This window comes from Sebastes fasciatus, chromosome 19 (genome assembly GCF_043250625.1).
Source record: "Sebastes fasciatus isolate fSebFas1 chromosome 19, fSebFas1.pri, whole genome shotgun sequence".
In the NCBI taxonomy this organism is placed as follows: Eukaryota; Metazoa; Chordata; class Actinopteri; order Perciformes; family Sebastidae; genus Sebastes; species Sebastes fasciatus.
In genome coordinates this window covers 3,203,563-3,345,645 of record NC_133813.1, presented here as the reverse complement: position 1 = coordinate 3,345,645, position 142,083 = coordinate 3,203,563, and the positions used below count along the sequence as shown (strand labels likewise).

At 37.8% G+C, this 142,083-nt stretch overlaps 11 protein-coding genes and 2 long non-coding RNA genes across 24 annotated transcripts in view; 8 read left to right on the top strand and 5 right to left on the bottom strand.

Annotated features, from left to right (window-relative positions):
* The window catches only part of ccdc62 (coiled-coil domain containing 62), an 8,161-nt gene extending 4,854 nt beyond the window's left edge, over window positions 1-3,307 (bottom strand). Inside the window, exons 1-5 of the mRNA XM_074618067.1 lie at window positions 2,731-3,307; window positions 2,591-2,631; window positions 1,816-1,959; window positions 765-957; window positions 328-494 (exon numbers count right to left, since the gene is read on the bottom strand). Coding sequence (XP_074474168.1) covers window positions 328-494; window positions 765-957; window positions 1,816-1,959; window positions 2,591-2,631; window positions 2,731-2,800 — 615 coding nt within the window. The 5' untranslated portion in view covers window positions 2,801-3,307. The remainder of the gene's footprint in view (window positions 1-327; window positions 495-764; window positions 958-1,815; window positions 1,960-2,590; window positions 2,632-2,730) is intronic.
* A 1,029-nt stretch (window positions 3,308-4,336) lies between these two features.
* denr (density-regulated protein) lies at window positions 4,337-11,260 on the top strand. 2 transcript variants are annotated; one of them, XM_074618079.1, is made up of 8 exons: window positions 4,337-4,521; window positions 6,556-6,671; window positions 7,399-7,418; window positions 7,577-7,661; window positions 7,963-8,043; window positions 9,132-9,248; window positions 9,338-9,477; window positions 10,942-11,260. In XM_074618079.1, exons 2-8 carry the CDS (start codon window positions 6,566-6,568, stop codon window positions 10,984-10,986), a joined length of 594 nt encoding a protein of 197 aa, XP_074474180.1. In that variant the 5' UTR covers window positions 4,337-4,521; window positions 6,556-6,565; the 3' UTR covers window positions 10,987-11,260. The 2 variants fall into 2 exon arrangements, with proteins under 2 accessions (XP_074474180.1, XP_074474179.1); XM_074618078.1 differs by having other exon boundaries at window positions 4,338-4,521; window positions 7,577-7,662; window positions 7,955-8,043.
* A 142-nt stretch (window positions 11,261-11,402) lies between these two features.
* Window positions 11,403-14,249, top strand: LOC141757539 (hydroxycarboxylic acid receptor 3-like). Its single transcript, XM_074618077.1, has one exon. It carries the CDS (start codon window positions 11,653-11,655, stop codon window positions 12,646-12,648), a length of 996 nt encoding a protein of 331 aa, XP_074474178.1. The 5' UTR covers window positions 11,403-11,652; the 3' UTR covers window positions 12,649-14,249.
* Window positions 14,250-14,461: 212 nt separating this feature from the next.
* clip1b (CAP-GLY domain containing linker protein 1b) lies at window positions 14,462-52,985 on the top strand. 5 transcript variants are annotated; one of them, XM_074618813.1, is made up of 23 exons: window positions 14,462-14,610; window positions 23,553-23,753; window positions 23,830-24,246; window positions 24,336-24,466; window positions 25,062-25,186; window positions 25,307-25,508; window positions 25,624-25,821; window positions 26,410-26,513; window positions 27,273-27,333; window positions 28,611-28,715; window positions 31,797-31,958; window positions 32,169-32,264; window positions 33,718-33,775; window positions 33,884-33,969; window positions 37,872-37,946; window positions 45,023-45,129; window positions 49,447-49,492; window positions 49,748-49,791; window positions 51,543-51,645; window positions 51,735-51,900; window positions 51,981-52,033; window positions 52,137-52,249; window positions 52,347-52,985. In XM_074618813.1, exons 2-23 carry the CDS (start codon window positions 23,642-23,644, stop codon window positions 52,579-52,581), a joined length of 2,799 nt encoding a protein of 932 aa, XP_074474914.1. In that variant the 5' UTR covers window positions 14,462-14,610; window positions 23,553-23,641; the 3' UTR covers window positions 52,582-52,985. The 5 variants fall into 5 exon arrangements, with proteins under 5 accessions (XP_074474914.1, XP_074474913.1, XP_074474917.1 ...); XM_074618812.1 differs by having other exon boundaries at window positions 52,107-52,249; window positions 52,347-52,718; XM_074618816.1 differs by lacking the exon at window positions 28,611-28,715.
* On the top strand, window positions 50,215-51,418 carry LOC141757895 (uncharacterized). Its single transcript, XR_012591773.1, has 3 exons — window positions 50,215-50,277; window positions 50,816-50,830; window positions 51,280-51,418. It is a non-coding gene; the product is annotated as an uncharacterized LOC141757895 (long non-coding RNA).
* Window positions 52,986-57,421: 4,436 nt separating the features above from the next.
* On the bottom strand, window positions 57,422-68,088 carry bcl7a (BAF chromatin remodeling complex subunit BCL7A). Of its 2 annotated transcripts, none has more exons than XM_074617358.1 (6): window positions 67,906-68,088; window positions 64,747-64,828; window positions 64,458-64,554; window positions 63,183-63,332; window positions 62,393-62,496; window positions 57,422-61,017 (listed from the first exon to the last, which is right to left on the bottom strand). In XM_074617358.1, exons 1-6 carry the CDS (start codon window positions 67,995-67,997, stop codon window positions 60,943-60,945), a joined length of 600 nt encoding a protein of 199 aa, XP_074473459.1. In that variant the 5' UTR covers window positions 67,998-68,088; the 3' UTR covers window positions 57,422-60,942. The 2 variants fall into 2 exon arrangements, with proteins under 2 accessions (XP_074473459.1, XP_074473460.1); XM_074617359.1 differs by lacking the exon at window positions 67,906-68,088 and adding an exon at window positions 67,271-67,408.
* A 7,265-nt stretch (window positions 68,089-75,353) lies between these two features.
* On the top strand, window positions 75,354-88,064 carry LOC141757519 (pancreatic secretory granule membrane major glycoprotein GP2-like). 2 transcript variants are annotated; one of them, XM_074618047.1, is made up of 19 exons: window positions 75,354-76,386; window positions 77,096-77,160; window positions 78,083-78,198; window positions 78,980-79,210; window positions 79,383-79,454; window positions 80,166-80,274; window positions 81,101-81,230; window positions 82,498-82,732; window positions 83,045-83,195; window positions 83,324-83,414; window positions 83,511-83,573; window positions 83,743-83,942; window positions 84,499-84,633; window positions 85,344-85,531; window positions 85,753-85,907; window positions 86,419-86,664; window positions 86,756-86,918; window positions 87,575-87,685; window positions 87,898-88,064. In XM_074618047.1, exons 2-18 carry the CDS (start codon window positions 77,127-77,129, stop codon window positions 87,653-87,655), a joined length of 2,400 nt encoding a protein of 799 aa, XP_074474148.1. In that variant the 5' UTR covers window positions 75,354-76,386; window positions 77,096-77,126; the 3' UTR covers window positions 87,656-87,685; window positions 87,898-88,064. The 2 variants fall into 2 exon arrangements, with proteins under 2 accessions (XP_074474148.1, XP_074474149.1); XM_074618048.1 differs by lacking the exons at window positions 82,498-82,732; window positions 83,045-83,195; window positions 83,324-83,414.
* A 1,870-nt stretch (window positions 88,065-89,934) lies between these two features.
* eif2b1 (eukaryotic translation initiation factor 2B, subunit 1 alpha) lies at window positions 89,935-98,832 on the top strand. Of its 2 annotated transcripts, XM_074617054.1 has the most exons (10): window positions 89,978-90,046; window positions 90,103-90,173; window positions 91,474-91,575; window positions 92,285-92,421; window positions 93,795-93,911; window positions 95,317-95,429; window positions 95,527-95,595; window positions 97,386-97,461; window positions 98,434-98,559; window positions 98,648-98,832. In XM_074617054.1, exons 2-10 carry the CDS (start codon window positions 90,161-90,163, stop codon window positions 98,801-98,803), a joined length of 909 nt encoding a protein of 302 aa, XP_074473155.1. In that variant the 5' UTR covers window positions 89,978-90,046; window positions 90,103-90,160; the 3' UTR covers window positions 98,804-98,832. The 2 variants fall into 2 exon arrangements, with proteins under 2 accessions (XP_074473154.1, XP_074473155.1); XM_074617053.1 differs by having other exon boundaries at window positions 89,935-90,173.
* On the bottom strand, window positions 98,599-105,841 carry ddx55 (DEAD (Asp-Glu-Ala-Asp) box polypeptide 55). Its single transcript, XM_074617052.1, has 14 exons — window positions 105,612-105,841; window positions 105,469-105,519; window positions 104,437-104,523; window positions 104,236-104,327; window positions 103,828-103,890; window positions 102,641-102,790; window positions 102,362-102,551; window positions 102,207-102,289; window positions 101,964-102,095; window positions 101,784-101,876; window positions 101,292-101,406; window positions 100,008-100,176; window positions 99,131-99,420; window positions 98,599-99,048 (listed from the first exon to the last, which is right to left on the bottom strand). The coding sequence occupies exons 1-14, from the start codon at window positions 105,726-105,728 to the stop codon at window positions 98,899-98,901; spliced, it is 1,782 nt and encodes a 593-aa protein (XP_074473153.1). The 5' UTR covers window positions 105,729-105,841; the 3' UTR covers window positions 98,599-98,898.
* Window positions 105,077-105,264, bottom strand: LOC141756957 (uncharacterized). Its single transcript, XR_012591555.1, has 2 exons — window positions 105,213-105,264; window positions 105,077-105,115 (listed from the first exon to the last, which is right to left on the bottom strand). It is a non-coding gene; the product is annotated as an uncharacterized LOC141756957 (long non-coding RNA).
* A 2,658-nt stretch (window positions 105,842-108,499) lies between the features above and the next one.
* Window positions 108,500-113,084, bottom strand: tmed2 (transmembrane p24 trafficking protein 2). The gene is made up of 4 exons (XM_074618023.1): window positions 112,718-113,084; window positions 110,726-110,918; window positions 110,089-110,196; window positions 108,500-109,996 (listed from the first exon to the last, which is right to left on the bottom strand). The coding sequence occupies exons 1-4, from the start codon at window positions 112,895-112,897 to the stop codon at window positions 109,872-109,874; spliced, it is 606 nt and encodes a 201-aa protein (XP_074474124.1). The 5' UTR covers window positions 112,898-113,084; the 3' UTR covers window positions 108,500-109,871.
* Window positions 113,085-115,600: 2,516 nt separating this feature from the next.
* On the top strand, window positions 115,601-134,046 carry ptpn11a (protein tyrosine phosphatase non-receptor type 11a). Of its 3 annotated transcripts, none has more exons than XM_074618811.1 (16): window positions 115,601-115,858; window positions 119,442-119,564; window positions 121,812-122,006; window positions 122,391-122,580; window positions 125,021-125,140; window positions 125,239-125,352; window positions 126,094-126,190; window positions 126,285-126,364; window positions 126,564-126,722; window positions 126,890-127,021; window positions 127,629-127,783; window positions 127,909-127,976; window positions 129,099-129,250; window positions 129,351-129,469; window positions 129,571-129,676; window positions 130,631-134,046. In XM_074618811.1, exons 1-15 carry the CDS (start codon window positions 115,845-115,847, stop codon window positions 129,638-129,640), a joined length of 1,788 nt encoding a protein of 595 aa, XP_074474912.1. In that variant the 5' UTR covers window positions 115,601-115,844; the 3' UTR covers window positions 129,641-129,676; window positions 130,631-134,046. The 3 variants fall into 3 exon arrangements, with proteins under 3 accessions (XP_074474912.1, XP_074474910.1, XP_074474911.1); XM_074618809.1 differs by having other exon boundaries at window positions 126,285-126,382; XM_074618810.1 differs by lacking the exon at window positions 129,571-129,676 and having other exon boundaries at window positions 126,285-126,382; window positions 130,631-131,333.
* A 1,839-nt stretch (window positions 134,047-135,885) lies between these two features.
* The window catches only part of rph3aa (rabphilin 3A homolog (mouse), a), a 43,132-nt gene continuing 36,934 nt past the window's right edge, over window positions 135,886-142,083 (top strand). Inside the window, exons 1-2 of one of the 2 annotated variants that reach the window (XM_074618043.1) lie at window positions 135,886-135,987; window positions 136,129-136,182. The gene's annotated coding sequence lies outside the window, so the exon portion shown is untranslated. The remainder of the gene's footprint in view (window positions 135,988-136,128; window positions 136,183-142,083) is intronic. The other variant, XM_074618041.1, reaches the window with a different exon arrangement.

Sequence of the window (142,083 nt, the reverse complement as noted above, 5' to 3'; positions counted from 1 at the left end):
CCAGAGTTGGGCTAAATTTTGGCGAGGAAAAACTGGCATGGCCATTTTCAAAGGGGTCCCTTGACCTCTGACCTCAAGATATGTAAAAATATTGGTTGAAAAAACAAGTATTGTGTGTCTGATATATTGGAAAAATATAGAATATCACCAGCCTTAACCTTTAACTATCACCAATAAAATAATCTGATAAATTTGATAAAGGTGAGTCTGGTTTATCAAAAGCACCAGCTCATCACACGGTGAACAGTCCTGGTGGTGCTATTCTTCTGCTTTATTTCCACAACGTGAGCAGATTTTTGTAAATATAAATGTGTATTCATATTTTACCTCAAAGTCTTGACATTTTTGGCTGACGTTGTGCTCTTTCTGTTCAAGCTCACAGAGCTGCTGATAGGCAACGCTGAGCTCCTTCTGGACCTCCAACTCCCTGGTTTCCACCACCCACACACGTTTAGTCAGGACTCTGATCACCTCGTTTCGCTTCTGCAGCTCATCTGCACGAACAACAACAAAAAAAAAACTGTCACAGACTGGAGCTCAAACATACAGGACTGGACGTATGTGCAGAGTTTGGTTTATTTTCATGTATGGGAAGGCAAATTTCCTAGGTAGAAGAAGAAGAAGAAGAAGAAGAACCAGCCCTGGATAAACATCTATTAATGCTTTATCATTCAGCATGATTTGCAGTTTTGATGCTAAAAGCTAGAGACAGTAAAAGAGGACTGCATCTGTATCAAATCAAATAAATATCTCTGTGTCCTCACCGTCCGAACGGGCACACCTCTGCTCCAAGGAGAGCACCCTCTGGCGGTCTTGTTCCCAGGCGTGAAGCTGCTTGTGATGGGAGGCAGCCATGGCGTTCAGCTCCCTGTCCCTGTCCTTCAGCTCAGCCATCAGCAGCTGCAGCTCCCTCCTCTGCCTCTGGATGGTGGAGCCACTCGGGTCATTCGCAGGAAACTTTTGAAAAGCACACAGAGAGACGGATAAAGCGAATGTCACCACAACACAGCCTATTTATAACATGCCCTAAAAGTAATTTATGAATGAACTGCTTTTTATTACAGCTGACTCCCAGGTGTCAGATATGGTGGAGGTTTGTGGAAACAATGCCCAAGCTAAATTATAAACAATGGACCTGGAGCTCCACGCAGAGTTGCAAAGTCTGCTTATTATCAGCGACTTTGGGCTTGTTTTCCTGAAAAGTTGTCCTTACAAATATTGGTAGTCGCAGGTTGCGTTTTTTTGGGCTTGTTTCTAAAGTGTAGATGTTTATTTGGGCTCCTGTCTCTCTCCTCTATACCTGTCTAATTTATCCTGTTGCAGCATCCGTACACAAAATTACAAGTTAAAAATGGATGTAAAAATGACATGAAACGTTCAACTTTGAGTTTATAACGAAAAATGTAAAGTTACAAGCTGAAAATGGATGCAAAAATGACATGAACCGTTCAGTTTCAAGTTTATAACGAGAAAAATGTAAAGTTACAAACAAAAAATGGTTGCAAAAATTACATGAAACGTTCAACTTTAAATTTATAACAAGAAAAATGTAAAGTTATAAGCTAAAATGGATGCAAAAATGCAATCTAATGCATGCAATCCAAAATAAATTCATATATATATATATATGAAGTGATCAAGTGGTCGCCTCTGTCTCATATTGTGGTAGGTAAGGTTGCTTGTTTTGGGCTTTTTGGGTCTTTTTTGGGGGGGGAAGGTGCTTCTTTTGGGCTTGTTTCTATAGACCTGGTTGATTGTTTCTCTTGTGAGATCTCGCAACACTGGCACCAATTCTGGGGCAATGTTTAATCTCACCTCTGTGTCCTGTGAGCTTGGGGGACAGAGGGTGTCTGCTGGGATGGGAGGTGTACTTTGGGCCCACTGTTTTGCCATGTTGTCCATCTTGAAGCTGCTTAGGACAGACGGTCGGCTATCATCCAGTGAAGCACCACCATTTCTCTGTATAAAGTGGCATATATCAGTCAATACCTGATATTTTCAGGTGGAATTTCATTCATTCATTCATTCATTTATTCTCACTGTGCAATATCATTTTCCACTTGTGCAATTTTGTTAATAGTCTGTTTATTGTCAATACTGTATATACTGCTTCTATTTTTATACTTCCTTCTATTTAAATGGTTCATATTTTGTTACACTTTGTTTAGATCTTTTTTTCTGTTAGCTGATGCTTCTTGTTTTTTGCACTTTATCCCCTTTGCTGCTGTACACTGCACATCTCCCCACTGCGGGACTAATAAAGGAATATCTGATCTTATCTTATCTTATGGATCCTAGATGCTAATGCAAAACATTCACTTGTACAATTAGCTTGAATATTTGTGTTTATGTTTTTGTTAACTCTTGCATGTTGACATCAGATGTAAAGTTAGAAATATGACATGCACTGAGTGCTTATTATCAGCTTTAATAGCTGTGTAATAAACGAATGGGTTTTTGAGTTCAGACAACAAGCTGTCACACAGGAGGAGGAAACACAGGCAGGGACTAATAAAGGAATATCTGATCTGATCTGATCTGATCCATGAATTGCATTTATAATTTGTATTTAACAGATAATGTCACAGACCTTTTTGACTGGAGTGCTGTGCCAGAGCTCAGCTGAAGTGTCTGGAAGTCAAAGTGGATGTTAGTGATAGTTAGAACATGTCAAACAACAGACTTTAATGTTGTTGTTGTTGTTGTTGGTAGAGACATGTGAATGTTTACCATGTGACCAGGCAGGAAACCAGGCTGAGGCTCTTCCAGATGAAGGTGAAAGTCTGTTCCCTTCATCCATCACATCATTAACAGCATCCCACTAAGCTTAAACCCATTTCCTCTGTGTTTCTCTCCAGCAGCTGTCTCAGTGTTGGCATCTTGTGAGCATCCTTTAGCATGCTAACTCAGCTAGCTTCAAAGGCTAATTTAAGTTATCTTAAAGCGGACTTACCGTCTCTAAACTTAACAAAACAGACTTAATAATGTGAGCACTTATCTACTTTAACAATTCGCTCAAAATCTCGTTTAAAATTCGTTTAATAATAATAAAAGTTTAGAGAAATGGCTAGCTAGCTAACGTTAGCTTCTTGGAGAACTTTTTTTGTGGGTCACGTCTAGAAGGTAACCAACGAGTTGTGGAAACTCTCGCGAGATGTGCAATGGTTGTTAGGCGTTGATTTCGAATAAGGGATAGGTCGTCGGGCAGCTAGTCTCGCGAGAGTTTTTCGCAATTTACGGGTTACCTTCTAGACACGCACACTACAACTTGCAGTCTTCTCCTACAACTTCTGCCTCAAAACTTGCTGGACTTTTACTCAAAGGCCCCGCCTAGTGGCGGATATGGAGGACAAAACCTGCCAAAATAATTAATAAAGAAAAAAAGAAAAAGAAAGAAAAAAAAGAAATAAAGAAAAAGAAAAATTACTTAAGTGCAACAGGAATAATGGAGAGAATTTAATCATTATTATTATTATTATTTTATTTTATTTTAGTTATTATTATTATTTGTATTTTTATTATTATTATTATTATTATAAATAATAATAATAATAATAATATTAATAATAATAATTTATATATTTTTAATCTATTTTATTTTTATTTTATTTTATTATTATTATTTTTTTATTATTATTTTACTTTATTTTATTTTATTTTTATTTATTTTATTTTAATTTAATTTTAATTTAATTTTTTTTATTTTTTTATTTCCTGCCAATCTAGTGCTCCACACTTCAGTCCAGTAGGTGGCGGTAATGCACCAATAAGCTGGATGCCAACCGCCGTTAAACACCGAAGAAGAAGAAGAAGAAGAAGAAGAAGAAGAAGAAGAAGAAGAAGAAGAAGAAGAAAATTACTTAAGTGCAACAGTAATAATGGAGAGAATTGAAATATTATTATTATTATTATTATTATTTTAGTTATTATAATTATTATTATTAATAATATATAATAATATTTTTTAATTTTATTTTTAATTTTTAATTTTGTTTTCTGCCAATCTGCTGCTCCACACTCCAGTAGGTGGCGGTAATGCACCAATAAGCTGGTTTGCTAACCGCCAATAAACACCAAAGAAGAAGAAAAGAAAAAATTACTTAAGGGCAACAGGAATAATGGAGAGAATTTAATTATTAGTATTGTTATTATTATTATTTTATTTTAGTTATTATTATCTAGTTATTATTATTTTTTGAAAATGTTTTATTTCATTTCATTTCATTTCATTTATTTTTTGTTTTTTTATTTTATTTTATTTTATTAAGAAGTAGTGCGCTGTTCGTCCTCCGGCCTCCAGGTGTCGCTGCTCCACGTCATCACCGCTTCATCATCCTCCACTCCTCCAACAACCCCAGAACAAGAAGCAGCGCTACAAGGCGTGCTGCTCAAAGTGCTCAACAACTAAACCTTTAACCTTTATATCCAGTAAGAATGATCTTCTAATAGTCAAACCAACGTTATCAATAATGCGAGCGGATTCACCGACCAGACAACAACATTAAGAGTATATTTCACCAGGTACGCAAACTCTAACATCTTCTTCTGGGCTTTTTTCAGGTTTATTTCAAGCTAAGCTAATGCTAAGCTAACATGCTAAGCTAACATGCTAATGCTAAGCTAATGCTAAGCTGAGGTGTCAACGGCTAAACCTGATGAATGAAACCTCTAACTCAATTAAGGGACATTATTTAACATCTTTTACAGTTTGTCTGCATTGTGATAGTGATATTTAAATCCGTTATATTATATTATAACAAGTATTCTGTGTTTTAATAAAAACAGCCGCATGTGTCAGCAAGCTAAAGCTAGCCTGTGTTATTCTGCTGATGCTATCAAAGCTAAGCTATTTATTGCTGCTGCTGCTGTTGTGCGTTAAATTAGACTCTCCACTCCACTGTGGGAGCAAACTGTGATCTATTTCAGTGCACACTAGTCTGTGTCATGCTGTTAGCTTCATGGAGCTAACTTATCTGTGTTGGCATGATGAGGCTAGCATGATGAAACATTGGCAGGAGCCTTGTTCATTCAGTCATGCACACAGAGGAGAGTCTGATCATGACACATCTGAAGATAAGGAGGCTTAAATGTGGAGTGGACACTTCTATTATTTACAGATGGGTGACAAATTAAAGGAAAAAACAACATTAAGTGTCTTAGTATGGAGTCAGTCTTTGCAGAGTCTGTGTAACTGTATTGAAGGGCCATTCATCCATAAGATAATTCCTTATTTATATGTTTATTTATTTATCTGTGTTGTCAGGCTAGCATGATGAAACATTGGCAGGAGCTTTGTTCAGTCATGCCCACAGTGGAGCCCGATAATGACATCTGAATATAAGGAGGTCTAAATGTGGAGTGGAAACCTTTTTTTCCCTGAGGTTATATTTCTATTATCTACAGATGGCTGCCAAATTAAAGGAAAAAACAATATTAAGTGTCTCAGTATGGAGTTTCAAGTTTATTTGTCATATGCATTTAAAATGACAGTGTACAGTTAAATGCAATGAAATGCATTTTATCCTGGCTCTCTCTCTCAGCCCTTAAAATCTATAAATAGTACAGTTGATAAATACTGCAATAAATAAGACAATAGTCAGTCAGTCTTTGCAAAGTCTGTGGAACTCTATTGAAGGGCCATTCATCCACAAGATAATTCCTTATTTATGTTTATTTAATCAGTTAACCTCTTAAGCCCTTTAGGGTGCTGGAAGGTGTGGTTCTCCTAAACAGACATACCCAAAATAAATCAAGAATAGCTGCACAACTACCAGGTCTATATGCATGATCTTGGTCTCTATGGATAGGTAAGACCTCAGATAATCCATCCCCAGTGTGAGTAACATTGTGACTGTTACTATGCCTGAGTAAATTGTGATGAACCAAAGGAAAAATGTACATTTTTATCCTCGCCTTTTTATCTTCACCTAAAATGTTTTCTAGATTAAATAACACAAAGCACATAGATTCTACAAAGGTTTTAAGAGTGTAGGACCAGACGGACTCTCCATTTGGCCACTTGGATACCCAAAGTGTGCCAAATTGGTTTTCTACCTCTTGAAAGGGAATCTGGCTCTAAAATTCTACTGATATCCACTACAGGAGGCTATGTGCACACAGTGGAGCCTTTAGCCATGACATTTACCCTGTGCATCATCACAATCTACCATTGTGCACAGTATAAACATAACAATGTAAATAAGATAACAAAAAATAATCTAAAGTCAAGACTAAATCATTTGGTTTTATTGCGGTGGTGGTGGAGAGCATTGTTTTACATAAAATCTTCATGGTTGTTAAACTCGGTTGAGATATGGTGACTGTAAAGGCCGTAGCATTTTATTCACATTATTTTCATACTTGTCAAACCATCCAGTGAGCCTCGGTGCACATCGGAAGCATCTGCAGCTGTCAATATGTCAATTGGTCTCCCATTACATTCATGAAGTGAAACCTGCAGCCTCTCTTCTATTCAGGTTTTTCCTTTAATGTCTCCCCCGTCTGTATATGTACTCTGTGTATTTACATTTTGTCCATTTGTGTCTTTTTATCCAGATAATTTGTGATGGCTACTACTGAGATGGAATCTGGTCCTTTGGAGAGCAAACCAGAAATTCGTCACATAGTTGGCTCTGACTCCAATTATCCACTGAAAGTACTTTACTGTGGAGGTACAGTATATAACTACTCAGTCTGACATCCTGACTATAGGGAATGGGAATGTGACATCACAGACAGCAAGCTGAAACGATTAATCGATTCGTCGATCAGTAGACTATTTTGATAATTGATTAATCATTTTCAGACATTTTTCAAGCAGAAATAGTGAAAAAATTCAAATATTCTCTGTTTCCAGCCTCTCAAATGAGAGGATTTCCTGCTTTTCTTTGTCATATATCATTGTAAACTAAATATCTTTGGGGTATTTGGACTTTTGTTCGAACAAAACAAGACATTTGAAGACATCACGTTCGGCTCTGTGAAGTTGTGAAGGCCGTTTTTTTTTTTACAAATCTTTGACCTTTCATATATCGCCATATTAATTGATAATGAAAATGATTGACAGTTGCAGCTCTATCCTATATTATATTTCTATTTTGTTCCAGACAACACTAAGTATCATTACTTAATCACATTATATATTATTCTGGTGTACGTCGTTTACATAGTAGACTTGCTGACTCGCTGCTATTAACCGTCACTTTACCTCGTAACTCTGTATTTAATTTCTCTTGTATAGTTTCTATTTTTACTTTTTATTCTAGTTGTGTATACCTGTTATAATTTGTTTTACTTCTCTATTCATCTGTACTTATTTCGGATCAATAAAGGGTTATCTTATATTATCTTGTTTGTGCCTTTTCAAAATGTGACGGTGTGATTTTTGTTTCTTTGCAGTGTGCTCTCTGCCTACAGAGGTAAGTTTAATTATCAAACAAAAAGAACATTTCTGTTGTCTGACCCAGTTCACTGAAGCACTCACTCATATATACCGTTTGAGATATCAGAATCAGCTTTATTGGCCACTTATGTGAACAACAAAGGTATAACTGAATCTCTACTGTTGTGTCTGCAGTACTGTGAGTACATGCCTGAGCCGGCCAAATGTAGGCAATGGCTTGAGAAGAACTTTCCAGATGTGTTTGCCAGGATGACTGTAGGTGAGTAACATCTCAGATTTCAGAAAAATATATTTTTCTTCAATTTTACCAACGTCTGCATGCTGCTGTATGTGTACTGTTCAGTCTTTTGAATTCACTATAATGTATCCAGAGTGAGAAATGACTTCACGGTGAGATCAAATCCTTTCAGGTCTAAAGGTCTGTAGTGATGTCAGACTGGTCAGCAGCTAGGCTAGCCTGTAACTAAAAAGAGATGGCAGTGATCCAAAAGATAAGAAGCTTTGTTGCCAGATAGGTTTTAATATTTTCCTCTTGTCTTTCTGAACTACTGGCCCGGCAGGGAACGCACCCAATCAGGACCTCGGCTCCGGAGAAGCTCCTGCTGGAGGCGAGGAGGAGGAGAAGAAGAAACAGAAGAGAGGTATGTTGTCAAATGTTAATCCAGAATCAACTTTATTAGGCTTATTATAGGATATTATGGTGTTAGTTATACGTTGAAATGTTATTTACTGGTGTTAAAGCAGAATAGTTTCCATTCGTAACTTGCCTTGTTTAAGTTGTAATCCCTAAAATATCACTCCCGGTAGATTTGGTGACATCTGTATTCAACATTGCCTGGGATTTTCTTGTGCATGTGAAGGCAATTTGAATATTATAGTGTCCAAAACAGGGTTCGATTTAATGAACTTTACTGCTGTCTGTATTTGAAGATGGAGTTGTTTTGGTTAATTGTGTTGGTGAAACTCCTTTTCTAGTTGTTGTGTGATTATTAGGGCTGTCTGTCAATCGATTAATCACATGATTGTTCATAGCTAATCGCAATTAATTGCACATTTTTATCTGTTCAAAATGTACCTTAAAGGGAGATTTTGTCAATTAATTAATACTTCAATATGTTTGCTTTATGCAAATGTATGTACTGTATATATTTATCAGAAATCAATTAACAACACAAAACAATGACAAATCATAACATGTCAAACTGCAGCCCAGCAGGCAACAACAGCTGTCAGTGTGTCAGTGTGCTGACTTGACTATGACTTGCCCCAAACTGCATGTGATTATCATAAAGTGGGCATGTCTGTAAAGGGGAGACTCGTGGGTACCCATAGAACCCATTTACATTCACTGATCTGGAGGTCAGAGGTCAAGGGACCCCTTTGAAAATGGACATGACAGTTTTTCCTCGCCAAAATGTAGTGTAACTTAGGAGCTCCTTTTACTTTTTTTTACGCTTTAACAACAAGCTAGTATGACGTGGTTGGTACCAATGGATTCTTTAGGTTTTTCTAGTTTTATATGATGACCAGTATCTTCACTCTAGCTTTAAAACTGAGCCCGCTGAGCCCTCTGAAAGATTGATTGTGTGAATGCGTTAAAGAAATTAGTAGCGTTAAAATGAATTTGTGTTGACAGCCCTAAAGATTATAGTAACATCACAAGTGTTTAGCGGATTAACGCTTTGAAGTTTGATAGACTTAAAGCTGTTTTTTTGTTGTTTTATTTAAGGTGGAAGAGGCCAGATCAAACAGAAAAAGAAGACGGTTCCTCAGAAAGTCACGATAGCAAAAATCCCAAGAGCCAAGAAAAAATATGTCACAAGGGTGTGTGGCCTGGCAACATTTGGTAAGAGTTATTTATTATTTTCAACATTGCTCAGTTCTCTTTCTCTTAATGCTTTATTCTTAACATGACTTCTGTTTTGACTCTTGCAGACATTGAACTTAAAGAGGCTCAGCGATTCTTTGCCCAGAAATTCTCTTGTGGTGCCTCCGTTACAGCAGAGGATGAAATAATCATTCAGGGAGATTTTACAGATGACATCATCGACGTCATTCAAGAGAAGTGGCCTGAGGTGAGCTGTTTGTACATTAATGTGTGTGTCTTTAGCGATTTCTCTTTTATTCGTTTATGTACTCGTTTCTCTTTTGCCCTCAACTTCAGGCAAAGCTGGCTTTGAATTAGTCATTTTTGCACTGAGTTTGAACCACTCTGCATCTACGCAGGGATGTTAAAATATGTAAGATAGTTGGCAGGAGGAGAGGAGGCTTTTTGACTGGAGAAGAAAGTGTCTTAAATCTGTCTTTAGAAAAAGAGGATCTCAGGACAGTTGAAAGTGAGAAGGCTTGTTAAAAATATCCTTCAGCTGTCCACTGAAAGAAGTTGAGTGAGATAAATACGGGTAGAGCATCAATATATTGTCTGTCTAAATGACGTTGTATTTTATGACAGCTAAATCAGTTTGCAGCTCGAATATAGAGGAGGAGTCCTTAACTTATAAGAGACCCAAACAATAGTTGAATAACAAGTCTGGACTTTAATGTCAACAAATTCCACGAAAAGACAGAAAAACCATCAGACTGTCTGTGGCTCTCAGCCCACAAGCCCATTGGTTCCTACTGGAGACGTAAATCTTTAAAAATGGATCACAAATATAAAGTTTGATTTTTAAAAGTGTTTCAGTAATTTGCTAAAACTGCTGCTCACTGTACTTTTTATCAAACTTTGCTCAAACTGGAGGAAATAGTGACTTTGTTGGGGACTACTTTCAGTGGTGAATTAATCCACATTTGGTGTATTTGGTAGAGGTACAACGATTAATCGGTTTAAGTATTTTTTTAAAGAAAGAAATTGTCTGATTGCAGCTTCTTAAATGTGAATATTTTCTGGTTTCTTTACTCCTCTATGACAGTAAACTGAATATCTTTGAGTTGTGGACAAAACAAGTCATTTGAGGACGTCATCTCGGGCTTTAGGAAGCACTGATCCACATTTTATAGACCAAACAACTAATCGATTAATCAAGAAAATAATCTACAGATTAATCGACAATGAAAATAATCGTTAGTTGCAGCCTTAGTGAGTGGGATTGAGTCAAAATAAACTACAACGGTGAGGCTCATTGATGTGTTTTTAATAGTTTTTGGACACCAATGGAGCTCTTTGGCACAGAGGAAGAAGAGATATCAGGCTTTGGATACCTAGTAGATACAGTCATTGTTGGTTTTGGTCTTTTTTGTGGGATTTATAGGCCTTTTCCACTGCAGCCATTGCAACATGTCATTGCAGAGTAAACACAGGTGTAATTAATAACATTCATTATGGTCCTGTTCCATTCAGGTGGTCCAGGGCTCTGGTATTGTACACGCTGGCTTTAATGGCTGTGATGCACTAAATAGATCAACTACACCTGTGTTTTTCCTTGCTATGACATGTCAAAATAACTTCTTTGAAAAATGCCCATTGACGATTGAAAAATATAGAATATCACCAGATTTATTGTGAAAAAAATGTCCCTCTCTGTGTCTCTGTGTTGCAGGTGGATGATGAAAGCATCGATGATCTGGGTGAAGTGAAGAAGTGAAGACCAAATATGCACTTTTACTGAAATGGATGTGACCTGTAACAACAACAACCTGGCCAAATGTACACATTAAGTCATTTTATACCTATTTTATTTACTGTTCATAAAAAGCTGTGGACTTGGCCACTCACTTGGCATTTTTTATTTTATTTTTTAGTTATTAATAGCTGCTTTCTCTCGTTTGCCAAAGGTGTGGTATGACGTGAATCCCTCCCAAATGTTCTTCACTCAAGCAAAACTGTAGGCTAATAAATTTCAGTCTCCTTCGCCTGTACGCTCTTTTCTTTTCTTAAACGTGTCTATTTTTCAGAAAACATTAAAAAGCATTGTAAGGATGAAGTCACCTGCTTTATCGGAGTCACTTAAATGGCCGCAGGTTACTTGTTTTTCAGGCATCCCACTCCGTCCCCCATGAGCCTCTTCTGCATAATAGTTTTATAATGAAGCCACATTTCCCCAGACGGAGAACATTTACAGTTGTTTCCACGCTCCTCTGGGGTCAGCACCACTTCCCCAAAGATACCGCTCGGATGTTTGCTCCACTCGTAAATTTGCATGTTTGTCTGAGAGTCGTTTGCATGAAGCGCAAACATGAAGTCACCTGGTGCGGCAATATCTGTGTTGACTCTGTGAAGAGCAGCAGGTCGCCGTTGTGCTTCACTGAAGATGAATCTCACTCCGTCAGCCGAGTGCTGCGCCTTCGACTCTCCCACCCTGGACCAGTTTTTGCCTCCGATACTGATCTTGGAGTTCATGTTCGGACTGATGGGGAACTTTGTCGCCCTGTGGATGTTCATCTTTCACATGGACACATGGAAGCCCAACTCCGTGTACCTGACTCACCTGGCCGTCGCCGACTCCATCGTGCTGTTCTGCCTCCCGTTCAGGGCCGACTACTACAGGCGTGGAAAGAACTGGCTGTATGGCGACGCCATGTGTCGCATCCTGCTCTTTCTGCTGGCAGCCAACCGCGCTGCGGGCATCTTCTTCCTCACGGCCGTGGCTGTCGACCGCTACTTCAAGATCGTCCACCCGATGAACCGGATCAACCGGATGGGTCTGGGCTACGCTCTCTGGGTCTCCCTCGGCCTCTGGGGTCTGATTTTTCTCGCCACCGGTTATCTTCTTGCCAATGAGCACTTCTTCTACAACAGCAACCGCACGCAGTGTGAGAGTTTCAACATCTGCATGGGCTTCAGTCCCCTCTCCACCTGGCACAACACTTTCTACGTCACCCAGTTTTTCCTGCCGTCCGCCATCGTCGCTTTCTGCACCGTCAGAATTACGTGGCAGCTGAGAGTCAGGACTATGGACAAGCAGGGGAAAATCAAACGGGCCGTTCAGTTCGTCCTGGCTGTGGCTTTGATTTTTATCATCTGCTTCTTTCCCAGCACTATATCACGCATAGCCGTCTGGATCCTCAAGGCATGGTACGATGAATGCAAATACTTCCAAGAGGCCAACCTGGCGTTCTACACGTCGGTGTGTTTCACCTACTTCAACAGCGTCCTCAACCCCGTCGTGTATTATTTCTCGAGCCCTTCCTTCAGCGGCGCCTTCAACAAGCTCCTGAATAAACTGCTGAGAAGGAACGACGACGACAAAAATCAGACGGATTCAACTGAGAACGACATTTCCACCATTGAGGATAGACAGATTTAAAGCCAGGTGCTGTTGCAGCGATATGTTAAAAGACTAGATTATATCAATAATAAAATGTAGAAAAGAGGTTTTGCCATCTAAAATAATAATTAGCAGCTTATTGCTGTGTATATGTATAACAAAAGTGAGTGTTTAGAGTAATTATGAGCCGTTAACTATGGGGAAAAAAAGTCTTCAGTTGCAACGTGACCTAATCAAATATCACTGCAAATGCTTCTAAAAGCAACTATCTATCAAATATATGATGTAATGTGTGTATAGCCGCTTTTTCTTGTTAAAGTAGTTCAAGTAATGCTTTCAATTGTTAATCACATCCACTGTGAACAGCAAACACAGATTTTCTTCCACCCATTAAAACAATATTCACAGCATAAATCAGTTGAACAGCCCGAGGGGAAGTGACTTCAGTGTTGTCGTTAAACTGTCAATTAACACACAAACGATACCGGAGTCCATGAGTGAAGCGATCATGCAGGTAATTCCAACAAATAATGTAAAAGCAGTGCATTTGTTTTCAGTTTTCTGTCTTTTTTTGTGCATATATGTTCTCACATTTCAGTCTTTGTATCCTGTCACATCTTGTTTTCAATAAATAAAATAAACATTAGAATAACCAACATAAATCACATGTTACTGTTTGTGCCATTTTTGAAAAATATTTTTTAATTATTGAACACACATAGAACATACAAGATCTCGCAGTGAATACATACGTATAGTAATATATAAATGCTATAAAATAAGAATAAAAGAGGAGCATGTCAAAATAAGGGGCATAGTGATGAAAAAAATTATAAGCCAAAAGAGGGTTACTATTTCTCCACTTGCTACAATGGATATAATTACCCATTTGAATTAAATTGTAAAAATATGAAAAATGTGATAATATTTATTTATATATAAATAAATGTTATCAGCTATGTATGTATATATATATATGTAAATATATATGTATGTATATGTATATATATATTTATATTTATATTTATATACCTCCTGTAAGTCATAATGAGAAACTTTCTCAAAATAATGACATAATATCTCGAAATAAGGACTAAATATCTAAAAGATAATGACTTAATATCTCATAATAAGGACATATCTCAAAATAATGGCTTACTTATTTTGAAATAATGAATTAATATCTCATGACTTAGTATCTCGAAATAATGACTTAATATTTCAAAAATAATGACAAGGTATCCTAAAATAATGAGAAACTTTTTGAAAATAATGACTTAATATTACAAAATAATGACTTAATATAACAAAATAATGACTTAGTGTCTCAAAAGAATGAGAAGTCATTATTTTGCAATTCTAAGTACTTATTTTGTGATATAAATTCATTATTTCAGATTTTATATATAGCACTTTTAAAGATCTGATTGCTTTTATACTGCTTTACTCTGTTAATATCCTGTCATCCACTTTTTATTGTGCTGCACCATCGCACTTTGTTCACTGTGTTATGATCTATGTTTGTGACTGTTTTTGTATGTCTGTGTTTGCATCTTGGTCTGTGAGCAACGATGTTTCGTTTTAACCGTGTACTTTGTATGTGGGAAAAATTACAATAAAGTTGAACTTGTAACTTGTAACTTGTTATTTTGAGAAAGTTTGTCATTATAATAACTTAAAGGATATTTTTTCATTCATCACAAGGTTAAGTATTCATTTACATTTTTTATTTAATTTTTTTCCTTTATTGGCACAAATGGGCTTCCATAAAAAATAGCCAATTTGTACTGTGCCATTTGGTGTCTCTGATCTCCGAGCTAACGGTTTGGTCCGTGAAGGCAGCATTGGTTCCCAGGATGACGTCATGGGGCTGGGCTGTTAGAGAAGAATAAGAGCTGGAGAACAACATCATGAAACATCATGTAACTAACTAACGGTTTAAAGATCCTCTCATCCACCAGACATCCTCTACTGAGACTCTATTCACCTGCAGAGAACAAGGTAACTCCTCACACACAGATCTGCTGTTATTCAGCTCTAGCATCGCCTCTGTGGGCGTTTAGTGTTCCTGTTGGAATGCTAACTGAAGCTAGCCAGCTAGCTTCAGTTAGCATTCCAACAGAGACCAAAACCTGTAAACATTACACACTAAAATAAAGATATAAAGGAGGAAGATTAAACTCTGTGAGCTAGTTTCTCAAAGTAATGACTCAGTATCTTGAAATAGTGACATTATATCTCAAAATAATGAGACATTCTGTCCAAATAATGACTTAGTTTCTTGAAATAATGACATCATATCTCAAAGTAATAAGAAACTTTGTCAGAATAATGACTTAATGTCTCAAAATAATGACTTAATGTCTCAAAATAATGACATAGTATCTTGAAATAGTGACATAAAATAAAAAAAAGACTTAATATCTCAGAATAATGACTTAGTATGTTGAAATAGTGACATCATATCTCAAAATAATGAGAAACTTTGTCAGAATAATGACTTAGTATCTCAAAATAATGACTTAATATCTCAGAATAATGACTTAGAATCTAAAAAGAATGACTTAATATCTTGAAATAGTGACATCATATCTCAAAGTAAAGAGGAACTGTCAGAATAATGACTTATTATCTCATAGTAATGACCTAGTATCTCAAAATAATGACTTGGTTTCTCTTAATAATGACTTAATATCTCAAAATAATGACTTATTATTTTGAAATAGTGACATAATATCTCAAAATAATGAGAAACTTTGTCAGAATAATGACTTAGTAACTCAAAATAATGACTTAATGTCTCAAAATAATGACATAGTATCTTGAAATAGTGACATAAAATAAAAAAAAGACTTAATATCTCAGAATAATGACTTAGTATGTTGAAATAGTGACATCATATCTCAAAATAATGAGAAACTTTGTCAGAATAATGACTTAGTATCTCAAAATAATGACTTAATATCTCAGAATAATGACTTAGAATCTAAAAAGAATGACTTAATATCTTGAAATAGTGACATCATATCTCAAAGTAAAGAGGAACTGTCAGAATAATGACTTATTATCTCATAATAATGACCTAGTATCTCAAAATAATGACTTAGTTTCTCTTAATAATGACTTAATATCTCAAAATAATGACTTATTATTTTGAAATAGTGACATAATATCTCAAAATAATGAGAAACTTTGTCAGAATAATGACTTAGTAACTCAAAATAATGACTTAGTATCTAAAAATAATGACTTAGTAGATCAGAATAATGACTTAGTATCTCAAAATAATGACTTATTATCTTGAAATAGTGACATCATATCTCAAAATAATGAGAAACTTTGTCAGAATAATGACTTGGTAACTAAAAATAATGACTTAGTATCTCAGAATAATGACTTAGTATCTTGAAATAGTGACATCATATGCGATAATATTATAGGATGTTTAGAAAAAGTGTTCACACCTAAAGTTAACTGAGAAAAGTAGAATGAGCCTCAAACACAACACGGGTCAGCCTCATCATCTGCTGTAATAATGATATAATATGTATATTTAATGGTTCATATATATGTGATAAGATAAAGATAAAGAGACAGAGATGCTCCCAGGTGACAGGATCTGACAGCTCTAGGTGTGCTGGTTGTTTTGGTCTGGCAGCAGCGGGTTGGGCGGAGGAGGAGCAGCGTTGAGGTGATGTTACAGGAGACATGGCTTCTCATGTTACCTGCTCCTCATTTACATCATGGGATCAGCCTGAAACACACGCTTTTACTTTGCAGTGAGACAAATTAAATTAATCAAAAACGTTTTTATTGGATGGTTATCCAATGGTTATCTCAAAACATATGAGAACCTTTGTCAAAATAATGATTTAGTATCTCAAAATAATGACTTAGTATCTTGAAATAGTGACATCATATCTCAAAATAATGACATACTTTATCAAAATAATGACTTAGTAACTAAAAACAATGACTTAGTATCTAAAAATAATGACTTTATATCTCAAAATAATGAGATATCTCAAAGTAATGAAAATTTGTCAAAAATAATGACTTAGTATCTCATAATAATGACTTAGTTTCTCAAAATAATGACTTAGTATCTCATAATAATGACTTAGTTTCTCAAAATAATGACTTAGTATCTCATAATAATGACTTAGTTTCTCAAAATAATGACTTAGTATCTTGAAATAGTGACATCATATCTCAAAATAATGACATACTTTGTCAGAATAATGACATATCTCATAATAATGATTTAATTTCTTGAAATAATGACTTAGTATCTCAAAATAATGACTTAATATCTCAAAATAATGACTAAGTATCTCATTATAATGACTTAATTTCTCGAAATAATGAGAAACTTTGTCAAAATAATTACTTATCTCGAAACACTGACTTAGTTTTTCAAAATAATGAGTTAATATTTCAAAATGATGACATAGGAGACTTTCCTCAACATATAAAGGAGCACTTCATCCTTCTGTTTATCACATGGCAATGATGCATGGTTTCAACTGGACAGGATGTGGATGACAAATTATCAGATAAGATATTATAAACTTGACTCTCCCCGAGGGTAAATAGTGCTGCAGTCAGCTGTACAGACAGTACAGTAGTACATCAAAAACAGAAAAAATAGATATGCAAAAATATTGCACATGCCCTGAGAGATAAAAGATATAAATACATGCGGCATCATAAATTCAGGAGTGAATCATAAACCTGTAACACATAAAACTAAGTTCAACAGTGCATCCTTCCTATGAACTACAAAAGCAAGGATTAACCTTGTTGAGTAGTGTTGTCGACCTTGGGAGGAGAGAAAGCTTGAAGAGGTTATTTTTACATTTAATGAAGGCAGTAGTTTCTATACAGAATACAGCGTTTGTAATCTGTAAAGTAACTAAAGCTGTCAGACAAATGTAGTGGAGTAAAACGTACAATATAAGTCTCTGAGATGTAGTGGAGTAGAAGTATAAAGTAGCATAAGATGGAAATACTTGGAATTTGAATTCCTGTTTAATTTAAGTTTTGACCAATTTGTGGCTTCATTAAAAAGGTTCACACTTGAATTGTAATTCATGTTAATTTTGAAGATTTTTTTACCAAGTTGCTGGTGTATGATTAATTATTTTAATAATGAATAATAATAATTAAAAAAAATAAAATTAAAAATATACATATTTGTTTATTTATTTTTAATTTTATATATATATATATATATATATTTATATATTTATTTATTATCAATTATATATATACATACATACATACATACATATATATATATATTATTTTATTTTATATATATATATATGTATTTATTTGTTAGGAAATTATTATATTATCATTATATTATATTTTATTTATTATTATATATATTTAAATTATTATAAATTATTTTAACTTATATTGCAATTGTGATATGATTTGCGATATTAGAGGGAATGATCCTTTTTGCTTTATTATTCTCATTTGCATTGAAAAACATATGAAAATAATTAGGGTGTGATTTTTGTGGGGATCTGTACCAAACAAAGATGTTTTCTTAAGTCAGTAGAATATGATGTGTGGGCCGGCACGTTCCTGCAGCACCACAATATTTAATTTTAAATGGTATTTTGACACAATTTTCACCTTTGAGAAACACTGTGATTTCCTGGCAGTAGGCCATATTGTGATTTGGATAAAATTTTGATTAGTTGTGCAGACAGGAGCTGGAAATGTCATTTGTCCGTCCTCAATTTGTATAACCTGAATCAGTTATATTTCCCTTTTATTGATGATTTAATTTCCTACAGAAATAACATATTTTTTTTGTGACATACAAATCAATAAAGGAGATATGTCATTTCCAGAGTTGCAAATTATGGATAAATGGATTAAAACTTTTTTTTTTATCAAGCAGCAGACCCATTTTTAAAAAAAACAGGTTTTTGTAAATATTTCCAGGTATTTATTTTTCATAAAAACAGATGGGTTAGCCCTGTGACTCAAATGTAGAGGCACAAACTGGAGCTGTATTGTTCCTCTGTTAGTGATAATTTGGTTAAACACAAATTGATTTAGGAACATGTACAACCACAGGAAACAGGACAGGTAAATAAACCACAAACCAAAGGAGACACAATTTACATGCAGCTTCCCCTCTGTTGGTAATGATTCAAGTACGCCTTTTCAAAGAGTACCTGTGGTAATGTAGGAGTGTAAACAAAGTTTACTACGACTGCATGTCATTTAGGAATGAAGACTAATAGTAACAATAATAATAAACTTTATTTGTATAGCACCTTTCATACAGGGAAATGCAGCGCAAAGTGCTGAACAATAAAGACATTACATGCACTGAGTGCTTCACATGAAAATGAACATAAAACCGTATAAAAACATTAAGATGGAAAATAAAACCAGAAAAAACACACATTATAAAAGATAAAATAAGTGACCCAAACAATCCGCTAAACAGCAAACTGTGGGTTCCTCACTCTACAACTACTACTACTACTATTACTACTACTAACTACTACTAACTACTACTAACTATTACTACTAGTACTACTAACTACTACTACTACTACTACTACTACTACTACTACTACTAACTACTAACTACTACTACTAACTACTAACTACTACTACTACTACTACTAACTATTACTACTAGTACTACTAACTACTACTACTAACTACTACTACTACTACTAACTACTAACTACTACTACTACTAACTACTACTACTACTAACTACTACGACGACTACTACTAACTACTACTAACTACTACTACTAACAACTACTAACTACTAACTACTACTACTACTACTACTAACTACTAACTACTACTACTAACTACTAACTACTACTACTAACTACTACTAACTACTACTAACTACTACTACTACTACTACTACTAACTACTACGACGACTACTACTAACTACTACTAACTACTAACTACTACTATTAACTACTACTAACTACTAACTACTACTAACTACTAACTACTACTAACTACTAACTACTACTACTAACTACTTCTAACTACTACTACTACTACTACTAACTACTACTACTACTAACTACTACTACTAACTACTTATAACTACTACTACTACTACTAACTACTACTAACTACTTCTAACTACTACTAACTACTAACTACTACTAACTACTTCTAACTACTACTAACTACTACTACTACTACTACTACCTGTCTGCTGCAGGCTAGAGGCTCCAGGCTACGTTAGCAGCTATTTGCACAACTGAGCTGTCGGTGGTCGAGTTGCATTGTGGGTAATGTAGGCGCCAGGGTTTGATGAGGAATAAAAAATAAAATATGTCTGGTTGTGCTGCATCAATTTGATTGTTTTTTACTGTTGGATGCTAAATCGGTGGAGTCAAAAATACGATATTTGCCTCTGACATGTAAGTAGCATCGAATAGAAATACATAACTCAAGTAAAGTACCTCAAACATGTACTTAAGTACAGTATTTGAGTAAATGTACTTAGTTTTACTCCACCGCTGAACTAGTTTTTGTTCTGTTTTATCAAGCAAAGTCAGGAGCTGTAAACGGCATTTGTCCGTGCTCTATTTGTATAACGTGAACCAACATTTTCATGTCAGTTATACAGTTATATTTCCCTTTTATTGATGATTTCTTCATACAAAACATTACATTTTCTTGTGACATACAAAACAATAAAGGCGATATGACATTTCCGGAGTTGCATATTATGGATAAATGGATTAAAACATTTCTTTTTATAAAGCAGTGGACCCAATTTAAAAAAAAAAAATCTAAATATTTCCAGGTATTTATTTTCCATAAAAACAGATGTGTTAGCTCTGTGCCTTGAATGTAGAGGCACAAGCTGGAGCTGTATTGTTCCTCTGTCAGTGATAATTTGGTTAAACACAAATTGATTTAGGAACATGTACAAACACAGGAAACAGGAGAGGTAAATAAACCACAAACCAACGGAGACACAATTTACATGCAGCTTCCCCCAGTTGGCTATGATTCAGGTACGCATTTTCAAAGAGTACTTGTGATACTGTAGGTGTGTAAACAAAGTTTACTATGCTGTTTCTGAAAGGAAAGAAAAAAGTTTTATAGAGCTTTTTGTGGTTTGAGGCACGTCATTTGGGAATGAAGACTCATATGAACAATAATAATAAAATGCAGCTCAAAGTGCTTAACAATAAAGACATGAGTGCTTCACATGAAAATGAACATAAAACCATATTAAAAACATTAAGATGGAAAATAAAACCAGAAAAAAACACACATTAATGACTTAGTCCGTTCCTGGGAACATCTTTGCGAGTTTGCTTTTTGAGAAGTGGAGTCTGTGAATTATCTTAAATTGTAATAATCCATGTCTTACTCAGATAGATGTTGAATGGATCCATTCAGTTGCAAACCGCCAAACTTTATCTGAAATATCAGCTCCTAAGTCTTTACCCCCTTGTTCCCTGAGACGGTTCAGTGAAGGCGATGCCACCCTTTGAAGTTCACTGTACAATCTAGACATCAGACCACATTCAAGAGGATCCAAATCTAAAAATTCCTCAATCCAAACATCTATCGGGCGAGATGACAAGACTATGCACTTGCAAATACCTGAAAAACTGAGGTTTAGGTATGTCTTATTCTCTAACAATGTGCTCAAAAGACATAAAGTTATTATTTTGGAAAAGATCCCTTATACGCCGTAGCCCCTTCCTGAACCTGCTGCATCAATTTCATCATTTTTTAAAACCGTTCTTGGATGCTAAATCGGTAGCAGTACTCTTTAAGTGTAGAGCGTGATATGTTGAAACGCAGCCTTTACTGTGTGAAACATAACATCCCTCTTGACCTGGTTGCACTCAGAGTGAATCATCAGCTTTATGAGTAAAATGGCGGCGTGGTCAGGCTGCTGCCCGACACCTACACGCAGGACAAGACCTGCGGAGAGAGAGAGAGGTTTTACTTTAGTGTCTGGGCTGGAAAATCAGCAGCACTTTATTTGATAAGTGCCATAAATGCAAAAGGCATTTGTCTTTATGGCATTTAGAGTAGAGACGTTACAGAGTGAAACCGTACACATGACACAAGGTCAGCTGGGCATCACATTTATTACATGGGTGATAATAAATAGCTTGGTAATAAACAGCAGGAGGTGTCTAGAGAGTGTCATTTATATAGCAGGGGTTGGGTGGAGCACAGAGCTTAGAAAAAGTATTCCCTTCCCTTTTACTGAATCAAAGTAGATTTTTATCAGTCGACAGAAAAATAATCTATTTTGATAATTCATCACACATCTTTTTATGTATTTTTTTTCAAGCAAAATTGCCTTAAATTATAAGGCAATTATAATCACATATATATATATCACATGGTACAATAAACATAGTAAGATAAAAGAAAAAACAAGAACTATAAAAGTCAAGAATCTAAAATAGAAATTTTTACAATTAAAAAAAACGTGCAGCTATTTTTCACTATTTTCTGACATTTTATGGCCAAAAAATGAATTAGGTAATTAATTAATCAGAAAAAATAACCAGCAGGTTAATTGATAATGAAAATAATCTATTTTGATAATTGATTATACATCCTTTTATATATATATTTTAATATAAATTATAAGGCAATTATAATCACATACAAGATTTTGGTACAATAAACATAGTAAGATAAAAGATAAAACAAGTATTATAAAAGTCAAGAATCTAAAATACACATTTTTACAATTAAAAAAGTCTATAGGTTTCTTTTAGCAATTGCTATTTTTCACTATTTTCTGACATTTTATGGTCCAAACAATTAATTAGGTAATTAAATAATCAGAAAAATAACCAGCAGGTTAATTGATAATGAAAATAATCAATTTTATTAATTTATTATACAATTTTTAATTACATTTTTTTCAAGCAAAAGTGCCTTAAATTCACTGGTTTTAGGTTTTCACATACAAGGAATTTGCCTTGGTATTTTGGTACAATACACATAGTAAGAAAAAAGAAAAAAACAAGCACTATAAAAGTCAAGAATCAAAAATATGAAATAGAATTTTTTACAATTTAAAAAAATAAATATATATATATATATATATACATATATATATATATAGAGAGAGAGAGAGAGATTTTGCTATTTTTCACTATTTTCTGATATTTTATGGTCCAAACAATTAATTAGGTAATTAATAAATCAGAAAATAACCAGCAGGTTAATTGATAATGAAAAAAAATCCATTTTATTAATAGATTATACATTTTTTAATGTATTCTTTTTTTTCAAGCAGAAGTGCCTTAAATTCACTGATAACTGGTTTATTGCCGAGTAGGTTTTCTCATACAAGGAATTTGCCTTTATATTCAGGTACATGAAGTACAACAAACATAGTAAGAGAAAAGAAAAAACAAGCATTATAAAAGTCAAGAATCAAAAATATAAAACTGAATATTTTACAATTAAAAAAATATATAGATTTTTTTTTAAATATATGTTTTTAAAATGATCTAATTTTTTTCTCTTTTCTGACATTTTATGGTTCAAACAGTAAATTAATTAATCAGGAAAATAACCAGTAGGTTAATCAATAATGAAAATAATCGTCAGTTGCTGCCCTGATGAAGATCAACTTGCAGACACTCTCACGTTCAGAGTCGGCTACTAGACAGCGACCTTTCTAATGTTTTTTATTTATTTAAGTTTCTACTTAAAACTTCATTACCAAGCCTGAATAAGGTATATATGATAAATAAATAAAGCTGAGTAAATATCGACTTTAATGATGTTCAAGTCTCTGCAAGTGGTCAGCAGCAATACATGACTTATAGTTAACAGAATAAAACATGTTTTTAGCAGCTCATATTACTGTTATTTGTGTACTATTCCACCAAATTGTTGATGTTTTGTATTTTGGATCTTGTTTTCCAGTTCCTTCCCATCACATTGGGACTTTATATGGGGTGGTGGGGAAGGCCTAGTCCCCCACCTTGATCAGGTCCCCGCCAAACCGGGCAGCCATGGACAAACAAGGAGCCATGAGTACGCCAGGCAAGGTCAGCGGGCTCAAACCCCCCAGCAAAATAGTCCGTCCATCTGGGGTGCCATCATCAAAGACGTCTCCATCCTCTGGTAAGAGTCATTAACTACATATATAAATATATATTGGAGGAAGTATTAAGTTAATAAAGCTTAATTGTGATCGCAGGTGCTCCGAAGCCAGTCCCTCCAGAGAAGTCCCCCGGCAGCGTGACCTCCCCGACCCAGGATGGAAGCGCGGACTTCCAGGTCGGAGAGAAGGTCTGGGTCAACGGCAACAAGCCCGGCTTCGTGCAGTTCATCGGGGGCACGCAGTTTGCTCCCGGGCAGTGGGCGGGGATTGTGCTGGATGAGCCCATCGGGAAGAACGACGGGTCGGTGGCGGGGGTCCGGTACTTCCAGTGTGAGGATGGGAAGGGGATTTTCACGAGGCCTTCAAAGCTGTCCAAGACTGCACTGCCTGAGAAGGAGGCCAACGGGGGGCAGACCAGTCCAGCACCAGCAGCAGCACCAGCAGCAGCACCAGCAGCAGCACCAGCAGCCTCTGCAACAAGCGAGCCTGCACCTGCTGGAACTCCCACACCTGGTAACATGATGCAGCTCATTTCTCAGTGAAAACATGGATACCTTCTGTGTGTTATTCAGTGAAGGAAAGACGTTTTTCTTTGTTCTTAGCTCAAGGCACCGGCATAAGGACAAGCGCTGCACTCAACCGAATGCTCACATCCAGCGAGTCGGTGTCTAACGTCTCCGACACCGAATCCATGAAGAAGAGGAGGGAGCTGAGGCTGGCAGACCGTGTGCTGGTAAGAAACAAGTTCACACTACTTTCAAAGTCGCTGTACTGTTCACACAACACAACGTGCTGTCTTCGGGAGTCTTTAAGTCGTCGTGGTCTTTCATGGCGACAGGAGGTCACACACTATAAGATCTTTCACCAGGATGAATTCCCGATGAGGTCTCCAAACCCCATTTTTTTTTCACGAAAACACACGTGAGAAGTAGTGTTGGGCGGTATACCGGTTTCATCGCTGTGTCACGTTCGGCTACGACGTGGATTTTGCAACACCGTCATTACCGTGATAAACACACACACACACAAGGGAGATACAACACCCGATAAACTACGTCACACCCACACAGGATGTCTACGGTTACGTACAGGCTACCGCCGTTCGTCGCAGAGCCCTTTTACTTTTCATTTCAGTGCCCATGTTAACAGGTTAGAGCAATGCGGCTGCAGCTGCATGTACACATGTGTAGCATCCACACTGTCAGCCGTCAACAGAACGTTTCCATCGTCTATTTTGGCTGAGAACTGCGCGGTCCTTTACTTGCAAATAGAGAAATCCAGAGCACAGTAAATCAAAGTTATTTAGATTATTTTTGTTTTGTGTGCAGGTCGGTGGTAACAAGGCAGGAGTAGTGCGGTTTCTGGGAGAGACAGACTTTGCCAAGGGGGAGTGGTGTGGAGTGGAACTAGATGAACCGCTTGGCAAGAATGATGGAGCCGTAGCAGGGACCAGGTAACAAAGGACACATGTGTAATATCTGTTTTAACACAATCATACAGTAACCTGTGAAGAAAATGTTCCTAAAGCAGCTGTCAGTGCTGAGGGTTCAGTTGGTGCCTGTTTTCTTCTCAGATACTTCCAGTGCATGCCCAGGTACGGCCTGTTTGCTCCGGCCCACAAGGTGACGCGTATCGGCTTCCCGTGCACAACGCCGACAAAGGCGAAGAGCTCACGGAGGAAGTCCACCCTCAAGAGGAGCCCAAGTGCTTCCTCCATCAGCTCGCTCAGCTCCGCCACCTCCTCCATCAGCGGCAAACCCAGCCGAGCAGGACTGGTGAGACTATCCAACGCTACGGGGTCATACAACACATCCCCAAAACCTTACTGAGAGTCAAAGCTGAAGTGAAGATTTGGATTTTCTATCAAACATGAGTTTTAAATCTTTCCAGCTGACGGAGACATCTGCTCGGTACGCTCGTAAGATCTCCGGCACCACGGCGCTGCAGGAGGCTCTGAAGGAGAAGCAGCAGCACATCGAACAGCTGCTAATGGAGCGAGACCTGGAGAGAGGCGAGGTGGCGAAGGCTGTGAGCCATGCAGGAGAGGTGCAGCAGGAGATGGTTCTGCTGAGGAAAGGACGGGATCAGGTCAGATATGTGAACACAGAACACGGGCAAATGATAATATAAGGGCTGTCAAAGTTAACACGGATAGTAACGCGTTAAAGCAAATTCATTTTAACGCCACTAATTTCTTTAACGCATTAATGCAACTTGCGATTTTTAGGCTGTAGTGGGGTCATTTATAGCTAGAGTGAAGATACTGGTATCATGTGAAACTAGGAAACCTAATGAATCCATTAATACCAACCATGTCATACTAGCTTGTCATGAAGGAGGTTAAATAACGCTCCAAACTTACGCTAAATTTTGGCGAGGAAAAACTGCCATAGCCATTTTCAAAGGGGTCCCTTGACCTCTGACCTCCAGATCAGTGAATGTAAATGGGTTCTATGGGTACCCATGAGTCTCCCCTTTACAGACATGCCCACTTTATGATCATCACATGCAGTTTGGGGCAAGTCATAGTCAAGTCAGCACACTGACACACTGACAGCTGTTGTTCTCTGGTCTAAATGTCTGTGATTGGAGCTTAATGTGCAGTCATTGCCACCTAATTTTTGGTGTGCGTTCACCAAGTCAACTCGAAGAGTTCTTCATTCTGTGTGTTTATAGTACTCAGTGGAGATGGAGGCAAAGTTGGATCAGCTGCGTTCGCTGGTGGAGGCGGCAGATCGAGACAAAGTGGAGCTGCTCAACCAGCTGGAGGAGGAGAAGAGGTGAGTCCAAGGCTATAGCCACATTAATACGTTTATGCCGATCGTCCACACGACTCCAGCCTCTACAACAACGACGTTTGAAAACACTGCTGACCCCGTTTTAGTTTTAAAACTCCGGGTTTGCGTTTTAGTCTGGACGGACCGAAACGAAGACCTTTTAAACATGATGACGCAGACCCCAACGGTCACTTCTTGATTGGGTTTTACCAGTCACAACGTGTCCTTCCCTGAGTCGTCATGCCCCCTATAACATGAATCTTTTCCGAAAGAAAACAAACAACATCTGTTGTGTTTTGTGCCGCGTTGAACGCCTCATTCTCGTGTGTTACTTTCAGTAACAGCTCCACCTCGTCGTCGGTCCAAGTAAAGCAATTTCTGGTCTTACTTTTCGCCATTGCTGTCTTCTTCCTTCGTAGTATTTTCTGCAACTGAACAACCAACCGCGCTGTTTCTTGTTGATGACATGACTGTTCGTGTGATACGCCTTCTCAGGCGTGGTAGTGTGGACGGAGATTAATTCTGAAACGGCCCTAAAACGCTCGTCTGGACGGACATCGTTTTCGTTTTGAAACGCCGTTTTGAAATGAAAGGTATTAGTGTGGATGTAGTCTGACTCTACCTGTAGCCTGCACATGATTCTGCTTACGGACGCCATTAAAGTCAGGGCGGTGGACAACAGGTCTGACATTGTTTTTCTGTATCACTGACTGTCTAATATGTACATTTTGAGGACATTTTGTGATTGTCCCCGTTTGACAGAAAAGTGGAAGATCTGCAGTTCAGTGTGGAAGAGGCCTGCATCACCAGAGGAGACCTGGAGGTAACGTTTGCTTATATAATCTGGTTCTCAATTAAACATATTCTCTCACTCACTCCGGCTATAAAGCTCCCTCTCGTCAGGCTGAATTCATTTATGAAATTCACGTGTGAATTATTGACAAACTAGATGGATAGTTGAATAACTTATTTTACATTAAGGGATAGTTCAGGTGTTTATAAGTGGGGTTGTATGAGGTACTTCTCCATAGTCAGTGTATTACCTACAGTAGATGGAGTTTGGAGAAACCAAAGTACCAGTACCAGCACGGGAGCAATAGACACCTAAAGAAATCAGTTTAAGTGTACGCTATATTTATATTTTCACAGCTTTACCTCGCCATCAGACAGCCCTTTCTGACGGGGAACTGAAGCCGTTATCTACGCTCTCTTCAAAGCCACCAGACTCCTTTTACAAAAACAGTAATTTTACCTCTCAGAACACTGGAGTTCCTGGTCTACCGCTGAATCGATCGGTTAGTTTGTTTGTGTTAGCGGGAAAAAAAGTGTCTGATACAGCCCAAAATTTACCCAGAAAATGTATCCCGTGCTGGTACACTGAGAAACACCCAAACTATCCCTTTAAGCCCTCCTGTTAACGAGCGTTCTAATGAACACCTGAGCTCTTTTGTTTTTACTTGCTCTGTTCATATTTTGTTTAGTGACTTTAAAGTGCTACTCTGCCGCTTTGCATTTTCATCTAAAAAGTTAAGAACTGATGATTCAATCAATCATTCTGTCTCAGGTTTTTTCCTTTTTCCTGCACTCTTTGAATCATTCATCTGCTTTCTTGTTCAGATTCTTCCTGCTCCTTTCATTTATTCATTCATGCTTAATTCACTCACCCCTCTTCCTCTCAGATTCTTCCACTTACACGACCATCCTCTCGTCACATGCCTGTTCTTGAAAGCTGTTTTTTGTCTTGCCTCGCCTTCAGTCTTCTTACATGCTTCCATCTTCCTCTTCTTGTCTGCATCTTCTTCACTCTTCAGAGGAAATTAGTGCCTGAATTAGTCTCCTTCAAAGTACTGGAATACAAGCAAACAAGTGTTAAAGAGAAGATGGATAGTCAGAATGAGATGATTGAGATCATTAACTCCTGATATTCCCTCAGAGCAGAATAACAATCTTTTCCTTTGTTCACAAATGCTGGAGACCGTCAGAGCTTTCTTACTTACTGGCCCTTCTCTTTAATCTTCTGTTTCGTGGCACACAAAGCTGGCATGTCAGTGTTGCATTGGTGTTTGTTCTCCTTCTCTTCCTGCTCTCTCTTACTAACAGACGCAGACCAGACTGGAGCATGCCCACATAAAGGAGCTTGAGCAGAGCCTGCTCTTTGAAAAGACCAAAGCTGAAAAACTCCAGAGGGATTTAGAGGACACTAGGGTAATGCTGGATGTCCCAGTCCCACAGCAGGACTGAGTGATGTGCTTTTTCAACCCCCAGTGGGTTTAATAACGATGACACAGCATATATTGAGGGAACCACTGCGTGCAAACATTATGCAAATTGTCAGATTTATCACAGGTTGTCCACGATTAGCCCGTATATGGGGACATTAACATCTCATCGGCCTTGAGCTTTTCTAATATCCAGGTCTATCTCTCTGAAAATGATGCATGTGTGCATGCATTGTTTTTAAAAGATAGTCTGGAAATGCCTGTGCTTTTGACGATGCCGGCCATCATTTTTCTTCTGCAGCAAATCCCATGAAAAGACCAAAAACCAACAATGTGTTAGTCTGTCTTTTTAATACTTTTCCTGTCTGCCAAACACTAAAGACGTAAAACTTTAAAAAACAGCTCACAAATATATGGTTTCAGGTTTAAAAAAATCTCCTAAAACAGCTGCTCACTTTAGTTTTTAATTAAACAAACAGGAGGAAATAGTGCATTTTGATGGGGACTATTTTCAGCGGCAGATTAATCCACATGTGGTGCTCCAGTGAGTATTAGTGACAGCGGGACGGTGTATGAGGGATTGAGTCTAAATAAACTACAGTGTGTATGTTCATGAATCATGGTGATGAAGGATGAATGTCACCCACGGCAACAGTGTGAGCCACACGCTGATTTAGCATCTGTTCACCAAACTCCATGAGCAAATCTTGCATTTTAAAGCTGGTATGCTCGCCAGAAAAGTAGCGTTCATGGAAGAACATAAACTTAAATGTTACTGCATATAATACAATCTTCTCACTAATTCGGGATAGAAATTATCCTCAGTGACGCTGTATTTTTATTAAAGATCGTCCCTCTTTCGTGGTCAGTGCGGGAGTAACGAGGCTACTAATTATGACTCTGCATTGATTACAGGTAATTTACATTATTGTCAACAAATCATGGCTCATTTATGTGTTTTTAATGGAACTTAAAAGAAGTGGATTTTGTCATCGTGATGTCCCCCATCGGTTTGTGGGCCGTCGTCATCTGGATTTTTTTTAGAAGTGACATGAGGAAGTGGAACTAAGTACAACTGAACGCTGAATAAGACATTTTTAGTCAACCAAAAAGGTTATAATTAACTTAGATGAAGTGAAAACACACTGTGAAAGGGTTAAAGTTGTAAGATGAAAACACGTACAACTCCTAGACTGAACAACGCCGTGGTAGCGACCTGTCAATCACAAGGTAGCCCCGCCCTAAAGCATCCCCTGCTTTATGGTCTATCTGACTCTAAATGGGACCATCATGTACTAAATGAACATCATGCTGTATTGAAGAAGACTTGAAACTAGCAATTGAGACCATAAACTCATGTTTACAATGTTTACTGAGGTAATAAATCAAGAGAGAAGTCGGCTCATTTTCTCATAGACTTCTATACAATCAGACTTCTTTTTGCAACCAGAGGAGTCGCCCCCTGCTGGCTGTTAGAGAGAATGCAGGTTTAAGACACTTCAGCATTGGCTTCACTTCTCAGAACCGGAAGTTGTTGCCTGTATGGCACAGAGGAAGAAGAAGATATATCAGGCTTTGATACGCAGATAATACATTCATTGTTGGTTTTGGTCTTTTCATGGGACTTATTGACAATAAGAAAAATGTAGAACACTGCTTCCTTTATCCTTTAACCAGAAGCTTTGACTCGTCTTTCTCCTGGAATAAGACGATGAATCCCGACTTGCACCAGATTCTCTGTCGGTGGTTGAAACATTGTTCTGGTCCTCCTGTGGAGAGGATTCTCTTGAGGGAGTTTTATTTTAGCCTGTTTAGATATTAGAAGGACGATATGAGGTTTACAGGCTCAGGGTTTTTCTTGCGTGTGTTTCAGATCCAAAAAAACAATTAGTAATGTTCAGGTTTCTGTCCAGATGCAGTGTTGTCCTTTAGTTTGTTTTTTATTTTATTATACTGAAATGTTCAGGAGTCATACTTAAATAGCTTTATTCTAATATAGAGTAAAAATGTTGTTTTTATTGTTTTTACTTTTTTTTGTGATCACATTTTATTGGTTTTAAAAATATGCTTTGGAATTTATTAACAAAAACGAAAGAAAAATTTACTACAACAACCTAAAACATAAGAAATAAAATAATATGTACATATAATAGCAGATAGTAACTTTATTTTGAAAAACAAAGGAGAAATAAAATTAATAATAATAATAATAATAATAATAATAATAATGATGATAATAATAAACAGAAAAAAAACCATTTAAATTATAAAATTAAATTAAAATCAATTTTTAAATTTTAAATAAACAAATAAAATAATAATAACAATAATAATAACATAGAAAAATAAATTACAATTATAAAATCGAAATCATAATAAATTAAATTTGAAATAAATAAAAATAATAATAATAATTTTTCACTTTTCCATTTTTTTTATCATGCTTTTTATTATTGTGACAACAACAACCTAATCCATAAACAAATAAAATAATATGCACATTTAATAATCTCTCTAGTTTTCAATCACAGTTGAATTCATGGCTGAAACAAAAAACAATCATGTGACCATTAACCAAAAATGTCCTTAACATTAAGATGCAATGTTTTTAAATGGAAAGTGCTTCTAGTTTAGTCAATGACTGTCCATTGTCCCTGTTAAATAAACAAATATATATATAGAATAAAATAGAAAATAAAAATTAATTAATTATTAAATTGATGAAAAAATAATAAAAGTAAAATTAATTTAAATAGAACAGTTTAATAATAGAAATAAAAAACTAATAATAATAATTTTCTTTTCACTTTTCTGATATTTTATAGACATAAATTATCAATCTAAAATTAAGTAAAAAATTGAATAATCATTGATTTCCACAGTGAATCAAATTGCATCACTGTGGCTGAAAACTTTAGTTATTTTGATAGAGTTGAATCTCAGATATAATCCGGTTAAAACTCATATTTAGGTCACACTACACAACCCAGGTCTACTGTTTCCACTACTACTCCTCTGTTTCCTCTTCTGTGCCTTCATGTCTCCTTGTCTACGTTCCCTGCTGAAGGTGGCCACGGTGTCTGAGCGCTCCAGGATCATGGAGCTGGAGAGGGAGGTGGCCGACCTCCAGCTCCGGCTCCGGGCGTCCCAGCAGAAGGAGGACGCTGCGTCTCTGTCCCAGCAACAGATCAGCAGCCTCAAGGCCCAGGCACAGTCTCAGGAGAAAAAGGTACATGATAAACTCCGCTTGTAAAATGTATTATTCATCATTATCGTATAACTTATGGCAGGATGTAAAGCTTTGTGTCATTTCTATTTACAACCTTTTAGCCCATAATGTAAATAGGCACATGTTCCTTTTTTCCGTGTGGTTTGTGATGCATAATTTATGGCTCTACTCAGATGTACATGTATGTTCTATACCGTGTGTCCCCGGCAGATCAGCGAGCTGAGTGTCGACATGGAGAGCAAACAGAAAGAGCTTCAGTCTGTGCAGCAAGATAAGAGCACGCTGGAACAGCAGCTAACCAGCCTGGTAAGAAAGGAGGAAGCTCAGTACTTAGTAAATCACAAATAAACAGAGAAGAGAGATACTGTGATGATGTAGACAGTGAATCTCTGGCTGCAACTATCTGTTAAAGTGATGGATTTGTTTTTTTTATACATACGTCTCTGTTATTTAGACGTGCACCTCGATACGTAAATGTGATGGCAGTTTTACACGTCGGTCTCAGTGCACAAGTCACTTTTTATGGTGGACGGAACCTGCCAAAATAAATTAATAAATAAATTACTCCATAAATAAATAAATAAATATGTCATTAAATGTTGCAAAAAATAATATTAAAAAATAAATGTAGCCATTAATTAATTGTTAAAATGTGACATAAATTGATATTTCTGTTATAATAAGCTTTTTTTTAAATTTATTTGTCTTCGTATTAATGCCCTTATTTATTTATTCTTCTGTTTAATTTTTTTAATAATTTATTTATGTATGTAAAGCTAGATTGCATATAGGCGATCTATGCACCCTGACCCCATGATGACACACGTTGAGTGAAATCCCCTTCATTTGCATAATGATGCAGAAATGCATAAAGAAATGTATAAGGAAATAAATAAGTTTTGGGAAAATAATAATGGGTGAAATGCAAAAGGAAAAATGTGCATAAATAAATAAATACATAAATAAATACATACATTTAAAAATAAATAAAAAATAAGTGCAAAAATAAATAAATAAATGCAAAAATAAATGAATAAATAAAATTAAAATCAAAATACATTTGAAAAATAATAAAAATAAATACAAAAATAATTCTATAATAATAAATAAATCATCATGACAGTCAAAAGAAAGGCTAAATGTCATCCTCACCAGTTGATGATTCTTCTAGAAGACATGGATCCATGTAAAAAATATGGACATAACCATACAATGATATAATATAGTAAATGTTCTTTATGAAGTGAAGTGTCGAGTCAGTTACTCCTCACATTTGAGAAGCTGGAACTAGTGGATTTGTTTGGCTTTTTTGTCTTAAAAATGGTTTAACTCATTAATGCATTATCAAAATAGTTAGTTAATGTTCTGTTGATCAACAAATCAATTAATCCACAAGTTCTTTAATAATAATTATTTAATAATAATAATAATAAATTAAACTTATATAGCGCTTTTAAAGATCTCAAAGACGCTTCAAGAGTCACAGAAATGTTATAATGCCTGAAAAATGGCTTTCCGTAATGGAGTGTACGTCTGCGAGGGTCCAATCTGTGACTGTAGTTTTGCCTCATTTGTTTTATTTTATCCTCGGTGAGGTGTTTTGCTCGTGGGCATCGTGAACGTGGCCTCATTAAGAGAGAGGCATTTCATCCACAAACCCTCGCATGTTTCCTGGGCCCGGTCATTATTAGCTCAAGGTACAAGAATGTTACTATGTGAGTGATTAGCTCGGAGTCACGCCGATGTTTCTCCATTTCAGAGACAAAAACTGGAGACAGCTGAGGAGGAGAGCAGGAAGACAGCGAAGACAATGCAAGGTAAACACTCATCAGATGGGTCTCAACTGATTTCTATGCTCGTTAGAAAGTGTTGTTTTCTGTGTGAAGATGATCGTTAGAGTTGATGTTGTTGTGTTTTTCTGCCAGAACTGGAGCAGAGTGTGGAGCAGTCGAAGAAAGACGTTAAAACCCTGAAAGAGGAGAGTCAGTGCAGAGAGAAACAGCTGACACAGGTAGGTCAAAGATAATCATTTACTCAAGTGCGTGCAAATTTGAAGTACTCAGGGTTGGTACTTTAAAAATGTAGTCCGATACAATTACTAATTACCTGTTAAAAAACGTAATAAGAAACCTAATCCAAGTATCACAATATAAAAGTAATGTTTTCTGTTACTTTTGGATTACCTCCATACCAAATAAAATAGTGTTAACGTTCAACAACTTTGTCCCCGCTGTGGAACTAATAAAGGATTATCTTATCTCATCTTAACATGATTCAAATTGAAATGTGTTTCTGTTTATCACTATGAAACAGGTCGGAAATATTTAGGTTGAAAAGGTATAGTATAGAAGTTGTTCTAATGACATTCAAATGGTAGTAAGCATTATGCTTAATTCGTGTTACGATTATGAGGGGGTCCTTGGAAAAGTTTGTCCCCTTCGGTACCGAAGAAAACGAGTACCGTCACATTTTTTTAATTTTGGTTCTCGTGACATCCCTAATTCTAAGCTAACGAAAACACAACAATTCTTATTTTCAGGTGATTATACTCTAAAGAAAACATAGTTATTAATATTATATTCCATTTCAGCCAATAGATCCCCCTAAATGTTACACACGGTTCCTTTAAGCTAAATGAACTCTTTAAAAAGCCTCCTGGATCAGCTGGAAAATGTATCGTCACAAAGCTGAAAACAGGCTGACTCTAAGAGTGTGTTCCAATCCACGTACTTCCAGAAGTACACTTCAGTGTAGTGCACTTTGGGCACTCTGTACTCACTTGAGTAGTGCGTAAATTTCAGCGGGGTAGGGTCGTCTCAAATCGAATACTCTGCGGCGCACTGACCGGAAATGACGATCGCAACATTTGACCGCGGCTCGCTACCCGCCAAAATATCTTCTGAAAAAAATGAAAGCAGAGTGGAAATTACGTTTCCAACGTCGTCGCCTACGCCTAACATGTGTCCTCCTGTTGGCTGAAAATGCACCGGTATGTTTACGTATTGTTTTATTCTGTTATCTTCGTATGTTTGAATAGTGGTCGTGGTCGTGGTCGTGGTCGTGGTCGTGGCTCCGCCCCTTCCGCTACGTAGCCAAGATGGCGACACTTGAGTGTGGAAAGTGTCCAGCGTTCCACACTCAACGATCTGACCGTTTTGAGTACAACATCCGGGTACTTTGAGTGCACTGCATTTTTCCGTACTTCCCAGTGTGAATGCACTTATGCACTCAAAGTAGTAAGTGTAAGTACAGAAGTACGCGGATTGGAATACACTGTACGAGATACGTGGTTCTCACAGGACAGGGACGCTCTAAACGTGATGATCTTATAGACCTTGATGCGTTGCTGTAGATTAAACCAGCCAACAGGATATAACAGGACTTAAAATGAAACATTAATGCAGCAGTAATATTAATCCAGAAACATCAGATATAATAGAAAATACTGACTGGGACACAAAACAATCAGTGTTACGTTACATCTTGTAACCAGCCTCCTTGTTGTTGTTGTTGTTGTTGTTGTGGTGCACACAAAGGAGCCTGAATGTCTCTGAGTAAATTCTCGGCTCGTCTGACTGCAGCGAACAGTCGGGTAACGATGAATCAGAGTGTTGGCATTTGCTGATTCTCACCAAGATAGCTCAGTCTGCTTCTGGCTGTCCACACATTTCAACACATTATTTGTGGTTGTGCTGAAAATGTCACAAAGTTTTTAGGGACTTTGAAGTAGCTGTTCTTTAAATAATCCTTCCTTAAAGTAATCCTCCAGCGTGCTTTCATTCAGACTTAGTGAAGCTGACGATGGCCACAGGCACATTCTCTTTTTTATGTTGTTAAAACATTACTAACACACACATGCACACATTACTCTCATTCCCATTTGGGTTTGATAAGTCTTCTTTTTTTAGTCAAGCTTTACAGTTTTGTGTCAGCTGCAGTTGCTGGTCATCATGATGCGTTCAAATACTCAAACACATGAGACGGCGGTGTGTTAAAACTACTAAATCTACTGCTTTAATATTTCTAAAAAGACCTCAGTAGAAATATAATTTTTCCAGTTATAAGAGAGTGTTATGTTCTCTTTCCCTAAAGTCAGAGCTTTCTGCTCTCGCTTCACGGGACTCGTCACAAATGGATGTGAAAGTGAAGCAGCTGAACGAGCTGGAGGCCGACTCGATAGACTCAGTAAAGAGCTGTCTCTCTTTTTTTAATGACCTCCGATCTCTCCGCTCTATTTATGGCACGCTGTGTTTTAACTGCTAATGTCCTAATGTCTTGAGCCTCAACTTGAGAGTGATTTTGATGTTTTACATTGTTAGATTCTCAATTAAACTATCTGATTTTAAGCTTTTCTAATTGATATTTTTAAATGAATAATGGATCTAATGACTCTGTGTAAAGAAGGGTTCTTTCACAAGCCATGGTTTGTTTTCTATTTAATCTGGTTCGGTTTCACAGTGCACAAATTAAAGCGGAAGAAAATAAATTTAAGGGTGTAAAATAAATTAAACTAAAGAGCGCAGACCTCCGCCAACGCGCGACTTTAAAAACAGATAACAGCTCACAGCTGGTGGTACCGTGAGGTGGTCGGCTTGTTATTAACACGGTGTGTTTCCGTGTAACATGTCGGCGGATGCCTCTCTCATTCAGCAGCCTTGTTATGTCTGTATAACGTTACACTACGTTGTCTCTCATCCCGTCAGCTACCGCTTTGTTCTTTCTCATCGCGGACTGCCAGCAGCTCCCGCACCTCGATGTCTCGCCACACATCCACACACGTATCTCTCTGCTCTCAGAAGGAAGGAGGCGGGGTCACTCGTCATCAACGCATCATCAGTCCCACTGCGCATGTGTTATACCTTGTGGTTTTAATGCTCAGCCTGATCCGAATTCTTTAAAACAATTCCTGAATCCAGATCATGATCCGGATCGCCACCAAAATCCAATGGCTTGTTCATTGTGTTACACCCCGCCCCTCCAGAAAATATCATTCAAATCCATCACGGACTTTTGGAGTAATCCTGCTAACAGACAGACAGACAAACCAGCAAACCAACGCCGGCCTTTGGCCTTGGCTGAGGTAATAAACTATTATTTATAGTATAAGAAACGGTCATGTTTTGAACAAATCACTATTACTGTATAAACTATAATGTGATGTGATGGTGGATGGGGCAACGAGGGATGAACTACAAGCTAGTCTGTTGAAAATGGTGCATTTCTTATCCTGTGTCTGATGCACTTTGGCGAGATGTTTTGACAGATTGCTTGTGTTTCGTTTATGTAAATAAATAAGTAATCACTTCTCTTAATTTCTCCAATACCAATAGCAGAACCGTTAACGTCGGAGCTTATCGATGCTACGGTCTTTGTCCCGGGGCTCGTTTAGTACCGGGTTCCTAACTTTATCAGGTGATAATACGTCAATGTTGCATTTAAAGCTTGTTTCCGCTGCCCCCAAGTGGCCAGAAAATCAGTTAATACAGCTTTAAAGTGATGTTATATTAATTAAAAACAACTATATGAATAAAAAAAACATATAATTAATTCATATAGACTTGGCCGCTATCGAATGATTCTGGAGATAAGAGTCAAGAGTCAGAACAGACAATAAGACGCAGTACACAACAGACTGAAATAATCCCCAAAAAACAGATAAATTATAATATAAAAAGCCAGATAATACAGCAGAGCAGAGAGGACTTACATGCTTTGTTTTTTGTGTCATCGTATTTTCATGATCTCAATATGACATGATCACGAAATAAGGATTTCATAAGTTTGTAATGTCGACATCAGGTAATAATAGAACTGTTTTCTTTTGATCACAAAGCTCAGGAAAACAAGCCTGCTATGTAATAAATCACCTTATTACTTATTTGTGGAGCTGAATATTATTAATTTGTTTTCAAGGCTACTGAAAAGTCAGAGAGGACGGGGCTGTCGTTTGAGCAGCTGACCAATGACAATAAGACACTGCAGACACAGGTGAGCAGGAAATAATGTGTGGTAAGACTGTAAATACCGACTGTCACTGCTAGAGCTGCTAACGTAGAACAAATACACACACTGTTTGTTGGACTCTCGCTAAAGTTATGCCGGGCAGACACACAGCTGACAACCTGCTGAACTAAACTAAATGTGCGGTGGAGACTTTTACTGGGAAAGTGGCTGCATGTCCGCGACACTACACGCAGCATCGTAGCTGCTAAGTTAACGCTCCCGGACGGTGAACTGGAGACAGTAAACGCAGCATCGTAGCTGCTAAGTTAACGCTCCCGGACGGTGAACTGGAGACTCCCGTCAATGAATATCTGTTGTGCTCCTGCAGCTGGTACACCGCTGCATGCGAGGCACAAATCTTGTCGGTTAACGGTTAATAATCGGTTAACGAGGGTCGGTTATCAGTTAAGAAAGTTTTTCAAAATTAGCATCCCTACGCTCAATATATGTAGAGTGCTTGTGCTGTATGCCCGAGCACCGCGTAACACCGGTAACACCGACTACCGCGGCACGCCTACAGCTTAGCAGACAAACACACTGTCAAAGCAATTCCTCACACTTTCACTCTGGTATTTTTGATTTTGAAGAGGTTAATAAAAACCCCTTCAGACTCTTTAATATCTATCTCTTACTGCAGCTCCATCATTGCACACTGCTTCAACATGTGTAGAAATCCAAAGCTTTGTGTTCACATGCATGTGTGTTACTTTATGTGAAAGAAAGGACTCACACATGCACGTACATAGGTTTAGCATTAGTAGCCTGCAGCGTTTTTTATTACGTATTCACATCAGGATCCCCCACACTGACCGCATGTGACCGTGCGAGTCCCAGTCATCGCATTAAATAAGCCACGCATGAAATACTCTCTTTTATTCTCTCCCCGTCTCTCCCCGCTCGGCCACCATCTGTAACTTGATCTTTTTATCATTTCAATCCAAGCTGTTCCTCTAACCGCGGTCCACCTGCAGCCGCTCACTCGGTCTGTGGCTCTCTGGTGCCCTCTTGCTCGCCTACGTTCACTCTGTGACTCCAGCTGTTTGTGAGCTCCAGATGTTCGGTCTCATGACAGCGAGGGGAGTAGAGATGGGAGATTAGAGACCCAACATGCTCTCTGTTTGGTGGTGTTGTATCTATTTTAGTCATCCCATGGCATAAACCGTTTTCATGCACCATCTTTCTGCGCTGCAACATTAACTCGCAGTAACTCTACCTGCTGTTCTGGGGGATTTAAGGGGCTGATTTTAAGGTGGAATAAGATAAAATAAGATACGCCTTTATTGATTTTAGCAGCACAAGGACAGAAATAAGTACAGAAAAATAGAGACAAGTACAAATAAATAATTAGAAGTATGTAAAATAAAAACAAGAATAGAAGTACAAAATAAAATATATACAAGAGCAATTAAACTCAAAAATACAAGTTAAGCAGTACATATACAGTACATGCTGTACCCACAACTGGTATTGTACTTGTAAACTAATAGTATCAGTAATGATACTCAATGTTCGTTGAATATAGAAAATATAGAAATGTATTATAGTACATGATGCAATAAAACACTGCAATATATTACACACTTAATAAAAAAAATCAATTAGTAAACATATATAACATGTGCATATTTGTTGTATTAAATATATGTAATTTGAATGAAACACTACAACATATTACACATGTGATAAATTAATACATTTGTAAATATAACTATAATATGAAATATTATATATGTTATGTATATATATAATATATATTTAATATGTTTTATATATTTCTGTTATATTTACAATTTATATATATATGTATGTATATAATATATACATTATATATATATATATATATATATATATATATATATATATATATATATATATATATATATATATATATATATATATATATATAGGTGTGAAGACATATTTTGTATTATTATTGTATTATATTATTATTTATATTGTTTATCAACCAGTTGAAGATGTTTCACAGGAGGAGTTTTAGTTGTTGACAAATACATATAATAAGTAATAAACACGTAAAAATGTGCTTATGTCTGCTAACAACACATTATAGTGTATTATAAATAATTTATTATACTGTCTATAAATTATAAATAAGGAGGGTTAAAATACAGCGTTACTCTTTTGGGTAGTTATTTATTTATTTAATATTAGTCATTTTGCAGTCCATAGTTTTAACTGTGAGCTATATTATTGTGAAAATATTCACCCCAAATAAATACCACTGTACCAGTGTTGTCAGAATGAACAGAAAATATGACCCTTTCTCCATGAAATTGTTCTTTTCTGCTCTGTCACAATGAATTTAATTTCCAATTGATCATTATAGGCATAAGATAGAAGTGGTATCACTAACTGAAATGTTTAAACTTCACAAGTTACAATCTTGAAGATCTCCGCTTCGTTGCTCCACCATGTTTCTACAGTAGCCCAGAACGGACAAACCAAACTCTGTTAACTTTTCCTGTTTGGGCCGGAGTCGATAACGTTATAATAAAGTTGTAATCTGCAACCTCACCGCTAGATACCGCCAGATCCTCCACACTGTTGCTTTAAAGGTTGGAATGAACAACAGACAATATACTGTACGTTAAATATACCTGCTTTAAAACTGGAAGGGTCAGAATAATGTGTCCGTCATGCGTCATCAAAAATGAAAAATGTTTGAGCGCCTTGTTAGCACGTACGCCATATAACCGGCTTTGTTGCATGTCATACTCTCTCTCTCTCCGTCATTTCTACACTACAAGAGAGAGAGAGAGAGAGAGAGAGAGAGAGAGAGAGAACAGGAGTTTCGTCTCTGTGGAGGAAAACAAACACACGTTGTGATTTATTCAGCAGAAACGCTCTTACATCTGCTTCTTCTCTCCGCTCAGCCGTGTTGCTGTAAATTGTGATGTAATCCTGCACGTGCGTGCGTGCGTGCATATGCTTGGCCGAACACAACATTGCATTAGTTAATGAACGGTTGACTTGAAATCGGCCTCTTGTTGGTACCAACCATGTCATACTAGCTTGTCGGTGAAGGAGGTTAAATAACGCTCCAAACTTACGCTAAATTTTGGTGAGGAAAAACTGTCATGGTCATATTCAAAGGGGTCCCTTGACCTCTGACCTCCAGATGTGTGAATGTAAATGGGTTCTATGGGTACCCACGAGTCTCCCCTTTACAGACATGCCCACTTTATGATAATCACATGCAGTTTGGAGCAAGTCATAGTCAAGTCAGCACACTGACACACTGACAGCTGTTGTTGCCTGTTGGGCTGCAGTTTGCCATGTTATGATTTGAGCATATTGTTTTATAAGATAAGATAAGATAAGATATTCCTTTATTAGTCCCACAGTGGGGAAATTTGCAGAGTACAGCAGTAAAGGAGATAGTGCAAAAAACAAGAAGCGTCAGTAAAAAACAAAAAGCAAGATACAACACGGTGCAAAAAGTGAAACGAAATATGAACAATTTAAATAGAAGGAAATATAAAAATAGGAATAATATAAACAGTACTGACTATTACCAGACTATTAATACAATGCACAGTGAGAATGAATATTGCACAGTATAGATTACACCTGAGTAGTGGTAGTGATGATATTGCACAGTGTCAGTGTACAGTATAGTGCCGTTCTTGTCAGTTTTTGGTGTGTAAGTGGTCTACTGGGAGCTGTGCTGGTTGTGGAGTCTGACAGCTGCAGGAAGGATTCATGCTAAATGCAGTACCTGTGAGGGTTTCTGGACAATATCTGTCATTGTTTTGTGTCGTTAACTCATTTACAATAATAAATTATACATACATTTGCATAAAGCAGCTCATTTGCACACTCCCATGTTGATAAGAGTATTAAACACTCAATACTACATTTTGCACAGATAAGAAATGTGTGATTCATTTGCAATTAATTAAATATATTAATTGATTGCTAGTTTTAAATTGTAAAAAACATTTTCTGACATTTTTTTCAGACCAAATTATTAATTGGTAATGTAAATAGTTCGATCGTCTGCGTACAAATGCTACAACTCGTCACTATAACAGTATAAAACACTACAATCTGAATGGTTTGTTGCTGTTATCAGACCTTGTAGTGTGAAACAAAGCAGCTGATTCCTCTCTGTGCTGTGATTCATGTTAAACACTGTGAATGGAAGGTGAGTCTCTTAGAGGAGTGAGTACGTACGGTGTTGTAGAGTGAGAGGAAACAAGATTTTGAGGAGCAGAAAGCTGAAGTGGTGGTGGGATGGGGTCTGGGAGGAGCTTATTCTGGTCGGGCTTACATAATGGAAGTGCTCAGCTTCTTTAACCCATCTGTGAGAGAGAGAGAGAGAGAGAGAGAGGCTGCTGAGGCGACACGCTCTCCATTTCCCTCTCGCAGCCGTGCACGGCGGGGGATGAGAGCTGATGGTTTATTGATGCCCAGCTTGTTTTAGTCTCTGCATGTGATGCTGTAGAGCAGAGAGGGGTGACATAGCAACAACAACGCTGCTCTTGTTAAGCAGGTGAACATACTTAGGTCGAAATCCGGCAGTGGTGGTGAGCTGTGCAGGCATGGACATAGCTGCTCTGCATCAGGGTTACTCCAGTAACATCTACTCGCCTCACTACCAGGTAGGATGGTCTGTTTTGGGGTCTGGCACGGGATTCAAACCTGATCAGTGCAGCTGTGTTTGCAGGAAGAGAAGGTGTTAATTTGTCTCTAATTAACTCTCCTAAATGATTGTTTTTTGGTGTTAATTTTGTGCATGTGACCAGAGCAGATGTTTATGTATGTTTATATGTGTAGGAGAGCACGCTCTGCAGACTTTATCTCACTTTGGAGGTGTTTAAAGTCAGAAACTCACATGCAAAGATGTTGATGTTATTGTGTAAACAGAAACATGCTGCAGACGGCTTTAAGTGTGTTTTAAATCCTTTGACAATTTTCATTTTTTTTTGTTTTATTTTATCTGAAGCCAGCTGCAGCATTCAGTCGGCATTGATTTTAAAGTGTTAATTAATTATTGACTATTGCTATTTTAAAGCTGCGGAGATCGCAGCGCTGCACGTGTCAATTTGATGATTTATGAGATGTGGGTGTGTGTTTTTTTTTTGTTTGTTTTTTGGACTCCCAGATGTCTTGACTTGAATGAGAAAAAGTTTGCATGAGGTAAAGAAGTTGTGACGTCTCCGGGGCTTTTATTTTTAGTTTCACGTGGATCATTGAACCCATTCTGCCGTCCGCTGACTCATCACAACTATATATCAAGGCGTTGTGTATTTTAAGAATTAACTGACCCAGAATTTCTTTTCTGTCTGAGTGCAGCTTTTCCTCTGATGTAAAAGCTTTTAAACGGGATATGTGAATATGATGTTGAATGTATGTTTATGGTGGTTGATTAATTGATTAGAGGGTCGACAGAGGAAGTTTTTTTTTATCTGTTATTACAGACAGTATAGAGATGACAGGAGAGAGAGATGCAACCAAGGTCTCTGACCAGACTCAAACCTGAGACCTGGTTCATCGTAGGCAAAGAACGTATAACGTATGTGAAAGTGAAAGTCAATTGTTCATTCCATTGCAACATCAGCGCCCAGCAGCAGAGCTACGCTTCCGCCATTTTGGACTGAAAGCGACTACCGGACGCCAGTAAAAGAAGTTGATTTACCTTAACAACAAAAAAAAGATCCTCTGATTTACAGACGTCTCTTTATACATCCACGGCCACAGACTCATTGCCGTTTTCAGTCCAAAATGGCGGAAGCGCTTCCGCAGCGCCATCTAGCGGCTGTTGTCAAAAACGCACCAGAGTTTCGTCTCTTTGCTTCTATACTCTCTGTCGTCGGCGTCTTGACCCCTAAACTTCGGGGTCGACAACTATTTTGATAATTGATTAATCGTTTAAATAACTTTTCAAGCAAAAATGTCAAACACTTGCTGGTTTCCTGCCTCTCTTTGTGTTATATAAATAAATTGAATATCTTCTGGGTTTTGGACTGGGAACAGAAATTTGAAGTCATCTTGGACTTTTATATACTACACGAGCAATCAAGAATTCAGGGTTAATTTGTTAGAATTTAACTAGCTCCCTCCAGATGCACAAAAGACTTAAAACATCTGTTTTAACAGGAGAGTTGAGCGGGAGGCAAAGATACTGCGCGAGGAGGTTTTGAGTCAAAAATCGTACTTCTTCTCCGAGTCATAACGCCGTCAAATCTGAACACACAAACATGAAACATATTGATATCATTCAGTGTGATTCTCTAATGTCCATCGCAAATAAACGTCCTATAAATCCGCTCGAAAATTATAGAAAAAAGACGCGGCAGAAGTTGCCTGAGAATCTTCATGTTTTTACATTTTCTTCTGTCTCAAAGTAATCCAGTGATAGTTGTCTGTACGTCCATGGGTACACTGCAAATATGAGCTGCTAATAGATCATTTGAAAAGAGAATACCTACCTGTAGTTCACATTGCAACAGCACATTTGATGACTTGTTTTCCTATCATAATGGATCAAGTGTTGTCAAAAATATTGACGTATCGGTACATATCGATACTGAATATTTGAAACGGTTTCAATGCTCACTACCTGTAGTACCGATACACGGTTACCAGCTGCGCTTTCTGCTCTCTGACAGCGAATTTACACAATCTAAAGTTTTATGCCCTCACTGTGTCATTTTTTTTCCTGTGGTATAGAAAATGGTATTGAATATCGATATTATTCAAGGTTTTGTATTGAAGTCAGAAGTTCCAGTATCTTGTTAACACTAATTCCTCTTTAAAACACAAGGATGTCGATCCAGACGGGATTTATTACAGGAGGAACAGCCAGGTCGCCGAATCAGTAACTGCGATTGTAATTATTACTGGGGTGGGGCTGAAAACGTACCTGCAAGCTCCGGATGGGATTAAAAATCACTGACTAGCGCAGGTGAAATCACCCCTTAGAGAAATTAATCCAGTCCGAATGGGTCTTAAGTGCAACAACATTTTATCTGTGGATATATAATTAAGATGAGCAGAAGAGAAGACTTATGCTTCCTGTGTTTGTTCCTCTTCAGCTCGAGGCTTTAAAACAGCAGAACTCCAAATACCAGGAGGAGCTCAGTCTGTCGAAGGAGCGCAGCGGCTCAGAGAACCAGCGAATCGGAGTCCTCTGCAAGGAAATGTGAGTACTCATGATAACTAATGTGTGCCTCCTCTAAAGGTGACCCCCACAGTTCATTAGACCGGTGAGTTTAATCTGTCCTGCGGGTCTAAACCGATGATTAAAAATCCGCCCCGGTATTTTCAAGCACAAAGAAAGGACTGTGCAAAATGTGGCTCCATTTAATTGCATTTAAATAAACATGTAAATCTTAATGCTGAGATGTCAGATGTGTTATTAAAGTGGCTCCATCTGTAGCTCTCCAGAGAGATGCTTCCACTTGTAAATATGCTATCAATTGTTGTGTAAAGCCCATAATTAGCCAGAGGGAGCTATTATGTGATTATGGATATGAGTACAATGCACAATACTCATAATCACAGTAAGAAAATGGGGGTATAATGGCTTCCATATTTTCCACTGTTCAAAATGTTGTACATCCTTAACCTTTTCCACTCAACCCCCCTTTTTCATAGAGACGTTTTAGTCTTTTTTTTAGGGGGGTACAGGGGGTCTCTTTCAGAAAACCCCTTATTGTTCTTATCTAGCTAGGAAAGCCATCCATCCTCTGAATGCTCTAGGTCTCTAGTCTGATCCATCCATCCTCTGAATGCTCTAGGTCTCTAGTCTGATCCATCCATCCTCTGAATGCTCTAGGTCTCTAGTTTGATCCATCCATCCTCTGAATGCTCTAGGTCTCTAGTCTGATCCATCCATCCTCTGAATGCTCTAGGTCTCTAGTCTGATCCATCCATCCTCTGAATGCTCTAGGTCTCTAGTTTGATCCATCCATCCTCTGAATGCTCTAGGTCTCTAGTTTGATCCATCCTTCCTCTGAATGCTCTAGGTCTCTAGTTTGATCCATCCTTCCTCTGAATGCTCTAGGTCTCTAGTCTGATCCATCCATCCTCTGAATGCTCTAGGTCTCTAGTCTGATCCATCCATCCTCTGAATGCTCTAGGTCTCTAGTCTGATCCATCCATCCTCTGAATGCTCTAGGTCTCTAGTTTGATCCATCCATCCTCTGAATGCTCTAGGTCTCTAGTCTGATCCATCCATCCTCTGAATGCTCTAGGTCTCTAGTCTGATCCATCCATCCTCTGAATGCTCTAGGTCTCTAGTTTGATCCATCCTTCCTCTGAATGCTCTAGGTCTCTAGTTTGATCCATCCTTCCTCTGAATGCTCTAGGTCTCTAGTCTGATCCATCCATCCTCTGAATGCTCTAGGTCTCTAGTCTGATCCATCCATCCTCTGAATGCTCTAGGTCTCTAGTCTGATCCATCCATCCTCTGAATGCTCTAGGTCTCTAGTTTGATCCATCCATCCTCTGAATGCTCTAGGTCTCTAGTCTGATCCATCCATCCTCTGAATGCTCTAGGTCTCTAGTCTGATCCATCCATCCTCTGAATGCTCTAGGTCTCTAGTCTGATCCATCCATCCTCTGAATGCTCTAGGTCTCCAGTTTGATCCATCCATCCTCTGAATGCTCTAGGTCTCTAGTTTGATCCATCCATCCTCTGAATGCTCTAGGTCTCTAGTTTGATCCATCCATCCTCTGAATGCTCTAGGTCTCTAGTTTGATCCATCCATCCTCTGAATGCTCTAGGTCTCTAGTTTGATCCATCCATCCTCTGAATGCTCTTCCCGACAAGCTAGTATCTCATGGTTGTTACCGATTGATTCTTTAGGTTTTCTAGTTTCATATGATACCAGTATCTTCACCCTAGCTCTAAAATCTCCCCTTTTCAGAGCCTGCTACAGCCTCTGAAAAAATAAAGTCAAAATGGTTTGATGTAAAAATACTAAACGTGATAAAACCACAGGTATGCTCCTTTAAGACCTCTGTGGACCGATGAGAGCAATCCACAATGAAGCTAAATTTATTACCGACTGCTATCATGGCTACGTTGTCATAGCAACAAATTCATAAAAATTGTAATTACCTGCAGAGCTTTGAGTGATCGCTCAGCTTAAAATAACGTTTTTGACGCACGGTAAAAAAAAATTAAACTACTCCGTCTTTTAAAAGCATGTTTTCACTTTGTTGTGTTTGTGGCGAATCTCCAGCCTGATGTCGGGGTCTATTTATAGACCTTGTGTGTGTGTGTGTTTAAGTGTGTGTGTGTGTGTGTGTGAGTCTTTACATCATCCTGCCACACCTCCCCTGAGTCATCAGGACCCAGAGCTGTGACGTCAGAGCTCCAGATTGGATCTAATTGGCTGAATTATAGTCATCAATATATGCAGCATCCTGACGGAGGAGCAGCAGATGGAGATGTCAACAAATATCTTTAGTCACAGTGAAACAAAAAGCAGCTTCGTCCTCTTTAAGGAGCGTCTGCTTTTCTGTGAATGCCTAATTCAAAACTGTCTGTTAATACAGGAATCATGTTAAGTTACAGTTTCCTCCATCCTGTCTCCTCTCAACAATGTGCTCCTCCATCCTTCCTCAGTCTGCTGCCGTTATGTAATCGCTCCGTCTCTCCTCCTAGGACCGCCTGGCTCCAACATGGCGGCTACTCGCGCTATGACATCACAGTGTGTGTGTTTGTGCGGAATCAATGTGGCTTTTGTGGCATCCGAGAGAGCAGCTGTAAACAGCTCAGATGTGTGTTTTTGGTGCAACTGTAGGTCAAATCCTGATTGGTTTGTTTGTTAAAGCCAGCTGTTCATTTTAAAAAATATATGATAATTTGTTGCTGTGTACATTAAGGCTTTAATGTATAAGCAACATTAAGGCTTTATTTCACGGCGAGAAAGAGTCCTTATTTACAAAATGATGCAATCAAAACAAGATTCCACGGCCATTCTAGCAGCTCTGTGAGGATGCACTTTCACACAATGGTGCTTTGAGCTAAAAGCTAACATCAGGGACAATGTTAACATGCTGAAGTTTTGCAGGTAAAATGTTTACCTCTGTCTTTATTCTCCTAATATTACTACTTCATTCTCATAAAGTTATGACTTTATTCTCGTAAAGTTATGACTTTATTCTCGTTACATTATGACTTATTTTTCTCGTAAATAAAAAAATAAAATATGCTCCAATCATAACATGGCCATGTTATGATTGGAGCATATTTTTGTAGGCTAAATGCAGTACCTGTGAGGGTTTCCGGATAATATCATGTCATTGTTTTGTGTTTGTTAATTGATTTAAAATTGATTGATTGATTTTTTATTTTTGTCAGGTTCCGTCCTCCATAGCTGTCGAGCTGTAGGCGATGTATTCTAATGAGTCTGTATGTGACATAGGAAGGGGAGTCACATCTGAATGGTTTTGTTGAATCACATGTTTTCTGAGCTATACAGCCCACAAAAAACTGACTGGATTGTCTCATTTCACAGTTTGTGGGTTGGTAGGAACTCCACATACACAAATGTATGCACTGAAAAGGGAGTTTTTTTATGATATGTCCCCTTTAAAATGTAAGATGTATTCTAGTCAGTACAGTATATTTGTTTATTAGTATTTTTATTGCACTAAAACCATTCTGAGTTGAAACTAAATGTACTGTGTGGACCTCCCTTCTACTGATATAATCTACAGACTCAAAGCCATCTGTTGGTCCGTGTCTGCTGCTTCTACATCGTCCTATTTTAAACATCTTAAAGGATTTGACAGCTGTAAAACCCACAGTGATTTATAATACAGCAGTGATACAGTACGCATACATCCACGAGTATTATAAAGCTGTAAAGACACTGTAATCTGAGGATATGACCACATTTAGACCCAGAGACGGCTGCACCACGCTGTGTTGTCTGGGAAATTTATGAATCTGGATATTTTTGGGATGCTGGAACCAAACGATTTTTTTTTTCTGGAGGAATTGAAATTAGCTCCATGTGGGTCATTCTTAGGATTTGAAGCGGTGTGTGACTAATAGCTTCGTCTGAGCAGCAGCTGGGTGAAATGTTTATCTGCCTGCTGTATAATTACATCGGCCATGCCTCTATAGCATCGCCTGGAGGAGTTAAAGGGAGACTGCACTATAAACAATATATATGGTTTATAACAGGGGTCAGCAACCTTTACTATCAAAAAGGGGGGGGGGGGGGGGGGGGATCTGAAAATTTGAGAATAAAGTCATAATACGAGAAAAAAAGTCGCAATATAACAAAAATAAAGTCATAACTTTACGAGACAAAAGTTGTAATATTACGAGAAACCCCAAATCATTCAGTTCTTCTTGTGGGTTTATGTGAGTGTGTTCATGTTTAACAGATGTGAACACATCTGGTTTAAGCACACAGCAGTGATGGTGACACAGATACATCACAGACTGTACCGCCTTTAAGTGTCTCACCTCTCCTTTCTTCCTCTTCCCTCTCAGTGAGGAGCTGAAGCTGGCGTCCCAGAAGTCTCAGCATCTTGAGGAGGTACTGACCTTTACAAAACATCTTTATTATTATTATTATTATTACTATAATATAAACAATTCCCTTCAGCTTCATCCTGCTATATCGATCAGGGTTTGTTAAGTCAGAAACGGTGATTTGATTAATAGGTTTTGGCGTAGCGAGGATTTACTTCCTGCTGTGACACTGAACTCTTAAAGCTCAGACGGGTTTAGCTTCTATTTACATGCCTCCTATATCTGTGTGTGTGTGTGTGTGTGTGTGTTTGCTTCTCAGCACAATGAGGAGCGTAACAGTCAACAGCCAGACATGAAGACCAGGTAAGAAACTAGGAAATCTGCTCCATACATCTACGTACTCTTTAGACGTTAACACGCTCTGATGTAAGCTGCAAAGAAAGTCACTTTTAGTTGTGCATGTGTGATTTAATTGATAATCATAGATCCCTATTAATTGACAGTCAGTTATGTTATTGTAGCGGGCTCAGTTTTAAAGCTAGAGTGAAGATATCATAGTAAACTATAAACCTGATGAATCCATCGGTGCCAACCATGTCATACTAGCTTGTCATGAAGGAGGTTAAATAACGCTCTAAAATCACGTTCAATTTTGGCGAGGGAAAACTGTCATGTCCATTTTCAAAGGGGTCTGAAAAAATGTTGGGAAAAAAAGTCTGAAAAAATGTCCGTAAAAAAAAAGTCTGAAAAATGTTGGGAAAAAAAAGACTGAAAAAATGTCCGTAAAAATAAAAATCTGAAAAAATGTTGGGGAAAAAAAAGTCTGAAAAAATGTCCGTTAAAAAAAAAGTCTGAAAAATGTTGAGAAAAAAAAAGTCTGAAAAAGTTTCCGTTAAAAAGAAAAGTCTGAAAAAATGTCCGTAAAAAAAAAATCTGAAAAAATGTTCGGGAAAAAATGTCCGTAAAAAAAAAGTCTGAAAAATGTTGGGAAAAAAAGTCTGAAAAAATGTCCGTAAAAATAAAAATCTGAAAAAATGTTGGGGAAAAAAAAGTCTGAAAAAATATCCGTTAAAAAAAAAGTCTGAAAAATGTTGAGAAAAAAAAGTCTGAAAAAGTTTCCGTTAAAAAGAAAAGTCTGAAAAAATGTCCGTAAAAAAAAAATCTGAAAAAATGTTCGGGAAAAAATGTCCGTAAAAAAAAAGTCTGAAAAATTTTGGGGAAAAAAAGTCTGAAAAAATGTCCGTAAATAAAAAGTCTGAAAAAATGTCCGTAAAAAAAAAATCTGAAAAAATGTTGGGGAAAAAAAGTCTGAAAAAATGTCCGTAAATAAAAAGTCTGAAAAAATGTCCGTTAAAAAAAAAGTCTGAAAAATGTTGAGAAAAAAAAGTCTGAAAAAATGTCCGTTAAAAAAAAAGTCTGAAAAATGTTGAGAAAAAAAAGTCTGAAAAAGTTTCCGTTAAAAAGAAAAGTCTGAAAAAATGTCCGTAAATAAAAAGTCTGAAAAAATGTCCGTAAAAAAAAAATCTGAAAAAATGTTGGGAAAAAAAATGTCCGTAAAAAAAAAGTCTGAAAAAATGTCTGTAAAAAAAAATGTATGAAAAAAAGTCTAGAAAAAAGTGTGTGTCAGTGTGCTGACTTGACTATGACTTGCCCCAAACTGCATGTTATTATCATAAAGTGGGCATGTCTGTAAAGGGGAGACTCGTGGGTACCCATAGAACCTAATTCACTGATCTGGAGGTCAGAGGTCAAGCTTTGAAACTGAGCCGCTACAACCTAAAAATCACAAGTTGTGTTAATGCGATAAAGAAATTTGTGGCGTTAAAACAAATTCGCGTTTTTTTCCATAAGTAAAACAGAAAAAGTAATAAATGGCCTAAATGTCTGTATTATTAATGCTCTAATTCTGAAAAAAAACTATTTATTTTAATTGATAGGAAACTGCTGTATTTACATCTGTCAGCTACAACCACAACATTAAGATTGAAATCAAACTAAATGAAATGAAGTATGCAAAGAGGTCATTCTGAATGAAATGCTGATTTCTGTCCATGATTTCACTTGATAAACATTTGGTTTTTGACCTCAGTCCTCACTCTCCATTCAATCTACAGAGAAACCTCTAATCAGGAAACGGAGGGCGAAACAAACTTCCAGAAATCCCCTGGAGCCTTAATCTCAGACAGAGACCGGGAACTGGAAACTCTGAGGAACGAGGTGCTCACACACGACAACATGTCTTTTAAACATCACTCTGTGTTTTCTGAGCTGTGCGAGGGATTCATCCGTTTGCTCTGTCGCCGCAGATCGCCGTGCTACGGGGAGAAAACGCCATGGCCAAGACGCTGCAGTCGGCCGTGGAGACGTTGGACAGAGACAAAGCTCACCTGCAGAGCCGCGTTCGTAGTCTGGAGCAAAGGCTCATGGGAACGCAGGCGTCGGAGGGAGAAGACAGGGACGCTCCGCCTTCAGGTGAGGACACGATGATTTGGTGTGCTTTTTCTGGATGAGGAGATTTTTTCTTTTTGTCAACCTGATGCTTCTCTCTGCAGGCGATGCAGCTCTGGAGCAGCTGAGAGAAGAGAAGGAGTTTGCTGAGGGGCAGGTAAAGACCGCCAGGACAGAGCTATTCTCTTTACTTATTATGATTTGACTTATTAAACCTAACCCGCATGAAGGTGATCTGTGTCTCCATTCGTCTCCGTCAGATCAACTTCCTGAACAGCGTGATCGTGGATCTGCAGCGGAAGAACGAGGAGCTGAAGATCAAACTGAAGAAGCTCGCTCTGGCTGAGTTTAACGGCAACGACGGGACTGATGGGTAAGAAATATATCAAATAAGAGAAATATACAGTGCTTTTCTTTGTTTATGTATCACGCCGGAGATATCACACATAATACTCTTTTCTCTGTCCCAGGTTTGTTGAAGGTGTGTCAAAGCGGGAAAAGAAGGCGACTCCACGTCTATTCTGCGACATCTGCGACTGCTTTGACCTCCACGACACAGAGGACTGTCCCACTCAGGCCCAGAGCCCCGACTCCGTACCTCACACCACCTATCACGGTAACCCGGCCGACGAGAGGCCCTACTGCGACATCTGCGAGGCCTTCGGACACGCCACCGACTCCTGCAACGATGACCAGACCTTCTAGTAGCTCCAAAAACAAACTCCGTACCTGCATTTTAAATCCTTCTCTTTCCCCTTAAACACACCTTTTACTCTCCCGCAATCCAGCCCGACTAAAATCCCTTCAGATTTTTTCCATATTGTATTTTTATACTGTATTTATGCATATCACTGGTAGCCACCGTCCTGATCTGAATCCTTTACTCTGTAAAGATAATGCAGAATGCTCGTCCAAATATGCTGCTTTGGTGCAATATTGATGTTTATAACAAAAAGGAATCCGTCCTCTGCACTCGTCGTTTTTAACGTGTTTTAAGTTTGTTTCTAAAATAACAGTAAGTGTTGTCTTTTGGGCTTTATTTGTTATCTAGCGGAAAAAAACGATGCAACTTTTAATGAAGCACAGTTGAAAAGTGAAGGGAAAATGAAGCACCTCTCCGACTCTACATTCCTCAAGTCTGTACGGCTGCAAACCAATCAGAGAGAGATATACTGCCACGTCAAACGGTTCACTAATTCTTTAATGTTTAGGAATATTTTACTTCCATCGACGGAGTCTCAGGGCCACTGTCAGGAAAAAATACGTTTTCAAGAAGTAAGACGTAATATTTTGAGAAAAAATTTGTACAATTTAGAGGGAAAAAGTTGTGATTTTTTAAGTTATTTTTTGGGGGCATTTTTAAGCATTTATTGATAAGACAGTGGATAGAGTGTTGGAAAGGGGGAGAGAGAGAAATGACATGCGGAAAGGACCACAGGCCGGATTCGAACCCGGGTCCACCGCTGCTAGGACTGAGCCTTGGCGATATATGCGTTCTGCGCTCGCTCTACCGACTGAGCTAACCAGCCACCCGATATTTTAAGAAATAAAATTTTAAAAAATTCCACAAAAAAAAAGCAGTGAAACAACTTATATTATTTTTGGATTATATTATATTCAGACCTTCACAATCTACAAAAAAAATTCATAAATCATTGACAAAAACATTTACTAAATATTAAATGTAGAAATCAAATGAATTCAATTCTCCATCTTCGCCTTCTTTTCCAGGCTTTTTAAACAAAGTTAGCAAACTGAGACAACACCGAATATTTCAGGGTTTAGTCGAAGCCGTTTCATGGAAAATTAAATATTTACATGTTTTAGCTTTCCTGACATCGTCCATATAAACCGTACAGTTGCTTTTTATTTCATATTTATGCCATGACGTAGCCTTTAATCAGCCTTTTCTCTAAATATTACAACTTTATAACTCGAAATATTACTTTATTCTCAAAATATTATGACTTATTTTCAAGATTTTATGACTTAATTCTCTAATATTACAACTTAATTCTCAAAATATTATGATGTATTAATATTATTAATTATATTATTATTATATTATAATTATATTATTATTAATAATATGATGATATCAAAATGTTATGACAATTCTTGAAATATTACAACTTTATTCTCAAAATATTATGATTTGTTTTAAAAATGTTTCAACTTAATTCTTGAAAATATTGAAACTTAATTCTCAATTATTCTGATTTATCAAAATGTTTTGACTTAATTCTTGAAATACTGCAACTTTATTCTTGAAATATTATGACTTTTCTGTCAATATTATGATGTTATTCCGGAAATAAAACAACTTTATTCTCGTAATATGACAACTTTATTCTCAAAATATTACTTTATTCTCAAAATATTACTTTATTCTCAAATTATTATGCCTTATTTTAATTTTTTTTTTTACTTAATTCTTGAAATATGCAACTTTATTTATGAAAGATTATGACTTTTCTCTCAAAAAATGACATTATTCCTGAAATATAACAACGTTATTATCGTAATATTACGACTTTATTCTTAAAGTATTTTGACACTCATACAACAAAATATTTGCACTTTTTTTAAACTTTAATCTTGAAATATTATGACTTAATTCTCTTTTTATTTTTTAAATAATCCGACATCATTGTTGATTTTTTTTTTACTATTCCAAAATATTCTATAAATGAAATATTGCGATTTTTTTTTTAATTGAGCTCATTTATTATTGGACTTTATTCAGTGGCCCTAATACTCCGTCATAATCAACCTGAATGTTGATCTATGGAAAACCAGTACTACTTTGTAACTTCATTCCAGAGCTTTCAACTGCATCTCACTGTCCTCCTCAGTGGATGGAGTTTAAAGAGTTGTCTTTGCTCCATCTGCTGATGAAGACCATGTAGACTGCAGAAAAGTACTTACCTAGTAAGTGGACCTTGACTTAAAGGGACACTCCACAGTTTTTACACATAAAAGGTCAGTTCATTTGTTTACTTCTTTTTGTATGAAGGGTCCATTTAGTAGTTGTTCTGGAGCTTTCGTCATAATCACAATACCTTCATCAGCAGAAAGTCCCAAGAAATTTAGGTTAAACTTTTTCTGAGCACTTTAAGGCGTAAAAGATTAGAGATTTAAAGTTCATGTACTTTGCAGTGAAAAGCTCCAGAGCAGCTACTAAACATCACTTTTCCATAGATCATCATACAGGTTTTATATCCTCCAATAGTTCCACTGAACGAGGATTGGTCGTAGTTGATGATGTTATTTATTGTCTGATCTTTCACTAACCGGTGATATTCCTACAGGGACACAAGCTAGCACTGATTTAAAGGTGTATAGTCTGAACTCGGACTACTGTAGTATAGGTGGGCTTTTGAAATGCATCTGCCTCATGTTACAGGATGAACACCTGCCAGGTGAAGCCTCGACTAACTAACGTTTTTTGCACTGTCCACTTTAAAGATTCAGCAGAAAAACAAACAGCGCTTTAACTTTATGATTCTAAACTAAAGTGATTTTAATGGTGAAGGTCAGTGCAGGTTATTCTGTGTGCTGTGCCATTTCATACCGCCCTCTTTAAAGATAACGTCCAACACTTTTGGGAAATATGCTTTTTTAGAGAGATTTAGAGAGAAAATCTGCGTATTACTCCTTTAACGGACAGATATTAGTGGTAAAATCTGCTTATTACTCCTTTAACGGACAGATATTAGTGGTAAAATCTGCTTATTACTCCTTTAACGGACAGATATTAGTGGTAAAATCTGCTTATTACTCCTTTAACGGACAGATATTAGTGGTAAAATCTGCTTATTACTCCTTTAACGGACAGATATTAGTGGTAAAATCTGCTTATTACTCCTTTAACGGACAGATATTAGTGGTAAAATCTGCGTAATACTCCTTTAACAGACATATTAGTGGTAAAATCTGCGTAATACTCCTTTAACGGACAGATATTAGTGATAAAATCTACGTATTACTCCTTTAACGGACAGATATTAGTGGTATCAGTCATCTCATCTAACTCTGTCAGAAAGCACAAACAAGCGTATTTCCCAAAATGTCGAACTATTCCTTTAAATGATCCCTGTATAGCGACATCTCATCTTGTTCTTAAAGTACAATTTTGGATCATATTGAATCTTCCAGTGTAACGGTGTATTATATAATACATTTATGTGACTAACCATTGACACGAGTCCTTGTAAATACTAATCAGAGGCTTCCTTCTGATAAATGTGTACACAGTGCCATGAGACAAAAGATAGCTTTTATTATGTGTACTACATTTTATTTTTCTGCCCTGTTGATAAGACTGACATTGTATAAGGAGAACAAAAAACAAAGCCCATTTGTATAGACTCTAAAACATTGTGTACTTTATAAGTGATGCGTCTAATTATCAGTGTCATGTTTTATATATGTAACTGTTTCATCTAGAAATGGTTTCTAAACTATTTTACAGATGTTGACGTGGTGTAAAATGTCACTGTTTTCTATGTACTGTATACTCCTGAACAGTCCAATAGAAATACTACGAAAAAACAAGCTTGTGTTCATGTTGTTTTCACTTTATAGCAGCAGTAGTACAAGTACTCAAGTAAAAGTAGGAATACCAGTGTAAAAATACTTATAAAGTAAAAGTCCTGCATTGAAAATTGTATTTAAAGGTGAAGTGTGTAGCATTTGGCGCCATCTAGCGGCGAGGTTGCAGATAGTTTAAATAGTAGTACTGATATAGTATTGTATAGTTGTAGTAGTATACAGTATATACTGTATATGTATATATATATATATATGTGTGTGTGTGTAGTTTATATGTAAACGTGTGTGTATATATATATATATAGTATATGTACGTATATATGTGTGTATGTGTATATATACAGTATATATATATATACATGTATATATGTGTGTACATATATATACATATAATATATGTATATTTATTACTTCTCATTATGCATATACATTTACTACATTCCCGTTTATATTGGTTTATTCAATATATATACGAATATACATGTATACATATATATTTGTATATATATGTATTTATATACACAAATACATATACAGTATGTATATATATACATACTGTATATACATTTACTACATTCCTGTTTATATTGGTTTATTCAATATATATACAAATATATATGTTTATACATATATATTTGTATATATGTACCTATATACAGTATGTATATATATACATACATACATGTATATACATTTACTACATTCCTTTTTATATTGGTTTTGCAATAACTGTACACCTGTCTGTCACAAGTATATATTATTACACATTAGTACTACATTATTTAAAATTAATGTTATATTTTATTCCTATTTTTTAACTTCTACACTATTTTATCTTATTTATTTTTTTTACTTGCAGGACTTTCGTTTTTATACATATTTAATGAGCGTTGTTGGAGACACATACTGACTCCAAACCACAACAAGTACTTTAAGAAGTACTGTAACAGTATCCTGTACTGCAGACTGTACAACACGGAACACAAACAACAACTTTTGTGAATTTTATTAAGAAAACAAAACCATTGGACATGATAAAAACCAAGCACTACTGATGGAATAAATAAGTCAAACCAAACCATAAATCTGTACAAGATCTAAAGTGAAACAAAAATGGTCCCAAGAAAAAAAAAAAAAAACCAACAAACAAGATTTTATATCTCACAGCTTTTTTTTTTCTTCTTTTTTTTTTTAAACACAGTTATGAGCAAACTATAAGCAATCGGCTCAATCAGGTGAAAGCTACAACATAAGTGAGATCTTTTTTGTTTTTAAACTGAGTGTACATAATGCTGTTTATAACTGTTAATGTCAATACAATAGCATTTTAAGTTCCAGCGCTGCTGGACTGGGAATGAGGTATATGCTAATCCATCCTCTAAACTGAGACAATTATTTTTATTTCTTTTCTCTCCATCCATGTGAATGCTGATTTGCTGAAATCTGATCAAGTAATTCTGCGTCATAAAGTACTTCTTATAGCCCCTGTTATGTCATGAAGTCATTGGTTTGCAGTGATTCAATTGATTTCAATCCATTTTCACGAGTAAATATTAATGAAACTAATGTGTGAGGTTGTACATTAGAGGTCACAGGTCTGAATCCGCACTATATATATGTATATATATAGATATAAAGTTCTAGTAAATTGCACAAATCTGCACAAAAACCGAGAGCTTGATGCCACACGTGTGGTGTATGGATTCAGCCAATAGACAGCACCTTGAAGGAGGATTAGAACCAACGCTTGAGCTAAAAGACTGGACCTTTCTGTCGTAGATAAGTAGTGATACACAGAGATGAGAAGTCGTGATGTGTGGACCAGACGGGAAAACCAGTCCCAGTAACTGGTCGGTTTCTACTTCAGGAGGAAAAACAACAACAACAAAAAAACGCCACCTGAAGTAGACGCAGACCAGCGACCGGGAGATCTGATCTATGAGGTTTGCAGATGTTAAAACGTCCAGAAGATAAAACTGAAGTTCTTCTGCTGGGTAGTGTTCAAATTCCAGCCTCCGACTGTTTTAAAAGGAATCGTTCCACAGTTCGGGGAAAAAACACTTTCATGCCGGTACGGTAAATATGAAGTACAGACAACACCCGCCATTTTGGACTGAAAACGCGTATAATATTTATAAAATGTTATAGTTCAACACAGGCCATTTCGGTAAAATATGACAACAGGATAGACATTTTTGTTTTACTTTAGTACGGCACTTTGTAGGAGGACGTTTTACTGGTAGTCGCTTTCAGTCCGAAATGGCGGAAGCGTAGCTCTGCTGCTTGGCGCTGACGTTGCAACGGAACGAACAATTGACTTTCACTTCCTATCTATATACGTTCTGTGGCTACAGCCAGATGGTTAGCTTAGCTTAGCGAACAACGTAAGATGGTCACGCACATCCAAAACCACAGTAGGCCGTTGCCGGACCAGTAGAAGACGTAGAAGAAGGTCCGGACACCGAAGCGCCCTTTAAGTGCAATTTATTGGCACATCTTAGTAACTACTAAGATACTAAAATGTGCTGATAAATTGCACTTAAAGGGAGCTTCGGTGTCCGGACCTTCTTCTACGTATTTCATTAGCTTAGCTTAGCATCAAGACGAGAAACAGCTGAGTAAAAGCTCACTAATTAACACGTTACATCTCGTTAGTTCAATCGGTACAAAGCGCAAAATTTTCCTCCAGGCCAAGAAATAATCCGGCACATATCATGTAAAACCACAATTAGTCATTTATAGACTTTGTTTTTTATATAAATTAAACAAATATATAACATGTTAATTAGTGAGCTAGATCTGCCTACCAGCACCTTTAAAAGGCCCTGACGCATCAAGCCGACGGACAGTTTGGGGCGGTCGGTGAGCGTCTGTCGGCCTAGTTTTAGCGGTGTGTCCTGCACCGTCGGCTTTAGTGTGCTCGTGTCGGAGTTTTTTTTTGGCGGCGCCCGTCGGGGAGAGAAATCACTCTCATTGGCTGTTCAGCATCTCATCTGATCACTCCAATACACAGATATTTTCACAGCGACATGAACATCTGGAATGAAGCTAAGTGGTGAGTGAGAGGGGTGTGAAAATGGTCAACAGACGCCGCTTTGTTTCCTGTACGTATCATAGCAACGGCTTGTATATCCCCTATCCTTGCTCTTCCCGTTTCCCCTTTTTGAATGATGAATACAGACTACCGCCGCCTGCTGGTGCCAGATGTCGGGTTGGTGTGTCTGGGCCTTAAAGCTCACTAATTAACACATTACGTCTCGTATGTTTAATCCGTATAAAAACACAAGTCTGAACACAAGCTGTTTTATGGGGGGTTAATTTAGACAGAGCCAGGCTAGCTGTTTCCCTTTGTTTCCAGTCTTTATGCTAAGCTAAGCTAACCATCTCCTGGCTCTAGCTTCATATCTAGCGTACAGACACGAGAGTGGTATCGATCCTCTCATCTAACTCTCAAAAGAAATTTCCCAAAATGTTGAACTACCCTTCAAACGAAAACAAAAGCGTTGCAGTTGAATATAAATATTGGATAATACTAATTAGGGATGATTATAAGGCAAAAACAAAACATGGCACCAAAATTGTAATTCAAAACCTGCTTGACCTAAAACGTGTATTTAATCGTAGCAACTCAAGGCACACCTTCATAATCTACGCTACCTACACCTGTCTTCACTACTTATCCAAGAGTTTATCTTGACCGGTACCGTCTTCTTCTACAAACCACAAACCACAAACCTTTTAAAAAAAAATGAATGGAGAACTTTTCATGGATAGAGAAAAAAGACTTCCACTACAGCAGCAAATCTATCTGTGATCGATTGTGACATACCATAACAGTGCATTGACCCTCCTGAGAAAAAAACCCTAAACGTTTCCTAAACAAATATAGAACATTAGTCTAACAGGAGGCGAATCGGGAGGATTGAAGTGACGTGGTCTTAGGGTGGAGGTTCCCCCCGAAGCCGCTGATCTGAGACCAGGTTAGCCTCGTGGGTATCCTGAGCTAAACCAGTAGCAGTAAAACGTTTTCAAAGCGGTCTCAGAGCAGCGCCCGGGATCAACCTCGTCCTAATCTCAGATCCCCAGTGTTAACTCTTTTTAGTCACAGATGCAGGTCAGTGTTTTGTCGTCTGGCCTGGCGGTGGCTGGGCTCGGCTCGGCTCGGCTGACGGCGCCGCCCCTGGTCACGGAGGATGGGGGGGGTTCAGAGCTTCTTTTGGCATTAGTGAAAAAGTGTGGAGAACTGGAAGGAAGCACGGAGGGGACCAGCGAATAGAGGTAATATCCATTCTCCCTCTGTGGCAGAGGAGTGTTAGGAGGAGGAGGAGGAGGAGGAAGAGGAAGAGGAAGAGGAAGAGAGACGTCCTTTCTCCCTTTGGTATTGAGAAGAGGGAGGGGGGGTAGTGAGAGGAGAGCCGGTGCATCCATTAGCCCTAAATTATCTAGAGTTAATGGAGGGAGGTGCAGAGGGAGGGAGGGAGGAGGTTGAAGGAGAGGAGTGACCCCAAACATTTAACTCTCCTCAAACTCCTGAGACGAGGACTCCACTTTGCTTTTCTTGCTGGGCGGGACCTCCTCCTCTAGGTCCTACAAGGAAACACAAACAACACATGAATAATAATAATAATAATAATACACACTTCCTTTTGTGAAAACTAGTATACACTAGGGCTGGGACGATTCAATCACGATACTTGGGTGCCGAGTCGATATGTATTGTGATTCAATATTACGATTTATTGTGATTTGTTATCTTTTTTAACGCTAGACCATCGGGGAAAAAGTGGAATCCTACACTTACTTTGGAAAATATCTAAATTAATACAGTAAAAGTGTTTGATTTTCAGCAGCATGTATATAGTCAGAGATGTCCTGAAGTCAAATATATCCGTCATTGTCACGCATTACTTATAAAACAAATTTCCAGCAACCCAAAAATCAAAGAATAAAGACATTTCTCTCACATATTAGTGGTATTTTCTTTTTAATTCATAAGGGACATGTAATGTTTTTAACTTCTGGTGAATATAATCCAATCAATCTTATTTCTATATATGTATTTTGTATATATAGTTCCCTTTGTTAACACCTTATTTTGAAAACTAGTCACACGTGTCTACACACGTCTCTAGCTCTCCCGTCAGCTCCGTTCTCTTTATCCATCCATGGTCAGCTCCATCGGGGCCGTTTCAATGCATTTAACATCAATGTCAGTATCTGGGTGCTCTACAGTCGTAGCGTCGGCCCATTTGACCACGGAGATGAGAGTTATGGCCGGCTCGACCGCACGTTACTGCGATTACCGTGATACCATAATGTTAGCATGCAGCTTTAGCCATGATGCCTAGCTCTGCTTTTCCTGTCAATGTGTGAAAGCCAAAGTGTTTCCATCCTTTACTGGATGTGTAGTGGTTACCACGCTGGATTTAACACGTGAGGGTGCAGGTCGTATCCACGCAGACCCTCCGTCGTTTTCTACTTTCTCGTTCCGGCTCGCTGCGGTTTGTTTTGGTTGACGGATACAGAACGGATATGACATCATGTTACTCAGACTACGACAATAAAAGCGGTAACTTCCTTCTACCTCCACATAGACTCAAATGAAGGAAATATATCGATTCTGGCATTAAAGAATCAATTTTAAAAAAAAAAAGATCTTGTACTTAAAGTGGCAGTGGGCAGTAAAAAAACCTGCGATACATAGGTGAATTGATTTGTTTTTCCACCCCTAGTTAATCGATGTTTGGTACTTATGCTTTCCTATTGCAGGTGAGGTATGTAATTTGTTGATTGGTTGCACACTTGCAGCCACTCCCCATTTAAGATGGCTTCTCTTGGTTAACAAATCATTTGCCTGATGAAGGTCTGAGCACCGAAACGTCGCGATTAAATGCACTTTCACAAGTTTGCGCAGGATTTTGTTTGCAACTTATAAAAAAGTAGTTTGAAGAGGTGTTTGTACCTGAGTGGCTTTGCTGTCTGAAGAGTCCTTCTCCCCTGAGGACAGACTGTCTCTCTTGGCACTTTGTGCTCTCTCTGAGGTCTCTGATGACGGGGTGGTCTTACCTGAGGATTGTTAACACGTCAACAAATCAGAACACATTTGTTCATCTGGCAGTAAACACACACAGAGGAGGACTGAACGATGTACATTAGAATATTACAGGTGATGTGTGTAGCTGCGGACGCTTGTTCTCTGGCACTTTAATGACACAGTGTGGTGGTGAGAAGTAACTGCACAGTAACATGGAGTCATTTCACCCAGCTGACACTCAAACTAAAGGTCAGTTTAGTTTAACCAACATGGGAGAAAAAAAAACTGATCAAACTGGAAACAATTAAAAAGGACAAATTATCCACTAATTGTTTCAGGATCTTATTTATTTATGTATTTAACCAGGAAGAGGGAGACCTGGCCAAGATAGCAAAGAAAATGTTTTGATTATCGATAAATCACTTCTAGGGCCGTCAAAGTTAACGCGATAATAACACAAATTAGTTTTAACGCCACTAATTTCTTTAACGGATTAACGCAATCGATGTTTCAGAGGTTGTAGCAGCTCAGTTCTAAAGCTAGAGTGAAGATACTGGTATCATATGAAACTAGAAAACCTGATGAGTCCATTGGTATTAACCATGTCATACTAGGAGGTTAAATAACGCTCAAAACGTGCGCTACATTTTGGTGAGGATAAAATGTCATGGCCATTTTCTCTGGTAATGTTAGCTGTGTGAGTGTGTTGGTGTCTCACCCCTCTTGCTGTCCGGGCTCTGGTCAGTCTTGGCCTCGCTGCTCTCGCGGTGAGACGTGGCGGTGGGCTCCGGGGCGGGACTGGTGCTACAACTGTTTTCCTGTTTCACCGGGGATGAGTCGGCGATGGAGCTCTGGTTGCTGTTGTCATCTAGAAAAGAAAGAGACAGAGTCACATTAGTTGGTTTTTGTTACTGTGAGATTGTCAAACATTGATCTTAGACACCTAGTAGTATTATTATTATTATTAGTAGTAGTATGACATTAGTGCGTCATTTTTCATAAAGATGCATAAAAACCCTCAGGTACTATAGAGGACAGAACCTGCCAATATAAAAACTCAATAAATAAATATGTCATTAAATGTAGCAAAAATAATATTAAAAATTAATGTAGCCATTAATTAATTGATAAAATGTGACATAAATTGATATTCCTGTTTTAATTTGCTTCTTTATTCATTTATCTTTGTATTAACTCCCTTATCTATTTACTATTCTGTTTAATTTTCCCTTTTATTTTTTTATGTATTTATTTCGATAATTTTCTAAGTTTTATTTATTAATTTTTGCATTTATTTAAATTTATTTCTGCATTTATTTATTTCTGCACATTTTTTCCATTGCATTTCACCCCTTATTAATTTAATTTAATCCAACCCAAAGTGTTTCCATCCTTTACTGGATGTGTAGTGTTTACCACGCTGGATTTAACATGTGAGGGTGCAGGTCGTATCCACGCTGACCCTCCAACGTTTTCTACTTTGTTTTGGTTGACGGATACGGAGCGGATATGACGTCACGTTACTCAGACTACAGCAATAAAAGCGGTAATTTTCTTCTACCTCCGCAACGACTCAAATGAAGCAAATATATCTACTCTGGCATTAAAATCAATTTCAAAATTGTAAAAAAATAAATAAATTGTGATACCTAGGTGAATTGATGTTTTTTTCCCAGCAAAGTATTGTGTGTGCACCAAATGTGGATTAATCCGCCACTGAAAATAGTCCTCAACAAATCCCCTATTTCCTCCTGTTTGTTTGAGTGACCAGCTGTTTTAGGAAATTACTCAGTTTAGATTTGTGTTTTTAAAGATTTACATCTTCAGTAGGAACCAAATGGTGTTGGAGCGGAGAGCCACAGACCGGAAGTCAGGAAGTAATGAGAGAACAAACTAACAATTTTTTTGTTTTGGTCTTTTCATGGGATTTGTTGACAATAAATAAAAATATAGAATAGCAGAAGCTGTGTCCATTAAGGCTTTCAGTACGTACCGTGCATGTCCATCATCCCTGGAGAGGAGCTGTTCTCTGGAGTCGTCAACTCTGAGCCGTATTTCTCATCTTTACCCTTCTTCTTATTTTTGTTCTTCTACAATGAGAAGAAAAATTGATCAGACACAATAGGAAAATATATATATATATATATATATTTCGCCCTTGAAATAAAGGTTGAAAATGTTCTTTTGTCTTCAGTGTTTCACATGAAGCACCTGTTGAAAACATGTGTTTTGTTGATTACTGCTAATGAAAATGAATGTCACTTAATAGAGGCTGAACTCACATCATCTGATTTGGGCTCCGTCACTGGCACCCACTTGTAGATGCGAAGGGACGTGTCTCCAACAGTCACCCATTTCTTCTCCCTGTGCAAGAGTGAAAAACAAGCTGACTCAAAGGCTCCGAGGCACCACAGAAGAAGACACTGACATGATGTAAAGAAAAAACTGAAGGCAGCTCCTTGTGGTTGTTAACACAATGGTTAAATCTCAATTTCCCAGAGCCAAATATTACATCGTCAAATTACTTGTTTTGGCCGACCAAAACCCAAAGATATTAAATTTTAAATAAAAGAAGAAACAGCAAATTATCATATTTTAGAGGCTGGAGCTGGTGAGTGTTTGGCATTTTTGCGAAATAAATTACTTAATATCTGTCTGTGAATGGAAAATATTGTGATTAACACAGCAGGAAACACATGATGTTAACAATACATAAACTCCCAAAGGCTCATTATGTCTCTCAATATAATCACACTAAAACAGATAAAATACTTTTAAAAAGACATCACCATGGGCTTTAGGAACATTTTCTGACATTTTATAGACCGAAACGAGTAATTGTAAAAATCATAGGGGCATTAAACGATATTGAAAATACTTGTTAGTTGCAGCCCGAAATTTTTCAGTCTATAAAATGTTAGAAAATTGCTTTTTTTAAAAAGCTCCAAAATTATGATTTAGAGACATAGGCCCACTAGACTTGACAATAAGATAACATATGATATTAAATCAACATAGTAATAACGATCAGGGCTGCAACCAACGTATATTTTCATTACAGATTAAAATATAAAAATACATTAAAGTAAAAGTCATGCATTGAAAATGTCACTTAAGTAAAAGTATGCAAGTATGATTAGCTAAATGTACTTAAAGTATCAAAGTAAAAGTACTCATAATTCAGTTTGTGTTATACTATCAGATATAATATTATTGTATTATTATCACTGCTACATTAATGTATAAGGTGCATTTAGTTGGTTGAAGGAGCAAATTTTAACTATTTTTTTACGTTGTGTAGATAAATCTACAACATAACATGTATTTTGTACGTACAATCTTAATCTCAAATTAACTACAGCTGTAAAATAAATGTAGTGGAATGTAGTGGAGTAGAAAGTACAATATTTAACTCTTAACACTACAGTATTAAGTAGAAAGTAAGTAAAAGTTCTGCATTGAAAATGTCACTTAAGTAAAAGTACAAAAGTATCAGCATCAAAACATACTTAAAGTACCAAAAGTATAAGTACTCTTTCAACTACTTGTATACTGCTGAGAGGCTTAATCTATAAAAAAAATGTATTTACATTTTGTATTAATAATCTACAAATCAGTATAAAGTAACTTTTTAGCTAGTTTAGTAGCATACAGTGTTAGCTTACGGAAAACAAAAAATAAATCAAAAATAATCAAAACGTATAAATTAGTAGCCTATATTCGTAGCCCAAAACTTAAAATTCAGATTCACAATGTGTTTTATTTTCAATTTTAAAAAGACAACCTGTTAAATTTACGTTATTTGGTGGTTTAGAAATAACGTTAATTTAACGGTTGTCTTTTTAAAATTGAAAATAAAACACATTGGTAGTTTGGAAATAACGCCAATTTAACATTTATGCTACTAAACTAGTATAAATGTAGAAGTAAAAAGTACAATATTTAGCTCTGAAAAGTAGTTAATTTAAAACCAATAAAGTACAAATATCTTAAAATTGTACTTAAGTATGCTACAGTACTTGGTTAAATGTACAAATCAGTATAAAGTAACACTTTAGTAGCATACAGTGTTAGCTTACAGAAAAAAATATATATATTAAAAATAATTAAAACGTATAAAATAGTAGCCTATATTGGTACCCCAAAGCTTAAAATTCAGATTCACAATCTGTTTTATTTTTAAAAAGACAACCGTTAAATTAACGTTATTTAACGGTTGTCTTTTTAAAATTGAAAATAAAACACATTGTTAGTTTGGAAATAACGTTAATTTAACATTTATGCTACTAAACTAGTATAAATGTAGGAGTAAAGAGTACAATATTAAGCTCTGAAAAGAAGTTAATTTAAAACCATTAAAGTACAAATATCTTAAAATTGTACTTAAATATTAATGCTACTAAACTAGTATAAATGTAGGAGTTAGAAGTACAATATTAAGCTCTGAAAAGAAGTTAATTTAAAACCAATAAAGTACTAATATCTTAAAATTGTACTTAAATAGGCTACTGTACTTGGTTAAATGTAAAAATTCAGTATGAAGTAACTTTTTGGCTGGTTTAGTAGCCTACAGTGTTAGCTTACAGAAAACAAAAAATAAAAAAGTATAAAATATATAAAAATGTTAAAATTCAAATTCACAATGTGTTTTATTTTTAAAAAAAGACGACCGTTAAAAAAGACGACCGTTAAATGAACGTTATTTTCAAACTGCCAACTTCTGACTTTGACCTGGGGACGTTTGATTAAATCACCTGATTAAAATATATATATATAAATCTTTCCACCGGGGGCGGGGTTACACACCTAAAACAACACATTATCACCATTTGAGCCGTTAAAATGTGTATAAAAGTGTGTTGTTTCGGTTAAAAAACGTTAAGAACTGAGTCACTACGTGTTCAGCCATGCACTAGCCTACTTCCCCTCTCTCCCAACCCCCCACCGTGCCTCCGTCTCTATCCGACCTAAAGGGCGACTCAAAGCGCTTAATTTAAAACTCCAGACGGACTAAACTCCTCCGCGCCGTCGTCGAATTGTTTCCAAGTCAACAGTTATCGGTGCTAAAAAGAAACACACCGCCTGTGAGCTCCAAAAACAAGCGTGAAGAAGCAGCAGCAGCAAGCAATGGCTTCATGTGACTGCATCGAAATGGCTTCTGGGTTCAACCCTTTTGCTGGTAAAGAGAGAGGAGAATTACATGTTGTTATATATATATTTATATATATATAAGAAGCAGTAAGGCTGAGCCGGCACTAGTGCGCCCCGGTGCACCTGAGCTGTAAGTACATCTGCCGTGAATCTCAAAAAAAAATCATCCTTTTTTCTTTCATTTTCACCCCCAGTCTCTCCTCTTCCTTCTCCTCCCCCAACAAGCCTCGTTGTTAGATAACGAAGCCCGCTTCTTTTTCTTCTCCCCCCTCTCTTCCCCTTCTTCTTACCATTTTCGTACTTTCTCAATAGCGGCCATAACCCTCTTGATGTCATCTTTCGCCCTGCTCCGGGTCTCAGCTCGGACCGACCTGCCCGACATTGCCGCGGTGGGTATAATATTTTTTAAAGCTCGCCGGCAGTTCAGACACAATGCAAACAGTAGAGCGCACAGAGGAGCTACTGCGCATGCGCGGACTGATAGAGCAGAGCCGAGAGAGGAGGGAGGGAGGCCTGGCTGCAGCTGCACTATGAAGACAGATCCGTCTCCCTGCTGTGTGTGTGTGTGTGTGCAGGAGAACAAAGAGGCTGCTCTCATACTAATAAAACTACTTAAAACTACTACAAGTTTGGTAGAAAAAGTAGTAATATTATGAGAATAAAGACAGAAGTTTATGAGAAAAAAAAAATAAGTTTACGAGAAAGAAAGTCGTAATATTACGAGAATAAAGTCTGAAGTTTACGAGAAAAAAAAAATAAGTTTACGAGAAAAAAAGTAGTAATATTATGAGAGTAAAGACAGAAGTTTACGAGAAAAAAAGTCGTAATATTACGAGAATAAAGTCAAAGATTTTAGAGAAAAAAAGTTGTAACATTATGAGAATAAAGACAGAAGTTTACGAGAAAAAAAGTCATATTACGAGAATAAAGTCAGAAGTTTACGAGAAAAAAAGTAGTAATATTATGAGCATAAAGACAGAAGTTTACGAGAAAAAAGTCGTAATATTATGAGCATAAAGACAGAAGTTTACGAGAAAAAAAGTCATATTACGAGAATAAAGTCTGAAGTTTACGTGAAAAAAAGTCATATTACGAGAATAAAGTCTGAAGTTTACGAGAAAAAAAGTCATATTACGAGAATAAAGTCTGAAGTTTACGTGAAAAAAAGTCGTAATACTATGAGAATAAAGTCATAAGTTTACAAGAAAACAAGTTGTGATATCATGAGAATAAAGTTTGACGTTTACAAGAAAAAAAGTCATACGTTTACGAGAAAAAAAGTCGCAATATTATGAGAATAAAGTCTGAAGTTTACGTGAAAAAAAGTCATAATATTATGAGAATAAAGTCAGAAGTTTATGAGAAAAAAAGTCTTAATATTACGAGAATAAAGTCTGAAGTTTACGAGAAAAAAAAAATAAGTTTACGAGAAAAAAAGTAGTAATATGAGAGTAAAGACAGAAGTTTACGAGAAAAAAAGTCGTAATATTACGAGAATAAAGTCAAAGATTTTAGAGAAAAAAAGTCGTAACATTATGAGAACAAAGTCTGAAGTTTACGAGAAAAAAGTAGTAATATTACGAGAATAAAGTCAGAAGTTTACGAGAAAAAAAGTCGTAATATTATGAGAATAAAGACAGAAGTTTACGAGAAAAAAAGTCGTAATATTATGAGAATAAAGTCAAAGATTTTAGAGAAAAAAAGTCGTAACATTATGAGAACAAAGTCTGAAGTTTACGAGAAAAAAGTAGTAATATTACGAGAATAAAGTCAGAAGTTTACGAGAAAAAAAGTCGTAATATTATGAGCATAAAGACAGAAGTTTACGAGAAAACAAGTTGTGATATCATGAGAATAAAGTTTGACGTTTACGAGAAAAAAAGTCATAAGTTTACGAGAAAAAAAGTCGTAATATTACGAGAATAAAGTCAGAAGTTTACGAGAAAAAAAGTCGTAATATTACGAGAATAAAGTCAGAAGTTTACGAAAAACAAAAGTCGTAATATTACGAGAATAAAGTCTGAAGTTTACGAGAAAAAAAGTCGTAATATTATGAAAATAAAGACAGAAGTTTACAAGAAAAAAGTCATAAGTTAACAAGAAAACAAGTGGTAATATTATGAGAATAAAGTCATAAGTTAACAAGAAAACAAGTCATAAGTTTACGAGAAAAAAAGTCTTAATATTATGAGAATAAAGTCAGAGGTTTACGAGAAAAAAAGTCGTAATATTACGAGAATAAAGTCTGAAGTTTAGGAGAGAAAAAGTCATAATATAATGAGAATAAAGACAGAAGTTTACGAGAAAACAAGTCGTAATATTATGAGAATAAAGACAGAAGTTTACGAGAAAGAAAGTCATAAGTTTATGAGAAAAAAAGTCGTAATATTATGAGAATAAAGTCATAAGTTTACGAGAAAAAAAGTCGTAATATGAGAATAAAGACAGAAGTTTACTAGAACAAGTCACAAGTTTACAAGAAAAAAAGTCATAATATTACGAGTATAAAGTCTGAAGTTCACAAGAAAAAAAGTCGTAATATTATGAAAATAAATTCACAAGTTTATGAGAAAGAAAGTCGTAATATTACGAGAATAAAGTCTGAAGTTCACGAGAAAAAAAGTCGTAATATTATGAAAATAAAGTCAGAGGTTTACGAGAAAAAAAGTCATAAGTTTACGAGATAAAAGTAGTAATATGAGAGTAAAGACAGAAGTTTACGAGAAAAAAAGTCGTAATATTACGAGAATAAAGTCTGAAGGTTACGAGAAAAAAAAGTCGGAATATTACGAGAATAAAGTCAGAGATTTACGAGAAAAAAAAGTCATATGAGAATAAAGTCTGAAGTTTACGAGAAAAAAAGTCGTAATATTACGAGAATAAAGTCTGAAGTTTACGAGAAAAAAAGTCGTAATATTACGAGAATAAAGTCTGAAGTTTACGAGAAAACAAGTTGTGATATGAGAATAAAGTTTGAAGTTTACGAGAAAAAAGTCATATGAAAATAAAGACAGAAGTTTACGAGAAAAAAGTCATAAATTTACGAGAAAACAAGTCGTAATATTATCACCGGGTGCGAGCTGCCCAGCCTGCAGGAGCTTTACACCCAGGGGCACCTCAGGAAGTCCCTGAGGGTCATTAAGGACACGACACGCCCCCACAACAGCCTGTTCTCCCTCCTGCCCTCTGGTAGAAGATACAGGACCCCCAGGACTCTCACCAGCAGACTGAGGAACAGTTTTTTCCCCCAGGCCATCAGACTTTTAAATCGATAATTCATTCGACACATTCTTACACAAAAATATATCTTATACTGTATATACTGTATATATTCTTAATACATATGTTCTTAATATGCCTGTATATGTTCTTAATATGCCCTTGTATAAAGTATTTCCTTTTATAATTGTAATGTAAATGCAATTGTAATGTAAATGTAATATAATTTATTATTTTAATGGAGCTTCCCAGCAAAAAGTATTTCACACGTTTGTACCTGTATAACCGACGTGACAATAAAATCTTGAATCTTGAATCTTGAATCTTGAAAAAAAGTCATAAGTTTACAAGAAAAAAAGTTGTAATATTACGAGAATAAATTCTGAAGTTTACGAGAGAAAAAGTCTTAATATTATGAAAATAAAGTCAGAGGTTTACAAGAAAAAGAGTCGTAATACTATGAAATAAAGTCAGAAGTTTACGAGAAAAAAAGTCGTAATATTATGAAAATAAAGTCAGAAGTTTACGAGAAAAAAAGTCGTAATATGAGAACAAAGTAGTGAGTGAGTAGTGAATAATACATGATGAATAGAGTCTACATAGACATTTAAACTGAACAAAAAAAAACTTTTCTTAAGTTATTTTAAAATATAAATCAAAATGCTTCAAGAAAAACTATGAAGAAATCAAAAAGGTAAGAAAGAAAATATCTTTAAAGGGATCCCACACTTATTTAGTATGTATGTAATTATTGATATGTTTGGTATAATTCAATTTAATTCAGCTATCAGGTCAATTTGCAGTTACATCTCAATTTCTTTATCCAAAGTCAATATTTATATTATAAATGTAAAATTCAGTACTTTGTGCAATATTGATGTTTGTGAATGTGCTGCATGGTTTCCACCACTAGGTGATGCCTTTGAGTAAGTTTAGCAAGTTTTGAGGCAGAAGTAGTAGAAGAAGTTTGTAGTAAAACTTTGTAGACTACTTTAACTTAAGTAAAAGACCTGAGTGCTTCTTCCACCAGAGGATATAGATAAGAAGAACCTGTCTGGAGTTGAAACAATAATATGCTGGTGCACTTTTTTTTGACAGATGCATTATAGTGGAATGAAAACGTGTGTGTGTGTGTGTGTGTGTGTGTGTGTGTGTGTGTGTGTCACCCTCTAGTGGTTGACCTCAGGTTTGACAAAGTGTGTTTTTAGTTTGATTCAAGAAAAAGCAGCACACCTTCAGTTGTTGCCTGTTCAGATGGAAAGCTTGTTGATTAAAACCCGTTGCTGTATTTCATCTAGATCTCTCCTCTAGTCTAAAGCAGTCTCCATTTGTTATTGTTTGTGTAGTTTACATACTCACCTGAGTACTTGACTGCTGGAAACTGTATCTTTCATTCAATATATATATATATATATATTTATATAAATATAGTACCATCATTAGTATTACTACTATTATTATTATTATTGTTGTATTAACCAATACTACACCTGTAATATTATTAATTTTATTATATCTTCTTATTATGTCTTCTCATAGCATTTCTTACATCTTCTTGTATTATCATGTTATACAGCTATACTACTATTAAACTATACGTCACACTACTGTATCATACACTATAATATACACTACTATATTCAGTACTCTTGCACTATTTGCACTACCACTGGCACACTGTCACTTCACCGCTGTACTTATTATTATTTTATTTTACTTTATTCTATTTGATTTGATCTCTTTTTAAGGTGTATTGGTGTTGGGATGTCTAAGCTATACTGGATGCCTACATTTCCTTTGGGATCAATAAAGTATCTATCTCTATCTAAAGTATACTAAATGTTATTATGCTACAGTGCACTAAACTGTAATAGCACACAGACTAATAATTAGAATATGCTTTAGTTGTACAAAAGTACAAAAGCTCAACTTGTGTTTAGTGTACTTTACTTTAAAAATGGGACTATTTTAAGTATACTTGGGTACACTACAAACTACTACTGCATATGCATGTCATACATGCTGTACGTGTACTTGCAGTGAAATTAAAATACATTTTATGAGTACTACAATAGCATTACAATTGCACTTTGAGCATATTTAAAATATACTAGTAATAGACAACTAATATATTTATATTACATAACATTTGCATTACATTAATCCTTCAATATACTCAATACACACTTTGAAATATGTTACAAATAGGATCCATCAGATGCCTGTGAAGTCACACTGGACCCAAACACAGCACACAGACGAGTTAAAGGATTAGATTATAGTTTGATTTAGATAGTAGGCCTATATTTAGGCGGAAGGCCAAAGTTAACTAAACTGTCTATGTTATTTAATGGAGCTTTTAGTGTTTGTAACATTAATGTTAGCAGGCAGTCTTTTTGGTTTTATTGGCTTCTTTTTCGTCCACAAGGTGGGAATTGCACCATTTTGAGGGACCAAAAGCGTCTTAAGGATTCCAACCGCTGGCACATATTTACATTATTGCTAACTACCATACCTTGGTCCATTATTGAAGTATGGCCCACTAACATTACTGGCTTTATTTAGAACAGATCTGTTTATATTTGTGTATTATTATTATTATTAGCCTACTGTATTGTTCAAATTGCACAATATTTTTTTCTGCTTTTTGTGCCCTTAAAGCTTCAATCAACCTTTTTCTTCAACAGCTAAATAACAGTAGCCTATTTTATTTTAATAAATACAGTAGCGTTTCTCATAAACTTATGACTTTATTCGCATAATATTAAGACTTTTTTTCTCGTAAACTTATGGCTTTATTCTCATGATTAAACAACTTTTTTTCTCGTAAACTTATGGCTTTATTCTCATGATTAAACAACTTTTTTTCTCGTAAACTTATGGCTTTATTCTCATGATTAAACAACTTTTTTTCTCGTAAACTTATGACTTATTCTCATAATATTACGAATTTTTTTCTCGTAAACTTATGACTTTATTCTGATAATATTACGGCTTTTTTCTCGTAAACATGACTTTATTCTCATAATAATACAACTTTCTTTTCTCGTATACTTATGACTTTATTCTCATAATATTACTACTTTTCTCTCGTAAACCTATGACTTTATTCTCATAATATTCCGACTTGTTTTCTCGTAGACTTATGACTTTTTTCGCGTAAACTTCAAACTTTATTCTCATGATATCACAATAATGTACATTATTGTTAATGTTATTGTTAATGTTACTGGCTTTATTTAGAACAGATCTGTTTCTATTGTTGTATTAATATTAGCCTACTGTATTGTTCAAATTGCACAATATTTTATTTTAATAAATACAGTAGCATGTAGGTTTTACAGTAGCACTGTAAAATAAATTACCGCAACATTTCATTATACAGTATGCCAAAAAATAATCAGCATGGTACAGAATAACACGATACAACTGTACTTCATTTTGCAGTATGCTAAAAATGACTGTAGTTAGTTTTATGGTAATTTTACCTTGGTCTACAGCAACTACAGGATAATTGTTACAGGTAAGGTACTGTTAATTTGACACTAAACATCTTAAAGTGCAAATTGCTCCCCGAGCACTTAAGAGCAGCTCACTGCTCCTAAAAATGCTCAGGATGGGTTGAATGCAGAGCTCAAATGTCATGTGTGTACATGTTATGACAATAGTAATTGTAATAATAATCGAGTATGAACAACACTGTGTTGTAGACCGACAATATCCGTGTACCTTGTGTCTGTGTCTGCTACCAGGAGAGAGACTCAGCTCCTGTGGACAGAGACAAACTGAAGACAAAGTGAGTTACTGACAAACTGGTTCAAACGTGTTCAGATGTACAACAAAGTAGGAATTATTATTCAGTCCCTTAAAGTCTCTTTCTAAATGTAATTACTTTCAGAATTTACAAATCCTTAAAAAATTCTGAAATGAAAGGAAGCTAATAAAAACTTTCTGTCAGCTAATAAAGTGCAAAATGTACAGTGATACTCACTGATAAGGGAGCTCAGATGTGCAGCCATCGTTCTTGTTCATGTAATTAAAAACAATAACTGCTTAATCTTGAGGCAAAATTTAGATTTAGAATGAGGAGCTTCTTTTTTGGGCTCATTTTTATATATTGTATCTTATAAAGAAAACATACAGCATGTATATTTGTAGGAAATGATAAAAATAGTTTTAAAGTTATTTAAAAATGATCATAAATCAAAGAATGTTCTGAAAACAACCTTCTGATTTGCATAGAAGCTTTTTGGAAGGAATGTGTCATTTGTCACAAACTGGTCAAAAGCACCTGAAGCTCTCAGGTTAAAAGTGTCATGAGGACAGAATGCTGAGTAACTTGCTAATGATTCCCTAAAGCGTCAAAACCAGTAAATAACACAGGTTTGTCTTTACAGCTTCATTTTCCATTGGGGAGAATGGGACACACCCAAACTCTGATGCTCATGATGTCGATTAGATCTCTCAGTAACATTTGATTAGTTTGTAGCTGCAGTTTTGACTGCATGAATGTAACGGGAGATCAAATGACATATTGATATGCTTTTAGGAATGATTTATTAGGAATAGGAGATGAAAGAATCATTATTGAAACGATGAGAAAATCCATAAATTCTTATCATTAGAACAGAATGCTGAGGAACCTGCAGCTCAATAGAAATCAGGTTTTACTCAAATCAAACCATGTCCCTAACCGTTCTGACTTCATGGGTTCAACATTAACTGTAGAGTGTGAATAATGCGCTAAAGCATCAAAACCAGTAAATAACACAGGTTTACAGTTTCATGAGGCTGTGATTATCCTAGAGGTCATTTTATACTATGCTTGCAGACTGCATGTGATTATCATAAAGTGGACATGTCTGTAAAGGGGAGACTCGTGGGTACCCATAGAACCCATTTACATTCACTGATCTGGAGGTCAGAGGTCAAGGGACCCCTTTGAAAATGGCCAAGCCAGTTTTTCCTTGCCAAAATTCAGCGTAACTTTGGAGCGTTATTTAACCTCCTTCCTGACAATGATGACATGGTTGGTGCCAATGGATTCTTTAGGTTTTCTAGTTTCATGTGATATCTATACCTTCAACCTGCTACAGCCTCTGAAAGACAGTAATATCAGTCGGGATCGCGGGTTTCAGGGGGTTAGTAGATATATGGATATGGATTTATTTTCCAAAATAAATTGTATTCATGCTGAAACACATTCATCATAAAGAAACATCAAACAAATTGCTGGAAAGATGTTAAACTTCTCAAAGGTTGTGAAATTCACTAAGTGCATTCTTTTGTGAATAATTACTAAGAAAGGTGCGGTCACTCAGGGGAGTGCTTGAGGTCACACAATGCCAGTTTGGGGAGTCAAAATGTTTCAAGAATGTAAAACTTACATAGTATTCAGGGGCGTGATGAACAGGACCTATATAAAAAGGAGACAGAGAGAGACACACAGCAGACACATCAGCCACCGAGAGCTGAAACATCCCAGAGGGTTTCATCACCGACCTCCATCTGCAGAGCTACATCTCCCTGCTGCTCCACCCGACCTCCAGACGGTAAGACAACGCTGCACGCTCTCCCTCTCTCCGCCTGGCTACGATGCTTATGCACTAACTAGGATGACTGCTGCTTTAAATGATCAAGATGCATCACGGTTACTCAGTATATGGACAAGAAAATTCATTTTGAGTATGCAGTGACTTCAGGAAAACAAAGAAAAGAACTGCACTGCTTATTAAAATGATTTGGAAATGTTCATTTTTATCATTTAAGATTCCTTTGGTTACTTTCAAAGCCCTCCACAGATTATTTCTGATCTTTCAATTCTTTATTCTGCACCAAAGGGTCTGTTCCACATTTAAAACCTTTCTGCCTGTGTAGGCTTATTATTTACACTGCTTTCATGTTGTTCTGGTTTATTTAGTTTCTCTTCATTTGATGATTTATTCTGGTTATATTTTAGAACTAAAGTTCCTTATGACATCCACCACTTTTCAGTTTCATCATTGCCTTTAAGTTTGACACACACAGATGCAAAATGTTTTCATTGGATGTTAAACGTAACACTGAATAATAATTTATTTCCAACACTACTTTGCATCAGGGTCCATTTAATGGATTTTAGATGAACCTTTTAATAACCCTATGCAGCATGCAAGAAAGGCATTGAAATAATGAAATCATGAATCCCTTCTAATGTATATTGGTATGGTATTGAATTGAGTGTGAATGAAGGGATTAAATAAGGTGTTTTCTGTCTCACAGCTCTCTGACAGTTTACTGCAGGGGCTCCATCATGAAGCAAGGTGCATTGCTCCTCCTGCTGGCAGGTAAGCAGCCATTGAACACTTTTCAGTGATTAAGAATATAACCTTTATTTTAAAGGCATTTGATGAAATCAATTTAAAAGTAAAATCCTCTTGGTATACATTACAGTGTCACTGCGTGCGTCTAATATCCTCGCAGTAATGGCAGCTTTTTTTTTTTACTTCTTTTTACTAGCTTTTAACCCAGATTTGACGTTGTGCAAATTTCCAATAGAAACATTTCATGAATGATGAACACTTTTAAAACATGTGCTCATCCATGAAATCAAAATAAATTAATAATAAATCAATTATTTTACACTCAGAATTCATTGCATTGATGAATGTCATTTTAAAGGTCCCATATTGTAATAAGTGAGATTTCCATGTCTTCTATTTATTATAAAGCAGGTTTAAGTGCTATATAAATATTGTTAAAGTATCAAAACGCTCAATATACAGAGAAATACTCACAGCCCGTATTCAGAAACTGAGCCTTTGAAACAATTTGTCAGGATTTATGTCCATTTGTGATGTCACAAATATACAATATTTAGACCATTTCACAGTTTTCCACGAAAACATTCTTAATGTGTCCCAGTTTATTTCTTGCTGCAGTGTATGTGAATGACATCAGCTGACAGGAAGTAAACATGAACCCAGACTGTTGCCTAGCGACGCAATTCCATTGCAGTTTCCGTTGAAATGCACTAAAACGGTTTCAGACAGAGGGTAAATACAGGAATATTCAGACAGACTATATGAAGAACTTAACAGGTTTTTTGAACATTACAGCATGTAAACATGTTCTAGCAGAAAATATAAAATACATGTACCTGAAAATAAGCACAATATGGGACTTTTAATTCAGAGGGAATGAACAGTATATAGCTGATGTTGATAGATTCATGTATGTTATTTCTTTTCCTTCAAATCCAAGCTGTAGTTGCTGCCAGCCAGGTTGACCTCAATCTGTCTGACCCACAAAACATTGTCACTGGACATGTGAACATCAGCATGTGTCCCATCACCTTCTATGGACGCACATACTCAATGCTGGATGTAAGTCAAATGAAATCATGTTTGAGAAACATCTTGTCTTTCCCTCTACTGTTATTATCTGACAGACAGACCGTTTGACTGCTGATGACTGTCTGTTAGCGAAGATATCGCATACAGATTTCATTTCTTGCTGAGAGCTAGATGACAATTCTACTGAAATACAAACATATTAGCATCAAAACATACTTAAAGTACCCAAAGTAAACGTACTCATGATGCAGAATGGCCCATTTCAGAATAATATATCTGATATTATTGGATTATAATTTTTGATGCATTAATGTGTTGATCACTTATAGTTATTTGAATGACTTTATATGCAACAGGGTATCTTGTGAATTTGTCCCAGAGGATCAGAAATGTTTCATCTTATCTTAACCTATAATATTACATCATCATTTACTTTTTGATTATATTGTGATTATTAATCTGAGTTTGCAAAAGTAACTAGTAACTAAACAAAATGTTACCCACCCCCAGTCCTCTGTTAACTTCAATTTCTTCTCTTTAATGCAAAACTGCTCAGGACTTGTTGGACTAAAAAGTGTTGCACCAAAATGAGAAAAATATTTTGATATCATTATTGACTTGAAATAATTGTATTTTGGAGTAATAAAGTAAAACTTATAGTTTAAAATGGTGCAATAAATGACAGTTTTATGAGATGAAATGATGCTGTTTTTGAGTCAAAGCCTGTCCTTAAATATTGATAATATTATACTTGATAAATACTTGATAATATTGTTGTCGCTTCATGTATGGTGCCTCTCTGTTTTTGCAGCTGTTGATCCAAGATTCAGTTCTTTCAGTTTGTTTAAAAAATGACGCAGCTGAAAACGCAACAGCCTGTCTTTCCATGGGTGATAACGGCAATGCAACCAAAGTTGGTTGGGGGATAAAAACTACCTCTACGGACAGGTCAGATATTATTAAAGGTTCCGAGCTGCCACAGTTGGTGTCCTCTTCACAATGCCATATTGCACTGAAGACCAACGGACCAGATGGAGACTATGTGAGTCATCATCAGTTCCGTGTTCTTACATTGATTGACTGTTCAGCCTTTTGTACAAATCATTTCAAAGACGTTGTGGTGCAAAGGGAACTTCAAATCAAGGTTTTATTTCTTAAATATTTTGGAAGCCATTTCCTAATATTCACTGTCCCTCGTCTGTTTATGCTTTCAGGCGGAGTTAAAGCTGTTCAACTTTGGGGCACAAACAGCTGCTGGTGCCGTTTTGATGATTTCCGATCATTTTGTAAGTATATGTAAGATGTAACTTTGGTATCAGAGATGAGCCTGAGTCTGTTTACTGTGGCAAAGTATGTCCTCAAACCTATCTGCTGTATGGCAAGTTAACTTGATCCTGACCTCAGGCTGTGATTTCAGAAGTTTCAGAAGCATCTCGTCCCTGAGCGTAGAGACACTTATTCCTCTCCATTACATGTACCATTACAGTTGAGTCTGTGAGCCAGAAGGTCGTTTAACAAGAATCCTCAAAGTCTCTTCCAACCATCTTGATTTAAAGAATTACATCTGCAGCGGGACAAAGAAACCATTTGTGATTTTTTGTGATATTTTGGAAAATGCTCCTATCCGCGACTTGAATCAAATATAATACTGTATATGAGAGGTACAAACTGGGGCATCCTGAGAAATGATTAGCAATAAGGAATTTAGTTTGAAACAGTTACTCATTTATAATACATGTAAGGGATAATGCCGTTATCAGGAATTCATCATCAATCATTGTTTATTCAGGGAAGATTGACTGAGTAGTAAGCTCTTTCACAGCAATGCCCTGAAACCACATTCATACGAGCGAGAAGGATATACAATATTAATTCATTAATTCATTCATTAATGGACGACATCCTGAAATTGGAGGAATATATATAAAAAGGGGGATTCAAGTCCATACACTGTTCACTCAATATTAACCTTGATTTTTGTCTAATCCTTTTTCTAGAGCATGAGTGCAATGGTCAATGACTCAGCTGTGGATTCATGGGCAATTTCTAAAGCTGTATTGAATGGAAGCGAATTTTTCATGGACTTGAGCGGATGCAGACTCTCAGGTAGGCAAATCCGGTGGTTCCCATAGAAGGGACTGGGGCTCTTCAGGGATCCTCTAAACCAGGGCTGTCCAAAGTGGGGCCCGCGGGCCAAAGTTGGCCCGCCATCAGGTTTGATTTGGCCCGCCAGATGTTGGCAAAAAAATGTTTTTATTAAAAGACCCAACCGACTTTACTGTCTTTTGGAGGCCGTGCCAGGCTCGGGTTTATGGTTAGAAGATAGTGGCATCATATGAAAGTAGAAAACCTAAGGACTCCATTAGTACCATATCATGTCATATTAGCTTGTCAGGAAGGAGGCTAACACTCTAAAGTCGGGCTAAATTTGAAACTGGCATGGCCATATTCAAAGGGGTCTCTTGACCTCTGACCTCAAGATATGTGACTGTAAATGGGTTCTATGGGTAAAACATGCAGTTCCTTGAATGCAGTATACATGTGTTATTTTTGCCTATTCTATAATTGTGTATTTTAATATTTCTACATACTGGGGTCCCTAACCAGTCTTGGAAATGCATAAATTGCATAAATGACCCCAATTGTATTCAGCAGGTGGGTTTTAAGGGGCTAACTATCTAAAACATATTTAATTAAGGGAACTTGGGATCCTAGTACCATTTTGCATCTTAACAATACCATACAATAGGTGTTTAATTTTGGCCCGTGGCTCACTATTGAGTTCCAGTTTTGGCCCTCCAAGGGAAAAGTTTGGGCACCCTCGCTCTAAACAAATGTTTGATATTGTAAAATTGCTGTTAATTCATTCTGTTGAATTCTGCACACTAGTTGGTGAAGTTTAATATTAAACTCATTTCCTATCACCTCCCAGATGTCACTTTGGCAGCCGATTCAGAGAAGTTAAACCCAGGAACCTGCCTCAAAGAAGTCTGTGATAAACATGCAGTCGCCAGTACTGTCAGTTCATGTGGAGCCAAGGAGGTTTGCCAGGACAACGTCAAGTAAATATGTTCACTTTATATTTGGAATAAAGTTTGAATAAAGGTTTGACCGACTGGTTTAAACCAAGTGTACCATGTGGATTGAAAGCGACTTGTATTCAGACAAACGGCCTATGAACGTGACACAAAACAAAGAAAGTTCTGATATTATTCGGATCAGGGCTGCAACTAACGATTACATTCATTATTGATCTATCCATTATTTTTGTTTTGATCACGATGGAAAATTTAAAAAAAAATCGCTGCAGCAGAAAAGTCTTTTAATAATAGTAATAATAATATTAATAATAATAAATACAAGCAGTAAACCCTTGGACTGAGGTTGCAGTGCAGCCTTTTTTATCCAATAAGCACCTCAAAATGTGTGTGAAGTTGTGCAGTTTTTCTTTAATGTGAGGGTCACTGAGTGATTTTTAAGATTGTTTGTATGAATATGTATGTATGGTTAGGTTTGTTATAGTAACAACATTCGCCTTTGTGCCCACATAGGCCTTTATTATGATATATTCTTAAAGTTAAGAGATACAGATTGTCCTTGTCACTTATTGTGTGCACTTTAGAGACATTGAAGTCATCAAAGAGGTGCTCCAGCAGTATTGTAGTATTGAACATCATTAAAGTAGGGGGACTTGCACAAGACAGATAAAAAAAAGTGGTAAAAATCGAAGCAGCAGAGGCCGAGATATCCTGACTTTCCTGAGTTGAGTCAAACTTAAAAATCGCTGGATCCTACATTTCCCATAATGCAACGCAATAGCACTGCATAGCCCCACTTTATAAGGTTGTCAGGTTGTCCGTCAAATACTACACTACACGATTAGAATTCACGATAACGATATTATAGCTAATATCATAGAACATTTTAAAAATCCTGATTATAATAATAATAATAATGATGATGATGATGTAATCAGTGAAATTAATTCTTAACTTTGTTTATTGTGCGTCTTGTTTTTTTGGAAAATGAATGACGCTCATTTGTGTGTGGGGCGTATATTGCGACACCCCCAACTTGAACGCTCAAGATATTTATTACCTTAGCGTTATTGGAGCGATATAATTATAGACTTTATGTTTTCACAGGTTGAGTGCTACTCCCCTTTACCAGTAAACTGACCTTTATGTGTAAAATCGGTGGAGTACCCCTTTAAGTTTCAAATAAGGATTACATTTTCATCAGATTGATATGAATTTGGAAATGTCTTTGTGGTGTTTGGATTTTGCTTTCAGAAATAAAAAGATATCTGTTCCTTTCCATCTCCATCAGGTGCGTTGCAAAAACCCCTCTCGTGTGCACTGTGACCGGCTCCACTGTCATCGATTTCTTCGGCAGAGTCCACTCTATCCCGGATCGGTGTGATTACCTCCTGATGGGAAACGGGGGTTTGGAAATCGCAGCGGGTTTCTCGGAGCGAAGGCGTAAAGATGTGGCATTTTTGAAAAAATGTCTAATAAAGTCGGGGAATACAGAACTGTTTCTGGTACCAGATGGAAGACTTTTGGTAAGCTGCCACAATCCACCTAAAAGCAATAATAACATAACTTTTGAATAGTAAATGTTTATTGTGCCTCACAAACGAAACATTTAGCTCCACAAAACAATGCATTCAGACATTCTCAGAAAGCAACATTATCAAGTACCAAACTGTACAGAGTTACATCTTCATCATTTGAAAATAAAGATATCAATAAACATCACAAGATGTACAGTCCAAGTGGGAACAAGCACACATGCAAAGCACATGTATGTGTGTTTTTTATATGTGATGTTTGAGCAAGTGTTTCCTTTACTTTGCCTATCTGCTGTGATGTAGGATGGGCGTACTGGCAAATACATAGAGCTCAACGCCACGACTCAGTGGATTCAGGGTGTGGAGCTCTCCAAGGACCACACTGGAATTACTGCCAAGTTGCCTAACTCCAACATGATACTCTTTTTTGATGGCACCACCGCACATGTGTCAGGTACAGAAAACAAAATATTTGATGTATATAAATTACTATTTGCCTTTTTCAAAGTTGAATTTAAGAATGACAGCTGTGCTTATTAGGTTGAAAGTTCATTGATTTGTCTTTCTCCTGACATCAACCAGGATTTGCTGAAGATGTAAACGGCTTGTGTGGCAACCCCACAAATTCCAGCCTAACCACCACTCTGAGTGCAGAGAAGACCACTTTCCCTGAGTACGATTTCATCTTAACTTGATGCACTGACTGATATTACCTGTTTATTAATGTTGTACAGGTTTCACATGTAATGTGCTATGTGTCACCCCCTAGATGCGGGATTCAGCACAACGACACCATTGACAGTTCGATCAACTGCAACCGCTCAACTGAACAGTAAGAACTGACCCATCAAAACACTAAACAAGTCATCTTTATCATACATCTCTGTGGTGCCATGACACTGTCATATGAGCAGGGATGATTCTGGAAGCTAATCACACTAAATACTGTTCAGAAAACTGCTAATTGACTCTCATTCTTCCTCTCTGCATGGCTGGAACAGCTGTAATCTCATGAGGCAGGCACCTTTCACTGCTTGTCACGACCGCATTGACCCAGAGCTGTACATAACCGCCTGCACAAACACTTTGTGCAATTACCCGGCGGTGGACGGTCTCAACTGCCAGTTGTTGGAGGCTTATGCCAAGGCCTGCAGTCTGAAGGACGTCACACTGAAGGACTGGAGGTCAACGGTTGGCTGCTGTAAGATTCAGTTTGACTTTTATTATTAAAAACACAACCTTCAATTTGAATGCTGGAGCTCATAAAGCCAAAATGCATGTACAGTATAAGTATAGCACAATATATATGTTATAATACAAATTTAGTTGACTTTTTTTTTAAAGTATAAGTAACTTAAGAAACAATAATAATTTACTACTGTGTATGATCAGCAAAATGTACTTAAAGTACAAATAATAAAAGTAGTATTCACAGTGCAGAATGAAGGCAAAAGAAAGAATGCATTACATGTAACCAGCAGTTTAATGTTCATTTTAAATGTTTATTTGATCTATTATATTTGTATCTATGTTTTACTCCTCGTGTCTGTTTTATTATTGTGTAGTATATTTAAATATACTAAATCTAAATGCAGTAGAATAAAAGTGCAAGTAAGTCGAGTAGAAAGAAGCAGATAAATAAGTAAATGTTCCTGTGGAGTTTTTAGGACTTTCTTCTGTCCAGTAAAGTACATCACAAAACAAACAATACCTCTTTTTCAAATGTTATTTTCCTGTCATTCCTCGTCTGTCTGTAGCTGGTGGACTCCTGCCGGGCTCCTGTCACGGCCTGGACTGCAGCCGACATGAGTTCTGTGGAGAGCACAACGGTGGATCCGCCTGCTTGTGTCGGGCCATGTTTGCCTCCAAGTACAAACCAAAACACGCTTTAGGTACAGTGCATGAAAAACCCTCCTGAAAGGTTGTGATGTTTCTTTAGAGCGAGAGTTGGTTCAGATCACCAGGATGATTTTTTTTTGTTTTATTTTATTTTATTTTATTTTATTTTTATCACTGCATAGAAATATTCCTGTTATGAAAATATCTTTTTGTTTTTCAAAGTAGATATTCTGAAACCAATTTTTGTTTAAGTAACTGAGAACAGAAGAGCTTGTGACTCAAAAAACACCTGCTGATACACCTAAAAGATGCAAATTGATCAAAGGTATAACTATTATTATTATATAATAATAATATTATTATATTTTTAAATTGAATTTTTTGATTTATTTTTTGATTTAATTTGAAATTGTTTTCTTCTTGTTCTTCTTATTTTTTAGATGTTGGGATTGTGGGGTGGGAGGGATATACAGTAGCTAATATAAAGTTGTTTGATACTTATCTTTACTACTGGAAGGGGTCACAGTTCAACAAATAAAGAATATTAATAATAATTATTTATTTTAGTTTTGCAAAACATCTGGCAGAGGCACAGCCCGCTCATTCTTCTTCAGTTTAATGTCACTTAACCAGAAAAACATGAAACTGGGGACATGTTTCTGCCTCCATAATAACTCAGAATAAAATCAATTCTAGCTATTACTAATTGAATATCAACTGCAATTAAATCCATATTGAAGTGGTGATATTTTTTGGTGTTCAGGCGAACCGGCAGTCTGCATGCAGAACTCTGCCACTGTGACTCTGGCTGGATGTCTGCTGCTGGACAAAGGCATCGACTACTCCGTCCTGCACCTCAAGGACCCGAGCTGCGCAGGTGACATGGACAACGAGACCCACATGATAAGTTTCAGCTTTAACAGCAGCAACAACTGTGGGACGGAGGTTATGGTGGGTGCAATTAACACATGTATATTATTACATACAGTACCTTTAAATACTGGAAGGACATTTCCACTAGTTTGATTTATTTACGATAGAAAGACACATGTGATTTATGAACTGGATGATAAAGATATGGACTCTAAACCTCAACGAGAGCTGTGAAAGCACTTTGTTCTCTGTCAGGTGAATGTAAAAAATAATCTCATTAGGTTTTCTTCACATTCTAGACGAACAACAGCCAAATCCTCTGCAAGAACACCATCATGGTGAGGAACAGCACCTTGAACGGCGTCATCACCCGCCACGACCAAGTAGAGATTGACTTCTCCTGCCTCTACCAGATGCCAGACATCAGGAATGTGTCCTTCAGGATCAATGACAGGTGTGTGTGAATGGGCCGGCTGAGCGTTACCTGGTACCTGACTACGACGTAGTACAAGCAGAACTCGGAAACTGTTTAACTTAGCAACTTCAAATTGGGTGTGATGGTTGACGGTGTGGTGTAGTTGTGCCTTTTGGGGGTTAGAAGTCCAGGGTGCCCAACATTTTGGAAATTTTGGCCCAAAAAGTATGATTTTTTTCGACTTCAATTTCGTTTCCGGAGAGGAACTCTAAAACTATTTCACTTAGGATCAACAGAGACAGACCATATTTGTCTTCCACTGACTTTATCCTGAGGAAGGTGAGCTAATAACTAGCTAGATTGTGCTCAATAGACTAATTCCATTAGTTCCAAAAGGGCTAAACCTTTGGGCCTACTTTAGTAGGGGTCAAGCAGTGAGCCATGCTCACTTTTGCCTTGTTGTCAATGTGCAGCAGCTTGTTGTGGTCAAAGCTCAAGACAGCTGAAGTGTGTGTTTGTGTGTGTGTGTGTGTGTGTGTGTGTTCTCCAGCTCTGTGGTGCAGAAGATTCAATCTGGAGTTTGGAATTACACTCTGATAATGAGCGCCTACACCGACCCCAGCCTCACGCAGCTTATCAAGCCGAACACTGAGATCCAACTGAACCAGACGGTCTGGCTGGAGCTGAAGGAGGAGGAGCTGGACGACGACATGGTCGCCGTAGTGACCGACTCCTGCTGGGCAACCAGCCAGGTGTCACCTAATAGTAGTCTGCGATACGACCTCGTCATTAACAAGTGAGAGGAAAAACTCTTGAGACTTTGTCAGCGGCTGTAAGAATCGACTGCTGACGGTCATCTACTGATCTGTTCTCCTGTTTCTGAGCAGATGCCCGAACCCCGCTGACAAGATGGTGCGCATGGAGGGAAACGGAGAGGGAACGTCCAACTCTTTCTCTTTCAACGTGTTTGAGTTCTCTGGGCAAAGCCCTGAATTCTACCTGCACTGCCAAGTGGAGCTGTGCTCAACACAAGGCCAAACCTGTGCTCCGGTAAGCAGGAAATACTCCTTTACCTCAGTAAAAGTAGTACAACTTAAAGTACTCTTATTGCTGTTTGTTCCTTTCATGGTGATATTAAAGGATTATTATCACTGATGATATGTGAGCAGCATTGTTGGAGCTATTATATATATATATATATATATATATATTATATACATAAACAGAAATAGAAATACAGACCTGGTTATGGGAATTATTATATTTAACATATTCAAAGACTAAGATACGAGCTGTCTGGCAATCCTTTAATGTAATTATTATTTATTTATTTATGTTATTATTTGTATTTACCTCATTTTTATTTATTTATCTACCTTTTTTAAGTCATGTCTTGTCTGCCATGTTTTATTATGTTTCGCAAAACCGCAATAAATAAATGTACGAGTTTAATTATGTAATTATTATTGATTTACTTATTTGTTATTATTATAGTTTTATTTAGCTTTTTTTAAAATTGATTTATTTACCTTTTTTTATCAAGTACACAAAACATATATAAATAAAATGTGATGATTCAAAAATACATTTCTGTATCTTAGAAATAAGAAAGAATTATGTATGTAAATATCATTTATATGGCTAAAGCTGAATATAAAGCGTTGACCTCTGAAGTCTAACACCTAACCGTCCTCTCTGTGTTACAGAGCTGCGGAAAAAGGAGACGCAGATCTTCCAAGTCTAAACTTGGAGAATCTGCCCTCATCACTATGGCCTGGAGTAACTAAAGACAGCCCCTCTTTTTGATCGATTACATGGTACGTATCATTTTAATTTGTTTTTATATTGATGACTATAAATGACTGATCTCTTCTTGGAGGTAAAGATGTACAGTTTGTCCTGTGGGTGGCGCTAGAGGAAAGGTCACGGGGTTCATCCTCTCAGTAGCAGGAATGTGATCAGGAAAGTTAATCTGACTGTTAGATATTTGAAGTATAAATCATCACAGTTCGTCCGCTTCTCTTCTCAGGTGATTCCGAAGCTTCGTCCCGACAAGGAGCCTGAAATCTCGCTGCTTTTGAAAGAGTGTTTTGAAGTTATCGTTGCTGTGAAACAACGCTGGCAGATTTATAATCTTCATATGATCCACCTGAGATGATGGCATATATTAGCTCTGCGGAATCCGTGGGGTGCTGATTCAATGTGTGCAATGAAGAACAAAATAATCAGGTTTAGAGGGTTTTATTTACGGTTTGCACTACTTCCTGGTATAATGTGGGTTATTTTAAAATGATATACTACTGTTCTAAACTTAGTAATCAGCTGTTATATTGATTTTAGGCGTTTGTAGGGCTGGACCGCAGAGGACCAGCCCTACAAACGCAAAAGTCTGTCACTGAGTCTGTGACTGAGTGATGAGGTCACACTACTGGTCGGCCGACTGTTGGAGTTTCCTCATTGGCCGTTGCTCTTTCAAAATGAAAAGGCGGAGAACAGTTCTGTGTTTACGTTTTCATGGGAGCGTGTCAGCGGTTCAATGTATCATTACATAGTGTGCTGTTGTTGTGTATGTGCTATTGTTTATGTTCGTTTAAGTTACGTAATGTTGTCGCTACGTATTGTTTTAGATCATATTGATGTGAATGTGAGCATTAACATTAGATTGAAGTTATGACAAATGAAGATTTTCTGTTAAACCTTTGGCTGTGATTACACCGAGACATGCTGTTGTACCATTATTATATTATTATTACTATTAGCAAAATAAAACCCCAAAAATGTAATAAAGGGAGTTGGAAAACAAACATGAGTTTCAGTCATTCATTCATTTGTGTGTGTGTGTGTGTGTGTGTGTGTGTGTGTGTGTGTGTGTGTGTGTGTGTGATCTTCAGATGATGAAAGAGCTCTAACATCAACTCATTAATCTTCACTAATTCATTTACATTGAGACCATCTTCAAGCTACAATATACAGTATACTGTATTTATATATATATATATTTATACACATAATAAACTTAAGACTTACTAAACAATTAAACTGATACATAGCTAAATAATACACATAAATGAAATGAAGGGATAAATGAAAACAAACAAATATTAAATTAAACTAAGTAACATCATTTTTTAATAGTCGTGTATCACAGCTGTTATCCTGCACTTTATTCAGATTTAACAGTTTTCTTCATCTCCTTGTATTTCTATATCTTGTACTTTGTACTTTGCACAACTAACTTTTTTACTGCCTTTTTACTAACATGTTTTTGCACTATGGAACTGTGATGCTGGAAACTTGAATTTCCCTCGGGATCAATAAAGTTACGATCTATCTATCTATAAAACATTTCAGTTTATATTAAATAAATAAATAATATATCATTTTATATATATATATATGTATACATAATAAACTTAAGACTTAATAAAAAATTAAACTGATAAAAGGCTAAATAATACATATAAATGAAATGAAGGGATAAATGAAAACAAACAAATATTAAATTAAATTAAATTAAGTAACATAAAACATTTCAGGGGTTAATATAAATAAATAAATAAATAAATACATAAATAAATACATAAATAAATGAATAGATAAATAGATAAATAAATAAATAAATACATAAATAAATATATAAATAAATAAATACATAAATAAATAGATAAATAAATAAATAAATAATCAGTAACTTAAGTAAAAACATTAAAATGGGAGCACAATCTCACCGTTTCACTAGCCTTTTGCTGAAGTTATTGTCTCTGTAGGTTGATATAAATAAATAAATAGATAAATAAATAGATAAATAGATAAATAGATCAATGGATAAATAAATAGATAAATGGATAAATAAATAGATAAATGGATAAATAAATAGATAAATAGATAAATAAATAGATAAATAAATAATCAGTAACTTAAGTAAAAACATTAAGATGGGAGCACAATCTCACCGTTTCACTAGCCATTTGCTGAAGTTATTGTCTGTGTCCCAAATATTTCCGACAGCACCTGAAGAGGGCATGACGTTCTGGGCGGAAGGAAACGTGCTGCGTCATCTCTCCGCGACACGTCAACACGCAGCTGTGTACATCCTCATGTGTTGTTAGTTAGTTCTATTAGTTCTATTAGTAAACAGCTGTTAGAGAGAATACACCTTTACAGACACACTGAAGCGGATACACCTTTACAGACACACTGAAGCGGATACACCTTTACAGACACACTGAAGCGGCTCTTCTGGCAGCTTTCTGAGAAGAAGTGTAGCTGACGTTGTTGATTTAAAACAGAACATGAATGAAGAAGGTGAGTTGTCTCATCATCATCATCATAACTATAATAATGATAGTTAAAGCTAGTGATGGAGAGCTGAAGCTTCATGAAGCTTTGAAGCTTTCCAGCAGATTGGTTCAGAAAAGGGTTCATTGCTTCTTGTGCACAATAAACCACCTGATGGCCAAAGAGTGTAAAACAGGCAGATATAATATATATACAAATAATAATATTTCTTAATATAAGGAAAACTAAAATATAATAAAACTAAAATCAAACTAAAATAAAATAAAATGACATTTCACAGGCTTCCCTTGTTGTAGTTGAGATTAAAATAAATAAATAAAAGCAGTGGTAATAAAAACAGTAATAGCAGCTATATATATTTAAAAAAAAAACTATATATAAAACATATAGAAAGAGTAGTAGCAGTGCTTAAATTTGAATTTACACATTAGATAAGATAAGATCAGATATTCCTTTGTTAGTCCCTCAGTGGGGAGATGTACAGTGTGCAGCAGCAAAGGGGATAGTGCAAAAAACAAGATGCATCAGCTAACACAGTAAAGGAGAGCTAAACAAAGTGTAACAAAATATGAACCATTTAAAAAGAAGGAAGTATAAAAATAGGAGCAGTATATACAGTATTGACAACAAACAGACTATTAGCAAAATTGCACAAGTGGAAAATGAAATTTCACCTGAAAATATTGCACAGTGTGATGATTAGTAGTAATAATGATAATGATATGCAATTATATTATATATATGAAATCTATTCATATAGGATTAGCATTTGTGTTGTAGTTTGTTGAGGTTTAGCTCAACAAACTGCAAAAAAAACAAGTTAAAAAGACATTTTGAATCCTAACAACATTATTTCACAGTGCAGAATTGTTTTAAACTTAAATACATTTAATCAATTAGAAATAGTGTCTGAAAAATCTCCCATTAAATTCATAATGGCTGACTTCCTGTTGAGTTTTGGGCATACCTCCAAGAGGCTTTTTTGTGTGTCTCCACATCTTACATCTGTCTGCCAAATTTCATACATGTAGGTGAAATCAGAGCGAGGGGCTCAATTTTTCCAACTTTCTAGGGGGGCTAGCGAGTCACTTTGAAAACAGCCAAGCCCAAGACCCTTAAAATATCAAATCTTTCACCGTGTCTGATAAGTGTGCCACGTTTAACAACTTTTTGAGCATATTAAGGTCCTCAAAAAGACAATTAATTTGCCTGAATAATAATAATAATAAACACTACAGGTTCAATGTGGCCTTCGCTGGCCCTTATAATAATAAGTTATTATACATGAAGTGTGTTTCTTCTGCAGAGCTGGTGGAGTACTTCAGGGCTCAGATGAGGAGAGACCCGGACATGGCCTCTGCTGTGGCCGCGATCCGCACTCTGCTGGAGTTCCTCAAGAGAGACAAAGGTGTGTGTTCGTTCATCATCTTCCCTGTTGGACCAGCGGTGGAAGAAGACTGCAGTGAAAGTAGTTGATGTTTAAATTAGTGCTCATTTTGACCCCTTTATATAAATGATATACTGTTGGGTAGTTTAGGGTCGTCTAGATCAGGGGTCAGCTCCTCTCCAGTGGCTCCCTGTGGATTTATTATAAAGGGAAATGAATAACTGATTTTTGTTTATATTTTCATTTTTATTTATCATTGTTGTAGGTCTATGGTACGACTTTATTCTCGTAATATTACGACTTTTTTTATCGTTAAGTTCCGACTTTATTCTCGTAATGTTGAGGGTTTTTTTCTCGTAGAGTTACGACTTTCTTCTCGCAATATTACCACTTTTTTTCTCGTAATATTCTGACTTTATTCTGTAAATCTCAGATGTGTTTTCCCTCAATGTGGCCCTAATACTCCGTAGTACATTGTCTCTTTGACCCTCACTGCATTAGACTTATATACTATATACTTAGACTATAAACTGTGTTTCCTTCATCACGATGATCACATGTTTTGCGGCTCCAGACAGATTTCTTTTTTTCTTTTTTTTGCCTAAAATGGCTCTTGACAGTAAAGGTTGCTGACCCCTGGTCTAGAAGGTAAAAAAAATCATAATCTAGGGGAGTAAAAAGACGTCTCCTGTGTTTCTAGTGAACCACAACCTGCTTTTGCCCCCTTCAGGTGAAACGATCCTGGGCCTGAGGGAGAGCCTGACGTGGGCCACAGACCGCCTGACAGGAGTGGACTCCTCTGTGGCCGTGTCCTCAGGAGGAGAGCTCTTCCTGCGCTTCATAAGTCTCACATCGCTGGAGCACGAGGTGAGTGGTGTTCCTGTGGACACCACCGTGCACCCAAACAGATAGTCCACACATCCATCCGTACATTTTGTGCCGCTTATCCCGGGTTGAGTCACAGAGGCAGCGGGCTAAGCAAGGTAGTCCAGACGTCCCTCTCCCCAGTGTTACACCCACCGCAAGTTACGAGCATAAGGAATGACAATCAAGAAGGTAACGTTAAAGAGTAGAAAGCTTCATATTCTCCCACCTTAACCTAATCGCTGTTTACTCCCCAGCTCTACTGACAGGGCAGGGGCTGAGCTCCACACCGGTTCACACTGCAATCAGTACCTTTTTACACGCTCAGCGAATTAACATATTCAAAAGTCACACGTGATGAAGTTCACACCTTAAAGGGACTGTTTGTAAGAATCAGAAATGTCTTGTTAACAGCGACACCTGTGGCCGTTAAGTCAACGAAAGTCAGTGTCTTGTTGCTCGTGCTTGTGCTCGCTCTACATAGACATGAAGGAGCATCGAGGAGACACACGTCAGCTAAAAGCACAATATCACTCTATATTTCAGCTGCTTGGCAGTAATGTTAGCTGACCAGACCAAGGTCTCTCCATGAATCAATGCTGATCCTAGTGTTGGCTTTTCCCGCCTCAGCCTCCCGACCGCGGCCGGAGGGAACGGGGGAGACGCCGGAGTTTTGGTGGGAGACGATAACGTTTCTCTCTGCGGAGCCCCGTCACTTCACAAGACACGGGAAACCTCTGTTGGTCTGGAGGAGCTGCAGCAGTTATTTCTGCACAAACGTCCACTGAACATTCACTAGATATTCTCAGAGCTAAACTAACTCTTCTGCAGTGTGGAGTGAGCAGCATGCACGTGAGAGACTCCGGTCCTGGAAACCAAAGCTACGGTCTCCTCCGCGTCCTCCGACCGCGGCCAACACTGTTTAACAGACGAGCTTCACTAGATACAACCAAGAGGTTTTGGTGCTTCACTGGAGTTTGTGTTGGAGTCTGAGTCTGAACAGCGGAGCCACACGTGAGCGCGCATGGGACACCAACCTGGATTGATTTATACGTGTAAGAAGTTACAAACAGTCCCTTTAAATATTTGCTTTGATTTAAAAAAAAAAAAAATCTAGGCTTGAGGGAAGAGTGAGAGGACGGGGATTTCAGTTGGGTGCAATCTGCAACCTCACCACTACATGTCGCCAAATCCTACACAATGTACTTTTTAAAATGTGAAAAAATATTTTTGTGAGCCTGTTTGCTTGATTGAGAGTCGCCACAGTCTGTCTCCTGTTTGATCAGATTATGACTTCTCCTAGATGACAGGAGAAACACTTATATGTCTCCAGAATGTGTGATTACAAGGCAAACTAACTTTAGTTCCTCTGTCAGGATCTGTCTCGCTGTAAGAAGGTGATGGAGGAGAGAGGGGAACTTTTTCTAGAGAAGATCTCAATGTCCAGGACCAAAGTGGCTAAACTCTGTCACACCTTCATCAAAGACGGCGCTGTGAGTTTTTATTTTACATGCATGTTATCTACTGGTATTATATGAAACTATAAAACCTGATGAATCCATCAGTACCAACCATGTCATACTAGCTGGTCATGAAGGAGGTTAAATAACGCTCCAAAGTTGGGCTACATTTTGGCGAGGAAAAACTGTCATGTCCATTTTCAAAGGGGTCCCTTGACCTCTGACCTCAAGATATGTGAATGTAAATGGGTTCTATGGGTACCCACGAGTCTCCCCTTTACAGACATGCCCACTTTATGATCATCACATGCAGTTTAGGGCAAGTCATAGTGAAGTCAGCACACTGACACACTGACAGCTGTTGTTGCCTGTTGGGCTGCAGTTTGCCATGTTATGATTTGAGCATATTGTTTTATGCTAAATGCAGTACCTGTGAGGGTTTCTATTAAATACTTATACAAACCTCCCTTTAAGGTGCATTTTGAATAGATAAAAATGTGCGATTAATTTGTGATTAACTATGGACAATCGTGATTAATCGCGATTGAGTATTTTAATCGATTGACAGCCCTCATATATATAAATAATATATATATAAAATAGTGCAGCAGGAGAACAGCTTGTAAACAATAGTATAATATATATATATATATATATATATATATAAATATATATATATATATATATATATATATATATATATAAATATATATATATATATATATATATATATATAAATATATATATATATATATATATATATAAATATATATATATATACTATTTTATGTCTTTGTGTCTTACATTTTAACATGATTCTTAACATGCAGGAATTTTTATTTTATTTTATTCTTCTATGTAAATTATATATTTGTATGAGCGCTGTTAGAAGAAACAAAGAATTTCATTTTAGGGCTGCAACTAATGATTATTTTTATTGTCGATTATTTTCCTGATTAATCTCGATAAGTTGTTTGGTCTATAAAATATCAGAGAAATGTCGAGATGACGTCCTCAAATGTCTCGTTTTGTCCACAACTCAAAAGATATTCAGTTTACTGTCATAGAGGAGGAAAGAAACCAGAAAATATTCACATTTAAGAAGCTGCAATCAGAGAATTTACTTTTTGTTTTCTCTTAAAAAATGACTTAAACTGATTATCAAAACAGTTGGTTGATTTAATTTAATAGTTGACAACTAATCGATTAATGAATGCCGCTTTAGACAGCTTCAGTGTAATCGTTGTTGTTCTACTAGCAGTCTAAAACTGAACTGTTGTGGCTGAAGGTCGTCGTTAACCTCCAGAAAGACACGTAGCTGTGAGTTTATAGGATTTCAGCTGAGATATATGCAGACATACAGTACACTGTTTGTACAGCGCACACAGTATTTAGGCAATTCAATGACTAATTGTCTTTAAAAATGTTCCTCTCCCAGAAAATCCTGACTCACTCGTACTCCAGAGTCGTCCTCCGGGTGCTGGAAAAGGCTGCAGCTGAGAAGAAGCGCTTCTCTGTCTATGTGACTGAATCGCAGCCGGACTCGGCCGGGTGAGTGAACAGTGTCAGTGTCAGAAAAACACACACACACACACACACACACACACACACACTCTCACTGAATCAGATGTTTTCTTTCTTTATTCAGGCGACAGATGGCAGACGCCCTGAGAAAACTCAATGTTCCAGTGACAGTAGTCCTGGATGCAGCTGTGGGGTAAATACATGTTATCAAGTTACAAGAAAAGCACTGTGATATATCGTCAACATTAACTTTAGTTGGTTTCTGCATGATGACGCTGCTGCATGTACTGTATATATATACATCCTTATAGTCGGTGTAATGACATCACATACAGTGATTTAGATGGCGGTCGGCGTGAAGCAGACAGTATGGAAGCTAAGCAACGTACTGCTTGTTAGTTCAGATCCGAAAGTCACACAATAACAAACTAACTAACCGATGGATGCAGCGGTAGACCAGTAGACCAGCAACTCCCGTGTTCTGAGAGGTTAAATTACTGTTTCAGTGAATGGAGTCTGGTGGCTTTGAAGAGAGCGATATAACTGCTTCAGTTCCCCGTCAGAAAGGGCTGTCTGACGGCGAGGTAAAGGGCTGTCTGACAGCGAGGTAAAGGGCTGTCTGACGGCGAGGTAAAGGGCTGTCTGACAGCGAGGTAAAGGGCTGTCTGACGGCGAGGTAAAGGGCCGTCTGACAGCGAGGTAAAGGGCCGTCTGACGGCGAGGTAAAGGGCTGTCTGACGGCGAGGTAAAGGGCTGTCTGACAGCGAGGTAAAGGGCTGTCTGACGGCGAGGTAAAGGGCCGTCTGACAGCGAGGTAAAGGGCCGTCTGACGGCGAGGTAAAGGGCCGTCTGACAGCGAGGTAAAGGGCCGTCTGACGGCGAGGTGAAGGGCCGTCTGACGGCGAGGTGAAGCCATGAGAATATTCGAAATAGAGCGTGCACTTAAAGGGACTGTTTGTAACTTCTTACACGTATAAATCATTGCTGGTCGGTGTCTCATGTGCGCTCGCGTGTGTCTCCGCTGTTCAGTCTCAGACTCCAACACAAACTACGGTGAAGCACCAAAACCTCTTGGTTGTATCTAGTGAAGCTCGTCTGTTAAACAGTGTTGGCCGCGGGCGGAGGACGCGGAGGAGACCGTAGCTTTGGTCTCCAGGACCGGAGTCTCTGCTCCTCTGCTCCTCTGCCTGCCTTCACTCACACACCGCGCTCGTTCTCACTCTACTCTCACGTGCATGCTGCTCACTCCACACTGCAGAAGAGTTAGTTTAGCTCTGAGAATATCTAGTGAATGTTCAGTGGACGTTTGTGCAGAAATAACTGCTGCAGCTCCTCCAGACCAACAGAGGTTTCCCGTGTCTTGTGAAGTGACGGAGCTCCGCAGAGAGAAACGTTATCGTCTCCGACCAAAACTCCGGCGTCTCCCCCGTTCCCTCCGGCCGCGGTCGGGAGGCTGAGGCGGGAAAAGCCAACACTAGGATCAGCATTGATTCATGGAGAGACCTTGGTCTGGTCAGCTAACATTACTGCCAAGCAGCTGAGATATAGAGTGATATTGTGCTTTTAGCTGACGTGTGTCTCCTCACTGTGTTGAGTGATGCTCCTTCATGTCTATGTAGAGCGAGCACAAGCGCGAGCAACAGGACGCTGACTTTAGTTGACTTAACGGCCACAGGTGAAGCTGTTAACAAGACATTTATGATTCTTACAAACTGTCCCTTTAAACTGATATTTTTTTTTCTGCTTCTCCCATCTTCAGCTGCTTGACTCTGTCGTCAGACAGCCCTTTCTGACGGGGAACTGTAGCCGTTATATCGCTCTCCTCAGTGCTAGCGTTCACATTATTCATAACCTTATTGATTAGCTTACTGTGGAAACCTACGTCAGTGATTTCTGCTAACGGCTGAGTGGGCGTTTCCATGTGATATAAAGGATGCAGACGGAGCCGCCCGTTAAACAGGATGCTTTTGTTATTTTCCACAGGTATGTCTTGGAGAAAGTAGATCTAGTTATTGTCGGTGCAGAGGGAGTCGTTGAGAGCGGAGGAATCATCAACAAGGTGAGTTTCAGTGAATCATCAGTATCACACAATAATAATAATAATAAAAAGATGATAAGCAAAGTACATTGTAGGAATTATGAAATCCATCTCAAAAACTATGAAATGTAGTAAACCTCTTCCCACATTTTTTGCTCAATTGACCTCCACAAACCATCCAGCCAGATCATAAAGTGGGCATGTCTGTAAAGGGGAGACTCGTGGGTACCCATAGAACCCATTTACATTCACATATCTGGAGGTCAGAGGTCAAGCGACCCCTTTGAAAATGGACATGACAGTTTTTCCTCGCCAAAATTGAGTATGTTTGGAGCGTTATTTAACCTCCTTCCTGACGAGCTAGCGTGACATGGTTGGTACCGATGGATTCATCAGGTTTTCTAATTTCACTTGAGCTCTAAAACTGAAGCTGCTACAGCCTCTGAAAGACAGTACAGTCCGTCGGGATCTTGGGTCTCACTCGGGGTTAAAACGGGCTGAAATCATCTTTTCAGTTTTTATAAGACAATGAAACGTTTAGGATTTAATAATAGACACTTGAGGTGTTTGCAAAATGTTAATCTACAAAGTACCTCAAGCAGTCAAAATAAATGTGGAGTACATTGTACAATAGATCTGAGATGTAGTGGAGTAGATAGAACGGAAATACTAAAGTAAAGTGGAAAGAGAGATAACTGGCTGCTCTGTGTACTTTACGATCGGCAGGACGGCAATCCCAAATATTAAAACAAGTGACACACGAGGAAGGAAATATATTAAAAAGCCTTTATTATAGCAGCTAAATCATTAAAAAGCAACATGTTTCGGTCATGACGAAGCCCTGACAAACACCTACAATGGTCAATAACTAGAATACTATAATAAAGGCTTTTAATAAATATTGTTTTAATATTTCCTTCCTGTCGACTCAAGTACCTCAAAATAGTTCCGTTGCGACACAGAGAGCTAAATGTTTGACCTTTGCTGTTGCAGATCGGCACTTATCAGACGGCCGTGTGCTCCAAAGCGCACAACAAGCCCTTCTACGTCGTGGCAGAGAGTTTCAAATTCGTCCGCCTCTATCCGCTCAACCAACAGGACGTGCCCGATAAATTTAAGGTACGACTTCGACGGCAGAGAATTTCACACGTAGACCTGTTTTGTGTGTTCAGTTTCTTTACTTCAAGTCTTCTCCTCGCCTCCACAGTACAAAGCAGACACGCTGAAGACGGTCCAGAACCTGTCGGAGGAGCATCCTATGATCGACTACACGCCTCCCTCCCTCATCACCCTCCTCTTCACTGACCTGGGAGTCCTCACCCCGTCTGCCGTCAGCGACGAACTCATCAAGCTCTATTTATAACTCAATAAAATCATCAAAGGGTGAACAAATGTCAAAGGTTTAATTACTTTTTACAAAACAGCTGATCACACGACGTCGTTGCCCGAGCCGCCGTGCTACGGTCCTTCTGTGTTGGGTTTGGACTTCAGTCCGCTTGTTATCTGCTTCTCAAAGTCCTCCTCGGTGATTTGACCTTTCTTTAGCTTCTTGAGGATGCGAGTGTCTTTTAAAAGCTCCTTCATGTCTTCATCGTCCGGGTCAGAGCCCTGCAGGCACAGAGAAGATAAGAGTTATAAATAAATCCAGCCCACTCTGTGGTTTCATCAAAAGATCTGAAGTGAAACTTACCTCATCGTGCTTCCTCTTGGCGGTCTTCTTTTTCTTGCGTTCCTTCTTGGTCTTCTGTTTCGACCAGGCCTTGTTCTTGATGAAGCTCCTTCTGGGAACAGGCTCCTGCTCTTTCAGCTCGGCGAGCATCTTCTTTCTCTGCTTCTGCCGGTTCTTGTCCTTGTAGCGGATGGTCTCCGTGTCCACCGTCGTCGGGGTGAAACCGGGGAGAAATCTTTTCCCCCTCAGCTCCGGCATCTTCGGCAGGCGAAGGAGCGCAAAGCCGCGGGCTAAGGTGGCGAGGTCCAGATCTGGAGAAAGGAAATGCAGCACAAAGTGTTACGTTTGTTTGTACTAGGGCTGTCGAAATAAACGCGATCACACGTTAACGCAGATTTGTTTTAACGCCAGTAATTTCTTTAACGTAACTTGTGATTTTTAGGTTTTAACAGGCTCAATTTTAAAGCTGGAGTGAAGATACTGGTATCATAGGAAACTAGAAAACCTAATGAATCCAATTGTCGTGAAGGAGGCTGAATAAAGGAGAGTCGTGGGTACCCATAGAACCCATTTTCATTCACTGATCTGGAGGTCAGAGGTCAAGGGACCCCTTTGAAAAATAGCCATGACTGTTTTTCCTCGCCAAAATTTAGCGTAAGTGTGGAGCGTTATTTAACCTCCTTTCTAACAAGCTAGTATAACGTGGTTGGTACAAATGGATTCATCAGGTTTTCTAGTTTCATATGATACCAGTATCTTCACTCTAGCTTTAAAACTGAGCCCGCTACAACCTAAAAATCACAAGTTGCGTTACTATCACGTTAACTTTGACAGCACTAGTTTGTACTTTATGCACACTGCAGATCATCACTGCGGATCTAAGATGTAAAGTTCTCACCTTTGACCCTGAAGATGAGGCTGCACTCGTGTTTGGCGTAGGCCTGGACGTACGACACGAAGGCTCTCATGCCTCGGTCAAACATGGCTCGGTCTGCCAGAGACAGGGCCTTCACTTTGGGCAGCACATCCACGACTTCACCTGTGAGGACCTTCTTCTGGAGCGGGCACTGAGGGAACGACACAAGACGAGTGTCCGCTTTAAAAAGTCATCCTCCGTAACAAATAGTCAACAGTCGTGTTTCCATTCAACTGTCAAGCATCAAAAACCAACATGAGAATTAGGAGCGTTTCCATCAACCGGTTTGGAGCGAATAAGCTCGGCTACGGCGTAGTTTCATCAGCAGTTGGCGCTATAGCCGACGCATGGCTGTAATCTGCCAGTAAACAGAGTAGAAGAAGAAGTAGAGGTTGCAAACTGGAAACAAAACAAAGTCGCCATGGCAATCAAACCATCTACGAGAGAAAAACGAAGAGAGGTCTTCAGGAATTCGCTTCAATAGTTCTTCCATGTCAGCTAGCATTGGTCATGTTTCATGTTGTCCGGAGACTAAGACGATATAAATGGGTTTGTTTTGGCCGGTAAGTTGCACTCGAACACACCGCAAAGACGACAGCTGACCGCCAGTTAGCACGCACGTTCTGCGCCTGCGTGAGAGGAAATCACTCTCCACACCAGCAGGCGGCGTTAGTCTGTATTCATCATTCAAAAAGGGGAAACGGGAAGAGCGAGGACGGCGGATATACAAGCCGTCGTTATGATGCGTAAATGAAACAAAGCGGCGTTTGACGACCGTTTTCACACCGCTCAAACTCACCACTTAGCTTCATTCCAGATGTTCATGTCGCTGTGAAAACATCGGTGTGTTGGAACGATCAGATGAGATGAAAAATTCTGTGTTTGTCCTCTTGACTTTACTCGTTGGCTTGTTTTCCTCACGTCCATTTCTCTTCTCGTGCACCGATTCCTTTAAGCTGAACAGCCAATCAGAGTGATTTCTCTCACCGACGGGCTCCGTCGCAAATTCGACATGCTGAATCAGCAGAAAAAACGCAGACACGGGCAGACTAGAGCCGACGGTGCGGAACACACCGTAAAAAACTAGGCCAACAGATGTTCACCGACATCCCCAAACTGTCCGACTAGCGACCGTCGGCTCGGTGTGTCGGGACCTTTAGTCGACTAAGAAGTCGTTTTTCATGCCGAATGAGTTATGAGCAAAAAACAAAAAGTGACGATTTCCAAACTCAGGCTTTAGAGAAATTTGCTAAATAATGAACTCACTTTCTGGTTGATGGATAAAAAGTTGACGTAGGACTCCTCCATAGGCAGCAGAAAGACGAGGGCGCTGCCCTGATTGCCGATTCGTGCTGTTCGTCCACATCGATGAACAAACGCACTGAGACAAAGACAAAAAGCAAATTAAATACAGCCGAGCATTTGCAAAATTAGAATCATGACACCTCCTTTATTATTAAAATTAAGGCTTAGCACTAATCTAATAAATCATTCTGTAATTTATTTAGACTCAATCCCACATACGCCGTCCTGCTGCCACAAATACTCACTAGAGCACCACATGTGGATTAATCCGCCGCTGAAAATAGTCCCCATCAAATGCACTAAAATGCATAAAAACTACAGAGACCAGGAACTTATTTAGTCTTTTTTTTAATTATATCTGATCTGTTTTTAAATAAATTAAAAACACTTATTATAATAAATACAGCATTTCTATTTTGAAGCGGTTCTGAAGGTTACATTTTGCTCACTGACCTGGCACTGCTGGGAGGATCATACTGCAGCACCCAGTTAACATCAGGGATGTCAATACCTCTGGCCATGACATCTGTACACACCAAGATCCCACTGCAAAGACAACAAAACAAACAGTCATACAGTGCAGATTATACAAAACCAGATGTATCATAGCTGCACATGCACACAACGTTTCACCTCTTCAGGGCCCGGAAGTCGGCAAAGATCTTGTTGCGTTTGTTTTTCATCTTTCCGTGGATGCAGTGGACGGCGACCTTCTTGACCAGCGTCTCCAGAGCTCGACCGTAGTACTCCACACATGCACACGTACTGATGGCGAGATAGGAACATGTCATCTCAGTCAGTAACTGCATAAAAGTGTGAGTTAACAAAACGTACAAGTTTAATAAAAACGTACAGTGTCCGCCCGGTTCAACATACCTGAAGAAGACCAGATGCTTCTCCTGCTTGTGTTGCCGTAGAAACGCCACCAGGTTATTGAACTTGTTCTCTGATCTACATATCTGAAATGACAATCATCTTTGTGTCATTACATTTTGATTTTGGGGTTGATTGATGTGAAACGGTTAACTCACGGTGAAGTAGTTGAGGAGTCTGGATGGTGTTTTCTGGACGACGGAGGCAGCCACGCCTTTCTCTTTGACCGTGATGCGTACCGGGTTCCTGAGGCCGGCCCTCACCAGCTTCTCCAGCTCCTGAGTCTGAGTGGCTGAAAACAAGCCTGTTCGCCTCTGTTTAGGCAGGTAGCCCAAGATGGTGTTCAGACTGGACACACAGAGACACACAGACTCTGTTAGAAAATGAAAATACGTCATCTATCTGGAGAACTCCGCACGCTGAGCTCATTTCTCTACCTGGCCTCGAAACCCATGTCGAGTAGTCGGTCGGCCTCGTCGAGAACCAGCACGTCGAGACTCTTAACCGAGCTGGCCAAGTCCAGACCGTCGGACTTCCTCCTGAACATATCCTCCAGACGGCCCGGCGTCGCAATCACAATATGCGCCCTGAAAGACACAGACAGACGAATATAACACTCGTCCTGGTAGCTCAGAGGTTTAACATACTGACTGTGTAATTCTTCCCCCAGTTCAAGACCGGTTGGTCTCTATTTGTTTTGTCAGAGCATTTGATTATTGATTACTGTCACAATGAGAATTTCAACAAATATAACAAAAAATGTTGTTGAAGAAGATTACCAACTCTAGCTTTAATCAACTGAAAGAAAATTAATCGGCAATTATTTATTTTCAAGTAAAAACATTTGCTGGTTCCAACTTCTTCAAATGAAATCCGCCATTTTACTAATATTCTTTTCCGGACATTTTACTAAAAATTTTCCGACGTTTTTTCTGACATTTTACTAATAGTTTTCATACTTTTTCTTCGGATATATATATTTTTTTCAGACCTTTTGTCTTTTAGTGTATTTTACTAATATTTTTGCAGTCTTTTTACTAATACTTTTCAGACTTTTTTTCAGATATTGTACTAATATTTTTCACAGATTTTACGTATATTTTTCAGACCTTTTTACAGACATTTTACTAATATTTTTTCAGACTCATTTCCAGATATTTTACTATTTTTTTTAGACATTTTACTAATATTTTTGTGACTTTTCCCCCAAAAATTGTATTAATATTTTTACAACATTTTACAAACATTTGTCCATATTGTTTAGGCCTCCTTTCGTTCGTTGCATGGCATGCCCTGTATATCACCTCTTTAGTTTATGCTATCTAATAAAAGTCAGAATGAGGCCCCCAATTTTCTTTCTTTTTTTTTACAGGAATAGTTACGCTTGTAGCAGAAAAGGGAAAAGAAAAGGTACAGAATAACCCTTTTCAACCTTGACAGGGAGGTGAGGAGCTAAATCAGACACACCTGTGAGCTGGGGGAAGGGGAAAACTAACAGAGGCATCATAGAGGAGAACAGAAAGAGGAGTGAGAGTGGCTAAATGTTTGATTATGGACATCTTCACACGTATATAAAAGTAAACAACTCTAAAGCTCACTAATTAAACACATATCTGCTGCGTACCCTTTATCCTTGAACTTCTCCACATCCTCTATCGGGTTGGTGCCACCAATCAGTAAAATCTGCCTGAAGAACAAAAATAAATGAAGCATTTTAATTAATAAAAACAAAAATAAAAAACAGGATTATTTGACAGAAAATGGAGAAAATGTTTCTAAGAAAGGTTAAGATATTGTCATTTCTAACATTTCCAGTGATATTGGTGCTTTAAAGAGTCATGTTGGTCTATTGCTAGTATACTAAAGTCTTAAACACATTTTTTTTGACAATATAATCTCGCTTTTTCTGGAGCTTTCATCCGCATCTCAGCAAGTGGACCTTGATTTAAGAGTTTTTAACTACAGTTTAAAAGGTCAGGTTTGTTCTTTGTCTCCTTGGATTTAAATTCCTTTTCAGTGACTTTGTACTCACGTAAACTGTGGAAACTTCTGAAGGAACTGCCCCATCACTTCGCTGATCTGAAGGGCCAGTTCTCTAGTGGGAGTGACCACCAGGGCACCGACCTGCAGAAAACAACAGAGCAACACTCAGGATCCAGGAGATTTCAAAGCTCCACAGTGAATGTAAAAGTTCCAGATGAATGTAAATCCTGAGCTTTGGTTTCATCCTCACCTGCATCTTCTTCAGCTTTTCTTCTCTCTTCAGGAGCAGCTCTATAATAGGAATGACAAAAGCAAGCGTCTTTCCGCTCCCGGTCACCTACAATGATAACGACATTCAGTGAGCTGCACGGGAAATGCTGAAGAAAATAGGATATGGTCCAGAAGATCAGGGATCAATAGTCTACAGCCTCAACAGTGATTCAATTCATCAATTAAAAGGAAATTAATTGGCAACTATTAATTTTTTCAAGTAAAAGGATTTGCTGGTTCCAACTTATAAAATGAAATCCAACATTTTTCTGACATATTTACTTTTTTTCTTCAAATATTTTACTAATATTCTTCTGACATATTGCCTATATTTTTCGGACATTTCACTAATATTTTTGGGGAATTTTTTATTTTTCGAACTCTTTCTTTGGATATCTTACAAATATATTTCCCACTCTTTTTCTGATATTTTACTAAGATTTTGTCAGACATTTTACTAATATTTTACACTCTTTATCTGACATTTTACTAATATTTTACAGACTCTTTATCTGACATTTTACTAATATTTTACAGACTTTCTTTCTGATATTTTACTAATATTTTTTCAGAGATTGTACTAATATTTTTAGATGTTTTTATGATATTTTTTCAGATACTTTACTAATATTTTTTAGACTTTTTTAAAAGATATTTTACTAATACTAATACTAATCAGTCCATTTAATAATATTTTCGGACTCTTTCTTTGGATATTTCACTAATATTTTTTCAGACATTTTACTAATATTTTACAGACTTTTTTCAGATATTGTACTAATATTTTAAGATGTTTTACTAATATTTTAAGATGTTTTACTAATATTTTTCAGATATTTTACTAATATTTTTTAGACCATTTAATAATATTTTTCGAACTTTTTCTTTGGATATTTTACTAATATTTGTCAGACATTTTCGGGGGATATTTTTCTATTATTTAAGCATGAAGTGTAAGTACTGAAGTACCTCAACACTACTTATTTAAAAGGACCTGAGTAAATGTACTTACCGCCTCAGCAGCCACATCTTTGTTGCGCAGGAACAGCGGGATACAAGCAGACTAGAAGTAATAATAATAATGATGACAGTGAATTAGATGCTGGTTGACTGAGCAGTGGTTTTAGATAGAGGTGTTTAAAGTGATAAAGTTACCTGTACAGGTGTCATGTGAGTGAAGTTGACGTCATTGAGAGTTTGTAGAATCCCCTGGTTGAGTTGAACCGGTAAACTGTCCCACGTCCCGTCCGTCGTGTTGTCCATGTTGTCCATGTTGTTGTTGTTTAGAGGAGGAACATGAAGCAGAGTTTGATGCTAACGCTGTTAGCCACCGCTCGGCCAACTCTCCACGCTGGTCCTGTTTCCTGTTTCCGGGTGCACTGATGTTTACAGCCCGGGTGGGAACTGAAGCGCTGTTACGAGTATCGTTCCGCGTACGAGTGTATTTTTCTTTACTTTTCTTCTTAGAAGTTTCTCCGAATTTTTCAGACCTTTTTATTTATATTTTACTAATACTTTTCTAACAATTTACTAATATTAATAATTTTCTGACATTTTACTAATATTTTTCAGACTTTTTAAGAGACTTTACTAATATTTTTCTGAAGTTTTTACAAATATGTTTCAGACTTTTTTTCTCGATATTTTACTAATACTTTTCTAACAATTTACTAATATTAATATTTTTTCTTACATTTTACTAATATTTTACAGACTTTTTTCTGATATTTTACAAATATTTTTTCAGAGATTGTACTAATATTTTCAAATATTTTACAAATATTTTTTCAGAGATTGTATTAATATTTTCAGATGTTTTGCTAATATTTTACAAATATTTTTTCTGACATTTTACTAATATTTTTCAGACTTTACTTTTATTTTTCAGACTTTTTTTCAGATATTTTACTAATATTTTTTCTGAAGTTTTTACAAATGTTTCAACTTTTTTTTTCGGATATTTTCCTATTTTTTCAGACTTTACTAATATTTTTTACAACATTTTTATATAGTGAATTTTAAAATGGATTCGATGCTTTTCTTTGTCACATTGTTAATAAACTAAATATCTTTGGGTACTTTTTTTAGATTTTACTAATATTTTTTCTGACATTTTACTAATATTTTTCAGACTTTATTTCAGATATTTGACTAATATTTTTCAGACTTTTTTTTCGGATATTTTAATAATATTTTTCAGACTTTTTTTCGGATATTTTAATAATATTTTTCAGAATCTTTTTTTCTGACATCTTACTAATATTTTCAGACTTAACCCCCCAACATTTTATTAATATTTTTCCAACATGTGTGTGTATTTTCCTTTTTCGTTTTCTTTCTGTATTTTATTTTCATTTTATTTTGGGATTTTTTGTAATTGTCTGATTTGATCTCAGTGCAGCTCTGACACGTTTTTTGTTCTTGGTTCAACCATGTTAAGCACCTTGTAACTTTGTTTTAAAAAGTGACACTTTTCACTAATATTTTTTCAGATTTCTTTGGGGATATTTTACTAATAGTTTTTTGGAATTTTTACTAATATTTATCTGACAATTTTAAATATCTTTCAGATTTAAAAAAAAATGTATTAACATTTTCCAACATTTTCTTAATATTTGTAACACCATTTTGATATTAGGGATGTTCAAATGGATTTCATTCTTTTCTTTGTCAAACTGTTAACGATAAAGTTATCTTTGGGTACTTTTTTCAGATTTTACTAAGGTTTTTTCTGACATTTTTCTAATGTTTTCAGACTTTTCCCCAACATTTTACTAATATTTTCCCAACAATTTACTAATAATTTTACGACATTTTTATATTAGGGATCTTTCAAATGGATTTGAGGCTTTTCTATGTCACACTGTTAATGATAAGAAACTGAATATCTCTTCGGTATCCTTTTTTAAATTTTTTCTGACATCTTACTAATATATTTTCACTTTTTCCTGACATTATCCTATTTTTTTTTGCAATTTTATTAATATTTTTCTGTCATTTTTCTAATATTTTCAGGCATTCCCATTTTACTAATATGTTTTCAACATTTTATTAATATTTTCCAACATTTTACTTATATGAAAAGAAAAGGTACCGAATAACTCTTTTCAACCTCGACAGGAAAGCAATTCTGCATGAATAAGTATTATTAAATTTAATAATTACTATTATATTACAGTAGGCTGCAAATCCTGCATTCTCTTAAACTATATTTACACTTAAAGTATAAACATTAAAAGTACTCAATGTGCAGAATGCCCCCTTCCAACCACAGTACTATATTATTACAGATGCATTAACATGTAATGTTTCTCACTTTATATGGGTAATCTTTAATAATACATCATAATTTACAAGTTGATCATGTTTTGGATGTAGAATCTCAAAATACAAAGTAACTTGTAAGATGTCAAATAAATGTACTGTAGTAAAAAGTACATTATTTCTCTCTGAAATGTACTAGAGTAGAAGTATAGAGGAGTAAATACTTGTGCACACAAAACTGTGCTTGTGTAGGCTACAATGCTCGAGTAAAAGTACTTAGTTACTTTCCACCACTGCAGCTCTTTGACTTAAGTTAAAGTGGCAATTGTAAAAACACTATTACAGCACCTATTATAAGATAAAAGCCCTGCTTGTATCTTATCAACAATATTCTATTGTATTATATTATAAGTCTGGAATTAATTTTCAACTGTACAGGTAGAGAAGCGTGTGTGTTGCTTTAGTATCATTAACAATCATCAGCACTCTTCAACAAGTTGAGTCAGATTCTTGAACCCTTCAGCAGTTTAACTTGTCAAAGCAGGAAAAACAAGTGAAACAAATTAAATAATTAGATTAACGGTGGCTCAGTTCCAGCCGTTACTACAAGGCAACGCAGCAATATTCCTGCCGTCGGCTGTAAAAAAACATCTAATATCAACTTTTAGTTTCTCGCTTTCCCCCCCGGTCATGAGCTCCACCCAGTTTGAAAAACACTGAAAATTCAATATCGAACTTGATCAATAAGACATTACCACCCGTTTAAAAAGACATCCAAGTAATTGTACAGAATATTGGCTTTATTATGAAACCTGGGGCTTTTTTCCACAGACAATCATTCTACATTTGTACAGATCCATTTATCAGATTTCGTTGTTTTTAAATCACAAAAAGGAGAGACTGTGTACAGAGCAGTTTACCCGCCAGAGCTCACCAAAGATTGTTTTTAATACAAAACTGGAGCATATTCAGTGACATGCAACACTTGGGATGTGAAGCTACTGCCTTGGGCGTAAGTGTTTTTTTTACCTTGATGGGGAAAGAAACAGGTAAAGATATTAATTTAAAAGGCATCATCCAAACAGTTGCATGTCACAGGACACGCTCCAGGGAAAACAAACGGTTCAAAATTGTATACAATCATAATTTAAAATCCCTAACCCCAACAAAATAACTATAATAGAAGCAACTAAAGCACACAGCAGTCATTAGGTGTCAGACCCCCCACCCACTTGCCCAGCCTCAATCAACATGTAACATGTATTTCAGTATTCCTCTACACTTTGCGTTGGAGTTTTACTCCAAGTAGTTCAGTTTAAAATCCAACCCGACCTCAGCTCTTCAAGGTCTTACTGCTAAAGTGGAAGTTTTCAAATTTAAGTGTAAAAATTAAATCAACCTGTGGACTCTTAGGCCAAGAAACCACTCGCCTGTTGCCATTTTCTGAACTACGTAGGGAGTCACACCTGCAAAAGATGTCCACTGAAGCCCCCCCGCCTCCCCCGCAGCATGGATCGCTATGAATCAACAGACCGAGCTAGAAGCTGTACAGTTTCCCTTAAAGACCAGCTGCAGTGTAAATCCTTCAGGTATTTAGATGCATTCATCAGGAGTGCAATTTGTTGTTTGAGAGCATAAACACAATGTACAGATATCACATATCACATATCCGCCTTGTCTGACTTGGCTTAGACACTGGGAACAAAACCTCCTGCATCTCAAGACAAGATGCTTTGTTTTCATGTTTATCATTTCAAAAGGGTCCCATTTAAATCTTTATATTCTCCTGTGGAGACTCCACACATGCCTACACATTTATGTGCACGTCTAAGTCTTTTTCATCAGACTGCCTTTCCGGCAAGTAATTTGTACTTAACTGTAATTATTGAACAATATTGGACAAAAATAATCTGTTAAACAAAAAAAAGAAACTGACATCTATTCCAGAATCTTTTGACCATTCGTTTCAAACAAACACTAATTTATAACATTTATAAAGAAGGAACCGAATAGGTAACAGGAGAACAAAACATCTCAGATCCAATCATATGTAGGCTTTACTCAAATCTGCCAGTCTCATTTCCAGAGTGTAAATAACTGTCTTGGTGTTGGAGAAATCAGTGGAGGACACAGAGGGATCATTTCATCGCACTAAACCACTCGCCGTACTTCAAAAAATCTCTTCAGGTAGTAAATCTGTCCAAGTGTCATTGCCACCAGAACCAGAGCTTCAAAGAACGACCACAGCACCACTCTGCTGTTTGTGTTGTCGTTGACTAGAAAGAAAGAAGAAGAGACAGTTTTTGAATTTCCACTTATACAAGTAAAATGCTTTATTGGTACGTGTTCTCATTGGCTCTGGACTCACTTGCTCTGTGTATCCTCTCGCGAACCTCCATGTACTCCTGCTCGTGCTTTACAGCCGTCATAGCAACCGCCAGCTCGTTGATCATCTCCTCCAGCTTGTTTTGGTGGGCTGAAACAGGCAAAAGTACTCATCAGTAACCGGTCACAGCGCGGTTGATGTGCACAAAAGAAACATGCATGCAATACATGCATAACAGGTTGGCAATTGTGGTTTATGTCGCAGGTGATGTCGTCCCATCACCAGAGACATTTATAGATCAATCATATTCTCGCTGTGCAAATAGTCAAGCCATTCACAAACAATACAACTTCCTATGTATTGTAGAAATGCACAATATTAGTTTATACTATGGAAACAACACTGGTTAGAGAAAACTCTGCAGTGCATAACAAACTATTTCACAACAGAAGTTTTGCCCTGTGCCCTACCATCCCAGCTGTCACCACCTACAAAGAGGAACAGAGTGCCCAAAATAAAGTCAAAAAGGGAAAGAAACTATCACAAACATTGACACAAGATCAGCAGAATACAGATAGAAAAACTGGTTTGCACTCTGCATGATCTATGTGGGAAGAAGCTAATTTCTCTTTTGATACACAGGCATATGAATAAACCCCCACATACGCCCGTCATGTACCTTCTGTCTCCATGTCCTGGCCTTTCGGTGCCTCTCCGATATCAATCGTGAACATGACGATCTTGGGCGTCATGGTTGACATCTTGTTGCTGAAGCAGAACTTGTAGGTTCCGTCCATGTGTGCCGCCACCGAGTATTTCCCGCTGGACTCCCTGTCGCCTTTGTAGATCTGCTTACCGTCAGGCCCGGTTATCTGGAATGGACACAAGAAAATAAAATATATCAGGGGGTGGCTGTGGCTCAGAGGGTAGAGCAGGTCATCCACCAATCGGAAGGTCGGTGGTTCGATCCCCGGCTGCTCCGGGTCACATGTCAATGTGTACCTGAGCAAGACACTTAACCCCAAATTGCTCCCGCAGGCATAGCCATCGGTGTGTGAATGAGTATTTAGATTAGATCCTGATGGGCAAAGTTGGCACCTTAGTACCTTACCTGTGTGAATGGATGAATGCTGACATGTGGTACTCAGGGTGTACAAGAGCATTGGGATTATTGTGTGGATCTCTCAGTCCAGGAAAAAAAAGAAATACAATAAAATGTGTGCATTATAATAAATAAAAAGAGACTGAGGGGTGGTAAATATGTACATATATATATATATAATAATAGATCACTAATGTATGACATAAATACATGATGGCTGTTGTAACATATTGCAGCAACATCTGGGTACACAAAACACTCAGTTGCTGGTTAAATCACAACAACGTTTCCACAGCAAACAAGTCAAAAGATTTATATGGTATGTTATTTAAATGATGCTCAAACACCTTTATTGCCAATATATCTAGTTGCATTTCCTGTATCCTCATGAATAATTTAATTAACATGTTGCACACTTGTTAGCAGAAAGCTGGACCAATAATAATAATTTAATCCAGAAATTAAAATGTTTAAATGAGTTAATAATAGCCATCAACCTGGATAACTTGTTCACTTGATGTTAAAACACTTTTTTAAATAACATTTGTCATATATCATGATATAAAGGACAAAATAAAGAAAGATTAGAAAGATATCCAGAAAATACAAAAACATTATCAAAAAGATATTCAATTAAGGCTCCAGTCTCCATACCTATCTAATCTAAACCAGGAACAACTTTTTTTAAATAACATTTGTTGTAAAGCAATCATGATATAAAGGACAACATTAAACTAAATTGTCAATATGCCAATTAACTGTTTCAATATGTAGTAGTAATATACCACATATTAACTGTGCACATAGTGACCTTTGACCTTTTAGGCAAATTATATTCAACAAATTTTTTCACATTTGTAATCTTTCTTAAATAAACAGTAAGTTCTCAATTCTTTCTTTCCAGTATTTGTTCCACCAGTGCACATAAATACATGATGGCTGTTGTAACATATGGCAGCAACAATCTGGGTACACAAAACACTCAGCTGCTGGTTAAATCACAGAAAACAAGATTTATATGTTGTGTTATATAAAATAAATATTATTTATCACATATATATAATATTATAAAATAAATTTATTTTTTGTGATTTATTGTGAACTAACAAAATACATTTTATTTTACTTAAAAATAAAAAAAAGTATTTTATTTTTAAAAAATAAAATTTATTTTATTTTAAAAAATAAATTTAAAAAATGTATTTTGTTAGTTAATTCACAATATTGACAGTATTTGGTCTTCAATTAAACATCTGTTTCCTCCTGTCTCAATAACGTTGCACTTCCTGTATCCTTATGAATAATTAAACTAACATTATCACGCACTTTGATAACAGAAAGCTGGCCCAATAATAATAATAATATAATCCAGATGTTAAGATGTTTAAATGAGTTCATAACAGAGATCCACCTGGACTGGAGTTCTCCTGATGTTCCGCAGACAGACGGAGGAAGCTAACGTTAGCTCGCTAGCAGAGGCCTACTGGAGCATGATCTCATATGCGAGTTCAAACACTCACATTGAATCATGTTAGGTTAGTACTTTATGATCTAAATGAAGTGTCTCACCTCCACATCGATGTCCAGGAAGCCTCCTTCGGCCACCTCGAACATGAGGCCCATCTTCGTGCCGGAGTTGACCCGCTCGTAGAAGCACTCCTCGGCATGGGCGTCTATGCTAACGAAGTAGCCGGACGCGGTGGCTGACAGCACGGCCAGCAGCACAACCAGCTCCGAGGCTGTAAACATGGTGCTGAACGGGTTCTATCGGGGGTGTTACAACAGGAAGAGTGTGGAGGTTGTTCCTGGGGGGTGCTGGCTGCAGTGTGTGTCTGTAGGAGAGCAGGATGTCGGTCTGTGAGAGGAGAGGAGCCGCTCCAGACTCGGCTGACTGTCTTCTGGTCTTCTGCTCTCTGACTGCCACGTACGGGCTTAAACGGAGAGCGGAGAGGGACAAACTTAAGAGAGTGCGCGGCGCAAAAACAGACTGTCATAATAATAGTAGTAGTGGTGCTGTCAAAATGTTCACACTCTAACATCATTCATATGGAAAAAATAAAGATATTTGATATATATAAAAGAAATAGGACTATATTCTATTGCACATGGTTTAATGATGGAACACAGACAGCTGACCAATTACTTAAAGGTCCCATATTGTAAAAAGGGAGATTTTCAGGTCTTTCACATTATAAAGCAGGTTTAAGTGCTATATAAATACTGTTAAACTATCAAAACGCTCAATATACGGAGAAACACACACAGCCCGTATTCAGAAATTGCACGTTTGAAACAAGCCGTTAGGATTTCTGTCCATTTGTGATGTCACAAATATACAATATTTAGACCATTACACGGTTTTAAACGTACACATTCTAAATGTGTCCCAGTTTATTTCCTGTTGCAGTGTGTGTAAATTTCATCAGCTGACAGGAAGTAAACATGGACCCAAACTGTTGCCTAGCAACGCAATGCCGTTGCAATTCCATTGAAATGCCCTAAAACGGAGCGTTTCAGACAGAGGGTGAATACAGGCATATTCAGGTCGACAGTATGAGGAAAATAACGTTTTTTTTTAACATTACAGCATGTAAACATGTTCTAGTAGAAACACAAAATACAAGTATGAACCTGAAAATGAGCACGATATGGGACCTTTAATAAGAATAATTATAATCTGTGTATCACAGCTGTCACCCTGCACTATATTCAGTTTTAACAGTTTTCTTCATCTCCTTGTATTTTTATATCTGGTATATTTTTTTTGTACTTTGTACTACTAACTTTTTTACTGCCTTTTTACTAACATGTTTTGCACTATGGAACTGTGATGCTGGAAACTTGAATTTCCCTTGGGATCAATAAAGTTACTATCTATCTATCTATCTATCTATCTATCTATCTATCTATCTATCTATCTATCTATCTATCTATCTATCTATCTATCTATCTATCTCATACGAATAGCAGACAAGACGAGTGACAGTCAGAAACGAAGCAGCATATAAAGTTATGGAATTCTGGAAATTATAAGGTTTAGTATAATTATATTGAATAATTTAAGTGATATATGTGCGCACACACACTAATCATAGGTCAAAACTGCGCTAAATTTGGCTGAATTCTAAAAGGCAGAAGTGGTACAATGAAGAGCCATTTGGGAGCCGAAAGAGCCGACTCTTCTTGGTGAGCTGAGCCAAATGATCTGACTCACTAAAAAGAGCCGGAATTCCCATCACTACTGACGACGGCGTTGTTTTATGGTTGAAGCGGCACAAGGCGGTGAGCGGCGGAGCGGCAAAGCGGAGCGGCAGAGCGTATCCAGATGGGTTTTGCCGCTCTAGCGTCAAACATTCCGCAGCCCACCGCGGCGACCGCACCAGTCACGTGATCAGACAATCCCATCATCATGAAAAGGAGAGCAGTAGATAAAATGTTAAAATACATATCTAAGCTGCAAAAACAAAAACTGACTTTTCTTAATTAGGATATTTACTATTCTGCATTGGTGGAAGAAGTACTTTTACTTAAGTAAAGGTAGCAATTCCACTGTGGAAATACTTCTAATTAGGATATTTTCTATTTTGCAATGGAGGGAGAAGTACTTTTACTTAAGTAAAAGTAGTAATTCCACTTTTACTTAAGTAAAAGTAGCAATTCCACTGTAGAAATACTTCTAATTAGGATATTTACTATTTTGCAAAGGTGGAAGAAGTACTTTTACTTAAGTAAGAGTAGCAATTCCACTGTAGAAATACTTCTAATTAGGATATTTACCATTTTGCAATGGTGGGAGAAGTACTTTTACTTAAGTAAAAGTAGCAATACCACTGTATAAATACTCTACTTCTAATTAGGATATTTACTATTTTGCAACGGTGGAAGAAATACTTTTACTTAAGTAAAAGTAGCAGTACCACTGTATAAATACTCTACTTCTAATTAGGATATTTGCTATTTTGAAAAGGTGGAAGATGTACTTTTACTTAAGTAAAAGTAGCAATTCCACTGTAGAAATACTTCTAATTAGGATATTCACTATTTTGCAATGGTGGAAGAAATACTGTGTCGCCTCACTGTTGTGATGCTCGTTCATGTCTATTTAGAGCGAGCAAGCGTGAGCCCGACGCTGACTTTTCGTTGACTTAACGGCCACAGGTGTCGCTGTTAACAAGCATTTCTGATTCTTACAAACAATCACTTTAATAAAAAAAAAAAAAAGCTCCCATCGTTCACTTTAAAAGAGTCAGCTCTTTGAGCCGTCTCGTTCGCGACCGACACATCACTAGTCGTCAGTGCGCATGCGCAGACAGAGAAAGTGATAGAGGAGTCTTTAATTTGTGCCTCGCTGTCTGCCGGACGGGCCGAGCTCTGTGGTTTTATATCAGAGCAGCGAGGAACGGCCGCGCAGGGTGATAAAATCCGCGCACCCTTCTCTATGTCGTCGCATGTTTGGTGACGTCTGATAATCGACTCTTCTAGCTGTGGAGTCTCCTTTAGGCCGCGCGCAGGCCTACAGACACTTTACTTTGTTTCTGTAACACCAGAGAACTATTGTTTAGTTTCCATGTCTGGATATCAGAGCCCGTTTTGACCGATGAAGCACTTTATTGTGTGATTGAAGCGGAAACGGTCGGAAACGTTAGTTAGCTGCTAACTGTAGCTAGCTGCTAGCTGCCAGCGAGGAAGTGAGAAGATGACATCTAGGAGGTGAGGAAACACAATCTGCTCAGTCTGCACAGTCCCTAACACGATCTGCTGGTTATTACACAGTCTGCTGGTTATTACACAGTCTGCTGGTTATTACAGAGGAGAAACTCAGTCTGCTGGTTATTACATAGTCTGCTGGTTATTACACAGTCTGCTGGTTATTACAGAGTCTGCTGGTTATTACACAGTCTGCTGGTTATTACAGAGTCTGCTAGTTATTACATAGTCTGCTGGTTATTACAGAGGAGATACACAATCTGCTGGTTATTACACAGTCTGCTGGTTATTACACAGTCTGCTGGTTATTACACAGTCTGCTGGTTATTACAGAGTCTGCTGGTTATTACAGAGGAAACACAATCTGCACAGTCTGCACAGTCCCTAACACAATCTGCTGGTTATTACATAGTCTGCTGGTTATTACATAGTCTGCTGGTTATTACAGAGCAGAAACACAGTCTGCTGGTTATTACATAGTCTGCTAGTTATTACATAGTCTGCTGGTTATTACATAGTCTGCTGGTTATTACAGAGGAGAAACTCAGTCTGCTGGTTATTACACAGTCTGCTGGTTATTACACAGTCTGCTGGTTATTACACAGTCTGCTGGTTATTACACAGTCTGCTGGTTATTACATAGTCTGCTGGTTATTACAGAGGAGAAACTCAGTCTGCTGGTTATTACACAGTCTGCTGGTTATTACATAGTCTGCTGGTTATTACACAGTCTGCTGGTTATTACATAGTCTGCTGGTTATTACATAGTCTGCTGGTTATTACACAGTCTGCTGGTTATTACATAGTCTGCTGGTTATTACAGAGGAGAAACTCAGTCTGCTGGTTATTACACAGTCTGCTGGTTATTACACAGTCTGCTGGTTATTACATAGTCTGCTGGTTATTACATAGTCTGCTGGTTATTACAGAGCAGAAACACAGTCTGCTGGTTATTACATAGTCTGCTGGTTATTACAGAGTCTGCTGGTTATTACAGAGCAGAAACACAGTCTGCTGGTTATTACATAGTCTGCTGGTTATTACACAGTCTGCTGGTTATTACATAGTCTGCTGGTTATTACATAGTCTGCTGGTTATTACAGAGTCTGCTGGTTATTACATAGTCTGCTGGTTATTACAGAGTCTGCTGGTTATTACAGAGCAGAAACACAGTCTGCTGGTTATTACACAGTCTGCTGGTTATTACAGAGTCTGCTGGTTATTACATAGTCTGCTGGTTATTACATAGTCTGCTGGTTATTACATAGTCTGCTGGTTATTACAGAGTCTGCTGGTTATTACATAGTCTGCTGGTTATTACAGAGTCTGCTGGTTATTACAGAGCAGAAACACAGTCTGCTGGTTATTACACAGTCTGCTGGTTATTACAGAGTCTGCTGGTTATTACATAGTCTGCTGGTTATTACAGAGTCTGCTGGTTATTACAGAGCAGAAACTCAGTCTGCTGGTTATTACATAGTCTGCTGGTTATTACACAGTCTGCTGGTTATTACAGAGCAGAAACACAGTCTGCTGGTTATTACACAGTCTGCTGGTTATTACAGAGCAGATAGCTCAACTCTAACTACACTCAGCTGTTGGGATGTTGCTGTGTCTGTAAACAAGCTGGAAAAATACTGAATATCTAGTTAATGTTAGATAAAGACCTGATGTTAATGTTAGCAGCATACACCGGTAACTCACAGCCCATCAGAAGAGGAGAGGTTAGTAAACACGTTACTGTCTGTCATAGTTACAGAGTAGAAAGTAACGTTACTACAATAGTTACACTATGGAGAAATTATTATTATTATTATTATTAAACTAATTAAATCTCCTCAGGACCATGAATGAGAATCAGGTTTTCACATACAAGCAGTGGAAAGTACATTTAAGTACACTTTAAAAAGGTACTTTTGACTTACGTAAAATATCTGAGTACTTCTTCCACTGCTGGTAAACACGTTACTATCTGTGATGTATACAGAGTAGAAAGTAGTTACAGCAGTAGAACTACAATATGGAGAAACAGAATGATAATATTAGGTAAGTAAAGCACAAACATTTAAGTACCATGAATGAGAATCAGGTTTATTGCCAAGTAGGTTTACACATATACAAAGAATGTGCCATGGTATTTTGGTGCATAATAATAAACCTAGTAAGAGAAAATAAAGAAGAGTACTGAAGAAGACAGACTACTTGTACACACAACACTGAAGGGTACTATATTCACATAGAGGGAGACAGCATGCAGTGTAAGGACGGTTCTGAACAAAGACGGGGCAAACACTGGCTGAGTCTTCTGGAGGATGAGATATAATGAACCAAACAGACAGACCGTCTTTGGGGGGAAAACGAATGGGAGAGAAAAGTCCAAAGATAGTCCAGAAAAAGTAGCATACATGTCGTGCCACGCTGCTTTTTCTGTCACATTATCAGAATATTTGAAGAACGAGTCACTCAAATAAAGTGGTGGAAAGTAAATAAGAGTGCTCCAGGAATGAGTCCTAAAACCTGGAAGCATTTTAGCACTTCCTGTTCCCTCGTTTGGGTTTTTAAATGGCTTTTTATTTAGATGCCTGAAATAAAGTCTGTGGTTAACACAAGCTGAAGAGATTTTAACGTTTTGTTCTACGACATAAAATACATCAATAAATACCCCACTCGTGAATTTTGAAACCGTTATGTCTTTAAAAAGGCGGTTGCTAATGGTACGAGTCCAAAGCCTCCGTTCTTTCCACGCTTCCCATTCATTGTCTATGTAAGCAGCCGTGTAATGCATTCTGGCGTCACGTTGGCCGCTCCTCATTTGCATAAAAGGAGGCTACTTTATGCAAATCCCAGTTGTCTGACGCGACCTCCCGCCTCTGGAAACTCCCGAGAAACTTTTAAACTAACTGTTGTCGATCTAAAGTAAAGACAGATTCATTAATTACGTTGTTTATTTCTCACATAAAACGTTTTCAGAAACACTTTTCTGTGAAATATTTTCGTGATATAAGAGAAGAAAGCTTCCAAACGAGTCGCCGTGTTGGTTCAGGTTTTAAAGCTGGAAGCAGCAGCCCACGAAGAGAAAGCGTTCGTCCAATCAGGTGCCTTGTGTCTAGTGGCAGCCCATTGAGCGTCCAATGCTGGGAAGCGAGGCGATCCCTCGTGATAACAAACGCCACGGGGCTAAATGAGACTACTAAACGTCATCACGCCGACTCGTCCGCCTTTACAGCCTCGTTGTGTTTATACTCGCCCTCATGTTACCTCGTGGTGTAGTTCGTTTATAGCATAACGTTAGCTTTTTACTTCTGGGGATTGCATTCACACTTCATGACAAATCATATAAGTGGTGTTCATTAGTGGAGATTATCTTGCTGCACAAAACGTGTAAATATCATAAACGTTTGAGCTGATTTTCTGCAATAATCCGAAATCCAATGGAACAACCCCGTTGGCTTTTTGTCGAGGGAACCAGATCGATGCTAACTTCCCGGTTGGCCGATAAATATACATGGAGCTCTATACAGTCGAGATTTTGGACACAGCCTTGCTCTCCACACTGAGGCTGATTGTTGTTTTCCTCCTCTTTCAGGTGGTTTCACCCCAACATCACAGGTGTGGAGGCTGAAAACCTCCTGCTGACTCGTGGAGTGGATGGGAGCTTTTTAGCCAGACCCAGTAAGAGTAATCCAGGAGACTTTACCCTCTCAGTACGGTAAGTGATGCATACAATACAGGATACAGTGTGACACTGTGGCAGCAATCTCAAACTAACTTTTTGGTACTCTCTGCTACTGCATGTGTGGGGGAGGACAGCAGAAATGAACAAAACACCATCACAGAAAGCAGTGGTGATTCTTTAGTAGGTGTACATGTATGTGAGCTTATCAATAGAGGCCGTTATTTCATGTTTATTTGGTTACCAGTGTCAAGTTTGAGTTTATTTAATAGTTTTATCAAAACTAAACTTATAAATTAAGTGAGATAAAATAGCCATCAATGAGAAAATATTCTAATGTATATGTTTTTAAAGGTGTGATTCATGATCTAAATGATGCACTAACGCTGGAACAAAACTAAATCCAGGTAATAAATGTTCTCTAATGATTTTAAATATGTTATTACATCATTAACGTTTGTAAACATTGCAGCAAAAATGGGCCGATATGAAGCTGTAGATCAGACAAATGAAATGTTTTCATCCATAACTCAGTTATGACTTTTCAAACTTGTGATTGTGCACCAACAGCCAGTAAGAAGATAAAAAGCATCAGATGGGAAAGTGTTTGTGTAAACAACATTATCACTTCCTTTTAATTGAATATTAAATGATACCTACTTTGCTTTTAGGAGACCGGTCTCTGTTTGCTCGCATGTCTTTCATAACGACTTTATAAGATGATATGATACACCGTGTTGTGTTTTCAGGGCCTGAATAATCAAATGATGCTTGAATATTAATAAGAAACTGAATCCTGCTCTTCATCTTAAGCTTGAACTGTGTTGAATGATGGTGGGAAACCAGCGTTACCCAAAGAAGGGAGCCTCTTACTAATAAAAAAAGAAGTTAGTGGTTTTTATCTCGGGGCTGTCGAGTCATAAATTTCTAAGATGACGTATCATTAACTCAGTTTAGCTGATGTAGCCAAAGCTATTTTGGTCTCAGTCTCATATTTGAGCTGCACAGTCTCTCATCTCACACCATATTTACTTCATATGGAAACAAAACAAGTCATGCTCCTCTGGTGGAGACATTTCCACAGGGAGACTCGTCTCCGCTGGTTCAAACCAGCACGTCTGTCTCCTTTTGTGCTCTTTCTGCCAGACTTAACCAGAAGTGGTTCAGGGTTACACCCCACCGAGCTTCAGATCTGCCACAAGTTCTCCTTTTCTATTTTCCGAGATACTGGTGGTCACCTCCAGTGACTCAACACAGTTTGTGTCACAAAAACATGGTGTTTTCCTTTAAGAAATTGCATCTCAGTGCCTTTTTTTGAAAATGTTTGTTGTCTCTCACCTCTCTTGCAACAGAGATGGCACCCAGAGGATTATTTTTAGGGCTGTCAAAGTTAACACGATCATAACGCAAATGAATTTTAACACCACAAATTTCTTTAACGCATTAACACAACCTGCAAATCTTTTTAGGAAGCTAGAGTGAAGATACTGGTGTCATATGAAACTAGAAAACCTAATGAATCCATCAGTACCAACCATGTCATACTAGCTTGTCATGAAGGAGGTTAAATAACGCTCCGAACTTGCACTAACTTTTGGAGATTCAAAGAGGTCCCTTGACCTCTGACCTCCAGATGTGTGAATGTAAATGTGTTCTATGGGTACCCACGAGTCTCCTCTTTACAGACATGCCCACTTTATGATAATCACATGCAGTTTGGGGCAAGTCATAGTCAAGTCAGCACACTGACACACTGACAGCTGTTGTTGCCTGTTGGGCTGCAGTTTGCCATGTTATGATTGGAGCATATTGTTTTATGCTAAATGCAGTACCTGTGAGGGTTTCTGGACAATATCTGTCATTGTTTTGTGTTGTTAATTGATTTACAATAATAAATATATACATACATTTGCATAAAGCAGCATATTTGTCCACTCCCATGTTGATAAGAGTATTTAATACCTGATAAATCTCCCTTTGAGGTACATTTTAGATAAAAAAATGTGCGATTAATTTGAAATGAATCGTGATTAACTATGGACAATCATGCGACAATCAGCCCTAATTATTTTCTTGATCAGTCGATCAGTCGTCTATAATATGTCATTAAGTGAAAATGTGAAGAACACAAGTGATGAAGCCCAACATGATGTTGTCAAGTTGCTTGATTTTAGAGCTGCATCGATCGATTACTCGTCAGTTCCTGTTGGAGTCTGTTGACGATGTTGTTGCCCCCCCGATGACAGCATTATCCTCAATGTTTGTGCTTTTTATTTTCTGCAGGCGAAATGGAGCAGTCACCCACATTAAGATCCAGAACACAGGAGACTACTACGACCTTTATGGCGGGGAGAAGTTTGCCACGCTGGCGGAGCTGGTGCAGTATTACATGGAGCATCACGGGCAACTGAAAGAGAAAAACGGAGATGTTATTGAGCTCAAGTATCCCCTCAACTGTGCGGACCCCACCTCAGAGAGGTGAGTGATGACGCCTGATGTTATAGTTTTGTGCTTGAATGTCTGCCTGCCAACTGTCAGGTCCACTTTGGATTGATTGTATAATGTTATTTATTGAAGGGCGAGGAGAGAAGAGAAGCAAAGAGAGCGATATAACAGCCTCAGTTACTGTTAAAAAGGGCTGTCTGATGGCGAGGTAAAGCGGCTGTGGACGGCAGGAACTGCAGACAAATGTATTTTAGCCACCAAAAAAAAATCAATATCTGTTTAAGTGTACGCTATATTTGGAATATTTTCCCCACTTTACCTCGCCGTCAGACAGCCCTTTCTGACAGGGAACTGAAGTTTATCCCGATCCCCATTGGAAGTCCAGTCGAAACTTATTTTCACCGTCTTTTTTGCCAGATGGTTCCACGGACACTTGTCGGGCCGGGAGGCGGAGAAGCTGCTGTCGGAGAAAGGGAAGAACGGCAGCTTCCTGGTGAGAGAGAGCCAGAGCCACCCCGGGGATTTTGTTCTGTCGGTCCGGACCGGAGATGACAAGACGGACAGCAGTGACAAACCCAAAGTCACTCATGTCATGATCCGCTGCCAGGTAAACACACTCCTCATTACCTTCCTACCTCCTCTGTGGTACAGTGGTTTTTGTTGCTGTTCTCTGGTTTATGAGGTCCTCCCGTTTCTTTAGTTTGCAACTGGACGGCCACTGCTTTTATATTTTATATATTTAATTTTTAGTGTTCAAATTCATTATCTTTACATGCACTTAAGTAACCGGGTCACCGTCGGCTTTCTGCAGTAAGGTTCTTTATTAAACAGACAGAAAAAACCCACAGAAGGGCAGCAGATAATATCGATATATAGATATAAAGATGCTTTAGGAGGTCCGTACATTAGAGGCCTCTGGGAAGAGTCGTGCCAAACAAAAATAAAGCGGATCACAAGTGCATCATTGTCCTTGACAACAGTGCATGTTTTTCAGTTCCTCTGTGATATGAGGTTAAAATGTGCTCAATGAGGAATGCCAGGCGTCCGCTGTAGCAGGTTGAGCGTTGTCCACTCATAACTTTTGCACACAGATCTCAGGTTTAATCCAGGATTTAAAGATTGTTTTCTTGGTGAGCATACACATGATAAAGACTTCAGTGTCAGTGGTAGTCAGTTGTGGGACAGACTACGCTGGAATAAGTGTGGCTAATATTGATTTTCTTTAATGTTTACACGTAATGACTTTTAAACATCAGCATCATTAAATGAATGGAAGGGTCCCACTTGCAGTAGGAGGTGGACAGCCCGGCACCAGACCAGCTCCCACCCCGCTGACCAGCTCTCCAGAGCCAGCTGTGTCCCTCAAGACAGTTGTCTGCCCTGAAGACGCATTAGCAGCTGCTGCTGCTCTGAACCATTAAACCAGCCCGCTGCTTGATTCTTTCCTGAATCAGAAGACCGGGAGGGAAATCTGCTGGAGAACAGACTGAGCTGGTGGCGTTTGGTCACACTCCCCCGCTCACTACTTTAACAAGATTTTGTTGAAAAAAAAGCATTTGCTACTCGAACATTAGTGTGAAATGTATCAAACTAGTTGCATACTCCTCAACACCGTCCACACAATCTACAGTTTACACCCACAAATGTAAGGCAGCAGAACATACATTTTGAAATTTATATTTAGGAGGATTTAATATCATCGCAGAGATATACACTTACATTTTTAAGCACTGGGCCCACGGGCCATCAAGCCCCTAAATTTGGTGGCCAAAATAAATTTTTGGTGGCCCAAATGTAAACGTAAAACTTAAGCTTAAAACTTGAACGTAAAAACAAGACAGAAAAGGTAGACCTCTCGATGCATCCCTAGAGATAATCCTCAGTTCAACTTCACGAATCAGCCGTTCCTCGTCCATTGCAGCTCTTTTCTTTGCAGCGAGCGACAGCTACGACACTCCATCAGAAAACAATGCAATCAAACTGATTTTGTCGCCGACGCTCGCTCGCGTCACATTCAGGATACAGTTTATGGTTAGTGACATGGACACCGTAATCTCTTCGAGACACACAGTCTCATTCTCAAGCGAGACTTGATAAAACTTGGTGGCCACAGGGGGCCCTCTTCATCGGATATTTGGTGGCAACAGAGTAATGGCGCATTCACACCAAGCGCAAAGTGAACCTTTCGCTCTTTAAGTGTTGATGGAGCCGCTACTATGTTAGCATAGCCTGGCACTGATCAATCCAAACTCCATTCAGAAAACAAGCATTTTAAAAGTAGTTTGCTTGTCGTCTTGCGGACAGACCTGACCAAGCATGAATTCAGACTTTTTGGAGCTATTTCAGCACACTTTTGATCTGTTTATTGCAATTAAATCACAGCACAGTTTGTGTATTTTGGGTTCATACTGCAGTAGCGACATGTGATTTGCTAGATATAGTCAGTGCAACGGTGCTGTATGTGAATACAGCTCGCCCCCGGATGATGTTATGAACCCCGACACAACAGCGTTTAGTTTTCTGACGTATCGGGGACTTCCTCAACATGTACAGAGCAGCAACAGTACTGGTTATTTCTTCCATGGTTGATGGCGGAAATGAAACCATGCAACATAAGTTTTTGTGGCCATCGGGCCATGGTTAATGTTGAACCCTGCATCACCCTCTGAGCAACACCTACATTTATTTCCATGAACTTGTCCTCAAAGTGGAGTACAGTGGAAACTGAAGCAGAACCTGTGACAAAGGCTACACCTTAAGTTCCGGGTCATTAAGTTCCTGCAGTGGAAGATTCAGACACATCTGTGTGCTGCAGGGCAAAGCCATGTGCTCTCAGTACAGTCTGTCCTCTCACTGTGGAAAGGCCGGGGGAGGGCAGAAATAAATCAATACTGATCTATTGCAAGTATACATGGATTTACAGAAAGCAGGTTGCTACAGTGCATTTAAACGTCTTGGATTCACCTGGTTTCTTGTGCATGTAAATGTTTTGATCGTCTTGTGATGGTGAGACTGGTTCACTCATGTGGCTGTGGCTTCTTCTGCAGCCTGACCTGAAGTTCGACGTGGGCGGAGGGGAGAAGTTTGACTCCCTCACTGACTTGGTAGAGCACTACAAAAAGAACCCCATGGTGGAAACTCTGGGCACCGTGCTTCAGCTCAAACAGGTACCTCTAATGTCCGTTTCATTCACTTTTACCGTTAAGCTAAGTCAATATTTCCCTGATTGTAGTGTCTGATGCTGACTTCCCGCTCTCCTCCCCAGCCCCTGAACACTACTCGTATTAACGCCGCCGAGATTGAAAGCCGAGTCAGGGAGCTGAGCAAACTAGCGGAGGCCACGGACAAGGTCAAACAGGGCTTCTGGGAAGAGTTTGAGGTGAGTGGTGCTAGTTGTTGTGTCCCGCTGGAGCCCACCTCACAAGATGCACGCTATATCATGGATTTAGGATTTGTGTTTAATGATATTTTTATCCTTGCACCTTTTACTGATATTTTAGATTTGCATTCTTAATATTTGCAGTCTCTCCTACCGCAACTTCTGAAGAACAATTTCCTTCAGGATGAATAAAGTTTTATTGTATCTTATACGATTTTCTGTTATCGTATCGTGTCGTATCGCGTTTTATGAATGAATGAAACCTTTATTTCCCCTAGATGAATTTGCTTTGCACAAAGAGCATCACATCTTATCATATGTTATCGTATTGTGTCTTACTGTATCTTATCATATCTTCTTGTATCCCATCGCCTCGCATCTTATTGTATATTATTGTATCGTGTCTTATCATATCTTGTCTTATCGTATCTTATCGTATAGCATCTTATCGTGTCTTATCATATCTTACCGTATCACATCTTGTGGTATATTATTGTATTATGTCTTATCATATCTTATGGCATCTTATTGTATAATATTGTATCGTAATGTATCGCATCTTATCATATATTAGCGTATCTTATCACACTCTACCTTATTGTATCGCATCTTATCATATATTAGCGTATCTTATCACATCGTATTGCATCTTACCGTATTTTATCTTATCTTATCATATCGTATCTTATTGGTTGTAAACGGCATGCTGAGATTTGACTCTCCTCTCTTCTTTCCATCCAGACGTTGCAGCAACAAGAGTGCAAGCTGCTCTACAGTCGCAAAGAGGGCCAGAGAGCAGAGAACAAAAACAAGAACAGATACAAGAACATTCTGCCTTGTGAGAAAAGCCTGACTGCTCTTTCACTATAACAACCTTTCACTTTCACCTGAGGGGATTTCAACAACTGAACTGTGTTTGTTTCTGTTTCCAGTCGACCACACACGTGTGGTGCTGAATGACAGGGACGGAAATGAGCCAGGCTCCGATTACATCAACGCCAATATCATCATGGTAGTATCTGCCGTCATGGTAAAGTCACTTCATCCTCAGGAAAAAACACACACATCATTTATTCTGTGCTTGATAATATGTGTAAAATGATGTTATTGTTTTGATTTTCAGTCAGTTTGTGCTCTTGTTTTGACTCCATGTGCTGTATTTGTGTTCATTTTCAGTATTCAGCTCACCGTCTGTGTGTGTTTGTGTGCAGCCGGAGCTGGACCCAAAGGTTAACAGTACAAAGGTGAAGAAGAGCTACATCGCCACTCAGGGCTGTCTGCAGAACACCATCAGTGACTTCTGGAGGATGGTGTTCCAGGAGAACTCACGAGTCATCGTCATGACCACCAAGGAGGTGGAGAGAGGAAAGGTGAGCAGAATGGATTACCTACTGATCTGTGACTACTTCTACTTGTAACCGAGTATTTCTACACAGCGCTATTACTACTTTTACTTAAGTAAAAGATCTGAACACTTCTTCCACCGCTGCTCTTTGAAAGAGGAAACATGACAAAGTGATTGTTTTTGTGTCTTCAGAGTAAATGTGTGAAGTACTGGCCGGACATGTCGGCTCTGAAGGAGTACGGTGCGATGCGCGTTCGCAACGTCAGAGAGACGGCTGCACACGACTACATCTTACGAGAACTCAAACTGTCCAAAGTCGGACAGGTAAGTTGTGTTTGTATGTATAAACATAGATCAACCAAGTGGGAGCTCATAGTTCAATATGGAGGACGCAATCTGCCAAAATCTAAAATAAATAAATAAATGACTCAATAAATAAATATGTCATTAAATGTAGCAAAATAATATTAAAAATAAATGAATTGATAAAATGTGACATAAATTTATATTTCTGTTTTAATTTGCTTCTTTATTTATTTATCTTTGTATTAATTCCCTTATTTATTGACTCTTTTATTTATTTCTGTATTTAAATTTTTTATAGTATTTTTGCATTTATTAATTATTTATTTTGTATTTATTTTATATTTATTTTTAAACTTATTTATATACATATTTATGTATTTATTCATCTATTTCTGCACAAGTTTGCTCAAGTATTAATTGTGATTCATTGTTTAAGAAAAAGATTTGGGGATAAGATAATTTTAAATAGGTGTTGTAATGCATATATGTTTGTCAGTTTTTAACCTCTAAAAAAATCCGTTCTTTAGTAGATGCAGTTTCACTAGATGGCACTAGTGGGTGTTGGAAGTTGAACTGTATTGACTCTCTGTTTGTTGAAAGTTGCTCTTAACTTGCGTGTTTTCAGGGCAACACAGAACGTACCGTTTGGCAGTACCACTTCAGGGCCTGGCCGGACCACGGCGTCCCCACTGACCCAGGCGGCGTACTGGACTTCTTAGAGGAGGTGAACCTGAAGCAGGAGAGCATACTGGACGCTGGGCCTATAGCGGTACACTGCAGGTACACACACACACACACACACACTGAAAACACTTACATAAATTAGCCATAAATCCTCTAACAGACACCGTAAGTGGGCACGTAGGAAACATGTTAACTCAAAGACTTTCTCTCATGTTCTTCAGTGCAGGGATCGGGAGGACAGGAACGTTTATAGTGATTGACATCCTGATAGATGTGATCAGAGAAAAAGGTGAGTCCTGCAAATTTACATTCACGAACATTAACATTTTGGTCAAAGTTCATATGTTTTAGCTTCATGCTATTTGCCCTTCAAGCCATTTTAAAACTTTTTTCCACGTGACCTGACGTAGGTTTCTGCATGATGACGCTGCTACATGTACAGTATATATACACATCCTTATAGTCAGTGTATAAACGTTATATACAGTAAGTTAGATGGTGGTCGTCGTGCTCCCAGTTTGGAGAAGCAGACAGGAGTACCGGCAGGAAGCTAAGTGATGTACTGCTGTGGACGCCACGTTGGTTCAGATCCAAAAGTCACACAATAACACAAACAAACTAACCGATGGATGCAGCGGTAGAGCAGCAACTCTGTGTTCTGAGAGGTCAAATGACTGTTTTTGTGAATGAGTCTGGTCTGATGCCCCCGTCTACAGCCGCTTTACCTCGCGGTCAGACAGCCCCTTCTGACGGGGAACTGTAGCCGTTATATTGCTCTCTTCAAAGCCACCAGACTCCATTCACAAAAACAGTAATTTTACCTCACAGAACACTGAAATATACACAACCCCACTTCAGAAAATCAGAACTAACCCTTCAGTTATTTCCAAACTTACCAAACGTTGACTCAGCTAGTGCTAGCGTTCACATTATTCATAACCTGATTGATTAATTTACTTTGGAAACCTACGTCACTGCTTTTTGTTACGGCTGAGTGCGAGCACTGTAACGTTCATTCCTGTATTTTATACCTGTGTTATTCTATTTGATCTTGTTTTTATTTTCGTATCTCTTGGCTCTTTAATGGCTGTTTTTAGTTGTATTTATAATGTCCTTTCTTTTTCTTTCGTCCCGATGCTTTGAATTGCCTTGTTGCTGAAATTTGCTACATAAATAAACTTGTCTTTCCTTGAATTTCCCCTCTGGGGATCAACAAAGGCTTATCTCATCTTTAGCAGTTAGCTTACAACTATCTATAAACCAACACACATGAATCGTATTTAGGAATCTTTTTCATCTTCTCCAGCTCTCACTCCGGCCGCTGTATTTTTAGAGACTCATAATGTTGGTTTTGTTTATGTCACCACTGCTAAGGATGTTATCAGTGTGAGATACTGTCCTCATGTTGCAGGGGTGGACTGCGACATCGACGTTCCAAAGACCATCCAGATGGTTCGTTCTCAGCGCTCTGGGATGGTGCAGACTGAGGCGCAGTACAGATTCATCTACATGGCTGTACAGCACTACATAGAAACATTGCAGAGACGCATAGAGGAGGAACAGGTGTGCAGCAGATAACACTTTTTTCCTCTTATTTATTCTGTTCCATTCTCCTAACCTTCCTCTGTTTTCTCCTAACCTTCCTGTGTTTTCTCCTCTGCAGAAAAGCAAGATTAAAGGGCGCGAGTACACCAACATTAAGTACTCTTTGTCTGACCTGACTGGAGGAGAGCAGAGTCCTTTGCCTCCTTGCACTCCTATTCCGACTCCCACCTGCACAGAGTAAGCAAAGGGCTGCTGTTCGACTGCTTTATGTTACATTTAAACCACTTGTTAAGAAACCCTCATCATGAATGTGTATGTGTATGTGTGTGTGTTGGCAGGATGAGGGAGGACAGCTCCAGAGTGTATGAGAACGTGGGTCTGATGCAGCAGCAGAAGAGCTACAGATGAGATTCACCTTTGACCCCAGTGCTCTATCAGTTCCGGGTAAATTAAATGACATTCTCACCCCATTTACGCCTGGTATAAAAATGCGATCTGTATCTGGACACATTGAGAACAGTCTATAGCATTTGTACGGGAAGTGGGGGTGTTTTTTCTATAGGCCTATTGTTTAAATGCAACCTCGCCAGCCGGGCAGTCACAGACCGCTATGAGCTGGCTGGAGCTCTCTAGAGGCCGGTCTGTAGACGAGAGGCTTTGATTTCCTTGTTGACGAATAGTTTGTTTAAATATCACGACACAATTCTCCATTATATAATTAACGGGAACCTGTGTTTATCTGCGTTTTTGGAGTTGAAAAGCTCCACAATCGCCCGCGGGCGTAGCTCGCTCACCAGCCGTCCAGTGACGCTCACAGGCCGGCTGCAGAGTGGCGAGGGAGAGAGTAGCCTCTGACGGGTCAGAGAGATACCTGCTGAGTCAACATGACCCTTTTTAACACTAATCTAATATCTGTAGGGAGATCAGTCCACTGTTTTGTTGCTGTAACTGGAAGTGGATCAGTGTTTTATATTTACCGTCTCCCATCGTTGATGATCCCGTTCGTCTTACTTCACCATGAGCTGTTAGAATAAATAGTTTAACAGGTGGTGAAGCTAAACCTGAAGTATCTTATAAAGTAAACAAACATTGGTCAGAAAAAAAAATCTGAATTTTTTGGTAAAATTGCAATAGTGGAACAAGTCTGTTTTTTTTCTCCAGTGCCTGTTTTAAGGCTAAAGCCTGGCTTAGCATACTGCAAAATAAATGGCTTAGACTGTATGTACTGTATGCTGCATGCATGCGTCAGTAGTAAATAGTCGGTGGTTTCGAATACAGCCCTGAAGTTGCCTCAGTAACCCCAAATCCTGCTTCATAGTACAGGCCTCAGGTTCTCTCTGCAGGTGTGAGGTGAATGAAGTATTTGATGAGTATTTTCTGTCTTTCTGTCTCCTTCAGGATCTCGATACCTGACAGTTTTTTCGCCAGCCACACCTTGACGCCTGAGACTTGACCGTAATGACATGGATTAATGGAAAAACACAAAATAACGTGAGGGAGACCAGACACCAGGGTTCCTCCTGTTCTCGCTCATCTTACATGAACATTTGCCCTCCAGTTGAATTCTAAACCACTGTGATGATCATCAGAAGAGCCTTTTGAGAAGCCTAACATGCTAAATCCTGCTACTAAACAAACACAGTTCTGGGTTTAGCCTTTGTAGAGCTCACCCCAACAAGGGCTGCAAACAGCGAGCACTCTCCTCAGAGGGAAACACATAGCTAATCTTTGCTCATTTTTCTATGTTTTTTTTTTATTATTAACCAAAGGAAGGTTATGTATTTGTTTGTAGACAGAAGTGAGTTCTGAAAGAGGCCTGTGCCAAAAACCACGGATGATTTGATCCACATTTCTCAGCCAATTAAACGTCTCTATTCTGTTTAACGCGGTGGGAGACGAGACCTTAATTGTGGACAAAAGTGGGGCAAAATGTCCAGTGATTATTGTCACTGTGTTATATAGAGTAATGTTTCTGAATGAAGAACTATTGGCATTGTAGTGTTATACCATATTTACTGTTGATTTGTAATCCACTGACTTCTAAACATGAATTCCTTTTTTTTTTGCGCCAGAACTGCCTCGAAGAGAAACTTTAATTCAGGCTGTTCGGAGTGTGAATTTTTGTCGTCCACATGGGTTGAATATGTTTTTGGGATACGCAGTGTCTGTTAGTTAACCATTCCTGAGCTCAAGCCGAATGCCCTTATTGCTGCACTTTTATTTAGCAGCATAACAGTTACAGTCAAGCCTTGATTCACCTGGTGGATTTATAAATAATCTAATCTGGGGTTTGGAGAGGAGTTTCTTCTATGTCGGAGTCAGTGTGATGACATATTAAGATTTCAGGGGAGTCTGTTGTGTAATCTCAGTTGCAGGCATCGCCACCGACGCACGGCTGCCAAAAAAAACTTTGTTTTTTAAGTTTTTTTTAAAGTGCATATTACTTTTTTTTTTTTCATTCTTTCTTGTGTTTATTTTCTTCTTTTTTTTAAGACAAATGCCTTTTTGTGTACCATTGCCTATTTTGAGCACCACATGTACTTAATTTTAAGAGTCACTGTTTTAAGAAGCAATCACACATTTCTCAGCTTTGGCGCTATAGATAGTCATTGTTGTGGTTATAGATTGTTGGCCCTGTGATGGATTCAGTACTTCATACACACACACACACATACACACATACACATGTACACAAACACACTTTTCTTGTCTTTCTGTTAATGTTAATCAAAAGAAAACATTTAAAGGAATATTTCGACATTTTGGGATTTCCTGTCTCTGGAACTGGCTTTTCCGATTTTCAAATTGAGGTCGTATAAATCTTTGGATGCCTTTAGTTAAAGGGACTGTTTGTAACTTTTTAAGCGTATAAATGTAGCGGGTCGGCACACTCCCTGCTCTCTCCGGCTGCGGGCGGAGAGAGCAGGGAGACACGCTGCAGAGCCCCGCTGCCTCAGCCTGCACTGAGAGAGGAAAAGCCAACACTAGGTTCAGATCTAAATCATGTTCATGGAGAGACCTTCGTCTGGTCAGCTAACATTACTGCCAAGCAGCTGAAATATAGAGTGATATTGTGCTTTTAGCTGACGTGTGTCGCCTCACTGTTTTGAGCGATGCTCGTTCATGTCTATGTAGAGAGAGCACAAGCGCGAGCTCGACGCTGACTTTCGTTGATTTAACGGCCACAGGTGTCGCTGTTAACAAGCATTTCTGAAAGTTACAAATAGTCCCTTTAACTATCCTGCGATAAAGTCAGTCAAAAAGAGAGTCGCACAATATCGGCGAGGTGTTTCAGGGATGGAGAGCTTAATAGTTTATCCTTCTGCTAACCGCAACCGTGAGCCATCGGCTAAACTACTAGTAACATTTTCTCTCCATCTCTGAAATGCATCGCCGATATTGTAGCTCGCTAGATCTCAAATGTATGCAATATCGGTTTTGGTACCCAACAACACGGCAAGATGACATTTTAGATGTGTAACTTTAGCCCACTGCTAGTGTTAGCCTCCAGTCTTCCCTTTGTTTTGCCTCCAGCTAACACCGTGACGTCATCATGACGTCGGCTGTAAAAGGGTCTCGTTTGTTTAAACTGTACAAAAAAAAGTCAAATCAATCAAGTTGTGGTCCAAAGAGGTTGTGTCATGTTCAGACAGAGCCAGGCTAGCTGTTTCCCCCTGCTTCCAGTCTTTATGCTAACGTATTTCCCAAAATGTCCAACTATTCCTTTAACTTCATGTTCACAATCAGCTGCAGTATTTAGGGAAGTCCGATGTTTTGGATCTTCATTATTCAAGTGAGAAGAATCCACGACGCTCATTTCAAACATGTGGCCTGAGTATTTTGTTTTTGTCATGCCTTCCCATCACGACGCCTTGAGAAACTGCAGTCTTGCGATTGAACTTACTGTAACAGAGCTGACTCAGAATCTCTCCATTGAGAAAAGGAACAGAAGCGGCTCTCCTCTTTGCCTTGAGGGACAGTTCTCAACAACCACTGATCCAGGATTGAACAGCTTCTTTCTGTAACATTTGGGGGATAAATAATCATGAAATCAGTGTTTTTTCGGGGGCTGCTTCCTCCCACCGGAGGACTCTGCTAACGCCCGGCTGCTGCTTCACAGCAAGTGTTCTTTGAAATGATTCCTCCCGGGTGAACGCCATCCACTGACTGAGATCTTCTGAAGTGTGGTGTACTGTATGCAGTTTTATCGTCAAAAACGAAATGAGTTTGTACTTGTCTCATGTTATCGTGGAGTGCTTGCTTTGTGGTGTTTTGTGTCCTGTGGTGTGCGTGAGGATGTGTGTATGTGTTGTGAGAGTGCGGCTGCCTATCAGCCATTATGATCTTTCTTTTTGTTTTTCTTCCCAGATGATAAAACTGCTTTCCATTTATCATGTAAGCAATTTAGATGCATAGACGTGCCTTCTATGCATATGCCTATGTGTATGTGATAGCTATTAAAAGAAACAAAACAGTGCTCTTTAGTTCCACCGCCATTCAAGAACCTGTAACACTTAAATGTGAATTATTTCATCCTGAACAAAAAAAAAAAAAAAAAAAAATTATCGCAATGCAAACAAACTATATTTTTTAACATGTATATTGTACATGAGTACCTGGTAGAGGAGAATGTACTTACTAAAACATATCTACTTGCCAATAAGATATACTGTATGTATATTCCTACAGCTTTCTCTCTGTGACACAGGGAGGGACCTCTCACAAAGCTTAAGAGGTTTATTGTATGACTTTCAATGCAGTTAACCGTGTTAACTTCCTCAGTAACAATAAATGGCAGGCTCATGCCTCATTAAGACGTGTCGTTTTCTTTCTGTTTGGGTCTGATTTACACATTTGTTTGGCCTGGGATGATCAATATTTGCACAAAATAGAAGCGCCAAAATTGATTGCAGTCGTTTTCTGAGACAAAGTTCTTAGTTATATATCAGTGGTGTAGTGGAAGGTATACTAGGTATACCCACCTCTTTTTCTACTGGTTTACACACACACATATAAACTATATGTATATATATATATATATATATATAAATATAACCTACCCATCTACGGTACACCACCTCATCAACCAATACAATACTGATTTATGTTTGAGATATTTGATTTTGGAGATTTGTTGCTTGATGCATTGATAATGTAAGAGAATGTTTGTTTGTTTTTTGTTTATTAATTTACACATAGAATTAAAAAATTATAATAGATAAAATATATAATTTGCTAGGGAATGTGAAGGGGAATTGTCTAAACACCCTCCAGGCAGTATATTACAGGGAATAATTACAGTAATGTAACAAACAAAATACTGTTTAAATATGCTATATTATAATATGTACTATAAAAGGTCAGTTCACCAATATAAATAAATATAAATTTAAAAAAAGGCAAAATATTTTATTATTATTTATTTATTATATTTTACTTTAACCCCAATCAGTAAACAGATCATGTGACTCCTGTGACATGTTGACCCAGAGGGTCGTGTCTGGAAGGGAACTAGCAGACTGGGAAAACTCTCGCGAGATTGTCAAGGTTGACAAGGCAGTGATTTCGAATAAGGTTACGATAAGTCGTTGGGCAGCGAGTCTCGCGAGAGTTTTTTTGTCTCAGATCAGATTTCACAATTTGCGGGTTACCTTCTCGACACGACCGTTGACTAGACTTCAGAGCTGTGTTACTAAGAATTTCTTCCCGCCTGAAACACCTGAATGTAATTATTGCGCCGCCGCCTGGTGTGAACTTAGAGTTACAGCCGAACTTTCCTTCACTTCTCTGGAGTCAACATGCCAGCAGGAACAGCAACACTTCCTCCAGTCTCAGTCCGTAGTGGCACCTTAAAGGTCCCATATCGTGCTCATTTTCAGGTTCATACTTGTATTTTGTGTTTCTACTAGAACATGTTTACATGCTGTAATATTTTTAAAAAAACTTTATTTTCCTCATACTGTCTGCCTAAATATACCTGTATTTATCCTCTGTCTGAAACGCTCCGTTTTAGCTCATTTCAACGGAATTGCAACTGAATTGCGTTGCTAAGCAACAGCTTGGGTCCATGTTTACTTCCTGTCAGCTGATGTCATTCACATACACTAAAACAGGAAATAAACTGGGACACATTTAGAATGTTTACATTTAAAACTGTGTAATGGTCTAACCATTGTATATTTGTGACATCACAAATGGACAGAAATCCTAACGGCTTGTTTCAAACGCACAATTTCTGAAAACGGGCTGCGTGTATTTCTCCGTAAATTGAACGTTTCAATACTTTCACAGTATTTATATAGGACTTAAACCTGCTTTATACTATAACAGACATGACAATCTCACTTAAAGGGTCAGTTCACCAAAATAACTAATATAAAAACTATAAAAGTCAAAATATTCTTCAGAAAACGTGTGTGTGCTTGCTGCTGAAATTTTACAGTTGAAACATTTGAAGTAGTTGAAATACTGAAAGGAGAATATTTCATCTTTCTAAAGTGGTGCAAAAGGCTCAGAACACAAAGTGCCAAGTGCAGTTTACATCTTTACAAAAGTAAATAATGCTTCATCACGCAGACAATCTAAATGTTTCTCCACCTGATTCAGTTGCTGTTTAAAAGGCCTCCTGCTCTCCTTGCTGCGGGGCGTCTCGGTTCACCCAGACGCTGCCCAGTCATCTGACTGTCTGAAGGAGACAGTTTCAGAGCACGCCACCGCCACCGCCACCGCCACCAGACAAGACACGCTCACACACTGTTGTTTCCCTCATGTCATGCACTAGACAGTTATTTATAGCTCTGCAGCATTTTTACAACAGTTGTCATTACCTCTGTAGTAAATTCTGTTGTATATTGTACTATATTGTATTGTATATTACTGTTTTGTTTGCTCCGCAGGGTTGATTACTGGGAACCATGGCGAGGTGTGGAGGGGACAGAGACGGCCTTAAGGTAAATAAGATACTGAATCCTAAGGAGATGTCTGTTTTCCATGTTTGTTTTTCACTGCATCTGCAGTGGAGGAGAGTAACTAAGTACATTTACCCAAATACTGTACTTGAGTAGTGCAATTTTGAGCTACTTGTACTTTACTTGAGTATTTCCATTTACTGCTACGTTATACATATACATATATATATATATATACACATATATATATATATATGTGTATGTATATATGTATGTATATATATATATATATATATATATATTTGTGCATGATTTTCCCTTTATATTCCCCCCTATTTATTTCCCCAAATTTATTTATTTCTGGGAAGGAAAAATAGGGAAAATCATGCACAAAAATAATATAAATATAAAAAATAAATATGATATATATAATATAATAAATAAATACACACAATTTAATAATAATGAATAAGTAAATGTAAAAAATAAATCTGAATTAAATTAAAAAATAAATGCGAATATAAATGCATAATTTTAAAACTTAATAAAAGCGGAAATTAAATATAAGAGTACATAGATAGGGGGAGTATTATGAAGATTAATACAGAAAGAAGCAAATTAAAACAGAAATGTCAATTTATGTCACATTTTATCAATTCATTAATGCCTATATTTATTTTTAATATTATTTTTGGTTCATTCAATGTCATTTTTATTTATTTATAGTCATTTCTTTTTTATTTTATTTATTTTTGGCAGGTTCTGTCCTCCATACTACAGCGGTAACTACTACTACTACTACTAATGCAGCAGTAATATTAATCCAGACACATCATATAAAACACTGACAGGGAACATTTTACTGCACAATGTGTTCTTTTACTTTTCTCACTTTAAGTACATTTTGCTGACAATTTTAAATGCAGGACTTTTACTTGTAGTGGAGTATACCACGGTGTGGTATTAGTATTTGTACTGCAGTAAAGGATCTGAATACTTCTTCACAGTTGGCCGATTTCTACCTCGGCAGCACTCGTCATTGTTAATCTTGGATGGTAGACGACTCATATATAGATTCAGGCATGCAGCACAGGATGAACCAGTGATGCATTTTATTTGTCAGATTGAGTCTGCCTGTATTTATAGGGTGGCAATAACATTTATGACCTAATTACATACACGTCACAGTGCATGCACAATACTTACACTGCAGAAACCTCCTATCTCAAGAAGTCACGTTTTTATGGAATCGATTTATCACCCTAAACACACAAAACCCAACAACATCCATCTCTAACCTTAAAGAATACATTACTATTTTTCAATCCTGATGGGATTCATAACATAAGATTGATATCTCTGCAGCATGAATTGATTAAATGTTTGAAAGAATTACTGCTATTTGGTCTTCATTTGAGCTGCAATGATCACCAACTGCGGTTTGAACATTTATTATTGTACCACTACAATACTGCATAAATGTAAACTATATAAAGTAGGCCTATACATCTAAATACTACAATACCCATAAGCCTCGGCTGCTGTTGCCACGGAGAAGAGGCCAGTCAAATCAGACAACTTTGCAGTTGAATTTTTTAACAAAACATGGCGCTTAGTCGTTCAAATAATCCACAATTGAATTGATCTAATCTGCAGATTGTAGTATTAGTTTTTTCCACACTGTAATTTGTATCATCTGCGCTGTTAGCGGCACATGCAACATAATGTGAAGCTCTGTGATTGGATGTTTCCTGCTGAAATGCACCTTGGGAGTCATAGTTAAGTTTAGTTTATCCCCCCAAAGTTCTTTTATGTAATCAGACTTGTTCGTTTTGACATTTTATCAAATAATTCAGGCTGTTCTCATACACCGTTCGGAGTCATACCTACGAAAAGTAACGCACTGTAATTCGTATATAACCCACATAATCAATTTGTATGGAATGGTGCCTTCAAATGGGGTCGTGTTTACCGTGTTTACGTGTTGGGCCCATATGAACTTGTGGTATTCACGACCTCGGAAGGGGAAAGTCTCTGAAAGCTCCAAGTTGTGACGTGTTTGTTGACGTTGTCAGAAACGGCGGAGGCCATGGAAGTACATGTTTTGGTGCATAATAAGTTAATATATTCTAATTGTATATTGTTTTTCTTCGTAATTTTATATGTCTGAGGAAAACGTTGATATTCCAAACGTTGATATTCCCATCTTTGTCCTCTGTCATTATGCCTTTGCATTTCCTACATTATGTTACCCACTTGCTAGCTTGCTAAATAAACAGTAAAGTTAACATTGCCGTTGCTTAGCAGCGGGGTTTTCATGACTTAACCACTTGAACGCCGAACATATCGTGTACACTACTTCCCGTGTTGTAAACACGAGCTCACCTGTTTCATTTGAAGGCAGCATAACTCCACATATTCATGAACCAGGAAGTATAAACAGCGGACCTTCGCCCAGGTGACCGGTGTTCGTATCCCGCTCGAGTCTTAAGTTCTGTACTTAAGTGACGCCACTTCCACGATCTTTTCTTAAACCTAACTATGTATTTTTGTTGCCTAAACCTATCCAAGTTGTTTCCTGTAAAGACAGAAGTTTATTTATGCATGTAACGAGGAAATTGACTCTCACATTCGTAGGAAAACAAACGATATCAAAGGAACCGTTGTATGAGGATACGTTGAATAACCAGATGTTTTTAATGCAGTAGTTTTATCCTTTGTACTGATGATTGAACTGGGAGAGTCATGTGACTTTGTCTATGGGGAAAATGAATGTGACTTTTACTTCCAGAACCAGCATTGCCTGAAATAGCTCAGTATTTTTTAATTTGGAGGACTTTCAGTTTGTTGTGCCGCCCCAAAATGAAACAAAAAATCAATATATGCAGCTTTAATTCTTGGATTTGTGTCTGTCTGTCTTTCTTTATGAAGTCCTCCCATCATTATTGTCCTCTCCCTTCGCTCTTCTTCCTTTTCTCACGGTGTCTTTCTGTCAGACAGACAGAGTCTTCAAGCAGAATTTGAGGTTGTCTACAGGACGCCCTCTCAGACGGGGACAACTCACTCACTCACTCACTCACTCACTCACTCACTCACTCACTCACTCACTCACTCACTCACTCACTCACTCACGAGACACGGCGCTTAGCCAAAACTGCTACGCTAGGTTGTTTCATGCCACCACCACGGATACAAGCTGATGGGTTGTGACATCCCTGCAGCACACCCACACACACACATGCATGCACACGCACACGCACACACACACACACACACTTCCAGGCACTCAGGCATATAGAGCGAACTAGCAGCATCTGGACAATTCCTCTGAAGGACTCCATACCCAAGGTTATTAATGACATTACTGAACAGAGACATGTGTATGTGTGCATGCAGGGCAGGCAGGAAGTCACATGCCCACTCACACACTCACACACACACACACACACACACACACACACACACACACACAATCTACACGTCATTGACCTTAAGCTCTCAGCATGCGTGGTCATGAATTTGGCATTTATCCGTCATTTGTCATTAACGATGCCTGACTGTCTTCCCCCTGCTCCGGTTTTCTCTCCCGCTGGTCTTTTATTCCTCTGGTTGCTTCTCGTCCTTCCCTAAATTTGTCTTGGCGTTCAATCATTACCAAATTGTCGAGTGAAAACTATTGAATTTATCTGATAATCTGAAGGATTAACTGTTCCTGTATGGTTGTGAAAATGTTCCTACTTCTTAAGAGGAGTAAACCAATTAAAAACCAATTAAAAACCAATTAAAAACCAACTGGAACATGTCTCAAAGCTGAAAACAGCTCAGGAACACATTTATACACGTCTTTAAGTCAGTCCCTTCGTCGGTCCACCGCTTTGGTTAAGACTGAAATAGCGCCATCATGAGGATGACATTTGTGGTTCAGAATGAAATATCTTGACGACTATTAGATGGATTCCTCTACCGCCACCAGGAGGTTAAAGTTGTCACTTATTCAGTGAAATATCTCAACATCTACTAAATGGATCATTCATGGTTTTGAGCTGATGAATCCTGACAACTTTGGTGATCCCTTAAAGGAATACTTCACCCCCAAAACGACCATTTGATCATTCCAATACATGGATATTTTCACAACAACATCTGGAATGAAGCTAAGTGGTAAGTGAGAGTGGTGTGAAAATGGTCGGCAGACGCCGCTTTGTTTCATGTACGTATCATAACAGCTTATATATCCTCGGTCTTCCGGCTTCCCCTTTTTGAATGCCGAATACAGACTACCGCCGCCTGCTGGTGTGGAGAGTTATTTCCTCTCATGCAGGAGCAGAGGTCAGAGGCCAAGGTTATTGGCCGTTGGCTGTAGTCTTTGCAGTGTGTTGAAATGCAACTTGTCGGCCAAGACAAAGGTGACGTGAGGAACAGTCAGCCTTCACCGCCTGCTATTATTTGATGTCGACTTGGTGTGTCTGGGCCTTAAAATGACAGAAACCATCTTTGGGAAAAATGTATTGGCCCATGTCCCATCCACTAACATGGAGGAGGTGGGATTTATGAGCTATACTGCAGCCAGCCACCAGGGGGCGATCCAGATGTTTTGGCTTCACTTTGGGGGAGCTGTCATGTCAAGTCATGTCATACAGTCTGTGTTGTGAGCATTCTGATGTTAGCATTTAGCTCAAGGCACCACCATGTCTAAGTAGAGCCTCACAGAGTCTTATAGTCTTGTTATACAGGACAGTGAAAAACCTCTTTGTTCTCTAAAAGCACAGAGAAAATGACTTCTGCTGTCACCTCTAAGGTGAGGGTGATTAATGAAGCCTCTTGTTTAAACATTGGTTCAATTTAAGATGCCAGCTTGTTATGACTTAATCTACCCTCACAAGTCTACTCTGTTCATCTCTGTAATTACACACTCTAATCTCGTTGTTGCTGTTGTGCAGTAATTGGGATTTCTCATGGGCAGCCCTTTGGCCATCCTCTTCACTTACCGCTGTACAAACACAGCTCTGGTTTTATCCCCGAAGCACTTCTGCATCATTTGCAAATGTGAGTCCATCACATCAGAGTACAGCCTCTCCTCACTGTGCAGTATATCACGCTGTAGTTAACACAGGCAGGCAGTGCTGCTGCTGAGGTTCTCCTCAGCTCATAGACGCAGGTCTCTTCTCTTGGCTTATGTAATTAATGTGTTTGCATAAGCGGCACTTAATTATGTAAATATGTGAGGAAAGAATCAGACGTTAAACACCTCGAGCTAATTGTTGAAGTTTAATTTAACAAACTGGTTGATTTGTGAAAAGTTGGAGGTAATTTTGGACGCACACGCACACAATCTCATAAAATGTGTTTGTCTTCATTTGTCTCGGGGAGCTTTTGACATGCATGACGTTTTTCCTCATCCTGGTTATTTCACAGCCATAATGTGATTTTTTTTTTTGCATTTATAAAGCCTCTAAAAAAAAGTTAACAATTGAATTTTACATTTATAAGAATTATATAAGCATTTAATAAATCTCAGGTCTTTTACTAAAGTAAATATAGCAATACCACCGAGTAAAAATACTCAAGTATTTGGACTGTTGGTCTGGGAAATTATAACAGACATTTTTTCACCACTTTCTGACATTTTTTTTAGACAAAACAATAATCAATCAATTAATTAAATTACTCATTTTTAAGTAAATAATTTATTTATTTAATTTACTTCATTATTTTTATATTTAGTTTATTTGCTTGTTTATTTTTTGCGTGTATATAATAATACGATAATAATGGACAGATAAATCAACAATGAAATGAACTGTTAGTTGCAGAATAACACTCTACTTTACTACTTACTACTTACTTTAACCCCTCTTTATTCAGCATTTACAAGCAGTATAGAAACTAGGGCTGTCAATCAATTATAATAGTTATTTTATCTGTTCTAAATGTACCTTAAAG

What these genes read in the sequence shown, in the direction of transcription:
- eif2b1 (XM_074617053.1), top strand. An exon ending in GCGGAGGAATCATCAACAAG is followed by an intron (nt 97,462 to 98,433) that starts GTGAGTTTCAGT and finishes TTGCTGTTGCAG; the next exon opens with ATCGGCACTTATCAGACGGC. An exon ending in ACGTGCCCGATAAATTTAAG is followed by an intron (nt 98,560 to 98,647) that starts GTACGACTTCGA and finishes TCGCCTCCACAG; the next exon opens with TACAAAGCAGACACGCTGAA.
- LOC141757539 (XM_074618077.1), top strand. Translation starts at nt 11,653, where the DNA reads ATGAATCTCACTCCGTCAGCCGAGTGCTGCGCCTTCGACTCTCCCACC.
- tmed2 (XM_074618023.1), bottom strand. Translation starts at nt 112,897, where the DNA reads ATGTTTACAGCCTCGGAGCTGGTTGTGCTGCTGGCCGTGCTGTCAGCC. An exon ending in TCCTGGACATCGATGTGGAG is followed by an intron (nt 110,919 to 112,717) that starts GTGAGACACTTC and finishes TGTCCATTCCAG; the next exon opens with ATAACCGGGCCTGACGGTAA. An exon ending in CGAGAGGATACACAGAGCAA is followed by an intron (nt 109,997 to 110,088) that starts GTGAGTCCAGAG and finishes CTTTCTTTCTAG; the next exon opens with TCAACGACAACACAAACAGC.
- bcl7a (XM_074617358.1), bottom strand. Translation starts at nt 67,997, where the DNA reads ATGTCGGGCAGGTCGGTCCGAGCTGAGACCCGGAGCAGGGCGAAAGAT. An exon ending in GAGCCCGGACAGCAAGAGGG is followed by an intron (nt 62,497 to 63,182) that starts GTGAGACACCAA and finishes AACAATCCTCAG; the next exon opens with GTAAGACCACCCCGTCATCA. An exon ending in CAGACAGCAAAGCCACTCAG is followed by an intron (nt 61,018 to 62,392) that starts GTACAAACACCT and finishes GTTTCCTTGTAG; the next exon opens with GACCTAGAGGAGGAGGTCCC.
- LOC141757519 (XM_074618047.1), top strand. Translation starts at nt 77,127, where the DNA reads ATGAAGCAAGGTGCATTGCTCCTCCTGCTGGCAG. An exon ending in GCACATACTCAATGCTGGAT is followed by an intron (nt 78,199 to 78,979) that starts GTAAGTCAAATG and finishes CTGTTTTTGCAG; the next exon opens with CTGTTGATCCAAGATTCAGT. An exon ending in TACGACCTCGTCATTAACAA is followed by an intron (nt 86,665 to 86,755) that starts GTGAGAGGAAAA and finishes GTTTCTGAGCAG; the next exon opens with ATGCCCGAACCCCGCTGACA.
- ddx55 (XM_074617052.1), bottom strand. Translation starts at nt 105,728, where the DNA reads ATGGACAACATGGACAACACGACGGACGGGACGTGGGACAGTTTACCG. An exon ending in AAGATGTGGCTGCTGAGGCG is followed by an intron (nt 104,524 to 105,468) that starts GTAAGTACATTT and finishes TTATCATTGTAG; the next exon opens with GTGACCGGGAGCGGAAAGAC. An exon ending in CCAAGAGGAAGCACGATGAG is followed by an intron (nt 99,049 to 99,130) that starts GTAAGTTTCACT and finishes CTGTGCCTGCAG; the next exon opens with GGCTCTGACCCGGACGATGA.
- clip1b (XM_074618812.1), top strand. Translation starts at nt 23,642, where the DNA reads ATGGACAAACAAGGAGCCATGAGTACGCCAGGCAAGGTCAGCGGGCTC. An exon ending in GGAGCCGTAGCAGGGACCAG is followed by an intron (nt 25,187 to 25,306) that starts GTAACAAAGGAC and finishes TTTTCTTCTCAG; the next exon opens with ATACTTCCAGTGCATGCCCA. An exon ending in AACCCAGCCGAGCAGGACTG is followed by an intron (nt 25,509 to 25,623) that starts GTGAGACTATCC and finishes AAATCTTTCCAG; the next exon opens with CTGACGGAGACATCTGCTCG.
- denr (XM_074618078.1), top strand. Translation starts at nt 6,566, where the DNA reads ATGGCTACTACTGAGATGGAATCTGGTCCTTTGGAGAGCAAACCAGAA. An exon ending in TGTGCTCTCTGCCTACAGAG is followed by an intron (nt 7,419 to 7,576) that starts GTAAGTTTAATT and finishes TTGTGTCTGCAG; the next exon opens with TACTGTGAGTACATGCCTGA. An exon ending in GAAGAAGAAACAGAAGAGAG is followed by an intron (nt 8,044 to 9,131) that starts GTATGTTGTCAA and finishes GTTTTATTTAAG; the next exon opens with GTGGAAGAGGCCAGATCAAA.
- ptpn11a (XM_074618809.1), top strand. An exon ending in ATGTCATGATCCGCTGCCAG is followed by an intron (nt 122,581 to 125,020) that starts GTAAACACACTC and finishes CTTCTTCTGCAG; the next exon opens with CCTGACCTGAAGTTCGACGT. An exon ending in CCTATAGCGGTACACTGCAG is followed by an intron (nt 127,784 to 127,908) that starts GTACACACACAC and finishes CATGTTCTTCAG; the next exon opens with TGCAGGGATCGGGAGGACAG.